The sequence below is a fragment of the Taudactylus pleione genome, unplaced genomic scaffold (genome assembly GCF_031769625.1).
Source record: "Taudactylus pleione unplaced genomic scaffold, aTauple2 ptg000749l, whole genome shotgun sequence".
Taxonomy (NCBI): domain Eukaryota; kingdom Metazoa; phylum Chordata; class Amphibia; order Anura; family Myobatrachidae; genus Taudactylus; species Taudactylus pleione.
Window position 1 is genome coordinate 2,232,114 of NW_028285151.1, and position 144,179 is coordinate 2,376,292.

General features: G+C 44.4%; 2 protein-coding genes and 1 pseudogene across 6 annotated transcripts; 2 read left to right on the top strand and 1 right to left on the bottom strand.

Annotated features, from left to right (window-relative positions):
• The first annotated feature begins 559 nt into the window (after positions 1-559).
• LOC148477096 (uncharacterized) lies at positions 560-6,430 on the top strand (annotated as a pseudogene).
• A 3,012-nt stretch (positions 6,431-9,442) lies between these two features.
• Positions 9,443-48,567, top strand: LOC148477097 (aldehyde dehydrogenase family 3 member B1-like). 5 transcript variants are annotated; one of them, XM_088457240.1, is made up of 11 exons: positions 9,443-9,495; positions 12,477-12,562; positions 27,602-27,803; positions 30,271-30,381; positions 30,495-30,615; positions 31,714-31,799; positions 32,372-32,453; positions 33,527-33,913; positions 38,147-38,313; positions 45,901-46,000; positions 48,239-48,567. In XM_088457240.1, exons 2-11 carry the CDS (start codon positions 12,507-12,509, stop codon positions 48,433-48,435), a joined length of 1,509 nt encoding a protein of 502 aa, XP_088313366.1. In that variant the 5' UTR covers positions 9,443-9,495; positions 12,477-12,506; the 3' UTR covers positions 48,436-48,567. The 5 variants fall into 5 exon arrangements, with proteins under 5 accessions (XP_088313366.1, XP_088313364.1, XP_088313368.1 ...); XM_088457238.1 differs by lacking the exon at positions 9,443-9,495 and adding an exon at positions 9,496-9,584; XM_088457242.1 differs by lacking the exons at positions 9,443-9,495; positions 30,271-30,381 and adding an exon at positions 9,496-9,584.
• Positions 48,568-58,453: 9,886 nt separating this feature from the next.
• On the bottom strand, positions 58,454-116,633 carry LOC148477098 (uncharacterized). The gene is made up of 21 exons (XM_088457280.1): positions 116,210-116,633; positions 114,357-114,418; positions 75,563-75,643; positions 74,392-74,502; positions 73,782-73,869; positions 72,761-72,897; positions 71,120-71,245; positions 70,594-70,773; positions 68,587-68,730; positions 67,336-67,458; positions 66,933-67,020; positions 66,234-66,303; positions 65,549-65,948; positions 64,623-64,706; positions 64,223-64,310; positions 63,853-63,922; positions 63,484-63,589; positions 62,568-62,651; positions 62,118-62,175; positions 60,407-60,466; positions 58,454-58,596 (listed from the first exon to the last, which is right to left on the bottom strand). Exons 1-19 carry the CDS (start codon positions 116,631-116,633, stop codon positions 62,125-62,127), a joined length of 2,517 nt encoding a protein of 838 aa, XP_088313406.1. The 3' UTR covers positions 58,454-58,596; positions 60,407-60,466; positions 62,118-62,124.
• Positions 116,634-144,179: the final 27,546 nt, after the last annotated feature.

Here is a 144,179-nt window from a genome sequence, read left to right on the forward strand (position 1 = left end):
CACGCTGATGAACATACCATTGTATTCTATAGGAGGGGAAGGCTCCTCATTACTTTTAATATAAACATATATAACATGTTGTCTCAATCCCCGCCCACTGCAGCAGTAGGAGGAAGGGAGTAGCAAGGGACAGTCGGTACACCACACACTTATCATCTATTACCTCTCGCACTCAGTATGTGGGTACCTGCATTAAGGACTGGGGCAGTGGTTAGACCTCGCTATAGTCCTGGATATAATATAAATCCTTTCTTTGCTCACCTATTCTTATATTTCTCACATGCCATTAATATCCATTTATATAAACAGTGATATGCTGTTTGTCACCCTGATTTCTTCTTCGGGAAGCTTGCCACCTAGCAACAGCAGGTGGTTAGGCAGCAACCCTCCCGAAAACGCTGAGGCAGAGGAAAGTGAAAGAATGTTCACTTTCTCTGCCTGTGAATAACGCGGCGCGCGCGCTCGCGGGTCACATGCATGCTCATATCACGTGCACGCCTGTAGTCACGTGGGTGCACGCTTGAGCCGCGAATTTTGATTTTTTTCTGTCAGCGCTTGCATGGAGGACACAATATCTGTCTCCGTGACAGACTCACTACAAATGTCCTCCATGGCTGGCAGTTATAAGGGGAAAAGAGCCCACAAAAGGGCAAGAGCTTTCCCCTCTACTTCCACCTCTTCAGAGGACATTCATATTACGAAGAAAAAACGTTTTCCTATCAGAAGTTTTGACACTTCTGATTCTTCTGACTCTGAGGTAGAAAAATCTCCTCAGCACTGTGTCAAGTCACCTCCCTGTTCAGGGAACTCACCAATCCACAAGAAAATAGGTAAAAATAAAAGTAAGTTTAGCCCCAGGGAGACCTGTTCAGGTGTCATTCCCTTATTCCCTGGAATTGTCCGTAGCAGACAACAGGATAGTGCTTGGAGCAAGCACATCACTTCTGCCCGTAGCTGGCAAGATACCTCTGCCCATAGCCGGCAGCACCAAGGTAACCACCCTCAGCATGTGGGGTCACCTGACAGTCGCACACTTCCCGCAGGGACCGTTGCCACTCTTCCTCTGTAGACTGGGAATCAGAGGAAATTACCAGAACCTCCGCCTCATCCCAACGTAGGAAATATAGCGAGATTCAGATGGGCAGGGTTGCTTTAGCAGGGAAAATACCACCCACTAAGTTATATTCCACACACTGGGCCTTAAAAAGCAACTCTGAGGTCCAAAAATTTGCCCAGCTGGCATTTTGAGTAGCACTTGTCAAAGAAGATGAGTTGGTGTTACGTTCCTACACGGGTCTACCAGATGTACCAGCACTGTTCGCTCCCAATATTGACCCTGCTCTAGCCTCCATAGTGGGAGAAAAGAGGCACAACAATTCCACAGACCGTACCATGAGAAAAATTCAATATAAAATAGCCGACGCAGCTGACCCACTGCTCTTTGTATTAGATAAAGCAGAGAGAGAATGGGAGTCCAGCATCTCTCTGGAATCTCTGGTGGCATCCAAGCTTGCCCTCCTTAAGGCCATTAACAGAGCAACACTCATAATAGGCCAGACGTTCAACTATATCACCAACACCCGCAGGTCCAGATGGCTTACTGGTGCAGGACTCGCAGACCTAGCGCCTAAATCATTAGAATTCCCTAACCTTACTGACGCAGACCTCGTCGGCCCTCAGTTTATAGATTAGGTTAAAATAAGACATAAGGCAAGGAAGTCCTTTTGTCACGGCTGCTGACACTTATTATTATTATTATTATCCTTTATTTATATGGCGCCACAAGTGTTCCGCAGCGCCTTACATAGTACATAGAACTAATAGGTGAACAAGAAACAAGTAACTTACAGTACATTACAGTGCAGGACAAGGACACGACTTATATACATTGCTGAAATAGTGATTAAAGCACTCACAATAAGCTGCCGGGAGTTGGCAGTCCCGTGTTAGGTGCCCTAATGGGGAAGAGTAGAAGAAAATGTAAAGAGAAGCACATTAGGGAAGAGGTCCCTGCTCATGAGAGCTTACATTCTAAGGGGAGGGGCAGACAGACAGGCGTGACATAGAAGGGGAAGATAGGAAGGAAAGAGCATGAGGTGGGTTAGGACTTAGCACAGAATGAAAGTAAACAGAATTTATTCACAGGAGAAATATAATAGCAATGTCTCACATAAATTCTCAACAACACTGAGGTTCAGATAAGCAATAATGAGTATAGGAGAAAACCCCCCATATAGTCTTTAACACAGAAAAGTTATTAAGGTATTGAACCCCGAGTCCAGTATGAGGCTAACACCTCAGGATGGTATAGAGGAGCTTCACCTGGGGGGAACCCTGCAGTGATGGAGATCCGGAGCAGAGTGAGCCCTGTGATGCGATGAAAGATGGAGCAGGGTTGAGCCCTGTGATGCTGTGAGGTTGAAGCAGGGTTGAGCCCTGTGATGCAGTGAGGTCGGAGCAGGGTTGAGCCCTGTGATGCGATGAGGTTGAAGCAGGCTTGAGTCCTGTGAAGCGGTGTAGTTCCAGTACTGGGTTGAGCCCTGCGGTGTAACTAGAATCCGGAGCGGGGTTGAGCCCCGCAATGCAATGAAGGTTGAGGCAGGGTTGAGCCCTGTGAAGCAGTGTGGTTCCGGAACAGGGTTGAGCCCTGCAGTGTGACTAGAATCCGGAACGGGGTTGAGACCCACGATGCAGTGATGATAACTGTAATGGTGCAGTTGACAACTGTAACGAAGATGGGTTCGATGTCCACAGGAGTGAGAGGCAAAAGGCAAAGTAAATAGTGCAGCAAAAGGTGAAACCACAGCAGTGGAGCAGAAAGCAATACTTAGGCAATGGCTAACCCACAGGCACAGCAGGGATCTGACAGGAGTCCAAGAAAGACCTGAAAGTAACATTGCACAGACACTGAGACACAGTTAGTAACAGGCTTTATACTAGAGGTCTGTGATCCATAGGAAGTTCAGAACATGTGACCCAAATGGAATCAGGTTTTAAATAAAGAGCAATCTAGGAATTCCACAACCTGTAAACACCTTGGAAACAGATGATCACTTTAACTCTCTATTCCCTGTATGTGAAGAACACCAGCAAGCAGGATAGCTCCTCCAATGACCACTAAGGAACTTTGGAAAAAGTAATCTATTTTTATGTACTGAAATAGTCACAGTTCTGACACCTTTTCAGACCTCAAAAAAGTAAATGAGCCCTTCAAGAAGCCCTTTCTTCAAGGGGATAGGACTTCGTGAGCCACAGGTTCGACCCGAGACTTCCAAGGCACAAGAAGACCCCAGAGAGGAGGCTTCATGCACCGATCCAACGATGCCCCAAGAGGATCATACTCTAACACTTGGAACAATGCCAAGAGAGGCCGTAACTACGGTAAGTTCACCCACTTTCCCTTCTCTCCACAAAACTCTCAAACAATCATATCTAGAGTGGCAAAAGATTACCACAGACAAGTGGTTTCTGAAATGATCCATTCAGGGTTAAACCTCTCTCTAATTTGTTTTCCACACCAAGCGGGTCATATTCCTGATCCAAGGAATTGCAGTCCTCAGCTAGTCGAGGTACTGACTACAGCCCTCCTACAGGGAAAGATAGAACTGGCAGATCTGATGGAAAAAGGCTGGATCAGCCACTTATTTCCCATAATAAAGCAAGACGGCTCTAAATCAGTATTTGAAACCAAAACACTTTCGCATGGAAGGTATTCCACACATTCCTTGCCTCCTCACAAAAGACTGCTTCTGCATAAAGATAGACCTCAAAGAAGATTTCCATTCCATATCAGTTCATCCGAATCACAAGTGTCTCCTCAGATATTTTTGGAGAGACACCTTATTCCAATGGACAGTTATGATGTTTGGCCTTTCTTCCGCTCCCTACTCCTTTACATGGGTCATGAAAGCTGTAGTGTCCCACTTACATCAGCAAAGCATTAAATGTATCATTTACCTAGATGACATACTACTGGTACACTCAGACCACGACACCCTACTTAAACACAAAGACTCGACCCTTTCTCTACTAACAGACCTGGGATTCACAATAAACACTCAAAAGTCAGTGTTAGCTCCGACCCGGAACATAACATTTCTCAGTTTCGATCTAGATACCTATTCTTTCTCCCTGGCAGTCCCTCTAGAAAAATGGCTAGATACAAATGAGTACATACAAAGGACTTCCCAGAAGCGCGGATTATCCCTCCGCTCCTTAGCAAGGATTATTGGGAAAATGATTGCTATGTCCTCTGGTTTCAGACATGTGCCCTTGTCATGCAGAGAGCTACAAACACTCCTAAGATCTCTGCTTCATGCCCACTATTCCTGGACAAACACCATTTTCCTCTCCAGAATAGTAAAAACAGAACTGTCCAAGTGGAACAGTCTCCCTGTACCTCCTCCTTTCCCACTCTTAGACCCAACGCCCCATGTGACGATCACTACAGATGCATCACTAAGGGGTTGGGGAGGCTTCTCTCAAGAGAAAGCAGTCAGGGGCGCCCGGTCACCCCAAGAATCCAGGCTCTTCATAAACGTACTAGAACTACGCGCAGCAAAACTGGCTCTAAAAGCCCTAGTTCCCGAACACACAAGAAGGGTCTGTATCCAGCTATGCCTGGACAATACGACCGCGGTGTCATACATAAACAGAATGGGAGGTACCAAATCACTATCCCTATGCAAAGAAGCATTAGATATCTGGGATTGGGCAGTCCAAAGGGACATAATTTTACTGGCAATCTACATCCCAGGAGATCTCAATGAACTCGCAGACTCACTCCCGAGAAAGAATCTCCCTGGGTTCCGCAGCATTGACAAACCAGGTCTTCCTAAAAATACTCCAAACATTCGGAAACCTAGAAATAAACCTCTTCGCCAGCCCCACGAACACCCAAGTTCCATGTTTCATATCCAGAATAGGGACAAAAGGGGTATGGAGAATGGATGCGATGTCTTTCCCTTGGACATACCTATCTCGCCCCTATGCCTTCCCACCCCCTGTCCTCCTCTTGAAAGTCCTACAGAAAATCAGGGAGGAGCGAATACCCAGTATTGTGGTAGTATATCCGGTATGGCCATCCAGGGTATGGTTTCCCCTGATCAGCCAATTACGCATAGGACCCAAGATTCCCCTGGGGTTATCCAAGGACTGTTTCTAGGGAACTCCAGACATGTGGATGGTAATATTACTATGTTGCTAACAGATCCAGCCCTAGCATCCCCCACAAAAGCCCTAATCAATGCATCCTTAAGACCCCGAACTAGAGCCAGGTATGCAGCGATAATTAAAGAATTTGACCTCTGGCGGTCCCAATGGTCTTTTTCTGACCAATCCTCTCTACTACACTTAGTCTTAGACTTCTTATCCTCTAAATACCAATTAGGCCTAGCATCGGCCACCATAAAGTCATATGGTACTGCCTTAGCCATCATGATCCCAAACCTAACATATAATAAACTTTACCTTCGTCTGTTAAGGGGTATCTGCCTCTCCAGGCCCATACAACCTAAGTACTCCCATACCTGGGATATCGAACCCTTCCTCTCTGCCCTAGCCTCTTGGAAAACAGAGAACAACATTACCCTGTTATCCCACAAGTTGGCAACCTTGCTAGCTTTAGGGGGCTGAATTAACCCTTATACATACCTCAGACCCATGGTTATCATGGACTCCTACAGGGTACCATATCATTCTTAAAGGTCATACAAAAACATCTTCATTCAATAGCCCAATAGTAGAATTCGATTTGATACCTGATACTTCAGAACCTAACCTGTGTGCGTGGCTTCATGCTTATCATCTTACTTGGCCCTCACAGCACCAATCACACAGCTATTCATCACTTGCAGGAAACCATTTTGCCCAGCAAGATCCTCTACTATTAGAGGATGGATTGTGACATCCATGAGGGAAGCTGGGATAGACACTGACCACTTCAAAAGCCATTCCTTAAGGGGAGCAGCTGCAACAAGAGCAGCAGCTAATGCATGCTCCTACACTCGATCATGCTAGCAGCAAGGTGGGCCTCGACCCGTACCTTTGCAAAGCACTATTGGAGACCAACCGATCTACAAAAGATCGAGTTTCTCAGAGCAAGCACCAGGTATGTGGTAGTCTACCCACCTGCTGTTGCTAGGTGGCAAGCCTCTCGAAGAACAAAACACTAGTTTGCAGGAATCTATGACCTGCAAACTGGATTTGTTCTAGGGAACAGGATTGCCACCTAGCAACAGCTCCCAACCTACCCTCCCTTTTCTTACTCTCCTTTGCTAGGCCTGTTGTTTCCTCTAGAGACTCTCACTTGATGTCTATTAACCTTACCTTTCTCGTCCTTAAGGCGAAGCAAGGGACCCAAAGAAGCCTCAAGCAACCACCAATAAGTAAAAGAAGTAACCCGGTACTCCGGACAAGATTTCCGGCCTAAGTTTGGAATAGCTGTTTTCTGTCCAGTTCAGAATCCACTGTTCAAACCATTTTTTCCTTCCAGAAAATCATCAGTTACAGTTCAATAAAAATTGTTCTTTTTGTGAAGCATTTACGGTTTCATCCTTTTTTCTCTTTCAAACTAAGGTCAAAAGGTCACACAAAGGCATAAGGCATCAGGTATACAGGTTTACCTTCTCTCACACCATTACACTCTGGGAGACTGGTTTGTCACCAGCGACCTTCCGAAAAAAATCTAAATTTGCGGCTCAGGCACGCGCCCACGTGACCCTCGGGCGTGCGCTGCGTTATTCACAGGCAGAGGAAGTGAAAATTCTTTCACTTTCCTCTGCCTCAGCGTTTTCAGGAGGCTTACTGCCTAACCACCTGCTGTTGCTAGGTGGCAATCCTGTTCCCTAGAACAAATCCAGTTTGAAGGTCATAGATTCCTGCAAACTAGTGTTTTTCCAACTGAATTAATCTAGTTTAAATTTAATAATTTTAATTGCAAGACTTAATTTAGAATCAGCTGCTCAGTGCAACCCTGCACAATATAGCACATAAATATGAATACCTCAATAAAGACCAAGGGCTACATTTACTAAGGATTCCTGGATTTGCATCTAATATTACTACCCTTTTAAACACCGCTGTTACAACTGCCAACAAGTGGCAGCTTTGAAAAGCCGCTGCTTAGTAAATACACCCCTCAGACAGGGGCAGAACTTATGGGAGACAATGGAGGTGCCAGCACTGAAGGGGCACCTCCTCCATTGCCCACAATATATTCACCCCACTTAGGGCTGTAAATATGTAACTAGAGTGTACCGTCACGACCGCACAATACATGACACCTCTTCCCGGCACCTGAGAAGCTACCATAACCACATACTAGTGGAGGGCTCCATGTCAGATGCCGCTTCCGTCTATCTATAGCCTGTCCCCGCTCATTGATGTTGCTGCTCCTCAGCAGCTTCTCATGCCAGTGTGACTCTGATGTCCCCGCTCACCCACAACTTCCCATCCCATTCCTCCCTGGTGACAGCTCTACCCGCGGACCTGTGCGGTGAGCCCGAGCATAAGTGTGGCTGCAGATCTTCCAGGAGCTGGACGTAAAAAAGGATGAACCAAACGGAGCTGTGGGTAAGAGGGCATTGGAGGCGGGGGCCTGGGGCACCAGCGACTGAGTCTGGGGACAGATCTTTGATGGAGCAACTCCAGGCATGTGGCTCCTCCACAGTAGCAGTCTTACAGTACCTTGACTCAAACTCAGTCCACAAAGCCCCCACATCAGGTGGTTTTCCCATCTATCTGGGGTATCAGAATGGCTCCCCACCCTACATCAAGTGGCTTTCACCTTTATCAGGAGGACTCTGAGCCTCCTGCTAATTGCACTATACAGGTCACTATCTTATCTGTGACTAACGCATAACTGTATATACCCGAAAAAGGGGGTGATATCCTGCACATTTACTTTAGTAAATAGGCCTATTAGAAACACATATACTATATTAGTGTATTTGTGCGGATAGATAGATAGATAGATAGATAGATAGATAGATATGCACGGATTCAGTATGAAACACCGCCGGCCGCGGTTCAAATCCAGGCAGCGCCAGCCCGACCTGGAAGGAAATCCCGATCGTCTACCAGGTAAGTAAATACTAACCTAACTGAACCCCCTAACCCTAACCCTCCTTTAGGGTGCCTAACCCTAACCTCCCCCCCTGTGCCTAACCCTAACCCCCCTTTAACCCCCCGGGGGTGCCTAAGCCTAACCCTAACCTTCCCTTGGGGTGCCTAACCCTAACCCTCCCTCACTCTAGCCTAACCCTAATCTCCTGGGGGGCTGCCTAACCCTAAGTCCTCCCCGGGAACCCTAAACCTAACCCTCCACCCCCCGCGGCTGTCTGCGCTCGGCGCCTGGCATCCCTTCGATCGGGATGCCGGGCACCGGTCTCCCGGCGTAGGTTAGTTAACCCTCGCCGGGATTCTGTAGTCTAGATGCCGGCGATCGGCATTGTGACCGCCGGCATCATAAACGCATACCATATGTACCATATTTTTTTTCCTTTTTTTTTTTTTAGGGAGGGCACCAAATTATAACTTGCCTCCAGGCGTCTGGGATGATTTTTACGGCACTGCACTCAGAGTCCTATGTCATGTCAAACATTGTGGTAATAGATTTCAGTGCAGGGATACGGCATCTTATTGTCTCTAGTATATATTGTATACAGGTGTTAGGGTGACACCAAGGTTTGCCTAGTCCCAGTTGCTTCATTGTGTTGGTTGTGGTGTCTAATTTTTGTAAATTATTGGGATGTAGTTACCCGACGCGGAAGGCCAGCTAAGGAGTTATAACAGGCGTCAAGACCTGTCATAATCCCGATGGCGGAATACAGAACACCGCGGTCCTGATTAAGGTAAGTACGGGTGTCCATTCTATTAGCTGAGGGGGGGGGGTTAGGTTTAGAGCACCCCGGGGGGTGTTAGGGGTAGGCACCCCCGGGGAGGGTTAGGGTTAGGCTAGGGGAAGGGGGTAAGGGTTAGGCAGCCCCCAGGAGGGTTAGGTTTAGGGAGCGGGGAGGGGGGGTTAGGTTTAGGCACCCCTAAAGGCGGGTTAGGGTTAGGGGGGGGAGAGGGGAGGGTTAGACTACTTACCTCAGCCTGTCGGGATTTGAACTGTCAGTAATACAATTCCATTCCATATTATCATTGTGGTAAAAATAGCAGCATGATGTGTCAGAAATAGAAATATTACTTTTTCAAAGGTTTACTACTCAAAAAAAACTATAATAATTAAACTACATAAGAAAATGTGAAACAACTTCAATAATTATAAAATAATAGTCATATTGCATGTTGTTAGTAAATTATGTATACTGTGCTATGTGATTTTCTGACATAAATGGGTTAATTAAATATCTACAATCAGGTTGTTTTAATTGGCTTGTCAGTGATTAGAATTCTCACATAGCCCTGTTGGTTGGGCTGGCTTGATTGAAGTGAGGAACAGCAGGTAGATCTAATTGAATATGTGATTTTGGCGTTTTCCATCAAGTCTGTGTAAGTTTAGCTATGACATGGAGGAGGTTTACAGCAAAGATGTGGTACAGTGTGTAGAGACATTCTATGTTACTTGGTGCACAGTCTGGGTAAGGCAATGTTTTAAGTGTGTGCAAGAAGCTGCAGATTGAAGCACTTGTATGGGCACATGGGGTCTTGGGTGTGTTTAATAAGACTGAAAATTTAACAAATGTAAGTCTTCAATTTTCACTAAACTTGTCAAAGAAGATGTGAGTTTGGATTAGAAAAGTAGAGTGGTGCGAGAGCTCCCTGACACATGTCCTCAGTCTGAAAAGCTGCTTCTGACATACAGAGGAGGCATTGGGGAATATGTACTTAAGGGGGGTATCCACTAGACGTTAAAGGTGAACGATAACGATAAAATCGTTTGATAATCGTTCGAACATCGTTTGAAAATTTGGTCTTTTAGACATCTATCATCGTCAGGCTCAGCATGTTTCCAGATGATGGATGACCCTGCACTGAACGTTTGCTTGTTCAGTGCAGGCACATCACACGACTGACAAACGACTACATGATTACAATGTCGTAATCGTGCAGTCGTTTTCAGATCTTGTAGTGGATGCCCCCCATAAGCTCTGAAAAATGATAAAGTGGAGAATGATAAACTACCAGCCACTCAGCTCCCAACTGTCATGTTACAGGCTGTGTTTGAAAAATGACAGTTGGGAGCCGAGTGGCTGGTGGTTTAACACTTTCCAGAGCTTAGTACATTTGGTCCAATGTTTTATAAGTTCCTTTACTACCAACCCATTTACAGTGTGATACCAGTTCTGCTCTTAAAATTTATATTATTCATTTTGCAATAACCTATTCAGAATCTATTTCTTGAACAGTTTTTTAAAACCTTATTTAGCCCAGGTTATTGTCAATGGCAGATGAGAAAAAAGCAAGTCTTATTACACTTGCAAAAACAAATACAATGAACATTAACATTTATTTATGCATATATAAAACTATTTGTAACTGGAATGGTTAGGGATGAATATGGTGAGGTAAAAAGGTCAGTCCACTTGAGTGAATCAGGGAAAAACATGTTACATCAGACTAGTGGGCAAGTGCTATTTCTGATTAGTATACAGCACCACCTATTGGCTTTTGGAAAGTATTACAGATTAATAAAATTGTATTTTGTTGGAATGTTGCAATAAGGAATTATATATATATGTTAAATAATGAAACTGATACTTTAAGGCAGTAGCTTGCGGTCTTAATTTTGGTAGCTCACCTAGCTGCAGTACTGCCGAGCCAACTAGGAAGAAGTGACCTCTGATGTGTGCTCCCTCGTGGCATTGACGCCATGGGTGGAGCCACAGGGAAGCACATCAGGTGATTGACGCAGCCTCTACAGCAATTCGCTTGACGTGGTTCCACCCACAAAGTCTACGCTACGGCGGCGCAAGTGACCCCCTCCCCGCCCAGCCCTGCCGGAAATTCACACAGCAGTCCTCCCTATATCTTTTGCTCCTCTACTGCACGTACCTCCTTTGAGCTGGTAATTAACATGAATGTGCCTGTGCTTAAATTTTATTTACAAACTACAACAATATCACTGTAATAGTTAAATGCATATTTTTTTCTATGAAACATTTTTTTTTTCATTTACATTAAATTACCTTCAATTGTTTGGTTATTAGCCAGATTTTGTTTTTCTACAATTTTAGTAGCTCTTCAGGAGGTTTAATTTTTCTAAAGTAGCTCACACCTCAATTAACGTTGGAGACCACTGCTTTAAGGTCTTCAGAAGTGGGTAGTATAGTTATTAAGGGATGTATTTATCAAAGCTGGAAGAGAGAGAAAGTACTAACCAATCGGCTTCCAGTTTACATTTTGCAGGCTGTGTTTATAAAATTATAGGAGCTGATGGGTTGGTAATTTTTTTTTTTTTTTTTTCAATTTTATCTCCCAGCTTTGATAAATACCCACCCTTAATCTCAGAGTATACATTAGCATGGCTTCCGGTATGCCCCACTTCACTGTATACTATGGGGTGACCTGGTTTTCTCAGTGAGTTTAAACTGTAGTAATCTGGGTTGTATTAAATATTGTAATTTTAAGAAAAATTGCAACTTGTGCTCTGAAAGCAGCAGACTGGCTTTCTGTGGTCAGAAGATGATCCAGGTGACCAACATTATTTTTTTTATTTTCCCTGCTATGGTTTTGTGTGCTGAGAAAAGGAGTTACTGTTAAAGTGTACTCAATTTATAGGGAAGGATATACAGCTGGATACTATGTAGTACTAAACTGTAAAAATGCAAATACAAACTCACTGGCCAATATTAGAAGTGGGACATACTTGTATGCATATGTAAAGAATGTATTCTGTGCCATAGCTTGTTACTAGTGGCAATTTATTGATTAAAGTGAATGGTGGGACATGGCAATGTGCAATGAACATATTGGCAATGTGCAATGAACATATTTTGTACGTAAACAGAAATGGCAACAAAATGTGACTGTAAAGTACATAAATAATATCATTCATCTCCCACTGCAACAGCTGAAGATATTGTTTCGCTATATGGACTCATACAACCAGAAGTTATTTGTAAGCAGTTAACCTGCATTCCCCAAACCTATATTACCCACACCTACGTGTGCCTTGATTATCTTTCTAAATAAAAGTGTAAGCATATAATCTTTCTGGCAAGCCTTTGTTTTGCAGTTATCTTACGTTTCCTGTGTTTAGTGCAGTTCAATAGAGTTCTGTGGGTTAATTCATTAAGTAGTGAGTACATTATGCTCCTGGTAATTCTAAGCCTATGAGAACACTCTTCTAGCAGAAGATCTTGTCATTACTTTTAACTAGTTGCTGTTTTTCAGCTGGCTGTGATGTCATTCGTTTGACATATTTTAAATTCATATTTTTATTTTAACATAGACCACAAATTTATATATGTTTAAAGTTTACAGCTTGTTAGCAAATATCCTAAAAATAAAAATGTATCCATTTGTTTCAGGCATAACGGAACACGCGGCCGGGAGACGCAATGGATAACAAAAAATCCTCACCCTCACCTGCCCGTTGGTTTAGGGTTTTAAGAAGGTAAGATTTCAATACCTGGTCCTTCTAAGCATGACATGGATGCCACATACACCATTACCCTCTGCCTTCCCATGTAAGTTGATCATATTGGTTTAAATGGGATTTCCTATGGAATGCACCAGCCATCTGATAGTGACAAACAATTACGAGGACACATATTAGCCTCCATTCCTTCTAAACATAGCTGTAAGCCTATAAAGTGGGACACTGCAGGCAGAAGTGATGTTCTGTTTCGGACCCACCAACAAGTAGATAATGGTCTTCAGAGTCCCTTTTACTTGGCACACATTGGGGAGTGATGCAGTAGTTTGAGACTGAGTTGGAAGCTTCTCTTTATCACTGACATAATTAGTGAGTTTTGACATACTGCCCGACTGGAAAAGTAGATGTGTGCATTTATGTGTATCTCTGGGCCAAGTCTGAGTCAGACGGATATTTGTCGGGCATTTCAGGGCAGGAGCTGTGCGGTGACAATGCAATGGCCCAGATCTGTTCTGTATTATGGGGGTGTCATTGGTGTGCAGCTATCCATCCCTGCTATTATGAGTCCTGCATACTGGGAAGGGAAGCCCAATTTAGGCAGATCTTACACCTAGCATGGGGCTGGTGCAAGTGCTGATACTAATGATGAAGACTGCAGCTGTGGACAGAAACCAGTGGTCGGTCGGCTTCCTGCTTGAAGCCGCAGGAATCCTGGCATTAGCCCTACAGAAACTTGCGTTCACATCAGATACGAAGTCTGGCTTCCATGGCATCAAGCAAACACTCAGAATAGCCCTAGCATGTACAGAAAGGAACCCCTTCCTTTTTAGGACACTGTTAATTTTGTACACTGAATACTGCTTTACTGTTGTACTGTATATTGTACTCAAATAAATGCATGTACTTGTCTAAGTCAGTCTCGTATGGATTAACATCCATTCCTTATATATCACTGACCTGAATAGGTTGTGAGCCTAGCCAGGGCCGGATTAAGGCTTGTGGGGGCCGTGGGGCAACTAAGTTGTGGGGGCCCCCACCAAGCCACATTTAGCCTACCCCTACCTCCCCTGATTACTTACCTTCTGGGTTGTGAATGAAGCAGCACAGTCAGCACTGCTGCATAAAGCGCAGAGCGGCTCCAACATCAGTGATCAGCGTCATGGACCTGTCACGTCACGTGATGCTAATGAGGGGACTCGGGAGCCGCTATTTTCTTCCATGCTGGAGAGTTTTAAAATATTACACTTTTGAATTGAGCGTTGCTGCTACATGCCAGGATGACTGGATAAATGTGCGCTATTCCTCTTTTATACACAAGAATATTTTGTCTTCATAACTTCACTATATTACTGTACACTAGGATACTCTTATTGTTTAAGGTCCAGAAACTTGGACTATATCTGATTTTTACTGCTCATTTTTTATTTCTTGACTGCATTTTTGATATATGCTAATTAGAAATATTATAATAGTTTTTTTTATATATAAATGAACGCTTTTTCATTATAAAGATATCAGACTTTTGTAGTGCTTCTCTCAATCTTTCCTATATAGCCTCTTTTCTCTGCTTTCCACAAGATCTGCCGGTAGCTGCTGGGAGACGGTGAAGTGGAGTAACCGTGCATTATCATTTGCATCTATAGGGGCTCAACTTGCAATACCCCCTGGAAACGCTCCAGTTTGCTTCGGAGTCCAGGGCCAAATATATCCTTGCACAAATTGGCGAAATGTTACAGTAAAAAAATCCCCAAAAACCATAAAAGGGTGTGGATTAGCCAGTTATGTTTCACACACACCTGTTATTACCCGATTCCGTTGTATTAACATATGATCTAGCCATTATCTAGTGAAGCATTTTCCGTGCATATGTTCTGGGTTCAAATTGGCGAAATGTTCACCACAAGCATACCAATACTGTGTGTGTGTAATATATATATATATATATATATATATATATATATATATATATACATATAATCATACACACTGCCAAATACATACACAGTATACACACACTAATGCATACAGTATTAACACACATATATACACATACTAACACATACACAGTATACACATACGGTATATACAATTACACATAAATAACTTTGTACACATACATTTAACGCAGCTGCACCTAATTAGGGGCGGGGCTTGCTGTATTGGCTCCGCCTCCACTTTGACCGGTGTAGAGCTGCGTGTGCTAGTGGTGGGGGCCCAGGTAACGGGAAGAGAGTGATCCCTGTGGGCTGCTATTACAGGAAGAACAGTGGTTGGTGAACAAGATGGAAAAAAAGTGATCAACGGAAAACTGAGTTCAGAAAAGTCCTTTAGTCACGTGCTGTATGATAGCTGTACAGTGCAGGTGCCAGCATGGATTTTGCTAAGTTGGTAGGCTACGAAAACTAAGCCACATGGAAGCTTGCTATCAGATGCAACTTAAGAGGGAAAAGCTGTAGAAATATGGAAATTTGCATACGATCCTGATGACCCAAATTCGGATAATGTGGTTAGAGCAATAGGAACCATTGGTTTATCTTTACAGCAGCATGTACACTCTGTAATCCATGGGAAAAGATCATTACATAAAATGTGGGGTGCTTTGCACATGTCTTATGAAGATAAATGTCGAGAATAAACACCTTGTACTGAACAAAATAAAGTGCATGCAAGAATGTTAACAAATATATCGACACAATGGTGTCAATATCCCATAAATTGACTTTTGTATGAATCCCAGAGTATGATGAGGTTGCAATGGCATTGCTGCAGAAACTGACATCAGAGTATAATTTTCTGGTTGTTTCATTGGAGTTCTATGTTGTCAATTCAGTTCTAATTGTCTGGGCCAAGCAGCTGCAATTCCAGGAACGCATACCTGTGGAGACCACTGAGTGTTCTGCTTTAATCACTAAAATTACAAATCCTCAGAAACCAGCATTCACATGTCAAAATGAGACCCAAGGCTTCAGAGTGCAGAACAAGTGGATAATATAAAAGTTCATGTAATCTTGACAAAAAGTCAACTTTGAATGTAGCTGACAACCATAGCAAGGACTGCTGGTACATGGACCCGTGAGCCACAGCTGCAATACAGGTTGGTTTCAAGTCTTTAAAAACGTGTGACCCTGTGACAGTTAATGAGAGAGAAATTAAGATCCTTAGGAGTCTATTTAATAAGCAGTGTTAGGAGACAGAGTGAAAAGTGTTAAGAAAGTGATAAGGTGCCAGCCAATCAGCTCCCAATTGTCATTTTTCAAACACAGCCTGTGAGATGACAGGGGAGGTTCTATTTGTCGGGCACCCACTGAGATTTTGTAACTAGCAGGCGCCCGGCTCCCTCCCCACAGTGGCAGTCAGAGCCGGAGGCTGGAGCTCACTCATGTGCTCCGGCTTCTGGCTCCCACAGTGCACTATGGGAGACACGTCATGACGTGTCTCCCATAGTGCAGAGGATCTGGAGCAGCCGAGCGGACCGGGGGCACTACTAGAGGGGGCATTACTATTTGGGGCACTACCACAGGGGACATGACTACTGGGGGGCATTACTATTGGGGGTATTACTACTGGGACCATTACTTTTAGGGGTATTACTACTGGGGCACTACAACAGGGGACATGACTACTGGGGGCACTACTAATGGGGGTATTGCCTAGGGGGCACTGCATAAGGGGAACCACTCCTTGGGACACTGCATAAAGGCCATCACTACTGTGGGCTCTGCATGAGGTCCCCATTGCGCATACCCTCAGTTTGTCCACATTTAATAGGGGCCCCCACATGTTTGTTGCCCAGGGGCCCCCACAGACCTTAATCCGGCTCTGTATCTGACAATAGGGGCCTATCAGTCTTTCTTTAAAAACATAGCGCCCAACACCAGTTGACCATTACTTCCACTCCTGAACAAAATGGTGTCAGTGAAAAGGCCAACAGGACAAATGTAGAAAGGGGCGCAAACAATGCTGAATGACACAGGTTTGGACAAGAAATTCTGGGCAGAGGCCATTTCAACTGATATATACTGTACCTTAAGAATCGCGCATAAATGGTGACTGTAAATGGTATAACACCATAGGAGGCATGCTCAAAGATATAAACCACTGTCTGTCACCTATGTGTATTTGGGTGTAAAGCCTATGCAGACATACAGCAATACATGTTGGTAGCTGCTCAATCACTTCAGTAATATCACTCAGGTGCATGTAAGAGAGGGATTAGTCTACACAAGAAACAATAAAAAGTAATCCCCAAGCTCTCAGAATGAATCAGCAATAAGATTTGAAAAACTACATGGTAGATAATTCAGAGATCTCAGTTGCATATATTTGCAAAAATATGGCTTAGCCTCTAGGCCACGTCACGTCATCTCTGATACCGGAGGTCCCTATCACTTGGTCAGAGTCTGGGGTGCAGAACCCCAAAAGAAGCGGCGAAGGCCAGCCTCCCCAGTGAAGCACACCAGTGGGAGACTAAAGTGTTAGTTTTTGCTTTATTCTTATTAACACATTATATGTGTTAATAGGTGATACATAGGTGTAATTAAAATGCTAAGATAGGGACCTCCGGTATCAGAGACGCCGTGACGTGGCCTGGAGGCTTAGCCGTATATTTGCAAATATATGCAACTGATCTCTCTGAATTATCTACCACCATGTAGTTTGTCAAATCTTATTGCTGATTTCATTCTGAGAGCTGGTGGATTACTTTTTGTTGTTTTCTATGCAGACATACCAAAGGACTTGTAAGCTACTGTACATCCAAACTCTTTCATGCATTATATTGGGATACAATACTGAAGTAAAGACTACAGGTTGTGGGACATTAAAAATAAAATCTTCACGAGATGTAGCAGGGGCGTTTCTAGAGAGGAGGGGGCCCATTTGCAGTCTCCGTCACAGGCCCTCTCCTCTCAGTCCGGGGGCCGGCAGCGCGGCCTAGGATGGACATCGATGGTCAATGTTTGCCGACCATTGATGTTTTTCTTGCAATGTTAGTGTTTTCACCATTCCATGGCAGCATTCCGATGTTTGTTGTACTATGGACCGCATTGGACTTTGTGCCGGGTCTCCCACTGAGCAAGGCTCCTGTCGCTGGCGGCTATATCAGGTGAGCGGCTTTATTTCATAGCCGTTTAATACACGTAATACCATCACCATCTGCGGACCGCTGCAGCGGCTAGATAGCAGACTATCCTGATTGACTGGGTTGTGGAGACATTAGAGACATATGTTACAGTCGCGTGTTTCCAGGGCCAAAACTAGTATTTTTGTCATCCGGGGCAAGAGATTAATTTGGCACTCCCCCTGGTAATTCCCCCATAGTAATGCCCCCTTCAGCAGTGCCCCTATAGTAATGCCCCCTTCAGCAGTGACTATTTGGTAATGCCCCTCAGGGGCGTATCTATACTTTGGCCAGGATGGCACTTGCCAGGGGCGCCGGCCGCCAGGGGACGCCACCTGGCAGTGTCACCATAGCAGTAGATGCGCTCTGCAGTTCTGTGGACAGGTTATGGTGTGCTGGGTACCCGCTGGAAAGGATAGGTAGGTAGGGTGCGGGTGGCCACAGCCACACTGAGCACAGAATGCTGACCCGGCCGCTGCTGCAAGTTTTGTTTGCCGGGTGCCCGCTGCAGTGTATATCAGCAGCGCACCCGGCTGTCCTCACTTGCTGCTGTGAGGGTTGTGTATATAGATCCCCTTCAGTAGGTACATCTACGGAAGGGGATCTGTCCACAACCCTGCTGTGAGCTCTGCTCTGCCTCCCTCGGCTCCCGCATGGTGCAGTGACTCATCTCCCAGTGCAAGGGATCGAGGAGCTGTTCGGCGCGGCACAGCACTGTGAGGTTACAGGTCAGTCTCTTCTTGTTAGTGTTGGCAGGGTAGGGGGTGGTGGTGTGTGTGTGTGTGTGTGTTAACAGGTCAGTGACAGTCTCTTGTTAGTGTTGGTTGGGTGGGGGTGTGTGTGTTTGTGTTAACAGGTCAGTCTCTTGTGTGTGTGTTTGTAAGTATGTTGTGTGTATGTTATGTGTGCATGTATGTTATGTGTGTGTGCATGTATGCTGTGTGTTTGTAAGTATGTTGTGTATATGTTATGTGTGTATGTATGCTTGTAAGTATGTCATGTACGTATGTATGCTGTGTTTGTAAGTATGTCATGTCTGTATGTTGTGTGTGTTATGTGTGTATGTATGCTGTGTATGTTTGTAAGCATGTCATGTCTGTATGTTATGTGTGTATGTATGCTGTGTGTGTTTGTAAGCATGTCATGTGTGTATGTATGCTGTGTGTGTTTGCAAGCATGCTATGCGTGTATGTATGCTGTGTGTGTTTGTAAGCATGTTGTGTGTGTGTGTGTGTGTGTGTGTATGTGTATGTGTGTATATATATATATATATATATTGAACAACCCCCCCCCCCCCCTACCACCACTGTGTGGTAGGGGAAAATGCAAGAGAGAAGGGGGGGGCGCTGTCCCTTAGCTTGCCAGGGGCTCTCAGACCCTAGATGTGCCCGTGGGGAGAGCCGGAAGCTGGAGTTCAGGAGAGAACTCCAGCAACTGCGGTGCTGCAGGAAAGGAGCCCGGTGCACGCAGGTAATAAAATCTCAGCGGGCGTCTGGCTTGGAGCCTCCCTGCGGCGTTTGGCTGGAGGACACTAGCAGCGGGTGAGGCGGTGCACGTGCACTTCCAGCCCCCCCCTAGTTGTGGCCCTGGTGTTGCACATGCCAAAACATTTACTACGGAGCAGCAGCTTTCCATTTAAATAATCTTTATTGGAGTCCATTATAAGGACTGGCAACGTTGTCAGGGAACAAGAAGCTACAAATTGATACATATGCTGCTAAGTAATGAATATTATTTGAAATACCAGCCTATTATAGAGTCAATGTGTAGTTCATTCCATTAGCTGCTTCTATGGATATGAACATCTCACTAACCGGGGGCAGAACTATGGGAGACAATGGAGGCGCTTGCCGCCGGGCTCCAGCTCTGAAAGGGCACCTCCTCCATTGTCCACAACATATTCACCCCACTTAGTAACTATGTACTCGGAGAGTACCACCACGGCCGCCCAATACATGGCACCCCTTCCCGGCACCTGAGAAGTCACCATACACTAGTGGAGAACTCCATGTCACACCATCAGCTGCTGCTGGGGGGGCATCAAATTATAACTTGCCTCCGGGCGTCTGGGATGAACTTACGCCACTGTCACTAACAGGTAGCTAGATATTCCTCATAGCAAATAGAAAGTCCTGAGAGATGTGGATTTGTTATGTATGATCATTTGTATAAAGGGTACATTGTATTTTATATGTGATGTATAAAGTGATTATTTTTATCAGCATGGTTTAATTTATAAGCCATTTTTTATATATTAAATATCTATCATATTAGTATATTGTTTGTCCTTTATGTCCTATATAGGCTCTAGGTGCCTCCCTTCTTCGAAAATGTATTACAAGTGGTTGAACAATAAATTGTATATCATAGTAGTATACTTTGATAACTTGTTGCTTGTAGGTCAGTAGGATCAAATAATCCATGTAAAGGAATCATTGAGTGAGAGATTCAAGTTAAAAGCTTTAGGACCAACACACCAACTGTTGGGTCTGAGAATTGTACAAGATGGGCAAGCAGGTACCATTTCATTTGACCAGTAAAGGTACATTGAAGGAATGCTTTAAAGTTTACAATGGTAGACCTCAATGTCTGTGTCCGAATTCAGAAGCCGAGATTGAGAACATTTAGAGGTATTTCTTTTCAAAATGCTGTCTGGACATTAATGTACGGGGATGTAGTCAGGAAGCCGACGATCGACATGCTGGCTGCCCGGCATAGGACTAATAATAAGCATCTAAATACTGGCACCTATCAGCCCCAAGCCGAAATCCCGACGCCCAGCATACCGAATGTAGGTAAGCCGGACGTCGGGAGCTTATAGCCACTGGGGGGGGTTTAGGTTCAGGCACTCCCGGTAGGACTTAGGGTTAGGTACCCCCGCCGGGAGGGTTAGGCTAGGGCAGAGGTTCCCAAACGCGGTCCTCAAGGCTCCCCAACAGTTCAGGTTTTAGAGATATCCATGGTTGAGCACAGGTGGCTAAATCAAATTGGCTGAGGTACTAATTAGGTCACCTGTGCTCAACCATGGATATCTCTAAAACCTGAACTGTTGGGGAGCCTTGAGGACAGTGTTTGGGAACCTCTGGGCTAGGGGAAGGGGGGGGTTAGGGTCAGGCACCACTGCGGGGGAGGTTAGGGTTAGGCACCCTTAAGGGAGGGTTAGGGTACTCCTTCTTTTTTTTTTTTTTTTTTTTTTTTTTTACCTTAGTCGGGATTTCATCTGCTGGGCTTAGGTCCGGTGGTAATACATTCCGATTCCAATGTACGCAAGTATTGGCACATGACCAGGCAACACACATGCAGTGATCCAGTTTGCAATTAATCCTGGAAAGCTGCACTGGATGGTAGTTAAACACCTTATGAGATACTTGAAAGTGACTGCTTTAGTAAAGTTCTCAAAGGACAGGAATTCTGGGCCTGATTCTGACCCGCTCGTGAGCGCTGAGCGTTTGCCAGCGGGTCGATGGTGCCCTAATGTGCATGCGTACGACGGAGGGAGCTCCATTGAGCGCATGCGCGAGACCCGAATAGCAACGGCCAAGCCGTCGCTATGGGTCTCGCACCAAAGGGGGCGTGCTGTCGATGTTTGACAACACGCCCCCTTTGGTGGGCGTGCCGGGGGCGTTGCTGCCCAGACGGAGGCGTTCCCATGGGAATGCCTACCGTCTGGGGCCGGCCCCACTGACATCACTAGTGATGTCAGTGGGAGTGCTTTTGGCTCTGATAGAGCCAAAAGCACTCCTGGGCTTGCGGCAGCGAGACCCTACTGCAGGGTCTCGTCGCAAGCTCGATGGTCGCGATGGTCTTGACCTTCGCGACCATCTTTTTGGCCGCTCGCATAAGCTGTGGGTGGTCAGGAGGCCGCTCCAATATTAGGTAGGAGGGCCCTAATTCAGAGCGAGCGCTCTTGTCAGAACGTCCGGCTCTGAATCAGGCCCTCTGTGTTTTAAAAGCTTTCTGGGCTGCAGACTGGGGTTACGAGGAGAATCGCCGACAATCCTACTCAGGACATCTGTTTACATTGGAGGGATCCATTACCTGGTCAATTTGAAAACAGCCCACTATAGCATTAGCCACAGATGAAGCAGAAAATACTGTATGGCTCTTACAGAGACTGCAAAAGAAGCCCATGTGGATTAAATAGACTTTATACGAGTTAGGTCCATACTTGCCTACTTTTGAAAAGTAGTTTCAGGGAGATTGCAGGTGGTAGCATAATGTGCCGCGCGGAGCCGCTGAGAGGGCGTGTCATGTCTTGCCCAGGGGGTGTGTCTAGCTTCACCTATGGGTGTGTGTAGTCATTTAGGGGCGTGTTCTGCAGTGGCATTTGAAAACTTTAGTACTAACAGCAGCATTTTAGCAGGAGGCTCCTGAAAGTACAGCTGCCTGTTCAAAAAAATATATAAATCAAATATTAACTTAACCATTAAATGTCCTTAGACAATAGTTGCCAATGATTAGGGGCAGCTGTATTAGTCAGCTCTGTTATATATCTAGTGACCAGACACAGGCATTAACTGCACTCTGAAAGGGCACTCACTGACAGCTATCAATTTATTGACTGTCAGTGAGTGCCCTTTCAAAGTGCAGTTAATATTGCCTGTGACACTCAGCCCCCATCAGGGTATACATATAGCGCAGATGACAGAGGTCTCATTGGCCCCTTATAATTAGATTGGAGGCCACACACCTGTCTGTGCACACAGAGTGCAGCGCTGCTGATCAGTGAGTGCAGCGCTGCCGGCTCCGCTCTGCTCTGCCTCTGCCCGCCGCACCTCCCAGCCACAAGCACACTTCGTGCACAGCTTCCTGACTAGCCGGCCACCGCTACCCAGAACCCCGCGGTGGCCGGCCCTTAAGTATCATGGCGTCACGGGTCGTGACGTCATGACGTACCCTCCGTAAACTCCGCCCCCCGGCAGTCCGATTTGCGCATGCGCAGTTCAAGGAGGGTTAGAAACAATCGGGAGATTCGGTAATGTTTGCGGGGGAGCGGGAGGGTTGATTAAAAAACGGGAGACTCCCGCTAAAATCGGGAGGGTAGGCAACACTGGTTAGGTCTTGTCAGCAAAAGTGATGCTATCAATATTTTTTGTGATAATAAAGGTACAATTGTCTCAGAGTATGCACCCTTGATGGCTCAAAGCACATTGCAATCCGATTTTATAATTTCATCAGAGAGTTAGCTGATCGTAACCTAATCATTGTAGAGTACATTGTGAGTGAGGATAATCATGCTAATAAAGGTACTTGTTGCCTAATTTAACTGTCTTTACAGAAATGTGGTCTTAATACTTTTGAATGTAATATGTTGTTGTCTGTCATGCTAAATAATGCTTATGTCTTTGGTATAAAAAAAAAAAAAAAAAAAAGCTGAAACTTTTAATGTGAGTGAGATGTTGCGTGTCACTATACAAGGCACTGTTATCGCTGTATGCTATATACTGCTCCTTGTATAACCACTGTTACATTTTGCGCTCCAAAAAATACAGGTTTCTATTTATGTCAGCCTTGTATGGACTAGCATACATTCAGTTGGACTGGCCCACAGGGGTACAGGGAAATCTCCCGGTGGGCCCCACTGCCGGAGGCCCCCCCCCTTCTCTAGGGATCAGGTTCCAGACACTGCACTTCATGCTCCAGTCCGACACCGCATACATTCATCCACTTATATATCACTGACCTTGATACAGTGAGCACAAGAAAAGATTTCCACTGCTGTTGCAATCTGTGTCCCCTATTTAGAAATACTACAACTTGAACTTCACCTTTTATTCTTTATCTGAAATAGTGATCTGCCCTTTTTTATTTGACAGCAGGACTTGGGTCTTTCCTCGCCATAGGGAACAGTCATTACCATGGGTACAGACTGGAGCAGAAGTCGGGGAAGCAACTAGTTAAAATGTTTCTCAGAATCCCAGAAGCCCCAGCTCCTCCTCCCCTATATCCTAGGTTGCTGCTATTTCTTAGTTGGAGAAATGACCTCTGTGACGTATCCACCACGTGACCGCTGCAGGAGGCTGGACCGCTCCTGCGTTACCATCCACTAGGGCATAGAGGGGGAACAAATATTTGTGGCGAGCGCAGCGAGCCATCGTGCCCGAAGCGTGGCGAGCGGACACTTTTGGTCCCCCCCGTTAGCATCCCCACCCCTCCCCCTTTCAGGCCGGGTCACGTGGGTGTAACGTCACAGGTCCATCTGCACTGTATAGTCTAGTCCTAACCCTATATCCTACCCCCAGTCCCAGGCAGGTCAGTTTTTTGTTTTAGTTGTTGCAGCAGCACCACTATGTTAGAGACTGCTTTTCTTTTTCTTTATTTTATTGAAATTTTTGGTTTTAACTGAGGGTGTGTGCTAGGCATCCTATAGGATGCCCGCACTGCCGCTCCACCGACCCTCATGGCCAGTGGGCGCAGCACTGGAACAGTGGGTCAATGCCTTCAGCCAGTCCCTGGCACACTCTAGGGACCCGCAGCTACAGCCGGACGCTACACAAGGTAAAAGCTGCTTTCAGGGAGCCGCACTGCAACAGCTGTCACCGCTGGTGTAGGAGACCATCGGCACTTTTACTTGAACAGTAGGCTCTCACCATACAGCCCCCCAGGCGATCTCCCTCACTGCAGAAACCATGCCATAGGGATCATCCTTTTCTTTCTCCCCTTCCAACTGAGATGCTGAGCAGGCATTCAATCTGTGCCTGCTGCAGTTAGTCCCTGGAGAACAGCAAAAGGGCTCTTGTCTCCTTGTATACCTTCCCCTCTGTGGACAGGTTATACATTAAAGCTCCTTCCTTCCGAGTGGAGTTTGGATTGTTGAGAGTTAAATGCCCATTTTTATAGCATTGAATGTTGTGTGTGCATGTCGGGGCCGGCTCTAAGGGTGTTCGACCAGTGCAGTTGCACAGGGGCACCACCCGTAGAGGGCGCACCCCTCTCCAGTATCTCGATTTCAGCGAGACAGGACTGTTCCGCTGTTCCACACGGGAGGTTGGGGACCACCACAGCTGGTGCCGGACCCCCGGAGTGTGAATGGATGCAGCGCGCATGCGCGCGGCATCCATTCACTGATGGGAAAGGGCTGGGGGAAGCCCAGCCAGTGACGTAGGGTTAGGCTTTATCCCCAGCCTGACGTTATTTGAAGGCATGCCATGCGGGCACGCCTCCATATAACGTTGTGAAGGGGGTGTGGCCCATGGTAATTAGGCCACACCCCAATTTCGGTCGCGTGAGGCGAAAGGGCGCCTTGTTAAGGGTCGGCACAGGGTGCACCGACCTCTGGTGCATGTAATTGTAGCTTACAGTGCTAACACTGATCTCTGGCACGGCCTCCTCTCCTGGTGGTCAGAGTGACTCTTATTTGGAGGATTGCTGCAGGGGAGGGTAAATTCTCTTTTGTTAAGCCACACTTTCTGTTTTGAGGTCATTCATTGCACTTCTCGTTATACACACAGTAGTTTACCTAGTTGATGTGTGGGGACAGCCTTGGAACATTTTTCATGTATTCCATGGGCAAGGCACCCATGGATGGGGGTGCTTCAGTATTGCGCACCTGCAGTATTTGTAACACGGTTCTATATTTTCAGGCTATGGACCATCGTGGGCTCTGTGTCCATGGTTTTGCAGCTTTGCAGCCTGAAGGTTCAGTCGGCCACGTCTTCAACTAGCAACCAGCTAGGACTGCTGGTAATGTTGCAGTGGACTAATTGGCTACCCAAGGGCTTGTATCTTTACAGACCCTTCTGCACCCGGTTGTACTATCTCATCGGTGCAGGGTTTAGTGCAGCTGTATGCATCTTTCCAGATGCAAAACCCTCCGGGCTAGATATTTATATGCCCCTGTCCGGTTATGATTTCGGAAACTGAGGTTTCCCTAGCTCGCAACGGCAAAATGTCCATTGCTTCAAGGGCAGAGACTTCTTATTGCTGAAGGGCTCCCTTCCGCACAGCCAGTGGTAGCATGGCCAAGTGGTCTAAGGCGCTGGATATTGGTTCCAGTCTCTTCGGATGTGTGAGTTTAGATCCCACTGCTGTCATTCTAATAAGAGGTTTGGCAGAATTATCATCTGTGCAGGTAGCTGAGGCTTAGGTGCTCCCTAAGGTGGATCAAGCCAAATGGGAGTCTCCTCCTCAGGGTACTCTCATGGCCTGCCTAGTCATGAACCCTTCCTATTCCTAATGGAGAATCTTTTAAGGATCCAACAGATAGCAAGAGGGAACCTTTTCTCAAGGTTATTAATTCCAGGTCAGAGTTAAACAGCTCTGGTCTACAGGGCACCCTACCAAGAAGTCCACTGACCTCTGCTGTTCTCTGGGACCTGGTAGTGACCACCTCAAACACCTGGATGCAAGGGTTGTCTACCGAGGCTATGGAGAGTGGCATGGTGTTTCTGGTAACACCTGATTGGCCACTGCGTATTGGTACGTAGATCTCCTCTGCCTCTCCATGAGTCTTGGTTGGTTTTTCTGTCTCAGGTTTGCACTTCCAGCCAATTCTGAACAGTCTCTCTTCAATGGGGTGGTTCTTGAGACCTCTGTTCTGCGAACCTAGGGTTTTCTAGGGCAGTCAGTCGTACTATGCTGAATGCCCGTATGTCTTTCCTCTGCAAGACTTTTTTCACCACATTGACTGACTTGCTTAGTTTGGTGTTCTGACAGGAAATTTAACCCCAGAGTGTGTGGTTTTTTTTTTTTTTTTTCCTTCCCTCTCTTGGGTTTGTTCCAGGTGGGTCTGGATTGGGGCCTCTGCATTTTTTCTTTGCAGGTGTGGAACTGCACTTCCGGTCTTCTTCCAGAGTCAGATTGCTCTGACAGCCACCATTTGTTCCGATATCAGCTTGGCACTGGTCTTTGGTGCTTCAGGCTCTATAGTTGTCGTCCTTTGAGTCTTTACCCTCTGTGGACATATGTCCGTTTAAATGGAAATCTGTCTTCCTACCGGCTATTGCATTGACCCGGGGGATGTCAGATTTGGGCTCGCTATCCTGTCGCTCCACATTTCTGTTTTTTCACTTGGACTGGATCATTCTTTGAATTTGCTTTTGGCCTCTGGTCCTAGGTGCATAGGACCCTGGAAATCCACAGAGCGAATACTGTTTCTTGTCGTCTACAACTTTCACGGACGGGGCTGACTGCCTTCACTATGGACTTTGGCCAGTTTGCTCTGTTTGACTATCTGTTACGCTCTGGCGGGCCTCCTGTTCCATCTTTGGTGATTGCTGATTCCACCAGATAGGTGGGTACTTCTTGGACAGCTCATCAGGGTACCTAGGCTACTTCATAGGGCGGCCTCGTGTCCTCTGCCATTACATTCCTAAGTTTCTATTCATTTTACACCTTCACTACCGCAATTGCATATTTTGTCCGAAGGGCTGTTAGCGCAGCTCTGGCATGTCGACTCCCGTAGTGGCTTAGCTTTGGAACATCACATGGTAATGACAATGTCCCCCTATGACATGAAGAAGAAAAGGAGATTTATGGTCTTACCTGGTTAAATCCTTTTTCTTCGGAATCCATAGGGGACACAGAGCACCCATCCTGATGCTCCGGGTTGGCAGGGTTTTTTACTCTGCTTCCAGTCTCCTTTTGGCATTTCTGGGTGTTGGGACCTGTGTGTGTTCCTTCTCCTCTTACTCACTCCTGCCTTGGGCTTGCTAACTAAACTGGCCTGCCTGGGGCTGGGATATAGGGGAGGAGGAGCTGGGGCTTCTGGGGGAGAAATTTTAACTAGTTAGTGCCCGGATTCCTCCTTCTCCAGCCTATACCCATGATAATGACTGTCACCTATGGATTCTGAATAAAAGGATTTAACCATGTAAGAAAATCTCCTTTTATTAGTGTGCCCCCCTTTACAAGCGGCAGACCATCTCTGTCAAGCAAAAGGAAAATAAAAAGATAATTTGTTACAGGACTGCCTCCTATTGTAGCTTTATGTGCCATAGGTCAATGACTGGTGAAAGTCCAGCAAGAAAATCCTCCACCTCCTCTCTGTGTGAAGAAATCCTAAAAAAGTCACGAGAGGCCTTTTCCTCTGGGAAAACAAAGTCTTATTTATTTAGGCTGGAACAGCTACGAGCCATACTGCAGATGCTGGACAGACATGAAGCGGAGTTTGTAGAAGCACTGGAGAAGGATATGCACAAGGTTTACTTGTTTACTTACTATTTCACTTTTCATTGATGACTTTAATATAATGACTTCATCTGAGCAAGTAGTGACGCCAACAGTAGTGAGTGGTCTAGGGCAGGGGTGGGTAACCTTTTTTTTCTGCCAAGGGCCATTTGGATATTTATAACATCATTCACAGGCCATACAAAATTATTAACTTAAAAATTAGCCTGCTATATTTGGTCAAAAATTTAATTAACTCACCCCTAGTGTGATGGCTGGAACTGCTTCATTTTGGTGGGCTCCGGCAGCCAAGAGGAGGGGGAGGCTATCTGTATGTCGCCAGGCAGAGTCTGGAGGGGCAGTCCTGATGGTCGTGTGACAATTGAGGTGGAGGGGCAGCCCTGGGGTCCTCTCAGTCCAGCACTGATGTAAACAGCTTGGCCCTGCTGATGACAGCCCTGTACACCCGCTGCACTGCCTGCTGCCACTGAGGGGGAGAGAGCCACAGCCCAGGCAGAGCCAGACCAAATGATTCCGGCCCGCGGGCCGGACGTTCCCCACCTCTGATCTAGGGGATAATGAATGGCTGGGGGGGTCTTATTATTTTTTGGAGGGATTTAGATAAAGGTAGTGGTAATTGTACAGCATGAAATTGTGCAAATTAACTATCATAACCCTTATCAGGTAACTGACGATGTTTGCAGCAAGTTTTTGAGGCTGACACGGTCCTTACAAAAAGACAGGTCTGTACGGTACCTGGATGTTTTAGCACTCTGGTTCTCTCCCAGCACATACCCGCAGACCCTGCCCACAGTCAGCATTTGAAACCACTCTATGAAAAGAGCCTGGACAATCTAGCTTTTGATTTACATTTGTGCATTGTTTGCAATTTTACATTGTTCACAGTGTAAGTCCTGCCTTCTGCTAATATTCAGCCAGCACTTGCAATAAAAGGAAGAAACACCAAGACTGTCTCTATCCTATATTTGTACATGTTTAAAACATTGGTAGCATTGTGCATCAGTATCATGTATGAAGTGCTCCTGCAGTCTCTTTACAACTTTCTTAATGTGCGGGTATTTAGAAGTGGAGTTGTTGCCCATAGCAACCAATTAGATTCTACTTCTCATTTTCAAGCCCCTTCTAGAAGATAATAGCTAGAATCTGGTTGCAATGGGCAACATTTCCACTTCTAAAAACCAGCACTTTCATAAATTTACCCCTAATGTCTAACAATTTCATTTCTGATTTCGGGTGGATGTTAATCATGATGAAGAGCATAGCTGGACAGCTGTTTTTCGGAGTAGTCAAAATACCTTGGGAAAAAGTATTCTGAAAAATCTGTGACTTACAATGTTACTGGGAATGTTTTATGACATTTCCTCATTTATTAGTAAATATTGACCCCAAGTGAGGGTGGGCCAAGTGCAGGAATGTGTAGACTTATTCTCTAATTACAAAATAAAAATAACACACGTACGTAATTAATAGTAATGATGTTCCCTTTATCATTATTTAAAGCCCTAAAGTGCAAAGTATTTTTTAATCTTGACCTGAATGAGTGGGATGTCCTAAAGTGGTGATAAAATACAAAGGGGTCTATTCACTAAGCCTTGGAGAGAGAGAAAATGGAGAAAGAGAAGTCCCAGCCAATCATCTCCTCTGTCATTTTTCAAACACCTCCTAAATGCCAGAATACAGATGAAAATGGTGGTCAGACAAGTTTGTTAAATGTTTGATCTAAACAATTTTTCAAACAGTTTTTGTCCATTTTCCCGCGTTTGGGAGCAAATTGCTGATTTGCTTTCATACCTTACCAGATTTTCATTCCAACTAATCAACTAGTTGGCTGGTTGGACATATAAGCTTTAGATGTGGGGCCAGCTTTAGGGAATAGACCCCAAAGTCTTTAGACAGTGGTCAAAGCTTTTCAACTTCATATACTGTAAATCCGATAAATAGATACACATGCCATGAATTTGTAGAGGTGTGTGTGTGTTTTTTTTTTTTTTTTCAAGTGTTGTTGTACAATCTGTTTTTCGTTGAATAGTATACATGGGATGATGCATGGAAGTATTTTATATGTATTGGAATAATTTAGCGGAATACTTCAGATTCTGAGCATGTGCTAGAAATGGACCGATTATTCCTTATTACTTTATTTGGAGCGCACACAAGCAAATGCATCTGATACCGAGAAAACTGTGATCAAATGTAGACGATTTAATTACTGAACAATTCCCTTGTACCACATTTGTATTTGTTTATCGCTATGTTGGTATAACAATGGAATATTGTATGAGCTCATCTTATCCATGATGTATGCTGAAATAATCCGGTGGACAGTTCAATTTGCAGATTTTGGGGAGAGGGAGAATCCTTTTCATGTTGTGGATTATGTTGGCCGTACAGAACACGCCACACAGTATAACAAAACAACCTAATGTTAAATGTATTTAGAGAGTGGTCACTTTCACAAGATGCTAAATATCTCTTGTAGCCCAGGTTTGAGACTGTTTTATCTGAGATCACTGCTGTGAAAAATGAAGCCATTTATGCAATAAATAACCTGGACAATTGGATGGAGCCAGAACCTATACAGAAGAGTTTGGTATGCTTAAGCCTCGCACTATTAGTCAACTTTTAAGTGTATAAATTTATTTATACATAGTTTTTTTTTTTTTTGTTTGTTTTGTTTCAATTCCTCCTTCTTTCTGTCTAAAGACATCTCTCCTGGACAGCTGTTTTGTACAGAAGGAGCCTGTAGGTGTAGTGCTGATTATCGGTGGCTGGAGCTTACCAGTACAACTTTGTCTTATACCCATGGTTGGAGCTGTGGCTGCAGGTATGTGTATTTATGGTAATGGTAACAAGTTCAACCAGATTTGGCTGTTTGAGCACTACCTTTAAATTAAAGCAGCTGTTCTATGAGCGTACTTTTAAGCCCTAGAATAAAGGTATTGATAGTCTGTAAAATGAGCATGCTCCATGCTGGTTATAGAGGAACATCATTAGTTTGAAATATATTAGTTATTGAAAAATAATAACTGCAATATACTGTGTCTTATTCTAAATATTTTATAATGTACTGTTATTGTGAACTGTAGCCTCTGAGAGAGACCATACTACATCAGTCACTACAATGTACACTAATACCACTTGGTAGTCTGAATGGGCACCAAATTGGATTTAGTTTACTATATTATTGTATACTTAACTTTGTATCTAGACCTTATAAAAAGAAATTCCTTGATCTGAAGAACTTGTAAGGTGCTACATTTAATGAGCTGGCAGGACGTGTACCTCAGGTGACAGGAACTGGGAATCCGGAACCACAATCTAGATGGAGCCGTATTAAGGCCCCACCACTTTGCAGTGAACTCCACATTGTGCTGATGGGTGTGGCCAGCTGGCCGACCCATGCCATTGCTCTGCTTCCTGCTAGCTAGTACTTCCCCTGGGATCAACCACCAATCATAGTACTGCATATAGAAGGGGCTGAACCAGTGTCTAACTTGGGTACCCATGGGGGTCTTAATTTGTTATAAAGCAGTCACTGATGCTCTCTATTGTATGGTGGCCACTTTGATGCTCTATGTATTGTATGACAGGTCACTTCCATGCTCTGGTGTAGGTAAGAAGTGTAGGACAAGCAGTGATGCTTGCTTTTGATTCTTGAAACAATAGAACCTCTATGCTCTATTTAAATAAGAAGACACGCCTGAACTACTCAATAAATGCAGCACACATTGGCACCCTCACGTATGGTGTTTTGCCCTCACCTTAGTACAAACATTCAGCCTTTGCAATGTTGGCGTCTGGATTCAATCAAGCCGAGGGTGACTTTGTTCCAGATGACAGAAAGCCAGGTGTCTGTGTATAGAAATGATGCAGTCTCTCTAAGGTTAGTTACCAGATTGCATTGCTTTGTTTTTTTTGCTAGGTAATTGTGTAGTATTGAAGCCTTCAGAGACCTGTCCTCACACTGCTGACCTGCTGCATACACTTCTTCCCCTGTATATGGATAACGTGAGTGTGCACTATAGCATGTGAATAATTGGATTCATATCAATACCAATGATGGATCTTGTATACGCCTACATCCAGTTAACCTTAAAGTGTCATCATGCCCCTATAAACATTGTGCCCTCTCCAATACACCTGCGCTGTCTGTTTATGAACTAGACCCCACACAAACCATATTCAAACCTTTTTACCTTCTATATTTCAGCAGTACATCACTACAAATACACAAACTAATTCCATATTCAGCTACATAAATTGGTTTTAAGTGTACATAATAGCATTCACCCACACCCAAGTAAATCAATTTCTAACAACCATTAGACTATCATAACAAGGTATCAATTTACTTTACACCTTCAGTAAGACCTCACTAACTTGCAAAAGCTAGGTCACATTTTCTGACACCGTTTTTTCAATGAAAACTACACCACAATGTGAATGTCACCCAATAAGAAGACGGCTTTCTTACTGCTATGTAATACTCATTTGTCATGGGATTTGTGTAGGCTGTTGTCAGACCTAATATTGCTCCTTTTTAAAGTGAAGAATGATAAAATGATACTATTCTATTTCAGAGCTGTTATCAGTTGATCTCTGGAGGGCACTGTGACCTGTTGGAAGTTCTAGAGAATAAATTTGACCATGTCTTTTACATAGGTAATGTACAATATGCATTCATCCCTCCAAACACCTATTCAGGGGCGTATCTATAATGGGTGCAGTGTGTGTGGGGAATACGGGCACCTGGGTCCAGGAGGGCCCCGCACCACACACTCTGCACCCATAACATTACTTACCTCTCCGGAGTCTGGTGCTGGTGTCCGGCGCTGTATAACTACTGGAAAATGGCCGCGGCTACTACAGTTAATGTACCTTGGCGCATGTGCAGTGTGACTCAAATACAAGTGCAGACGGCCGATAATCGCTCACCTGTGAAAACTTCGGCATAGTGTACAACTCTGATTCAGGCCCAATGTACCTTTTTTGTGTATGTTTGCTGCAACAAATTCATAACCCATATTTCTATTGTTCAAATGAAGTTGGGGGAAACCTACCTTTTTAATATCGCCCGTCTGCTTCCTTTAAAAACAAAAATCCTGGCATATAACTGCAGATTAAATGGATGTCTAAATCATATGTACCATTTTTATAAGGGCCAGTCCCAACCTGGGGTGCAGAGAGTGGGAGGTGGGAGTGAGCGGGTATTAATTACCCAAGCCTGAGCTTGTCAAAGGGGCACGGCGGAAGCCTGAATGAGCTGCTAAGGAGAACAAATGTGACCACGGCAACATACTGTATACTGTCACAAGACTCCTGTGTGACTTTGGGCCTGGTTCCCTGAGACCCGGACCCACCCGAACTTCGCGATCCGGGTTCGGCTCAGGTTTTCCCACCTGACTCTGATCCCAAAATGAGGCAAAACGTCATCATTCCGCTGTCGGATTCTTGTGGGTTTTGGATACTAATTCAAATCTGTTGTGTATTAAAATGTTTTTCTTTTATTTTTAGAATTCAGATTGTAACTCCAAAACAAACAAAATAAGTCTACATTACTGATATATACACAACAGCATGAATGTATTTTTTGTTCTGGTATTTATTTTTTTATACATCTGAAATAGAAAAATTAAGTTACCCTCGAGCACCAACTTCATTTAAGCACCAAAGTTTACAAAGGCTTAAAAGATCAGTTCTTCAGCTAAACAGACCAATGCAAATCTGTGTTTCAGGGGATAGTATGACTGGCAGACAGGTGATGCAAGCGGCAGCCAAACACATCACACCAGTATCCCTGGTCCTGGGAGGAAAAAACCCATGCTATGTGGATGAGACATGTGATCTTGCCATGACTGCTCATAGGATTGCATGGGCTCGTTTTGTGAATGCTGGTCAGAATTCCCTGGCTCCAGAATATATTCTTTGCCATCCTGACCTGAGAGACTCCATTATCCACGAACTGGATTTGTGCATCCAGGAATTCTATGGAATGAACCCACAGGAGTCCCAGCATTATGGGCGCATGGCAAGTGCAGAACATTACAGACGTGTCAAAGCTTTCCTATCCTGTGGTCAGGTGGCCATTGGGGGGCAGAATGATGATGGTGAGCAATACATAGGTAAGAAGGGCAGCTCTGTGGCAAATTATATTGAGGTGTGTGTCACTGTCACTATGTTTTGTATAATAGATGGATTGCAAATTATAACATTAAGGAAATCCCAACACCGGGCTACCAGGCCATTTATCGATGATGAATAGTCACTTGCCTATTCTCTGACTAGTGGGCTTCATGTTTACGGTCACAAGGGGATAACAGAATATAATTTACAATCTGCACCAGTGGCCCCCATCCATTGTGTGGGTATCAGATTTGGACACCATGGGGTTTATTAAGGTCATGTTTATGCCTGATATTTAAAAGGGCAGTGTTTTTACTAGCCGTGTCTTACGAGTAAATGCAATGCCCTTTTAAATATAGGGCATAAACACGAACAGAAGTGTTGGATTTTACAACCCAACACTTCGTAGATTAACTAGAGATGTGAGGGTTTGGTTTTACTCTGTTCTTATTGCCAAATTATCGTAACCAGATAATTTCGGATTTCTCTTATTGGCTCTTCAAAACACGTGACAGCCGGATAGCCAATATGATGCAGTTTTTGAGGTCCGAACATATCCGAGTAAATCCGAACCACACATCTCTAAAATAAACCATAAAGGCCAAATGTACTGGGCTCTGATCTATTCCAGCAGAAAAGCTGAAAAATGTAAAGAGGAAATTAGTTAGTTATAAGGCTAAACCAGGCAGTTCTTACCTTTTTAAAACTAATTGCTGCTTTAAATCTAGTGGTTATATTGCCGGAAATGCCCTCGGACCAGGAAATTGGAACCCATTACATTTGGGCCTATGAATCTTCGGAGCTGAGAGTGAGGGTTATATTTACTAAAGTGCAGGGTTTTTAGAAATGGAGATGTTGCCCATATCAACCAAGCAGATACTAGAGATTATCTTCTAGAAGGGGCTAGACAAATGTTAATAGCTAGTATCTGGTTGCTATGGGCAACATCTCCACTTCTAAAAACCCGCACTTTTAGTAACTCTACCCCTTAGTCTTTACATAAACTATAACAAACTTTTTTTTAAAGTTGAAAAATAAAAATTCTGATGTTGAATGTGGCTTTTGTAGAAGACAGTCCAATTACTTTTTACAAGGATATGCCTTCTATGAGTTTAAACAAGTAAAACAAACTGACTGGTGTGCAATTAGTTGGTGCAGCTAGGCCTGAGATAAGGTCACAAACCACAAGTGAATAAGTAATAGAAAAGTCCATGACCAGTGCATCATTATTAGGACAAGTCTTGCATTTGATGAATCAAACCAATTTAATTTTAAAGTTTAGGTGCAGATACTAGTCTGCACTGTCTGTTCTGCCACTGTCCCCAGACTCCATCTGAAGTGGAAGAACGATCAGTGCTGACGGTATCTACACCTGAACTTTCCAATTAATTTGGTTAATCAAATATAAAACTAGTTCAAATGACGGAGCGGTTGACCTGGTCTTTTCTATTACAAAATTCTTTAGTATTTGATATAACATCTAAATCGTACAAAAAAAATAAATTAAGTATATACAAGGTTGATGGAGAGGGCCATGCTTGTTAAAGCTTACAATCTAGAGGTAGGGGACAATTCTGAGACAATAGAAGCCAGTCTGAGTAAAGATTTAAGGGGATATCCAATTATCCCCAATATATTATCAGGGGCGAAAAATGGGAATTGTCACAGAAAAATCCCCGTGTTTTTTTTTTTTTTAATCCCGGTATACTATTTGTTTGGCCGAACAAATCGGATTTTTCTAGAGAAAACGCATAGGTCCGTGAACTTACAGTATCACAGATGCTATGTGTTTTCACCATCACAGTGGCAGAACCACAGCACTTTTTAGGGATCATTTTTCAGGATACATCAGCAGTCAGAAGTCAGTTCCCCAATGCATGCAGTTACTTGGGTGGATGGTGTCATGATACAGTCCCTTTCACTCATTTCCATACTGAGACCTTCCAGATTAAACTTCTGCCCTGGTGGTCGTTAGCAGATCCTCGACTAGAGAACCTGTTCTTCATACTGCCTATTTGGACCCTTTGATCCCTTCTTTGGTGGTTGAACAGGAGCCACCTCAGTTCGGGGTTGACTTTTATCCATAGTGACTTGGACAGTATTTACCACAGATGCCAGGAACTCCAGATGGGAAGCAGTCACATTGGGCCTTTTGTCTGCAGGGCCTTCAGTATCAACCAAAAGCACATCTTCCCATAAATGTGGTAAAATTGCGAATGGTCCTTTAGGCTTTCCTCACTGCTCAGATGTTTCTTCGGGACAGGCCACTTCGAATACACTCACACTTCTCATCTGATCCACAGACCAGGGATACTTTGTTAGTCTTTGTGGGTGCCCTGATGGATAATTAGTGCTTCAGTATGGGATAACTCTTCTTTCTGATTCCCATGATTTCTCAGGTCCTCAAAGTCCAGGTGGAATGCTGGTCATTATTTTTTATTTTTATTAATCTGGTCACTCTAAGCAGCCAGTATCTTCCATGAACTATTAGAGTATGTAAAACATACATATCCTGGTCTGAGTGGAAAAAGCTCTGTACAGTTTCAAATGCCTCTCCTGCTCTCTGTCTTACAGAATGGCCTGGAAGGCAATTTCAAAATGAAGAATGGATAAAAAGAGCTGAAACTTGTCTGCAGAGAAAACTGTCTCCTATTTCAGAATTTCTAGCTTTTTTTTTTTTTTTTTTTAAATCCGGTTCACTTACCTTATGTTTCTCTGATAATGCCCTGGGACCTTAACTTGGTTTTTGCAGCATTACCAAAACCACCATTTGAGTCAATGAACTCAGTGGACTTCCATTTTTCTTGACATCAGTGTCTTGTTTTTTGACCATCTCTTCAGCAAGACTTGCCTGAGTTGGCGGTCCTTTTGTATAAATATCTGAACTTGGTTTTCCACAAAACAGGACTATCCTGCATCCTGGACCCTCCTTTCAGGCTTTGGGAGTGTCCCATTTTTATATATGGCAGGAAATTGTCATTCCTGCATTGAGTCAAGAAGTATCTTCTGGTGCTTGTGTGTGCAGATGCTATGTGTGGTTTTGGGCTTGAGGATCTATGTAGATATAGCCTCTTCATTTCAAAAGTCTTCATGTCTTGTATGGTCGCAACCATGCTTGTACATATCAATCAGTCCGTTGCTAGATGGATCACAGCTACCATTTGTCAGGTGCATGTTTGAAACTGGTTACTGCTGGAGCATATTTTGTCTCCTACCAGATTGGTGAGTGACTCCTGAGTGGGGTGCATCAGTGGAGCAGTTGTGCAAAGTGGCATATCTGGTCCTGCGTTCATGCTTTCACCAAATTTTACAAATTCAATGTTTGTTGCTGAAGACTTCAGTTTTGGGGATAAAGTATTGTGCGCAGCTTTGACTGGGTGTCCTCTCCGCTAGGGGTAGCTTTCATATGTTCCATGGCTAGCAATGTCAGCCTCTGTCACTAAGTGTTCTCAAAAATGTTTAGAGCAGCTATGTATAGAATTTTTTTTTTTTTTTTGCTTCTTCTTGTACTGTAGATCTACCAGACCCAATATATTACTAGCATTTTTGAGACCAAGGTATGCCAACATTGTCCCAAGGTGAATGGACCAATGATATGTATCCTGGTGAGAAGTAGATTCCATCTGTAATGGTTTATAGTCTCTTTATCCCTCACACAGTTTTTAGGACAACATTTTCATTTGGAAAGCTAGTTATGGTCCAGTGTCATCCCCGTAGCCTGTCCCCATTTTGTTTTAGTCTCTTCTAAAACGTCGAAGAGGTGATCATCATTTTGTACATAGTTGAAACAGGATTTTAACGGTGGAATGAAGGGGAATTGAAGCCTCTAGGGTGGATCAGTGTAACACCAGTCTACATAGAAGTTCACTATAACAAAAGTGTTGAAATTGTAGAGATGGGAGATTGTGGTTATTTGCAAAAATGTAATCTGGCTTCTCGGACGATGAGTAATTGTGGATTGACGACATATGGCACAGAAGGTGGTGGTAATAGATTTTAGATCTGGAGGCCTGTTTTTCTAGGGAGCTGCAGGAAGGAGAAGCATGTGTGACTATCTGCATCATCATAGGAGCTAGACTACAGTGTACATATTTTTGAAAACTTCCTTCAGTGTTTTTACCTGCATCCTTTTCATCTTTTCATAGCTCAGTGCATGTCTCAAATCTGCTAAAATTGTAAAAAATAAAAATAAGGCATATACAAATTAAACCATTTTTTCTTCTCTACTTTAGCCCCTACAGTTCTGATAGATGTGAAAGAATGTGATCCTATTATGTATCAGGAAATTCTGGGACCAGTCCTGCCCATCGTAACAGTACACTCTCTGGAAGAGGCTATCCAGTTTATTAACCAGAAAGACCGGCCCTTAGCTGTGTATGTCTATTCTAACAACACACAGGTAATCTGAATTTCCTACTTTTATTGTTATACTGTTAGGAAAAATAGTTTGTAACTATTCTAATAGAATATTGGTTCTGTATTAACTTGTTTTTGTGTGCATGTTATAAGGTGGCGTTATGATGTTTTATATGGGCTGCAATGAGACTTTAAAGCACAAATGTGGGGATTGTCACTCCCTTTTTTTTGTCTTCCTCCTTCAACCAATTGTAAACACTGCATATAGGTTGTGGTGTGAGGAGCCTGGCACTTTAAAAGTTCAACTGATTAGGGGGGATTTAAGTTTGATAAAACTCTAGATTATCACTAGGTGACAGTTAATAATGTCTTTTGGAGTCTCAATTTAAATTTTTGTCTGATGGGAAAGCTCAGACACTCTTATCTCATAGTTGTAGATCACATCAATTTAATCCAGTAAAAAAATGCTGCAAAAATGTATTTTTTTTTTTTTTTTTTTTAAATGTCAGGCAAGATTTCCTCAGCACAGTCTGACCAGGATACCATTTGTGAGGTAGGGAGTCAATGACCATGCCCGTCTAAGTGACCCTACAGCTGTGGAGATGCCGGCTTGGGTTTATACGATAATGGGTGCTATAGTGGAGTTGTCTAGACAACTACAGCCAGTTTACAACTAGGAACAAGGACTGAAGAGCTGTATGTGTTTACACATACAGCTCTTCCCTGGCAAGTGACAGGACCCACAAGTCTTCCTGCATTTGCTAGGCCGCCAGCCAATCAGCGTCTGCTACTATAGTAAGCAGCCACTGATTGGCTGTGGGTGGCCTGGTTGTCCAACAGCCAGGCCGCTGATTGGCTAACAGACAGGAGATTGGAATCCTTACAGATCCTATTCTCTGATTTTATACAAACAACGGTTCACGGATGTTACAGTCAGAACCATTTGACCCTTTGGATTCAGTCGATTTTCAAGATCTGATCTGGAAAACTTTTTTGCTTCTGTTCGAAAGATGCCCTGTCGTTTTCCATTCTTGATGTTCCATGAGGATAGGGTGGTACTAAAAAGAAAATACACCTTCCAATCAAAGGTGCTTTCAAAGTTCCACATTAACAAACTGTGATTCCAGATTAGAACTGGAGCAGTTCCTCAGATGAAGAGGGCTCTCCATTTGTTGGATGTTCATGGTACACAAGAGTTACGATGGATCTTTTTTTCTTGTATGACTCCCAGGGATTGCCGGCCTCCAAGCAAAGATCGCATGTTGGATCAGAGCGGTCATTCAACAAGCTTACATTGGTTTGCATATGCCACTTCCTAACCAGGTTATGGTTCACTTCAATCTGTCTATGGGGGGGTTCATGGACAATGATACATGGGCCTACACTGAGCAGTTGTGCAGAGCGGCCACCTTGCATCCGTTCACATGTCTTACTAAATTTTATCAGTTTGAGAAGCTGATGTCCAGGGATGTAAGTTTTGGGTGCATGGTGTTATGTACTGCCAAAGAGGACTTCCTCCTTGAGGACTGATTTGGGATGTCCAGTGTTCGTGTCACCTATTGGATAAAAGAGAGTGGGATCATCTTCTGTTCTGAATGTTTTTTGTTATCCTTGATATCCATCAGGTTATTCTAGTTTGGACAATGTTTGTTATTTTTTTTGTTTTTACCTCTCTCTTATGGTTTAATGTATTTTGTGGCTTTGCTAATAATAAATGAGGCTTCCACTCAACCAGGGTATAGAGGGGGAGGAGCAAGGCTTAAATTTGCTTAACGTTCCAGACTACTTGCACCACTACCTGTACCCCATTGTTCCCCATGAAATCGGAGAAAATTATTTTACAGTAATTAAAAAAAATTCCTATTTTTTTTTTCTTCTAAATCATCATCTATTAAAACTAGTTAATTAGAATGACCTGGTTTACTAAAACAGTCCCCATCCCATCCCTCACCGATCCTGTATTTAGCATTTTTTTATATATGAAATGTTACACTATTTTTGTAAATGATGTGGTACTGCTCTTCACTCCAGAATCCAAAAGTGACACTTAAGAGAGAAAGGGAACAGGACACGAGATGATGCTCAAAATTGCTAAAAAAATGTTGTACAACTAGAACTCTATTCTTTCCTCTTCCTGTGATATGGCAGTATGCATGTAATAGGAAACCTAATCTTTCCATATGACAGGAAACTAACAAGCAGATGTTGTTACTAGGGATGTGCACCGACCCCTGTGTTTTGGATCTGTAACTCCCTCAAGGTATTGAATCTGGATTTGGTTTTACAAATCCACCCTTGCGGGTTTTGGATTTGTATTTTTCTAAACGGCTGAAATCACATTTGAGCCTGTTTTTGTGACTACAGTATTATGAACCTCAATTTATTTCCAGTCAAATTTGATCACCTCACAGCTCACAATATTGATTTTATCTAGGTTAGGCCAAAAGGCTGCATCGAGTTAGTTGGCTGACTAAGCTAAGTGACAGCAGTGGGCAGCACTAACATATGGCAATACAGCTTCCAACATGGCACAGAGTGGCACTGCGGTAGCAGACAGGATAGCAGTTTAATAAACTATAAAATTAAAAAAGTCAGGCAGCAATGCCCCAAACAGCACATAATGCAAAGAAAAGAGGTGCAAAATAGAATTATTGTCCTTGGCCCTTCCACCCACCCTTATGTTGTATATAGCACAGTTTAACAAACCAACCACTTCAGTGAAAGGGAGTGCCAATTGTGACTGAATTGATTGGCCCATGACAAAATAAGCTACCAACTGGCAGCTGAGATTGCTAGCAATGATCTCAGTGTGTACATCAGTGTGTACATCTGCTTTAGTTCATTTTGATAACCATCATCTTTTCCACATTTTGAGGAAGTAGCCTCCTACACCGATCGTTGACAAGGTTCCCGGCTGTGCTGAAAACACTTTGAGTACACGCTGGAGGGTGGGCAGCTTAAGTAAAGCAAAGTCAGCTTGTGCAAGGGCCTCCAAATTGCCTCTTTTTCCTGCCAGCAGTGAAACTGACTGTCTGGCATGCCTATTTGGATGCTATAAATAAAATAGTACTCAATTTTGTGAATGGTGACCATATCTGATGGAGTCACAGTAGAGGTCTCATTATTTGTAGGCAATTCTTTTAGACCCGACCAGATGTCAAAACTTGGTTGTGTTGACTCATCTGCATCACCAGTCGGTCTTTTTTTGGGAAAGTTTAGTTTTTTCCTGGCAGCCGTGCTTGCTGGAGAAATTGAAGGAGGAGCCATCGCTGCATCATGTGCCACTTGAGCTGACAATATGCTTACCAACAGCTCTTTGCATCTATTCAGATCTGTGTCCGTTGGGAAGAAAGACACTATGTATGACTTGAACCTAGGAGCGCGCACGGATGCCAAAATGTATTGCTCCGATTGGAAGATCCTGGCGAAGTGAATAAAAGACTTGATCTACAAGTCCGACATACTTAGCGGAATCACTTCATTTTGGCTACTCCTTCAGTTTCTCAAGCTGCTTTTCCAACAGTCTTATGATGGGAATTACGTGACTCAAGCTGACAGTGTCTGAACTCGCTTCACAGGTGACTACTTTGAAGGGTTTCATCACTTTGCACAACACGGAAAGTATTTTCCACTGAGCTTTGAGTAAGGTATAGTCCCCTTCCTCTTCCTATGTCATGCTTCGCTGTGTAGCTTTGGATGGTTTTTTGCTGTTCCTCCATCTGCTCAAGCATATAAAGGGTGGAGTTTCACTTCACAACTACCTCTTGCTTCAGTTGGTAACAGGGTAAATTCAACATTTCTTCCAGGTGCTGAAATCTTTTCTACATGCACTTGCCGAATGGCGAAAATGCCCAGAAATTTTGGGGCCATGGAGGGTATCTCCTGCACGGCCCTGTCAGTTTAAAAAAAAAAAAATTTGCACCACCAAGTTAATAGTGTGAGCAAAACATGGGACATGTTGCAATGCTCTCACAATATTGGTGGCATTGTCAGAAGTCACAAATCCTGAGGAGAGTCCAATCGAGGTAAGCTATTTTGCAATGACTTCCCTGAGTTTTTCTAAGAGGTTGTCAGCAGTATGCCTCTTAGTGAAACCAGTTGCACACAGAGTAGCCTGCCTCTGAATAAGCTGCTTTTTTCTTAGATGTTGGTGCCGCTGAAGGCAATACACCCACCCAGTGGGCTGTTATTCATGTAATCTTGCATTTTCTTTGTTCCACTTGTCCACATATCTGTGGTTAAGTGGACAGTGGGTACAAGGGAATTTTGGAGGACACCAATGTTTTAATTTTTTTTTTTAACGTCCCTGTACAGACTGGGAATTTGTTTTCTAGTGAAGTGGAACCTAGATGGGATTTGTTAGCAGGGACAGAGGACCTCAATTAACTGTCTAAAACCCACTGCACTAATGGTGGATATCAGACTCACATCTAATACTAGAATAGATGTTATGGCATCAGTGATCTGCTGTGCAACTGGGTGACTGTTGTCATACTTGCTCCCCTTGCAAATTATTGTTTAACAGTCAATTGTTTGTTAGAACTACTGCTAGAAGACTCCTGGTTCCCTTCTGGGATGAAGATCCACTCCTAGCAGCAGAGGCAGGCATAGCACTCAAGGATTCATCTGAGGAATCCAGGATCGGGGAGGACTGAGTTAGCCTTATCAAATTGGATGCAGGACTACTTCTGATCATGATTGAGGCTATTGTTGATGAAGGTGTTGGTGGTGAAGATGCCAGGTGCTTGGATCTAGCAGGAAAAGGGAGCTAGCTGATACTGGACTGCTTGTTACTTCTTTAGCCAAAGTTTCTGAATTACATTTTTGATGGATGCACTGTAGATGTCATAACAGCAAGGAGGTTCCTAGATAGGGTCTGTACCTCTACTTACTCTGCCATGACAACCGGTACAGATGGCTTGAAAATTGTCCAGATTTGGGTAGAAATTATTCCACACACAAGAAGTGGATTTTTGTTTTATGCCCAGGCACGACAATGGACTTTTCCTTATCATGGGCAACAACTGTTTCCACTGGGGCCTGATTTACACAAACCACATTATCATCCTCATCATCAACATCCTTATTAACGTCACAAATATCCTCCTTATCTTGGTGCACTTCCACAGAAGCATCCTCAATTTCTGTGTCAGCATGTTGATTTGTGCTGCTCATCCCCACATCTGCAGAGGATGCACAAGTGGTGGAAGTAGGCTCCTCTTCGAGTACAGTATTGGAAAGGTCAAGCTCACACATGGCACCTGCCAACACACTTACTCGCCTTAGGGATTTGTGACATTTGTGAGTGGTCAGTTGGTTTCTGTGCTTTAACGATTTTCATTTTTTAAAAATGTTTACAGGGAGACGGGCTTACATCATCATAAGAGGCAGAACCACCAGTCATAAATAAAGGCCAAGACCTTAGCCTTTCCTTGCCACTTTGTGTGATATAAGGCATATGGCCAATTTTATGTCTTTCTGCAGCTAACTTTCCCTTGTTTTTTTCTTTACCACTGTAAAGATTGTTTTTTTTATTTTATATGCAGTGACTTAAGGTCTATGTGCCTTTGGGCATTGGCTTTAATAGATGATGCAGACGGACTACTATTGTTGTGACTGGTGGCAATGGCAGCATCTCCAGCACTAGTATGTGGTTCCTGCTCTCCGCTCAATTGATCGTTCTTCATATCAACAAACACAAATGAAGTGGGGTACAGCACATATGTCAATTTGTACCAACTTTAAATATTACACTGTGGTATCAATGACCTACAGTGTCACAATAATTTTTATGAATAAGAAAAGAACACACTGAGCTATCACTTAGTGTCACAATATTTTTTTTATGAATGAGAAGAAAAGAATAACTCACTGTGCTGCCACTTACTGTGTCGCAATATTTTTTTCTGAATAAGAATAACAGACTGCGTTACGACTTGGTGTCACAATATGTGGACGATAAACTGCGGTCTGGCCGGTAGTGTCACTGAACAATAATAGTGTAGTTAGCATGCACACAAAAAAATAAAAAAGATTTTTATTTTTTGTGGAATGATGATTTTATTTTACTTTTATTTTTTTTACACTGGGGAAGAGCACCTCTTTATGTACTGCAGCCCTAACCCCTTTTATGGACAGGAGAACACGTCAGCACCCGTTTATGTACTGCAGCTGCAGCACCCATTTATGGACAACACAGCCCCAGCCCCTTTATGGACAACACAGCCCCAGCCCCTTTATGGACAACACAGCCCCAGCCCCTTTATGGACAACACAGCCCCAGCCCCTTTATGGACAACACAGCCCCAGCCCCTTTATGGACAACACAACAGTGACAGCAGCCCCAGCCCAACAACACTGCACTCTTGAGAAGTTGAGAAAAGTGCAGAGACAGAGCAGCACAGGGCACATCTGTTCTGTACACACTCTCCACAGAGTGAAATGGCGCCGATCACCGGGACCTTCATAGAATTAAAAAACCCATGAGAATCCGACAGCAGGATGATGATGATGATGATGATTTTTTGCCTCGTTTTAGACTCTGGTTTAGGTGGAAAACCCGAGCCGGAGTCTTATCTCCTATGTTCGGGTGGGTCCAGTTCTCAGAGAACCGGACCCGCTCATCTGTAGTTATAACATGACTCCCACCCATTAATATTTTACCTGTGCCTAGCTTAAGCACCCTCTATCAGTATATTGGTGGTGATGATCTCATTCCTCTTCCTGGAGCATCAAGGAAAAGAAGAGGGCGAAGCCAAGTCCCTATCTGTGTCTCTGGGGCTTTTCTTGCCACCCCCTTCCTCCTTTTGATCACATTTGTGGCCTAGAAGTTTCCCAGAAACTGATGTTGCTCAATCAATTTAAAGGTACTGCCTCTCCAGAAGAGCCATGCAGAGAGGATCTCAACATTATGACCTGAAGCAGTTTAGGGAGGTACTGTATTTGAGTGTGGTATTTTATGTCGACATTCTTTATTGTTGATATGTGAATGTTGACATGGCCATTACATCGACATACACAATGTCAACAGTTATGTCACCATGGTCATTATGTTGACATATCAGCATTTGACAAGTTGACATAGTGAAAAAACTATTTAATACCTAAATCTAGCACTGAAATGTTTTGTTGGAATTGTGACTGTCGATATGCACAATGTCAACATAATGAACATGTGGACAAAATGACAGTTAACATTGTGTCAACATAACACTCACATCGACATTCAGAACATGTTGACATTCTGACTATCAACATCATGACTGGATACCCTGTAGTTAAAAGGTGAACAGTTACTGTCGACAGTACAATGGTAAAACATATTTTTTGTTTTAAGCTATAATGCCAACGCTGTTACATTGCTTTAAATCACTTTACACCTGCAACGGCATTGTGAGGTCGTCATTACACTGTCGACATTATAGATGCCAACAATTCATACCGTTCCACCAGTTTAGGAAGCTCTTTCACATACTTGTAATGAAGCATGTGTTCTACCCTAGTTTCTCTTTACAGCTTAGATATTTCCCTTGTACATCTGCGGCCATGCCACAAAGAAATCGAAAACTCAGCAGAATACGTCCCCCAGTGACTGAATATATAAATTTCCCTCTGCTTTTTTCAATTTTAGGCAATTTCAGAAGTTATGCATAAAACCTCTAGTGGAATATTTTGTTCAAATGACAGTATGGTCCAAAGTTTGTACACCAGATTGCCCTGTGGAGGAGTGGGTAAGTCCGTTTTTTTATTTTTTGATAGATTAAATAAGAGGTTCCCAAACGCAGTCCTCAAGGCTCCCCAACAGTTCAAGTTTTAGAGATATCCATAGTTGAGTTCAGGGTGGTTAAATCAAATTGACTGCGGTACTAATTAAGTCGCCTGTGGTCAAGCATGGATATCTCTAAAACTTGAACTGTTAAACTGGCCATACACCAGACCAACTTTCCTACAACCATTCAACTAAATGGTTGGTTGGAATGAAAATCCGGTAATACATGGGAGCAAATGACAATCAGCCATTTGCTCCTAAACACGTGAAAACGGACGAAAGCTGTTCAATTTTTTTTAAATCAAACAGATTTAACAGATTTAACTAACTTGCTCCCAAACACTAGAAAACATGAAAAAAGTCATTCAGGCAAGATGCTGATTGTCATTTGCTCCCATGCATTACTGGCAGTGGCGTAACTACCATAGGCACTTGGGGGTGCGGACGCTATGGGGCCCGGACCCTAAGGTGCCAGACCTCAGTCTGTACCCAACCCCCCCCTCCAGCAGTGGTGGATCCAGGGGGTGGGGGTGGGGCAATTGCCCACCCCTAGCACACTCTGACTCTGCCCTTGCCTGCTCCTCCTGCTTCTGTGCAGACGCCGGCACTGACTGAAAGCATGGCTAGTGGGACTAGATTCAGCCCTCACCTCCCCGCAGTGACAGCGGTATCTACATCCCCTGCACCTCCCTGGCCGGGCCTCGCTCCGGTCCCCTGTATGCAGGGGAGAAGATCAGAAGATGGAGAACGAGTCAGACACCCTGGTGCATCTGTTTACTGGAGCCTAGATACCTGTGTGGCATTGCTTGTCCTGTCACCTTGGACGGTAAGGAGAGGAGTGAGGAGTGTGCAGGGGGGAGGGGAGTGAGGAGAGGTGCAGACCAAGCGGTGGGCAGGGATCTAATGGGGCCCGTGAAAATTTTGCTATGGGGTCCCCCTAGGTCTAGTTATGCCCCTGATTACCGGATTTTCATTCCAATCAATCATCTAGTTGGATGGTTGGGGGAAAGTTGGTCCGGTGTATGGCTAGCTTTAGGGTGCCTTGAGGACCGGTTTTGAGAACCTCTGTATTAAATGTATTTGGCTGTACTGACTCAATCTATTTGTTAATTTAAGTTTTGAATGAAACCAAACATAGAATTGAAGCAAAATGAAGACCTGCCATTGTAAGCTTGGGAACTCCTATACTGTGCATGTTTCTTATTAACAAAATATATTCTGTGTGAGTGTAAAGAAAGCTTCAAGTTTTTTCAAACTATCATTTAAAAAAAAAATATATAATAATTTGTCATGAAAGGTTGATGCACATTATAACTGTAGAGATGCAAACACTGATGAATGTGGCCAACTTTACTTTCCATTTGGCTATTGTACATGATGAACTCTGAAAGGTAAATTGTTCTGGGGCTTGTCCACCAAAGAACTTTCTCGGATATTTTTCCAAATTGATGGCGATTGTGTGATATATGCAAATTGGAGGAGACTGAGAAACGTATGTTGTTTGTCACTAGCCAGGTTATGCAGTCGGGAAGCCGGCGGACCTAATCCTGACAGCCGGCTTCCTGACTGCTTTATCCCGGCGAGGGTTAATGACAGGCGACGCCGGCATCCTGATCGAAGTGATGCCAGGCGCGGATAGCCGGGAGGGGGAGGGGGGGGAGGGAGGAGAAGGAGGGTTAGTGTTAGGCAACCCCCCCGGGGGATTCAGGTTTAGGCGGCGGGGATGGGGGGGGGGGGTTAGGTTTAGGCACTGGGGGGAAGGTTAAGGTTAGGCATGTGCCGGTCCTGGCGCCTGACGGATCGATTGCACAGGCGCCAGGACCCGGCCAGGAGGAGCAGGAGCCGGCTGTGAGTGACCCTGTTTTCATCGGGGGCAGCCCCCCTCATCAAAGAGGGTGGGAGCTGCCGCTGATGGGCTGTGACAGATGAGTATGAATGTGTAAGATAGTAGCTAGATATCAGAACAGGGTGTGTGTGAGATTTATTATTATTATTATTTTTGTTTTGTGCATTTTGTATTTTACACCCAAAATTTCGAACATCCTTTCTGTCTTGAATAAAATAATGATGTAAACCTGTTGCCATGGACATGACTAAATATACATTCTATCTGGGCATGTAGACATGATTTTCAGGTTACATTTTGATATAGCTGTTCTCCTTCACATTCCCATTGATCACCTATTTTCCCTTACTGCAGGAATCAGTAGTCCTGGGATCTATGGTGGTAAGTTCAGCTTTGACACCTTCTCCCACAGCCGTGCCTGTCTGCTGCGCAATACTGCGGTTGAGTGTGTCACTTATATGCGCTACCCTCCCTATGCTGACAAACAGCTCCGTCTCATGCAGTGGGCCAGCTCTCTCTCCAGGACTAACAATTGGTGTCAGATTTCGTAAAGATGTGATTTATAACAGAAGAAATGTGGACATTGCCAGGATCCTTTGCTGTAAAATTTGCATTCAGTGTTCTATGTAGGCATGTGAATGTATTGGACTATGGGGGAGATGTAGCTAAACTTCTAAAGAGGACAAGTGGAGCAGTTGCCCATAGCAACCAATCAAGTTGTTTTTCTTATTTTCATTTTATAGAATGTACTAGAAAAATGATAGGTAGAAGCTGATTGGTTACTATGGATAACTGCTCCACTTGTCGTCTTTAGAAAATTTGATACATCCCCCCCCCCCATGTACTTATTTAAGTATAATTACACCTTCTAACCAGTATTAACCAATCATGCGTCTCATGCAGGATTAGTACAATTGTCAGTAATGACTACTTTGAACAACCGATTTTAATAGTTCCTCCAAACTAGATAACACTGAAGTGGCGCTGTCAGAGCTACTGCTCATTACAATGATCGGGGAAAAAGTTTTACAGTACCCTATTGAGGTGCAATACTTCTCTTATTATGCATTGTCATCCTATAAATACTTTTTAAAGATCAAATATTTACTTGGTTTTCAAAAGATATGGGATTGGCCAAAGTGATCATTATTTCAGGGTAATAAATGTAGCTTTTTTTTGTATTTGTTCTGTGAATTGTATGTTAATGTAGTTTATATATATATATATATATATATATATATATATAATTTTGTAAATATATATTAACCTACTTATAAAATCACTTTGGAATACATACTGTAGGTTACCCGTCTTTTTTTTTTTTTTTTCAGATCATCCAAAAAATAATAAATGCCTGTATACAGTATGGGATTTTATCAGATCTTTGAGAGAAAGTGGAAAGAGAAAGTACCAACCAGTCAGCTTCTGTCATTTCTTTTTTTTAATCTAGCACAGTCTGTAACATGATAGTTAGAAGCTGATTGGTTGGTATTTTATCCCATTATGGCTCATTGCAACGCTGGCATGTTTCAGCTATCACACACTCAATCTTACCTCTCTGCCTCCAGAGTCCCACATTGGAGCCTGTATTCGTGCTGTCAAAATTGCCTGGAAAATGGCCGCTGCAGCCATTTTCCCGACGTCATGCACAGTAGGAAAAAAAAATCACTACAAAAATGGCTTTTGTGCCATTTTTCCAGTGACCTGCGCATGTGCTGTTTGCTCTGGGCACACTCTGAGTATGGCCGCCGGGGAGAGAGGAGGGGGCCCCAGCGAGACTCCACACGTGCCCCCTCCTCTCTAGAAACGCCCCTGCTCATATCTATAGGTGGGTACACACTGTACAGATAAAACTGCAGATATATCTGTAGTGATGGTCATAATGTGGTGTTCTCTCTAAGACACGTTTTTTAACTTACCCTGGGCTCCAAATACTCTAGTTACGCCACTGGTTATTGGTTATGAGGTTTGTGATGGTCCCAAAAATCTAATGGCAATCCCGGCTGCTGCCCACACCTCCCCTGCAATTGCCCACTTACCAAGCACAAGTAGGCAGTCCGGGGGGAGGCGTATTTTGTCAGTCCTGGGCCCCACAATTTCTGATGGCAGCCCTGATGATAGGCGTCGAAATCCCGACACCTATCATTAGTCCCATGCCGGGATTTGACAGTTGGGGAGCCGGCGGTCGGTATTTCGACTGCTGGCTTCCTGACCGCTTACCCTGGCCACTATGGAGGAGCTGCTTGTAGTCTGCCTCATCTCCCTGGGCTGCTTTCTGCTGAGATTACTCCATCCGGATGTGAAACTCTCCAAAGTAAGTCTGCATCTGTGTGTCTGTCTAGTCCCTGCAGGGTGCTGCATTAAAAGGGTCCAACAGCTGAAGGCAGGTCAGTGGTAGTGGGATGTTTATGTTTGTAACTAATTAGAATGCATCTTCCTCTTCCCTTGATTGATGACCTGGTCAAGGAAAGGGGGAACCTTTGGTTTTATAAACCATGAGAGTACAACCTAATAAGTGTGCAGTGTGTCTGTTGCGTCCAGCAGCTGATATGTACTATAGCATCCACCCATATTTGCCTACCTTTTCTTTCTCCTCCCCGGAAGAAGCCGGTGAGTTCTGACTGGATAGGGACCTGATGATTCGCTTCATTAAGCCCTGCCCCCTTTGTGGCAAAGTACCGTGATTGGTGCAAATTGACATAGGGGTGGGGCTAAATTAAGCGATTAATGTAGAATCACGTCATTAAGCCCCGACCCCTACTTGGGGACCCACTATCGCCACGTAAATTCTGCCCACTTCACTCGGAAGTGGGCAGAATGCGGGAGAAATGCCTACCCATGTGGGGGGTTATCAAAAAAAGCGGGAGCCTCCCGCGAATTCCGGGAGGGTAGGCATGTATGCATACACCTGATGTGAACTGGTTCTTGTGCAATAAAGGGCCCTTATGTGTTTTTATTTTCTTTTAAAAGTTGCCAGTTTTAGAGTTAACTCCACTGATGCCAGAGAAGAATGCAGTACTTAAATGTGAGGGATTATGTGCATTTCTGTCAGCATTATGTAACTTTCCATTGTGTATTAATTTAGAAGTTTTTAATTACACATTTTACAAGTCTTCCCACTTACTATTTGTGTAGCATCATGCAGCTGTGCAAAGGTATAAACATAATTTTATACTGGGCTTAGGCCAGTGTTTCCAAACCTCCATCCTCAAGGCACACAAAGGGCTCTATTTATTAACATTATTTTTACTAAAATGAAGTGAAAAAGGGTGTTTTCACACCCTTTTCACATTATTTTAGTATCACCTATAGTTATTACAGGGCAATTGGAGTGGAATTCGTAAAATTCTACTCCAACCTCTAATTATCACTTATTTGTAGTAAGCAGATCGCATTTCCCATAATTGTAATGGGAAATGTGATTTGGCCAAAGTTTCTTAAAAGAAATTGTGAAAAAATACCGGGGAAATCCCTGTGATAATAACACCACCTAGAGGTGGCGTTATCCAGGATTTTCCCCAGTTACCGGACTCCTGCTCTACTCTAACGGACAGAGCAGAGCCCGGAGCAAGACCCAGTGATCAGCTGTGTGGTCTAAACATACCGCAAGCTGATACATTGTTAAAAAAAAAAAAAGAACTTACCTGAGTCCAGTGATCGGGGCTCCGGGTGATGTCCTCCCTCCGGTCAGCTGGTCTCCCAGCCTGCACTGGGGCCCGGTCGTCATCTGACCAGGTCCCAGTGCAGGATGGGATGTCAGCTGACCAGAGCCACAGAGGACATCACAGGAGCACCGATCACCAGAGGTAAGTGTAATTAAGGGTGGGGCGGGGGGAGTCAGCAGGGATGAGGCTTAGCGGTGGGGTCGGGGCTTAGCGTCGGCCGGTCGGCGCATGCGTTGGCACTTGTCACTGTATTTTTTTGCGAAAATACCATGATAAGTGTGTGGAGGGGATTCACAGGGACAGAGCTTTATCGCTTAGTAGGAGGCTACTATGCCTGTAAATGGTTTGGGGGGGAGTGCGACATGTGCCACGACACCGTAGGCCAGGGGGTGCAGTTTGGCAGCGCCTGTCAGTTTTCTGTTTAAAACCACTCACTTGAAGCTTCCTCTTCTTTTCTGATCCTGGCATCTCCTGGCCATTTAAAACACACAATTCAAAATACTGTCATACTCGGGACCTCATTCTTCTAAGAAGGAATACAGAATACACACCCATAATGGTGATGCACAATGAGAAACCTGTACGTGATGCAGTATAAAGTTTATTTTTTAATAATCAATTTTGCTGATCAGTGCATTGCCAAATCATTGATTAAAGCTTTACATAATTAATTTTAATTAATTTGCAATAACGTATTGCTTTTAAATTGCTATTAAATTTGTTAGGTTTAAAAGACTGACAGACAAAGTAACCCTAATAAATACACCTTACTGCTGCATTAGGGATGATAATAGACATGCGCTGACCCCCGTGTTTTGGATCTAAATTAACTGTTGTGTTTTGGTTCTGGTTTTGCAAAACCACCCGCACGTATTTTGATTTTGGTTCTGTATTTGCTGAGAAGGCACTAGGCTGGATTTGCGCCAATTGAGGAGCCACTTGTGGGACTGAGGGATCTGAATTGTCAGGTTGAGGTGCTCCTGCAGAGTATCCACTTACTAGGCTGCAATGCGAAGTTTGTCTAGATTAGATATTATCCGAATCCCCTGAAGTTGCAGAGTGGCCTCCATTAGTGACATTACCTGGGTGAACAACCAAAGAGCTGCCGACAACCCAAAAGGCAAGGCCCAAAATCAGTAGTGGTACAAGAGGAACACAAATCAGAAAAAGTTTTGATGTGTTTCCCAAATCGGGATATGTAAATAAGCAACGCCATAATAGGGTGTAAGATCACCCTGTGTCGGTTCGCCCCCTTACATCACGTGGAGGTGGTGGGGCCAGCAGCACCAGTAAGTGCAGTGCTGGTTGGAGCATCCTTTGATTGTAGGAGGTTGTGGTCTCTACATATTCCTGGTTTCACCCCCTGGAGCAGCTGGCTGTGGAGGAATCAGCTAGGCACTGGAGCTGAACTAGGTGGAGTCTCAGAGGGGGCAGAGCATTAAGAGGGGAAGGAGAAGGGAGAAAAAGACAACAGTATATTGGTGGCTGTTGATCCCAGGGGTGGAAGCAGCCATCATGCAGAGACTGAGGGAAGGGGGTGGTGACGGGCACTGCTGCTGTTGGTTATACTGCGGTTGCACAAGATATGTCAGACTGACATGTCTGCAATCTCAGCCAGACAGCAGCTGACAAGTGCAGGGGTGGTGGCCACAGCTTTTGAAAACTGTGGTTGCCACCAGTATTAAGTAAAATAATGACATCAGAGAAATCTTTATTATTGTGCTGGCAGCCTCAGTGCCATCCCCTCAGATGCTGGTACCTTAGGCAGCTGCCTAAAGCTGCTTAATGGTAGTGCCGGCCCTGTACACAGTCCATATTAATGCTAATTCAGACTGTGTAGTCACCAGGAACCAGTGCCGTATGCCTCTGTGATGTTACTTGTTACTAGGGGTGAGCGGGTTCGGATTTCTGAAATCCGAACCCCCCCGAGCCCCCCCGATCCGAGTCCGATCCGAGTCAGGCTCGACTTTTCCCGCCTGACTCGGATCTGAAATCGAGGCAAAACGTCATCATCCCGCCTTCCGGGTCTCGCGGGTTTTGGATCCTATATAAGGTACCCGCGTCAGCGCCATTTCTCACTCGGCTGTGGACAGTGAAGAGGGAGGGTGGGAGTTAGGGCTGGCTGGGCTGTGTAGTGTAGTGTAGTGCAGAGTAGTGTTGTGCTGTGCTGCGCTGCGCTGCGCTGTGCTGCTGTTGTCCACTACTTCAAAGTCCATAGGGGCTGGCTGTGTTGTGCTGTGCTGCTGTTGTTAATAGGGGCTGTGTCCACTACTTCAAAGTCCATAGGGGCTGGCTGGACTGTGTTGTGCAGTCAGTTCTCCATAGGGGCTGTGTCCACTCCAAAGTCCTGTGCAGTGTCCCAGTCCTAAAGGGGTGCTGTAGTGTTGTCCAGGGGGTGCTCTGTCCATCAGGGGTGCTCCCCCCAAGTGCTAAAAAAATAATATTTTTTGTGTGTTTGTGAATTGTGTGCACAGTAGCCGCACGTGCATCAACAAAGTAGTGCCAAGCGTGCGCCTGTGCCATAAGTAAAGGGCTGGCTGGCTTGACCGTTAAAGGGTGCTGTAACTCCCAAAGTACACTCCAGTCCAAACCAAAAAAAAAAATATTTTCTGTGTTTGTGAATTGTGTGCGCAGTAGCCGCACGTGCATCAACAAAGGAGCAGCGCCAAGCGTGCGCCTGTGTCCCATAAGTAAAGAGCCAGCTGGTGTAACCCACAAAGTGCACTACTCTCCAGCAAAAATAAAAAAATATTTTCTGTGTGTAGCCGCACGTATATATCAAATCGATATAACATAAATGGAGGACCAAACTTTCTCCGATAAAAATAAAATAGAGAAAGATCAAGAACCACTTCCTCCTAGTGCTGAAGCTGCTGCCACTAGTCATGACATAGACGATAACATGCCATCAATGTCGTCTGCCAAGGCCGATGCCCAATGTCATAATAGAGGGCACATACAATCCCAAATGACAAAGTTCAGGAAAATGACCTTGAAAAAAACATTCAAATCAGCTGAAGAGAAACGTAAACTTGCCAATATGCCATTTACGACACGGAGTGGCAAGGAACGGCTAAGGTCGATCCCTAGTATGTTCATGACTAGTGGTTCAGCTTCACATGACGATGGAAGCCCTCCTCCCACTAAAAAAATCAAAAGAGTTAAGCTGGCAAAAGCACAGCGAAGAACTGTGCTTTCTAAGATGATATCACAAATCCCCTAGGAGAGTCCAAGTGTGGTTGTGGTTGCGATGCCTGACCTTCCCAGCACTGGACGGGAAGAGGTGGCTCTTTCCACCATTTGCATGCCCCCTGCAAGTGCTGAAAGGAGCACCCACAGTCCACTTGCTGATATGCAAATTGAAGATGTCACTGTTGAAGTACAACAGGATGAGGATACTGGTGTAGCTGGCGCTGAGGAGGAAGTTGGCGAGGAGGATTCTGATGGTGATGTGGTTTGTTTAAATCAGGCTCCGGGGGAGACAGTTGTTGTCCGTGGGATGAAAAAGCCCATCACGGTCATGCCTAGGCAGAAGACCAAACATTCCACCTCTTTGGTCTGGCAATATTTCTATCCAAATCCGGACAACAACTGTCTTGCCATATGTACCTTATGTAAAGGTGGAATAAGTAGGGGTAGGGACGTTAACCACCTAGGAACATCCTCCCTTATACGGCACCTGCAGCGCGTTCATAATAAGTTACTGTCAAGTTCAGAAACTTTGGCTAAGACCGTAAGCAGTCCAGGGACACCTAAATCCCGTTGTCCTGTTGTATCCAAGCGCCTGCAAACCACACCGTCAACTCCCTCCTCGTCAATTTCCTCCTTAGTCAGGATCGGAAGTAGTCCTGCAGGCCATGTCACTGGCATGACTGACTCCTATCCCGGATTCCTTCGGAGGATCCTGCATTGCTACGCCTCCTGCTGCCGCTGTTGCTGCTGCTGGGAGTCGTTCATCATCCCAGAGAGGAAGTAGGAACACCACTACTTTTACTAAACAATTGACCCTCCAACAGTCCTTAGCGAGGAGGATGAAGTACGACAGCAGTCATCCTGAAGCAAAACGTATAACTGAGGCCTTGACTGCTATGTTGGTGTTAGACGTGCGTCCGGTATCCGCCATTAGTGCAGTGGGATTTAGACAATTGCTGGAGGTAGTGTGTCCCCGGTTCCAAATCCCGTCTAGATTCCACTTCACTAGGCAGGCGATACCGAGACTGTACAGAAACGTCAGAAAAAGTGTCCTCAGTGTCCTGAAAAATGCCATTGTACCCAATGTCCACTTAACCACGGACATGTGGACAAGTGGAACAGGGCAGACTAAGGACTATATGACTGTGACAGCCCACTGGGTAGATGTATCACCTTACGCAGCAACAGCAGCAGCGTCACCAGTCGCAGCATCTCAGAAACGCCAGCTCGTTCCAAGGCAGGCTACGCTGTGTATCACTGGTTTCAGTAAGAGGCACACCGCCGACAACCTCTTAGAGAAACTGAGGGAAATCATCGCCCAGTGGCTTACCCCACTTAGACTCTCCTGGGGATTTGTGATATCTGACAATACCACCAATATTGTGCAGGCATTACACCTGGGCAAATTCCAGCACGTCCCATGTTTTGCTCACACAATAAACTTGGTGGTGCAGAATTTTCTGAAAAGCGACAGGGGCGTGCAGGAGATGCTTTGGGTGGCCCGAAAAATTTCAGGCCACTTTCGCCATTCAGCGACTGCGTGCCGAAGACTGGAGCGCCAGCAAACACTCTTGAACCTGCCCCGCCATCACCTGAAGCAAGAGGTTGTGACGCGGTGGAACTCAACCCTCTATATGCTTCAGAGGATGGAGGAACAGCAAAAGGCAATTCAAGCCTATACATCCACCTATGCCATAGGCAAAGGAGGGGGTATGCACCTGACTCAAGCGCAGTGGAGAATGATTTCCGTGTTGTGCAAGGTTCTCCAGCCCTTCGAACTTGCCACACGTGAAGTCAGTTCAGACACTGCCAGCTTGAGTCAGGTCATTCCCCTCATCAGGCTTTTGCAGAAGCAGCTGGAGAAAGTGAAGGAGGAGCTAAGATGGAGCGATTCCGCTCGGCATGTGGGACTTGTGGATGAAGCCCTTCATTCGCTTTGCCAGGATTCCAGGGTGGTCAATCTGTTGAAATCAGACCACTACATTTTGGCCACCGTGCTCGATCCTAGGTTTAAAGCCTATGTGGTGTCTCTTTCCGGCCGACACAAGCCTGCAGAGGTGCAAAGACCTGCTGGTGAACACACTGTCAGCTGAAGCGGAACGTGACACGTCAACAGCTCCTTCTTCATTTTCTCCCGCAACTGGGGCTGCCAGGATAAAACTTAGGTATCCTAAGCAACCCGCTGGCGGTGATGCAGGGCAGGCAGGACCAAGTTTGGACATCTGGTCCGGACTGAAGGACCTGGCAACAATTTCTGACATGTCTACTGTCACTGCATATGATGCTGTCACCATTGACAGAATGGTGGAGGATTACATCGGTGACAGCATCCAAGTAGGCATGTCAGACAGTCCTTACCTGTACTGGCAGGAAAAAGAGGCAATTTGGAGGCCCCTGTACAGACTGGCTCTATTTTACCTGAGTTGCCCCCCCTCCAGTGTGTACTCCGAAAGAGTGTTTAGTGCAGCCGGGAACCTTGTCAGTGAAAGGCGTAGGAGGTTGCTTCCACAGAATGTGGAGAAGATGATGTTCATCAAAATTAGTTATCAGCTCTTCCAGGGAGACCAGCCTCCAGAACGTACAGAGGGACCTGTGGTGGTGGATTCAAGTGGGGACGAGTTAATACTTTGTGAGGATGAGGATGTACACACTGAAGAGGGTGAGGAATCGGTGGATGAGGAGGATGAGGATGACATCTTGCCTCCGTAGAGCCAGTTTGTGCAGGGACACATTAATTGCCAGCTTGTTTTGTGGGGGCCCAAACGAACCAATCATTTCAGCCACAGTTGTGTGGCAGACCCTGGCGCTGAAATGATTGGTTTGTTAAAGTGTGCATGTCCTGTTTATACAACATAAGGGTGGGTGGGAGGGCCCAAGGACAATTCCATCTTGCACCTCTTTATTTTCTTTGCATTATGTACAGTTTGGGGCCTAGTTTTTCAAACTGCCATCCTGTCTGCCACTGCAGTATCACGCCTAGATGGGTCACGTGTTTGTGCCGCCCACTCGTGTCGCTTAGCATAGTCATCCAGCTACCTTGGTGCAACCTTTTGGACATAAAAACACTATTGTGAGGTGTTCAGAATAGACTGGAAATGAGTGGAAATTAAGGTTATTGAGGTCAATAATAGCATAGGAGCAGAAAAACCTACAAATTCTGTGATTTTAGCTGTTTTTATGCTTTTTTTCAAAAAAATACAGATCCAAAACACAAAACCCAGAACCCAAAACATGGAAGGGTGGTTTTGGCAAAACCAATCCAGATCCAAAACACGAAGAAAGATCCAGATCCAAAACCAAAACACAAAACACGAAAAGTGGCCGGTGCACACCCCTACTTGTTACTGGTAAATTAGCAACTACTGTCTCATGGGTTATATTTGGACATGAGCATTATGTGTGTGGTTTATATGTTCTCCCCATGTTTGTGTGGTTTCCTCCAGGTGCCTCGTCTTCCTCCCACACTCCAAAAACCTACTATGTATTAGTGTGTTTGTGAGATGGGAAATGTAGGCCGTACGATCCCCAGCGCTTAAGCACGTCTTGCTGTACGGGAAAGGCATCTTTCTAAATGTGAAGACCTCAAGTTCTAATGGTCTTATCATCTCTCTCTGAAGAATACAATAAAATAAGGTTACAATAAAATTCAATTGTGAATTGTAATGAATTGAAACTACTAAAATCACCAATATTTTTTTTTTAATTGGTAAGATGTTATTTGATAAGTGGCCGATGGTGTTAGTGGAAAATGCAGCAAGGTGACGGCCTCGGCCCAAGCGGATCTTTTCATCACTTTCTATGGGCGCATTCCAGATGGACGACAGAACGTGAGCTACAATGAGCTGTAGTCTTGATCTAAAAGGAAATCAATTAAAGTTTGAGATCATCAATTCATAGGAAGAATTAAATGTTTGTTTTAACAATAGTGAGAATACTCTAAAAATAACAGCAAAGACAGGGAAAATTTAACCAGAATACAATTCCCCAAAGAATTCTAATGAAAAGTATGTAATGATAAACTGTAAGTAACATCTGTACGTTCTCCTAAGTATTTGAGGCACTATCCTAATAGACCTGGCTCTATAAAATTGTCTCTTAAACCCCATGGAGTGGCTGTGGATATGGTGTATTAATTTACATATTCTATAACTACACCTGTGTATACTGAAGAATTGTTATTGATATACTAAGGTCTGCTTTTTATATATACAGTATGTATGTTTGCAATACACATGCTTATATAGGTACAGTTATGGAGATATTAAGATCCGCACTATTGGACTCTGTTTAGTATAGTGGGCCAAAGGAAGGAGGGCCCTGCTAGTGAGACATTACATTCCAAAGGGAAAAGATTGAAGTAGTGGCACAAGGGGGTGACATGAAGAGGGTAAGGATTTGGGGAGAAGGTGGGAATGGTAACTACTCTCATATCCTCAAGGGCAGTATTAATTAAATAGAAATAAAGGTTCATATTTTACTACAAGGATAGCTTCAATCTAAACATTATAATGAATGACTAGATATATTATATATTATTGGAATGTATATTTTTTCCAGTTTTATATGGAGGTTTTTCATGCTTAGGTTCACATTTTTTTAGTTTTATATACAGTATGTAGCTTATCTTAGGGACCTGTCCACTGCTGGACACAATAAATTAAAATCTGCCAATTATTTTTATTTAATTAACAACTATAATGGCCTATGGGCCTGATCCATTACAGATCGCTATTGCTAAAGCATACGTAGATGGGCGATTGTTGCGTACTACACATGCATCGCAGTGTACATTCGCGAAGACACCACTGTGATCGCACTGCGATCACGGAGACCACGCAGAATGAGTGACACGTAGTGAGCATTTGGGAGTGGTGATGGGGGGGTGATCGGAGAAACACAGGCGTGTCTGTCCGTTTGAACGCCGTTGCACGGCCGTGCATAAATTAGCCAGTGCGATTGCATACGCAGCTTGAGCACTCACTGTGTGCAACGAGGTTAGCAATTTCTAAGTAACATCAGGGCTGCTGTAATTCTGCGTGAGGGACCAATGGTACTCTGTCAGTTGTTACCAATGTTTATTGAGGTTTGCAAAGTTTTATGGATGTCAGATAGCGGTTGTGGGAGGCAGTAGGCATCTATGATGGCAGTGAGACGGTATTGCGATAGCGAACATATTCATATTTTCTCAGCAGACCTGCGTGCGTTTAGGGAGCTGCGATTGCAATAGTGATCCTCGGGTCCTACGTCTCTGCCCTGTCATTTCCATTACAAGAAACTTATGTTTCCTTTCTCCAAATTGTGTATAAAATAATTGATACACGAGGAGTAATATGAGATGCAAATATCAGTGTAATAAGAATTACATTGGTATGACAAATAGATGTATAAATGGGATGTAGTTTAAATCCTGGCAGTTGGGATGCCAGGGCTCAGAATGCCAGCGCCGGAATCCCGACACCAGTCAGAATCCTGGCGCAGGCATCCCGATGGTAAGTAGTGGGGTAGGAGGAGGGTTAGGGTTAGGCTGCAAGGTGGGAGGGGTAGGATGAGGATACTTACCGACAGGTGTCAGAATTCTATCCCTGCCCGGATGCCGGCATTCTGTACCTAAAAAAAAATGCTAGGTCATAAGGAAAGTGAAAGTAGCCACACTGAAAGCACTTACGGTATTGCCAGATGTTTCCTTAGCATACAGATCACAGGGGGCAATTTCTGCCGCAAACCCCTAAAAAGAGAAAAGACACCATAGTACTGTACCTAAATGACTCCATGAGAACATTATACAACTTAATGAGGCTGATTCACTTAATTTGCACATTGTCCTTATTTTATACTCATCAGTTATTCTATATTATTTATTATATAGAAATCTAAATATATTACAATTACATTTTAAGTAAAATGTAATATGCTCTATGATAGTTACTGAGATGCATAGATTAGTACAGTGGTTCCCAAACTGTGTGCAGTGGCACCCTGGGGTGCCTCAACATGATTTTTAGACAGTGTGATAGGCAAAACCAGTGCTAATGGCTGCCAATAATAAAATATGTAGACAAAAAGAAGCGCAGCCCTGACACCCACCACATAACTGAACCTAAGGGTGACATATAAGCACAATTTACTTCATTTCATTTTTGCTGAATTTCTCATTAAGAAACTGTGGCCCAGAGGTGCCGTGGAAAAAATGCTTATACTCTGGGGCTTGATGATTTGAAAAAGTTTGGGAACCACTGGATTAGTACTGTATATGATTGGGATCCATAAGTAGATATTATGGCAGAGCCGTAACTAGACATTGTGGTGCCCTGTGCAAGAAGCAGCATCAGTGCCCCTACAACTACAACTGCCGGAGATGACGTGTGTTGCGAGTGGCAAAGGGGCGTCTTTATACAGGTGTGAGCGCATAGTGTGGCCGCTTGATATTAGTGAGTGGCTTTACGCGACGCAGTGTGAGCACATGATTTAAATAGCCGAACCCTTTTAGCCAGCGAGCGGACGCAAATAGTGTCCGGGTCTGAATCAGGCCCATAGATCGAAGAACACAATTGAACACAATATATTATTGTCTGTAGGACATCATTTCCTTATAGTGGAGGCTGGCAGAAGTGTCCTTACATTAGATTACTGACATGAAATCTGCTGCGTAGATGAAAAATATCCACATGGTCTAAAGTAATATAGCATAATATATGTGGTTCCAGTGTCCCTGAAACTGCTGCATTAATACTTTACATTTTTTATATTCGCTTTACTATAGTTAAAATGGTTTAAATGTCAGTATCAGGGCACTTTGATATTTATAACCTATTTACCTGCTGTGACTGCGCACTGGAGTCCAGTGTGTCAAAGTGGCACTCACACTGGGCCCTTCTATGTAGGATACTGGTGCCGGACCTGTCATGCTGCCTGTCACTACTGCCATGTCCTGCGCGCCCATTCCAATTTCCAACAAATAGCTCCTTTTGGAAATGTGGGGGATGAGGAGAGATGTCATGGATTCTCTCCCATCCCTGCACACGGGTCTGTAGGTGGAGCAACCTGAGAGTGACAGGCAGGGCTGCTGCTGCAGTAAAGTAGCCGGATGCATTGCTACTTATACATAGCAACGGGCGTCCAGTGGCAAATAGAGATTGCGTCGGGCAACTGGTTCCACCCTCAGGGCATGTTGACTCTGTGCAGAGGCAGCGGCCGCAACACCCTAGTTACGGCCCTGTATTATGGAATATGATTAACATTTAAATAGAACTAACTAAAAATATTTCATTATAATCTATTCTTATCTATAAATTACACTATTTTTCATTATGTAAAATTTGTATCCATAATTCCCACTGTTACATATTGTTCATGCGATATCAGCACAAAGTACGTACGTGCATCTCATAAGAACAATGTCCCTGGAACTGAGACTGTTGTCCTTCCAGTCTGGTCCTATAGAAAAGAAAACAGAAATAGTACAGTTACTATTATGTCTGGTATATGATTTGCATCAGTTAGTGAAAGGATTATAGTTTTTAAATTTGTAAGTATAAGCCACTATTTGTTCCTATTGACCAGTCACTTCCTTTGTCTAATCTGCATTCCAGTCCTATGCAATATACACTCCATTACAGCATATCCCAAGGCAGTCTTTTTTATTTTTTTAAATATTGCACAACTCTAAAGATCAGCTTATGTACACATGTCCCAACCGTCCCAGCATGGTAACTTGCAGGGTACTACAATTTGTATTGCTGTGATAAGCTGTGATGCAGTTTGTCACTCCACAACTACAGTATGATAAACAGACCCCTTAACTTTTTAATTACATGTTACAACAATACCTGCAGGACGAGTCTCAGCTGAACATTGGTTGCTCTGGCACCCTCAGGAATCTTGTGGGCCAGTCTCAGATGGTGCGCCTTCACCTGCAGGAGGAAGAGTGGACAGCAGAGAGTTAGTTACAGGGCAACAGCACACAGGGAGACAGGAGATTATGGATGGGTAACCTACGTGTCCTCACACAGACATGTAATACCACAGGTGTAGCTTTTATCACTGATTGAGCCTGTAGTAGATATTATTAACATATTTTAATTGGCAGCTGAATTTCTAATAGAATTTCAGTATTTAATCTATAATACTACACTGGATGACTAGATATATATAATTGGACTATATTTATTTTACTAGTTTTATTTAGAGTTTTTTTCATGCTGTTGTTCACATTTCTTAGTTTTATATATTTAGCTTATCTTATTGGCTGCAATTTAATTCAGCGTGCTGTTAAATCAGAGAATCCCGGTTCTCGTGACTTAACATGAGTGTTTCGTTGCGAGAACCGGCCTTCTGCGACTAAGGTACCGGCCACGAGGCTTTTGCCTGATTTCTACTCGCACCCCCAGGAGGGTGCGAGAAGAATTACTTTAGTCGGACCAAACATCAGGCTGAATTGAATAGTTCTGGGAGCTCACTCCCGGGGGCTATTCATGATCGCTTTGAAATGAATCACGGCCATGGACTTGTACACTACCAATTATTTTTATTTAATTTACAATTATAATGGACTATGTTTTGCAAGATCATTTGTATTACAAGAAACTTATTTTTCCTTTCTCATATTGTGTATAAATTGTGACACTTGTAGCGTAATATAAGATGTAAATGTCAGTGTAATAAGTAATACATTGTATGACAGAGATATAAATACTAGGACATAATAAAAAGGTAAGTAACCACAATCACACTGAAAGCACTTACCTCAGGTACTGCCAGGTGTTTTCTTGGCATGGGGACCATGGGCTCAGGTACTGCCAGGTGTTTTCTTGGCATGGGGGCCACAGGGGGCAGCTTATGCAGCCAAGCCCTAAAAAGAGAAAACGGATACATTTGCACCTAAAGGACTCCAAGGAGAATGTAACAATAGCTAAGGTTAGCACAATATAATGCTGTACCCATAGCTACATATAATGGTATATTATGATTAACATTTAAATAGTAATAGCTAAAAAATACTTCATAATAAACTATTCTTATCTATAAATTACACTACTTTTACTCATTTTACATTTCTATCCATAAATCACATTGTTACTTATTGTTCATGTGATATCTGCACAAAGTACTTACGCAGAGCGTCTCATAGGACCAGTGTTGCTGAAACTGTGGGCTTTGTCTTTATGGTCCTTATGGGCTAGCTCTATGGAAAATAATACAGAAATAGAACAGTCACTACTATGTCTGGTATATGTTTTGTTAAATCAATGGATTACAGTTTGGAAGTGTAAATCCCTATTGTTCCTGGGTCAGTTGCTTCCTTTGCCTAATCTGCAACTATAAAGACCAGCATACGTACAGTACATACCTCCCAACTACCCAGCATGGTAACCTGTGGTGTAATTACAATCTGTATTGCTGCGATAAGTGGTGATGCAGATTATTAGTGCACAACTATGATAAACAGACCTCTTAATCTTTTCATAATAAGATACAAAAATACCTGAAGGACGAGGGTCTTTCAGCTGCACTTTGTCTTCTTTTGTAGCATCAGGGATTTTGTGGGGGGCACACACACGGTTCCTTTCCACCTGCAGGAGGAAGGGTAGACAGCAGAGAGTTTTTTACTGGGCACTGGTACACTCAGAGAAACAGGGAGACAGGAGATTGTGGATGGGTAACCTACGTGTCCACATAAATCCCTTGTTGCACCACAGTTATACCCAGTAACATAGATAAGTATTGCATAGCTGTAAAGACCAGCATACGTACACATGTCCCAACATGGTAACTTGCGGGGTTACTACAATTTGTATTACTGTGATAAGCTGTGATGCAGATTGTTAGTCCACAACTATGATAAACAGACCCCTTAAACTTTTAATTACATGGTACAAGAATACCTGGGGGATGAGTCTCAGCTGAACATTGATTTTTCTGGCACCCTCAGGGATTTTGTGGGCCAGACTCAGATGGTGCGCCTTCACCTGCAGGAGGAAGGGTGGACAGCAGAGAGTTAGTTACTGGGCACTGGCACAATCAGAGTACACAGGGAGACAGGAGCTTATGGATGAGTAACCTACGTGTCCTCACACAGACATGTAATACCACAGGTGTAGCTTTTATCACTTATTGAGCCTGTAGTAGATTTTATTAACATATTTTAATTGCCAGCTGAATTTCTAACAGAATTTCAGTATTTAATTCTACAATACTACAATGGATGACTAGATATATTATATATAATTGGAATATATTTGTTTTACTAGTTTTATTTAGAGGTTTTTCATGTCTTTGTTTTCATTTCTTAGTTTTATACATGTAGCTTATCTTATTGGCTGCGATTCAATTCAGCGTGCAATTAAGTCGGAGAATGCCGGTTCTCGTGACTTAACATTGGTGTTTAGTTGCGAGAACTGGCATTCTCTGACTAAAGTGCCGGCCGCGAGGCTGTTGTTGGATTTCTACTCGCACCCCCAGGAGGGTGCGAGAATAATTACTTTAGTCGGGCCAAACATCAGGCTGAATTAATTAGCTCTGGGAGCTCCCTCCCGGGGCTATTCATCATCTCTTTGAATTGAATCACGGCCATGGACTTGTCCACTACCAATTATTTTTATTTAATTTACAATTATAATGGACTATGTTTTTGCAAGATCATTTGTATTCCAAGAAACTTCTTTTTCCGTTCTCATATTGTGTGTAAATTGTGATACTTGTGGAGTAATATAAGATGTAAATGTCAGTGTAATAAGTATTTCATTGTATGGCAAAGAGATATAAATACTAGGACAAGGTAAGTAACCACAATGACACTGATAGCACTTACCTCAGGTATTGCCAGGTGTTTTCTTGGCATAGGGACCATGACCTTAGGTACTGCCAGGTGTTTCCTTGGCATGGAGACCAAGGTCTCAGGTACTACCAGGTGTTCTCTTGACATGGGGACCACAGGCTCAGGTACTGCCAGGTGTTTTTTTGGCATGGGGACCACGGCCTCAGGTACTGCTAATTGTTCTCTTGGCATGGGGACCACAGCCTCAGGTATTGCCATGTGTTCTCTTGGCATGGGGACCACGACCTCAGGTACTGCCAGGTGTTCTCTTGGCTTGGGGACCACAGCCTCAGATATTGCTAGATGTTTTCTTGGCATAGAGACCACGGGCTCAGGTACTGCCAGGTCTTTTCTTGGCATAGGGACCACGGATGACAATTTAGGCAGCAAAGCCCTAAAAAAAGAAAACAGACACATTTGCACCTAAAGGAATCCATGAGAATGTACCAATAGCTAAGGTTAGTATAATATAATAATGTACCCATAGCTAGATATTATGCTGAATTATGATTAATATATATATATATATATATATATATATATATAGTGATAGCTAAAAAAAGACTTCATCACAATCTATTCATATCTATAAATTACACTAACTTTCATAATTTTACATTTATCTCTATAAATCATATTGTTACATATTGTTCATGCTATATCTGCACAAATTACTTACTCTGAGCGTCTCATAGAACCAGTGTTATTGTAACTGGGGGCTTTGTCCTTATGGTCCTTATGGGCTGGCTCTGTGGAAAAGAATATAGCAACAGTACAGTTACTACTATGTCTGGTACATGTTTTGCCTCACTTAGTTAATGGGTTATAGATTGGAAGTGTAAACTCCTATTTGCAGTGGGGTCCCTCCCCATGTTGTCACCTGGTGTGGGGAGGGATGCTGGCCACCGAAAAGGGGGCATGGCCTTGCGGGCAGTGTGCTTGGCCTTGCGGGAAGGGGGCTTGGCCTCGCGGCCTGAACCCTGTTGTCCAGTGCTGCTTTTTACTGGGGGGTGGAAGAGGTTCAGACTGCCCTGTCCTGTGTGCATGACTTAATACTACAGTGCAGCACCCGGCTCCTGTCACTGAGAGGGAGTCTGCACCTTGGTGGCACCCCTCGGCGGGTGACACCCAGGTGTGGCCCGCACCCCCCTTTTAATGCCACTGCCTATTTCTTCCTATTGTTCTTGGGTCAGTTGCTTCCTTTGCCAAATCTGCAACTGTAAACACCAGCATATGTACACACCTCCCAACCACCCAGCATGGTAACTTGTGGTGTAACTACAATTTGTATTGCTGAGATAAGTGGGGATACAGATTTTTAGTCTACAACTATGATAAACAGATCCCTCAATCTTTTCATTACAAGAAACAAAAATACCTGGAGGACGAGAGTCTTTCAGATGCACTTTGTCTTCTCCTGTAGCCTCAGGGATTTTGTGGGGGGCACAAACACGGTTCCTCTCCACCTGCAGGAGGAAGGGTAAACAGCAGAGAGTTAGTTACTGGGCACCGGCACACTCAGAGAATATAGGTAAACAGGAGCTTATGGATGGGTAACCTACGTGTCCTCACACAGACATGTAATACCACAGGTGTAGCTTTTATCACTGATTCAGCCTGTAGTATATAATTTTAACATATTTTAATTTGTAGCTGAAGTTCTAATAGAAAGTAAAAGATCACATTCCAACCAATCTTCTAATAAAACTCATTTTGAATGTTCACAATGTTCTACCCAGTAGCATAGATAAATATGCCATTACCCCTTGGGGGCTGCTCACCAGTGTTTTGATGTGCTTGGCCTTGTTCCCATAGGTGAGTGTGCTGCGAGAGTCTTCATAGGCAGCATCCGCAGGGCTGATGTGTGTGATCATCACCATTCTGCTCCTGCCACTCAGTGCGCCCTGTGATAGATAAAGCTCTGGTTATAGGAGAGGTCACTGTGAAATCCTTACACATTGTAAGGAGCAGTTTATAGATCTACTATTGTTTTATACTATATCTGTGAGAAACAAATGATTGCACTAATTACTAAAATCATGATTGATTGCATCCATTGTCTGAGATAAAACAGCAGAACAATGTGTTAAGAGCAATATTCCTGATGACTGGGGTTCCGGCATGAATGCTATGGCCATACCCCCCTTTACACAACGCCTCAGCATTTACAAATGGGCTGTGGCCACACCCCCATACACCAGAGCACACACCCCTTTAGTACCAGGGCATAATAAAGTCTCACATTCATATTCCTGAAAGCTTGTATCCCAAAAAGATATCTAAGAAGTGACTAATGCTATTTATACATCAGCCATGGGTGTATCCAGGGGCGTATTAAAAGAGGAGGGGGCCAATGTTCACTCCCCATTCAGGGACCCCTCCTCTCTCCCCGGCTGCCGTCGGCAAACTGACAGCAGCAGTAGACTCTGGGCACTAGAGTGTGCCCAGAGTCTACTGTGCATGAGCTTCTCAATGGGAAAATGGCGTGGCAACCATTTTCCCTGGTGACTTCTTACTGCACATGCACAAAATGCCGGGGAGAGGGCCGCGGCAGCAATTTTCCAGGCACTTTGTGTAGCGCTACTCCGAGGGGCTTAGAGGAGATGAGTATAAAAAAAAAGTATGGATGCAGGGTGTGCGGTGTGAGCCCCCCCTGAACTGCACACTCTGCAGTCATTATAGATACACCACTTGGTGTATCTATAATGGGTGCAGGGTATATGGTGTACATGTCTAGTGGTCTCACACTGCACACCCTGCACCCATAACTTGTACTTAACACTCTGCCAGTGCTGCTATAATCACCAATGTAGTCAACAGGAAAATGACATGAGTGCCATATTTCCAGAGTTCCGCACATGCCCAGTAGAGAAAGCGCAGTGCCAGAGTATAATTAGTGCATGTGTCTGTAAGAGAAGGGGGAGACCTGCATGGAGATGGCACACAGGGCCCTTCTCTCTTATTACTGGCCCTGACATCAGGTACAGTTGTATTGTCATATGTATGTAGGAAATCTCATAGTAATAACATACCTTTAGCAGCCAGGTCAATTTGCTGTCCCGATAATTGATATGGCTGCCTGGTCTTTTGCGTAGCGCTGTGATGCAGTTCCTTAGGGCCAGAAGGGAGCGGTTTATATAGCCACTTTCTCTCAGGGTTTGGCCAGTGTTCTTAGTCTGACATAGAAACAGAAAAGATAATGAAGATACATCTGACTTCGGTCACAGTAGATGTGGTACAAACACATAAACTATGATAAAATTATTTACACAATTTACTCCATTTGTGTCCTAAGACAGTGAATATTCATTCACCTTTGTTTTAGTTAGTGATATTGGCTGAAATGCTTTTCTTACTGCATGTAATTTAACTCCATTATTAGTATCATTAATTTGATACTGGTCTATGTTATTAATTAGAAAATGACATTAATCAAAAATTTATATAATTTGTATGAGTAAGGTGTCAGGGGTTGGGGGTCACTGAAATAAATGTAAGTAACCAAGGGGGCGGTGGCCGGTAACAGATTGGGAATCACCGCTCTAAGGGCGGAAAGGCCATGCTTGAAAGGCTCTGTTATAACGTCTTCAATACAAAAAGATGCAAAAACAAATGACAACATTCATGAGAGCTTTAATCAAAGAAAAGAGCTTACTTTACATGCCACCTCGGAATACAAGAAAAGGACTATCCTAGGACTACTTAGCTCTCTGATAATTATACACATAATGGATTCTTATTTACGTTGCACAGTGCAGGAGCAGCTTTGGTCTTATCATGTGCCTCAATTTTGTGCGAGCTATGGGCCACCAGTGCCACCCCACGGCCCTTTCTCCTGGAGGGTGCCTGGAACCCTGCTGCAGCACCCACAGAGCAACCTGCAGACACTCCAGATGGGCACCCTGCACAGTATATGCAGCCCATCGGGCATCCTGAGGGCACCCAGCCAGTGCTGTGCTTATTGGAGCTGCCAACCACAGCCCCTCTACATGACATAATGATGTCACACAGTACATGCAACATCATGACATGGTACGCTCAGGGGGCGGGACTGGCACAGGGTGCAATTATGCCCTGTTATGGCTTTGTGTGCGAGTGCAGCTAGATTTCCATCAGGGTTTAACTTTACCAAGAAAGGTGGCGGCATTTGCAGAGGAGCAGAAGAATATAAAGGTGAAGGGGAGGAGTTGGGAGGAGTAAAGGTGTCCCTAGCATAATATGTATAGTGATGGGGCACCACTGCTCCTCATCATACAGAGCAGGACTGGAACAAAATCTTGCACAGTGCACATCTGGAGATTGTTCTCCAGTTGGCAGAGGCATTCCCTTAGAGCAGATAGTAGGCATACACCCAGGCATGCTCTGAGTGAATTATCTGTGCTCACTGGTGCAACACCAAAGCATTTAGCATAGTGCAGCTTTAGTAACCTTCTATATTCCTGAAAACATATTGTATGTTCCTCTTTGCAACTGCGTGGATTCTCTCTGGGTGCTCTGGTTTCCTCCAAAATCATACTGGCAGTTGAATTGGCTGCTGGCCAAAAAATTGGATCCTTGTATGCGAGAGTGTGTGTGTAGGTGTGTGTTAGAGTATACAGCATGCATGCCTACGCTCACAGGAGTCGCTGGAGACTCACAATTTTTCAGGTAACTCCCCACACCACCGATAGAGTAGGCACTTCTGCCGCATTCCTGCCCACTTCCTAGTGAAGTGGGCAGAATGGGGGAAAATTTCCAGAACAATCGCAAATTCCTGTGTAGAGGGCGGGGCTTAATGAAGCAATTATACAAGAATTGCATCATTTGGCCACGCCCTAGTTAAATTTGCATTGTCAGGCCCTGCCCCCATCGTATACTGTAGGTTGCAATGGACCAGGGACTGATGTGACTGATAAATATTCTCTCTGTAGAGTAGACAGTGTTGACTAGTGGTGAAGCATGAACTCTGCAGAAGGATAGCAAACTTACGATATTTACCTTTTTGGCATTGCAGGGGAAATACAAAGAAATGATAATGAGATGTAAAATAAAAGTGATACCTGGCATGCTCGCTCTGATCCCGCCAGGTCTACCATGTACAGCCGGCCCGTGCACACTCCATCACTGCTCGTCTGCTTTACGGTGACTTGTACAACAGCATGGGAGCGGGATGAGTTCTTATTGGCAGCTGTGGCTGCCTTAGAGCGGCGCTTATTCCCTTTAGTCAGTAATGCTATGACCTGAAAAAGAAAGTAATATAGATCGATGCACCAACACTCTTGTGGTTATACAAAACAACTCATAAAGTTACACTTGCCCATGTGTTATAGCTAAAGCAGGGTCCCTACACCAGTGATCACATAGTCATGGGCTCTGCTTATTCACACACACATTAATAGGTTCTTTACAGACAGAATTGTCATTTCCCCCTTGTTCAGTGCTGCAGAACCCTTGTGGTGCCTTATAAATAAAAGAGGATAATAATAATAATAATAATCATAATAATAATAATATTAATATAGACAGGGATGACTAGTGATGAAGCATGGATGCTGCATAAGGGTAGCACAGACTAATGATAGTCACCTCTTCAGGGCTGCTGGGGAAGAACTCAGCGATCCCTTCTATCTTGGTGTTGCCGTAGGGATCCTCTCTAAGGTTTAAACATCCAGAGGACGGTCTTAGCAGGTCCCGAATGGTTTCATTGTAGACCTGCAAATGTAATGAAGGTATAATCACTCTCTGCAACACAAGGAATTATCACTCACTGCAATACAAGCACAAGTGTGTAATCCACAATTACTCTCTGGAAAGAGCATGTGTTACTTGTAGTTCTCCAGATGCTGTATATCACGAAGAAAGGGTTTTTGGGGAATTTACATATAGGGCAGCGGCCCATCTTAGCTTTTAGTTCTGCACCAGTCCTAATGCATTTTCAAAAAAGCAGAGCAGGGGTTCTTAATTTCCCCCTCAAACTTTGTTAAGGGCCTGGTAATTGCTAGCTATGCCCAATTACATGTTATTATAAGTAGAAGGATCAGTTCGGCGCATATGTGCGCAGAATGTACATAAGGAGGACACATAAAAAGATTATTTCATTCATCTTCCTCTCCAAACGTTCTACATCTGCCTCCCCTCTCCTACAAGCCCTTCCCTTTCAGAACCCAAATTAATCTCCTCACACTCACTTACAAAGCCATCACCCTATCCTCTCCCAGTTACATCTCTGACCTCATCTCCCTTCACACTCCCGTCTGCCCTCTTTTCTCCACTAATGAACGCTGCTTCTCCTGCCAACCGATTGCTTCTTCCCATGACTGCCTCCAAGATTTTGCACATGCTGCTCCCTACCCCTGATAACTCTCTACCTCTCCCTGTCAGACTCTCCACCTCTCTATAAAACGGGCTCTCAAGATGCACATCTTCATCAAAGCCTTCCATCTCTCATTATAACACTGTCCCATGCTCACTGTCTATCCCATCTGTGTCACCCCCTGTCTGTTTGCCCCTACCATTTAGAATGTAATCTTCCATGAGCAGGACCCTCTTTCCCCATGTGCTTTTCCTTCCCTTACTATTATATACAGCACCAAACCCTTGACTTCTGCCACGGTGCTACTTATTTCAGTGTTATGACTGATGTTGCAGCAATATTTATATACAATGTATTTGTTCAGCATTGTCTTGTACTGTAAGTCACTGTTTTCTTGTCTGCTCAATTGTTTATGTACTTTGTTAGGCACTGCATTTCCCTTGTGTCTCCATATAAATAAAGGATAATAATAATAATACAAACATATGTTGTCACCTTGTTCAAAACTCAAATGAGATGATTGTGTCCTGCTGTAGTCCTAGTGGTATCAATTAAGTAATGTGAATATATTGCCATGACTCCATATAACATAGCCAGGATTCTAATGAATCTACTACTATCATCTGATGGGGTAGATACACAATCAGCCAATCAGAGGACAGCACTGCTAACAGTTATCATCACTCTGTGTAGATGCATGTGACCCTCCAGCACTGGCTGGAAGTAGACACACACCCCAATCTGCCTTTGCGTCATGTCTAATTGTGCTGCAGTTTATTTGGCCTATGTATGCTTGTCACTGCCTATGCATGCGCAGTATGTAAATGCATATCTTATGCAAACCCCCAGAGTTCCTTCCACCTCTAAATAAGACACATAGAATATAAACCAGCACATATTCCTCACATATTTACCTCAGCATAGGACACTGACACTGAGAACTTATTCTGCCCTCTCTGCACCTCGATAGTCTTATATAGATCTTTCAGAGCGCGAAATATCACTCCGGGCTCATGGCCATTGCCCATCATAGTAAAGGTCTTCCCGGTGCCTGTGATAAATATAAAGGTATTTAGCATACACTCACTGACGTTACAAGAAATGATGGCAGATATGTAATTATACAATGTGACATATCAGTATTGAACAATAACAGACATCATGTGACTAAGCCAATGTTAATCAGGATGCTGCTCATCAGTTCACTCTCTCAGAGATGTCACCACTTGTTAGTGAATGGATAGACTATGCACTATTGTATATTTGTTCTGCCCATAAAATGCTACCTCCACATTTGGTGATGGGTGCACCTATTCCCTGGTCAGTGAGAGTTAGAAGCAGCGGTAACCACAGCCTATCACAAGCTGACAATGTAACAATTAAAATGTAAACATCATTTAAGATGATATATAAGAATCTAAAATTTGCACAATTGGGGGCTTTTTATTAAACACAAAATAACATTGTAACATAGTTATGCGATTCAATACTTTTACCTGTACATCTATAGTGTAATAAATTGTTAGACTATAGACCAAATCTATAACAATATTTTGGTAAATGAGATATACCTTCTAACTACCACACTTGTCACCATTCTCATGCTATTACCATGCCCCAAATAGAAGAGATATATTAAAGAACTATGACTTGTGCCCTTGTTGGATGTTTTCAATTAAATGTTACTCTATTATCCTGTATCTGTCAGCACTAGACTGAGGATTCAGTGCTCAGACCCGGATTGTGCCATGTACCTAACGCCTCACTTTCTGGAACCACCTGGATAATTACACAGCCTGTAAGGAAACTACTAGCTCACAATTACTAACAATACAGATGGTGCATATGTTTTACCACCACTCATTTCACCAGCTCACTACTTTTATACACACAATATAAACAATTAGACTTATGTATTAATAATATTAATATTACCTGTTGGGCCATACGCAAATATAGCAGCACTGTACCCCGAAATTATATCATCCACTAGGTTCTTCATTATGCACTGATAGACATGATCCTGAAATGAGACACATTTATTGATGCTACATAAGCAATCATGAACATAATGTAAAAATATGCTCTATACTGAATAAGGAGAAATGACAGCTGTACAAGCAATAATGTCTAATGCTACATTCACATATGATAAGTTGTTCTCATGAACCATTTTACTCCCTTTACAAGATGTAGCATGAGCAGCGCTGCCATATGTATAATGGGTGTAGGGTGTGTGGTGCACATGGGCATCTGAATCCAGGGGGGCCTACACCATACTCCAAACACCCATTGTATGTTCTTACCATGTGGCCACCTGAAAAGAAATCTATCTTGTGGCACCATTTTTCCAGAAATATACAGTATGCTTGTACAATAGGCTTTGGCACAGTACCAGAGACTACACCTCACATACAATGGTTTGGGGGGACCAATTCAGAGACAGCACACAGGAACCCTCCTCTCATAAGATGTCCCTGAGTACTGTATTACATATATTATTAACTTTTATTATTAATTGTAAATATCTCAGGATTACTATCACCTGGGTAGCTGCTTGATCAAACACCTCATTAAAGGTGAACGTCCTTTCCCTGGTCCTGCAGCAACGCAGGACATCATCAGGATCCTCGCCAGGGTCCTGCAGTAGTACTGTCTGTAAGGAAAGAGAAAACATGTTCACTATATGTCACCAGGCTCTACAAGCACCTCTCCAGCTGAAGCAGAAGATCTTAAATCCAGTTTATATTAATGGATAAAAGCAAAGTCACACATGGGAACGTGATTTGGTAGTATAAAGTGATATTTGTTAGCATTTCAGCAGTTTCCAGGAACATTTTGCTGATATCTATATAAACTCTTCTAGTCACTGGTTCTTAGGCACTTAAGACACAGAATGGTCTAACTCATAAGCTTGGCAGTCCTTCCAACTGTGAGATATATAATAATAATAATTTATTGGATTGTGTCTAAAGTGGTTTGCTACCTATTGTGGAACTACAATTCTCAGCATAATCTCCTTATTGGATGGGATTGTTACTGTCCATAAAATATGTGCATAACATCCGATTCCCTACTTAACCGAGAGCCCTGGATTGGGCAGATAGGGCAAGATGGAAGATATTGTCCAGCCTCTCTGCAGTATAAACATAGATACACCTTCTCCTCACACTATCTTCAGAGGATATAGCAATACCTGGTGCTGCATGTGCAGCCTAGGGGGGTGTGACCTCATAGACCAATAGGAAGCCTCAAGCAGAGAGATTATCACTTTCTACTGGTCTGTGGGGTCACACCCCTGTCTGACAAACATATTCAGCTGGTTAGTAAGAGGGAGGAGCAGTTTAGGAGCTCTGCAATGGTGTTTTGCAACAGGCCCAGCATTTGCGTAGTCCAGCAATGATCCATGATTTCCCCATTTCTTGTGCACTATCTGTGCAGCAGGTCATTACTGATTTGCTTATGGGTATATGAGGACTGTGACTAGCGTTCCACCTCTGATACACAAAGCAAAACATTTTCTTTTTATCATATTTATAAACACAGATATATATACAATGTGAGAAATCAAATACATAAATGTGCTGTAAAGTAAAATTTGAACAACAAATCTAACAATAATGTATTGGTAAGAAAACAATTTTATAATTAATTGTGTTTAATGTTAAACTAATTCAGTTGTTTAAACTAAAATAATGTTATTAGCATTTTCTTACCTGCTGCCCGAGCTGGTGTATAATGCATCGGGCGCTGCTCTTAGCCTCTGTCCTATTAAACGGACGGATGCGTAGAGCGACCTGTGAAATAATGAAACCGACATAAGAACAATACAGAATTTCTAATGCCAAGATAATGTCCCTATAGTGGCAAAAACCACTAATATAAAGCAACGCAAACAGTGATATAGATGCACTTCCCCTTGTATAACAGCATTTCATAATATTTTTGCTTTTATTTTAAATAATTTAAAATCAGAACCTTGACATAATTATCAGAAAGTCTGGAAAGCTACTAAGCAAAACATATATTAATAGTAAATAGTATAAATACAAAGAAAAAGGGAGTTTTTAAAACTAATGTATCTAACTCTGAACTTATATGAAATCATATAGCAGTGACCTATTATCATTACCCATCAGTAATACAGTGAGTCCATGTCTCTATAAGAGTTACTTACAGTCATTTGATGGTCTTTAGAATGGTTATTTCCCGCCTTCTTCATTGTAAAATCATTTTATCAACTCAGAAATGAGAAGAAAAAATATCTGTACTGTCACTAGTCCAGCAATATCAGATATGACACAGGAAGCATCCAGCTGCCTTGTTATACCCATCACACCTCCAATAGTGGCATCATAAGCTGCCACTATGACATCACTAGGTGCCCTGGCAAGGGGGCACTGCTATGTATCTCAGGCAGGGCATTGGGGGTTAATAGTAAATACAATGTGATGACTACATGTCAGTAAATCAAAACACATAACTGGGATGAGCAGAAATGTAGTCATCAAACACAGCAGTGATGTGTATTATCTGTGCGCTGTGTGTGTCTGTGATACATTCAGGCCCATACTATGCATCTGTGGAAACATATACAGAATGAGCCTCATGTAGTGTTGCATACCTCCCAACATGACCCTCTCCAGGAGGGACACAATGCTCTGGTCCTGGACTTCCCTGGTAATTTATGATTGGTGGAGGCTCCAGAAGTGGGGTTGCAGTATAGTCCAAAAATTCAAATAGGGGAGTCACACCAACTGCCAGTGAGTCCCAGCCAGTGATGTTTGGCAGCGTGTGAAATGACAGTTGGTGTGGCTCCCCTATTTGAATTTTGAACTGTGCTGCAGCCCCACCTCTTACCAGGGAAGTCCAGGACCAGAGCATTGTGTCCCTCCTGGAGAGCGTCATGTTGGGAGGAATGGTGTTGGACGTACATCTATTGTTTTGAGTCAGATACACATTTTCATACTGCATCTACATACTATAAAATGTGCATATACGCCCATATTAAAATTTTGGCACCTCTTGTACTTAGGATGTCTTAGGCCCTGGAGCAGTGGCATGAGGAAGGGAAGGAAAGGGGGCATGTTCTCATAATTATGACTGATGCAGACCTGAAGGCAGATATACCTGCCTGGAGATGTATCTTTTGTGGTGGCTGGAGTGCTGGTGCAACCATACACAATATTGGTGACAACCAGCAACACCAGCTGGTCACTTCTGATTGGCAGATTGTGTATTGAGCTCTCCTGCTGATAAAACTTTAATCATTAGCATCTCAGCTATGTTATATCAGGTCATCAATTCATATTACTTATGCTGAGCATATACTATATATTACAGTGACGTGGGTGATTTAAATGGCTGGGGATGCACTGGCCTGTGGAACTTATACAAAGGTACAGCAGTATAAAGTGCTGGAAATTTGCTGTGTTTTGATTAAGGATGTGCAGAACAGTTAGACAGGAGAGGCAGTGCCTCACCTGCCATACACTTTTTACTCCAGAGTTTTGACTATAAAAAAATATTAAAATAATACAAAGATGATATTTATAATATTTTTTTAAATCTTTCTTATAATATTTATAGTCAAAACTCCTAAGTTTGACATGAAGGGCTTTGCCTCACCTGTCTCACCTCACCTCACACAGTGCATTGACTATTTACTCACAAACACTGGAAAACAGGCAAAAATAGTTGTTCAGATAAATTGGTTAAATCAAACTAATTTAACCAATTTGATCAATCATTTTTGTCCCTTTTCCAGTGTTTAAGACCATATGGTTGATTGTCTGCTAGACATCCGCATAGCAATACCACCACTGGCTAAATTATTGGCTGTGATACATTTATACATTTCATATCTGGTTTTATACCAGATATGAAATGCATATCTTATACACATGCTGCACCAGTTTGGCTGGTGCAGCATGCGGTATAGGGGATTGCAAACCTCAGTACTTAGGATCCTGTTGAGTTTTCAGCCTCCAAACTGCAGTATAGTAAATATTGTGGTTTAAATCTTAAAACCTCATCTAATTTATAATAGTTGTCAATCCACACAATAAACTATCGCTTAGTAAATGAATCCCTTGGTCTACTAAAATGCCTTGACCAGTCTGCAGGAGCCCTCATCTACAGTCTGGGGCAAAAACTTAGATGTCACTGCTCTGTGTACGTCATGACATCGCCATGTGTTGAGAGGTATATCCAAAACTTTGAAGGCCCCATAGCAACATTTTGAAGGTAGTCCCGCCCCAATGCTCGTTGCACACCAGTTGTTAAATTTATGACCCATAGTAATGCCCACATTTATTTTATGTCCCATAGTAGTGCCTAGTTAATATTATGCCTCATAGTGCCCCAGATAACAATATATATTATAAAATTGTATATCCCATTGTAGCGCCTAGTAATGATATTACAAATAGTAGTGCCTTAGTTCAATTTATGCCCCATAGTAGTGCCCAAGTTCACATTACAGCTACAGTACCCCCAATTCATTTTATGCAACATTGTAGTGCCACCATTTTACAATATGCCACATCGTAGTGCTGCCAGTACAAATTATGCCAAACAGTGCCCCCAGTACATATTATGTCACATAGTGTCCCCAGTTCATATTATGGCACACAGTGTCCCCAGTTCATGACACACTGAAGTGCCCCCAGTTTATATTATGCCAAATATCTCACTACAGCCCCAGCTCACTCTACAAAGGCAGTAATCAAGTAGAAGCCTATTGTATAACAGTGTGGAGCTCACTGATTAGCTCAGCTGTGCCTGTGAGGGTAAAACAAGAGCATGAGAGATGGATCATATCAGTGTGGAACATTACTGATAGGGAGAGATAGTGATCACCACCTATATGAGCTCTGATAAGTTCCTCTTATCAGGCTGGGCAATGGATCATTTGTTTAGAGGGCAATTCCAGGAACTTGGTCAACAACAATATGACCTGTATCCAGGGCCACCTAAGCTTCTGGGCCCCATATCAATGGCACCCCCAGGACTCCCTTATAGCTACACCCATGGGCGCCTATAATGGAGAGGTAGAGATTGGGTTGGAAGAAATCTTCACTTATGGAAGAAGGACAGAGGATTAGAGATCATGTTATCCAACAATATCTCTCCTCTAAGTACAACATAAAATGCCATATAAATGCTAGTGATAGATGTGGCAGGATGTGCTAACTCTGCGGAGTGAAAAGTGGGTTTACTGAATGCTCTGGGGGTTCCTCTTACCATAAGTAACCTGCTATTATGGAGCACTCCTACTGCTGTTCAGCGGGCAATTGACACCCACAGGAATGCAGCATATAATAGGCATTGTGCAGGATTCTCAGGAACAGTAGTTGTAACTTAATAGTAATACTTTACTATTCAGTATTCATTAATAAGAAAAAGATGACACACCACACACACACACACACACACACACACACACACACACACACACACACACACACACACACACACACACACGTATCCTCTTAATAAATGTGACTACTTCTAAAAGCAAGGAGATAACTTAGGCCAAACGGGTCTAGCATACTTGATTTGCAGACTTGCTCTCACAAACTTGGGGCCAAATGTAATAGCTTCCCAGGGCCGTAACTAGGAATGTGCGACTATTGCTGCAGCACAGAGTGCAGGGCTCTGTGGGTTGCCTCTGATGTGTGCAGCTGCCTGGAGCATCTTGAAGATGCTCGGGACACTGCTACACTTCCAGGTGCTAGTGGTCCCGCCCCCTATGCATGACATCATGATGTCATGTGCAAAGGGGGCGGGCTGTAACTTCCATTCTGCCAATAGTGCCGGATTTTTGTAAGATTTTGGGAGTGAATTATATATATATATATATATATATATATAATAAAATGCAGAAGTTCGGCACTCAAACCAAAAATGTAAAACAGCGGGGTGCCACCCTAAATAAGTAGTATATAGTCCAATGCTCTTCCAATGAAAGGTATAAGAACCCCCAGGGGTAGAACAAAACAGAGGAGGCACTGTAGAATGAAAAAGAAGTGTAATATACCTATAACATGTTGAATTTCGGTACAGAGATTTGTCAACGTTTCAAGGTCCGCAGACCTTTTCGTCAGGACTGCACAACAAGTATATTACACTTCTTTTTCATTCTACAAGGGAGTGCCTCCTCTGTTTTGTTCTACCCCTGGGGGTTCTTATACCTTTCATTGGAAGAGCATTGGACTATATATATTAGGGGTGAGCGGGTTCGGATTTCTGAAATCCGAACCCCCCCGAGCCGAGTCCGATCCGAGTCAGGCTCGACTTTTCCCGCCTGACTCGGATCTGAAATCGAGGCAAAACGTCATCATCCCGCCTTCCGAGTCTCGCGGGTTTTGGATCCTATATAAGGTACCCGCGTCGGCGCCATTTTCTCATTCGGCTGTGGACAGTGAAGAGGGAGGGTGGGAGTTAGGGCTGTGTAGTGTAGTGTAGTGTAGTGTAGTGCTGCTGTTGTCCACTACTTCAAAGTCCATAGGGGCTGGCTGTGTTGTGCTGTGCTGCTGTTGTTAATAGGGGCTGTGTCCACTACTTCAAAGTCCATAGGGGCTGGCTGGACTGTGTTGTGCAGTCAGTTCTCCATAGGGGCTGTGTCCACTCCAAAGTCCTGTGCAGTGTCCCAGTCCTAAAGGAGTGCTGTAGTGTTGTCCAGGGGGTGCTCTGTCCATCAGGGGTGCTCCCCCCAAGTGCTAAAAAAATAATATATTTTCTGTGTTTGTGAATTGTGTGCGCAGTAGCCGCACGTGCATCAACAAAGTAGTGCCAAGCGTGCGCCTGTGTCATAAGTAAAGGGCCGGCTGGCTTGACCGTTAAAGGGTGCTGTAACCCCCGAAAGTACACTCCAGTCCAAACCAAAAAAAAAATTATTTTCTGTGTTTGTGAATTGTGTGCGCAGTAGACGCACGTGCATCAACAAAGTAGTGCCAAGCGTGCGCCTGTGTCATAAGTAAAGGGCCGGCTGGCTTGACCGTTAAGGGTGCTGTAACCCCCCAAAGTACACTCCAGTCCAAACCAAAAAAAAAATTATTTTCTGTGTTTGTGAATTGTGTGCGCAGTAGCCGCACGTGCATCAACAAAGTAGTGCCAAGCGTGCACCTGTGTCATAAGTAAAGGGCCGGCTGGCTTGACCGTTAAGGGTGCTGTAACCCCCGAAAGTACACTCCAGTCCAAACCAAAAAAAAAATTATTTTCTGTGTTTGTGAATTGTGTGCGCAGTAGCCGCACGTGCATCAACAAAGTAGTGCCAAGCGTGCGCCTGTGTCATAAGTAAAGGGCCGGCTGGCTTGACCGTTAAAGGGTGCTGTAACCCCCAAAGTACACTCCAGTCCAAACCAAAAAAAAAATTATTTTCTGTGTTTGTGAATTGTGTGCGCAGTAGCCGCACGTGCATCAACAAAGTAGTGCCAAGCGTGCGCCTGTGTCATAAGTAAAGGGCTGGCTGGCTTGACCGTTAAGGGTGCTGTAACCCCCGAAAGTACACTCCAGTCCAAACCAAAAAAAAAATTATTTTCTGTGTTTGTGAATTGTGTGCGCAGTAGCCGCACGTGCATCAACAAAGTAGTGCCAAGCGTGCACCTGTGTCATAAGTAAAGGGCCGGCTGGCTTGACCGTTAAGGGTGCTGTAACCCCCAAAAGTACACTCCAGTCCAAACCAAAAAAAAATTATTTTCTGTGTTTGTGAATTGTGTGCGCAGTAGCCGCACGTGCATCAACAAAGTAGTGCCAAGCGTGCGCCTGTGTCATAAGTAAAGGGCCGGCTGGCTTGACCGTTAAAGGGTGCTGTAACCCCCGAAAGTACACTCCAGTCCAAACCAAAAAAAAATTATTTTCTGTGTTTGTGAATTGTGTGCGCAGTAGCCGCACGTGCATCAACAAAGTAGTGCCAAGCGTGCGCCTGTGTCATAAGTAAAGGGCCGGCTGGCTTGACCGTTAAAGGGTGCTGTAACCCCCAAAGTACACTCCAGTCCAAACCAAAAAAAAAATTATTTTCTGTGTTTGTGAATTGTGTGCGCAGTAGCCGCACGTGCATCAACAAAGTAGTGCCAAGCGTGCGCCTGTGTCATAAGTAAAGGGCCGGCTGGCTTGACCGTTAAAGGGTGCTGTAACCCCCGAAAGTACACTCCAGTCCAAACCAAAAAAAAATTATTTTCTGTGTTTGTGAATTGTGTGCGCAGTAGCCGCACGTGCATCAACAAAGTAGTGCCAAGCGTGCGCCTGTGTCATAAGTAAAGGGCCGGCTGGCTTGACCGTTAAAGGGTGCTGTAACCCCCAAAGTACACTCCAGTCCAAACCAAAAAAAAATTATTTTCTGTGTTTGTGAATTGTGTGCGCAGTAGCCGCACGTGCATCAACAAAGTAGTGCCAAGCGTGCGCCTGTGTCATAAGTAAAGGGCTGGCTGGCTTGACCATTAAAGGGTGCTGTAACCCCCGAAAGTACACTCCAGTCCAAACCAAAAAAAAATTATTTTCTGTGTTTGTGAATTGTGTGCGCAGTAGCCGCACGTGCATCAACAAAGTAGTGCCAAGCGTGCACCTGTGTCATAAGTAAAGGGCTGGCTGGCTTGACCGTTAAAGGGTGCTGTAACCCCCAAAGTACACTCCAGTCCAAACCAAAAAAAAAATTATTTTCTGTGTTTGTGAATTGTGTGCGCAGTAGCCGCACGTGCATCAACAAAGTAGTGCCAAGCGTGCACCTGTGTCATAAGTAAAGGGCCGGCTGGCTTGACCGTTAAGGGTGCTGTAACCCCCGAAAGTACACTCCAGTCCAAACCAAAAAAAAAATTATTTTCTGTGTTTGTGAATTGTGTGCGCAGTAGCCGCACGTGCATCAACAAAGTAGTGCCAAGCGTGCGCCTGTGTCATAAGTAAAGGGCCGGCTGGCTTGACCGTTAAAGGGTGCTGTAACCCCCAAAAGTACACTCCAGTCCAAACCAAAAAAAAATAATTTTCTGTGTTTGTGAATTGTGTGCGCAGTAGCCGCACGTGCATCAACAAAGTAGTGCCAAGCGTGCGCCTGTGTCATAAGTAAAGGGCCGGCTGGCTTGACCGTTAAAGGGTGCTGTAAACCCCAAAGTACACTCCAGTCCAAACCAAAAAAAAAATTATTTTCTGTGTTTGTGAATTGTGTGCGCAGTAGCCGCACGTGCATCAACAAAGTAGTGCCAAGCGTGCGCCTGTGTCATAAGTAAAGGGCCGGCTGGCTTGACCGTTAAAGGGTGCTGTAACCCCCGAAAGTACACTCCAGTCCAAACCAAAAAAAAAAATATTTTCTGTGTTTGTGAATTGTGTGCGCAGTAGCCGCACGTGCATCAACAAAGTAGTGCCAAGCGTGCGCCTGTGTCATAAGTAAAGGGCCGGCTGGCTTGACCGTTAAGGGTGCTGTAACCCCCGAAAGTACACTCCAGTCCAAACCAAAAAAAAAATTATTTTCTGTGTTTGTGAATTGTGTGCGCAGTAGCCGCACGTGCATCAACAAAGTAGTGCCAAGCGTGCGCCTGTGTCATAAGTAAAGGGCCGGCTGGCTTGACCGTTAAAGGGTGCTGTAACCCCCAAAGTACACTCCAGTCCAAACCAAAAAAAAAATTATTTTCTGTGTTTGTGAATTGTGTGCGCAGTAGCCGCACGTGCATCAACAAAGTAGTGCCAAGCGTGCGCCTGTGTCATAAGTAAAGGGCCGGCTGGCTTGACCGTTAAAGGGTGCTGTAACCCCCGAAAGTACACTCCAGTCCAAACCAAAAAAAAATTATTTTCTGTGTTTGTGAATTGTGTGCGCAGTAGCCGCACGTGCATCAACAAAGTAGTGCCAAGCGTGCGCCTGTGTCATAAGTAAAGGGCCGGCTGGCTTGACCGTTAAAGGGTGCTGTAACCCCCAAAGTACACTCCAGTCCAAACCAAAAAAAAAATTATTTTCTGTGTTTGTGAATTGTGTGCGCAGTAGCCGCACGTGCATCAACAAAGTAGTGCCAAGCGTGCGCCTGTGTCATAAGTAAAGGGCTGGCTGGCTTGACCGTTAAAGGGTGCTGTAACCCCCGAAAGTACACTCCAGTCCAAACCAAAAAAAAATTATTTTCTGTGTTTGTGAATTGTGTGCGCAGTAGCCGCACGTGCATCAACAAAGTAGTGCCAAGCGTGCACCTGTGTCATAAGTAAAGGGCTGGCTGGCTTGACCGTTAAAGGGTGCTGTAACCCCCAAAGTACACTCCAGTCCAAACCAAAAAAAAAATTATTTTCTGTGTTTGTGAATTGTGTGCGCAGTAGCCGCACGTGCATCAACAAAGTAGTGCCAAGCGTGCACCTGTGTCATAAGTAAAGGGCCGGCTGGCTTGACCGTTAAGGGTGCTGTAACCCCCGAAAGTACACTCCAGTCCAAACCAAAAAAAAAATTATTTTCTGTGTTTGTGAATTGTGTGCGCAGTAGCCGCACGTGCATCAACAAAGTAGTGCCAAGCGTGCGCCTGTGTCATAAGTAAAGGGCCGGCTGGCTTGACCGTTAAAGGGTGCTGTAACCCCCAAAGTACACTCCAGTCCAAACCAAAAAAAAAATTATTTTCTGTGTTTGTGAATTGTGTGCGCAGTAGCCGCACGTGCATCAACAAAGTAGTGCCAAGCGTGCGCCTGTGTCATAAGTAAAGGGCCGGCTGGCTTGACCGTTAAAGGGTGCTGTAACCCCCAAAAGTACACTCCAGTCCAAACCAAAAAAAAAGAATTTTCTGTGTTTGTGAATTGTGTGCGCAGTAGCCGCACGTGCATCAACAAAGTAGTGCCAAGCGTGCGCCTGTGTCATAAGTAAAGGGCCAGCTGGCTTGACCGTTAAAGGGTGCTGTAAACCCCAAAGTACACTCCAGTCCAAACCAAAAAAAAATTATTTTCTGTGTTTAGCCGCACGTATATATCAAATCGATATAACATAAATGGAGGACCAAACTTTCTCCGATAAAAATAAAATAGAGAAAGATCAAGAACCACTTCCTCCTAGTGCTGAAGCTGCTGCCACTAGTCATGACATAGACGATAACATGCCATCAACGTCGTCTGCCAAGGCCGATGCCCAATGTCATAGTAGAGGGCACATACAATCCCAAATGGCAAAGTTCAGGAAAATGACCTTGAAAAAGACATTTAAATCAGCTGAAGAGAAACGTAAACTTGCCAATATGCCATTTACGACATGGAGTGGCAAGGAACGGCTAAGGTCGATCCCTAGTATGTTCATGACTAGTGGTTCAGCTTCACATGACGATGGAAGCCCTCCTCCCACTAAAAAAATCAAAAGAGTTAAGCTGGCAAAAGCACAGCGAAGAACTGTGCTTTCTAAGAAGATATCACAAATCCCCAAGGAGAGTCCAAGTGTGGTGGTGGTTGCGATGCCTGACCTTCCCAGCACTGGACGGGAAGAGGTGGCTCTTTCCACCATTTGCACGCCCCCTGCAAGTGCTGAAAGGAGCACCCACAGTCCACTTGCTGATATGCAAATTGAAGATGTCACTGTTGAAGTACAACAGGATGAGGATACTGGTGTAGCTGGCGCTGAGGAGGAAGTTGGCGAGGAGGATTCTGATGGTGATGTGGTTTGTTTAAATCAGGCTCCGGGGGAGACAGTTGTTGTCCGTGGGATGAAAAAGCCCATCACGGTCATGCCTGGGCAGAAGACCAAACATTCCACCTCTTTGGTCTGGCAATATTTCTATCCAAATCCGAACAACAACTGTCTTGCCATATGTACCATATGTAAAGGTGAAATAAGTAGGGGTAGGGACGTCAACCACCTAGGAACATCCTCCCTTATACGGCACCTGCAGCGCGTTCATAAAAAGTTACTGTCAAGTTCAGAAACTTTGGCTAAGACCGTAAGCAGTCCAGGGACACCTAAATCCCGTTGTCCTGTTGTATCCAAGCGCCTGCAAACCACACCGTCAACTCCCTCCTCGTCAATTTCCTCCTTAGTCAGGATCGGAAGTAGTCCTGCAGGCCATGTCACTGGCATGACTGACTCTCCTATCCGGGATTCCTCTGGAGGATCCTGCATTGCTACGCCTACTGCTGCCGCTGCTGCTGTTGCTGCTGCTGGGAGTCGTTCATCATCCCAGAGAGGAAGTAGGAACACCACTACTTTTACTAAACAATTGACCCTCCAACAGTCCTTAGCGAGGAGGATGAAGTACGACAGCAGTCATCCTGAAGCAAAACGTATAACTGAGGCCTTGACTGCTATGTTGGTGTTAGACGTGCGTCCGGTATCCGCCATTAGTGCAGTGGGATTTAGACAATTGATGGAGGTAGTGTGTCCCCGGTTCCAAATCCCGTCTAGATTCCACTTCACTAGGCAGGCGATACCGAGACTGTACAGAAACGTCAGAAAAAGTGTCCTCAGTGTCCTGAAAAATGCCGTTGTACACAATGTCCACTTAACCACGGACATGTGGACAAGTGGAACAGGGCAGACTAAGGACTATATGACTGTGACAGCCCACTGGGTAGATGTATCACCTTACGCAGCAACAGCAGCAGCGTCACCAGTAGCAGCATCTCAGAAACGCCAGCTCGTTACAAGGCAGGCTACGCTGTGTATCACCGGTTTCAGTAAGAGGCACACCGCCGACAACCTCTTAGAGAAACTGAGGGAAATCATCGCCCAGTGGCTTACCCCACTTAGACTCTCCTGGGGATTTGTGATATCTGACAACGCCACCAATATTGTGCGGGCATTACATCTGGGCAAATTCCAGCACGTCCCATGTTTTGCTCACACAATAAACTTGGTGGTGCAGAATTTTCTGAAAAGCGACAGGGGCGTGCAGGAGACGCTTTGGGTGGCCCGAAAAATTTCTGGCCACTTTCGCCATTCAGCGACTGCGTGCCGAAGACTGGAGCGCCAGCAAACACTCTTGAACCTGCCCCGCCATCACCTGAAGCAAGAGGTTGTGACGCGGTGGAACTCAACCCTCTATATGCTTCAGAGGATGGAGGAGCAGCAAAAGGCCATACAAGCCTATACATCCACCTATGACATAGGCAAAGGAGGGGGTATGCACCTGACTCAAGCGCAGTGGAGAATGATTTCCGTGTTGTGCAAGGTTCTCCAGCCCTTCGAACTTGCCACACGTGAAGTCAGTTCAGACACAGCCAGCTTGAGTCAGGTCATTCCCCTCATCAGGCTTTTGCAGAAGCAGCTGGAGAAAGTGAAGGAGGAGCTAAGACGGAGCGATTCCGCTCGGCATGTGGGACTTGTGGATGAAGCCCTTCATTCGCTTTGCCAGGATTCCAGGGTGGTCAATCTGTTGAAATCAGACCACTACATTTTGGCCACCGTGCTTGATCCTAGGTTTAAAGCCTATGTGGTGTCTCTCTTTCCGGCCGACACAAGCCTGCAGAGGTGCAAAGACCTGCTGGTGAACACACTGTCAGCTGAAGCGGAACGTGACACGTCAACGGCTCCTTCTTCATTTTCTCCCGCAACTGGGGCTGCCAGGAAAAAACTTAGGTATCCTAAGCAACCCGCTGGCGGTGATGCAGGGCAGGCAGGACCAAGTTTGGACATCTGGTCCGGACTGAAGGACCTGGCAACAATTTCTGACATGTCTACTGTCACTGCATATGATACTGTCACCATTGACAGAATGGTGGAGGATTACATCGGTGACAGCATCCAAGTAGGCATGTCAGACAGTCCATACCTGTACTGGCAGGAAAAAGAGGCAATTTGGAGGCCCCTGTACAAGCTGGCTCTATTTTACCTGAGTTGCCCCCCCTCCAGTGTGTACTCCGAAAGAGTGTTTAGTGCAGCCGGGAACCTTGTCAGCGAAAGGCGTAGGAGGTTGCTTCCACAGAATGTGGAGAAGATGATGTTCATCAAAATGAATTATCAGCTCTTCCAGGGAGACCAGCCTCCAGAAGGTACAGAGGGACCTGTGGTGGTGGATTCAAGTGGGGACGAGTTAATACTTTGTGAGGATGAGGATGTACACACTGAAGAGGGTGAGGAATCGGTGGATGAGGAGGATGAGGATGACATCTTGCCTCCGTAGAGCCAGTTTGTGCAGGGACACATTAATTGCCAGCTTGTTTTGTGGGGGCCCAAACGAACCAATCATTTCAGCCACAGTTGTGTGGCAGACCCTGGCGCTGAAATGATTGATTTGTTAAAGTGTGCATGTCCTGTTTATACAACATAAGGGTGGGTGGGAGGGCCCAAGGACAATTCCATCTTGCACTTCTTTTTTTTCTTTGCATTATGTACAGTTTGGGGCCTAGTTTTTCTAACTGCCATCCTGTCTGCCACTGCAGTGTCACTCCTAGATGGGTCACGTGTTTGTGCCGCCCACTCGTGTCGCTTAGCATAGTCATCCAGCTACCTCGGTGCAACCTTTTGGACATGAAAACACTATTGTGAGGTGTGAGGTGTTCAGAATAGACTGGAAATGAGTGGAAATTAAGGTTATTGAGGTTAATAATAGCATAGGAGCAGAGAAACCAACAAATTCTGTGATTTTAGCTGTTTTTATGCTTTTTAAAAAAAAAATACAGATCCAAAACACAAAACCCAGAACCCAAAACACGGAAGGGTGGTTTTGGCAAAACCAATCCAGATCCAAAACACGAAGAAAGATCCAGATCCAAAACCAAAACACAAAACACGAAAAGTGGCCGGTGCACACCCCTAATATATATATATATATATATATATATATATATATATATATATATATATATATATATATATATATATATCTCTTTTTTTTTTTTTTTTTTTTAAGGCCAAAAATAAACTCTTTTGTCAAGTCTGTAGCTATTACATTTGATTTATTGTGATTGTGATTAAAATAGGTTATTAATCCTTACAAACTCGAGTGAGTTTGGAAGTGAGTTCTCTCTTTTGGCTGTTAAAACTCATGTGAGATTGCAAACTTGAAAAACTCACCATCAGCCAAATTAGGAAGTACTTTACATGAAAAAGATGCAACTCGCAAATTTACTAAGAATCGAGTTTCCAATCTCATGTGAGATTGTAGCAAACTCACGGTGAAAATTAAGTTTCAAATAGACTACCTCCTAAGCTGCGAGTTTGGCATAAACATACACAGATCAGTGTGATTTGTGTATGTTTCTGCCTGTATACCTAATATAAAGTATTTTTATAAAAAAAAAAATTACATAGGGTCCCTCCCCAAAAGCCTAACCAGCCCTGGACTTGCCAGCCAGTCCTGGTTCCTAAAATGACTGTATGGCTGGCAGCTCCTGACAGTTCTCACTGATCAGTCGGGAGCTGGTTAGCGGTGTATGTGGTCACACACATACACCCCTAATGGTATGTGTAAGGATCGGCTACTCAGTTTGTTTTTTTGCAAAGACCCCCCTGGATGCTCTGGAGACCAGCCCGAGGATGAATGTAAGTATAGGATCTTTTTTGCAGGTCATTCCTCATGGATTTCTTCATGAGAACATCTGGCAGCAGGTAAGTATGTGTGAGTGAGGTATGTGTGTATTAAACTTTAACTGTATACGGTGTGTGTACTGTCTTTATTTAACTATTTTATGGTGGAGGTACAGGTGCCGGCCGCCTGCTGGCACTTGTAGTTCCACGAGTGCCAAAGGGCAGGCATGCTGGCACCTGTAGTTCCACTGTAAAATACAATAGTTTACTTTGATTTTCCACTTTATTACCCCCGTACCCACAGCCCAGGGGTGCGAGGAAGAGCCCCAGGCTTCAGACCAAGCCTGGGGTTAAGGGAGAGGGGGGCTCGAGTCGGGGCCCGAATCTACTTGAGAAAAGGTAAGTTTGGGTGGGTTTGGTTTCCAGGAAATTGAACCCACTCGTCTGTAGTAATGGCTATTAGTTATTGCAAGATACCTCTGGGTTGTAATATAGAGAATAACTGTATTAGCAGATTATGGCCCTCATTCAGAGCCGTACGCTCTGAGCAGAGCGCACGCTCTGAATGAGGGCCGGGCTCCATTTTCATGGAGCGTCCTCCTGGACGCTCGTATAGCTGTGGGTCACCACCCACAGGCTATACGAGCGTGCTTTGTGATGGCCGCGATGGTCGAGACCATCGCGACCATCGAAATTGCGAGCCGGAGCCTGCGGTTGAGGTTTTCAACCGCAAGCTCCGGAGTGATTTTGGCTCTATCAGAGCCAAAATCACTCCCACTGACATCACTAGTGATGTTAGTGGGCCGGCTTCTGACGGGAGGCGTTCCCGTGGGAACGCCCCCGTCAGGGAGGCACGCCCCCGGCACGCCCACCAAAGGGGGCGTGCTGTCAATCAACATTGACAGCACGCCCCCTTTGATCGGACACAACGAGCGAAGGACTTTCCTTCGCTCGTCGCGTCTGGCGCATGCGCACGACGGAGCTCCCTCCGTCGTGCGCATGCTCAGTCCATAACATCGACCCACTTGCGAGCGGACAGCCGCTCGCGAGTGGGTCTGAATCAGGCCCTATGTTTGCAAAATCATTCTTATATAAAGTAGCTAGCATTGATAGAATGGAACAACAAATGAAATTAAAAGTGGAATACCACAATTATGATGGACATGCATTCAACACACACGTTCTCCGCCTTTCCCTTTAGACCAGCTTGAGATTAATATTTCTCCCTATGCATAGGTGAAACCCTACTGGTGCAGTGGTACACTTACTTGGAGTATCAGAAGGTAGTATGGCTGACCCAGTTATGGTGGCTCTCCTCTGTTCCAGCTATGACATGTGTATGACATCTACAACCAGCAGAGCCCCGGAGTACATGGGTGCTTAGCACAAAGTACCTGTTGGAGGGGACACACATGGACAATAGGTGCAGTGCAATAAACAAATGTTGGGCACCAGACCATCTTGATGAAAGAACAAGAAAACTTTTTTTTAGACCACTCCATATACTCCAGCATAATATGGGTAATGGCCATTTTGGGAGCGTGACCCAGCACAGTGTGGATGCATACCTCCCAACTGTCCGTCATTCAGTGGGACAGTCCTATTTTTTTGGGACTGTCCCACTCTCCCACCCATGGGCCGCAGTGTCCCACGGTGGGGGGGAGTTGGGGGGAGCACGCGCCGCTGCTCTGCATAGCGCACGGCATCTATTCGCAGTGCGGGGAGGAAGTCCATAGGCAGCCCAGCATCTCGGAGATGCTGGACACGCCCATTAATGATGTAAACTAAGTTGTGCCGCTAGGCCATGTCCCCTTTCTGGACAAGTCATGCCCCTTTATCGGGAATGCGGAAGTCCCGGGCTGTAAAAGTAAAATGTCGGGAGGTTTATGGATGACACGTATGCCGTCACCGTTGTTGTGCTGCTCAGTGACACCATTCGAGGGAGTGACACCAAAATAGCAGAGAAGACCTGCAATTTTGGTGTCACCCCCACGGATTGTGTCACCCAGTATGGCCTGCAACTCCCTAGTGACCCCACTAACAGTTATTGCTAGCATCACACAGCTACTTATACAGTTGCTGAAATGCCTCTGTTTTCATAAACTCCAAACTGCAGTCATGGCAAATTTGTTTTATTCTCTAAGGGGTCTATGTACTAAGGGAAGAAAAGGGGTAAAAACAGTAAAGGCAGAGAAAATCCCTGTATATACCGATTCTCAGTATGTACTAAAGGGAGTTTCTATGCCTGCAGCCTGCCAGCGCTAAGTGCACCTGGGTCACTTAGCGCTGCCATAGCCACCAATGGCAGCGCTATGTGTCCCAGATGTTACTAAGGGGAGAGGTCACTGTTGGCTGTCTTCTCTAGCCCTGACTTAGCCTACTCTTGCTGCCGGTATCTGCCTCTTGTGCAGTGAAGAATCAGGAAGTGAGCTCTGTCACTTTTGTCCGTTTGCAATAAAGTTTGGACAAAGAAAGTCTCACTGCTGCAGCACTATGGTAGAGAGGGTGAGTCCAGTCTCTGCTCTGCTGTCTGTCATTGCTGAGGGGGTGACTTTTTATTCACCCTCTTCGGCAGCACATTTCTAAGTACACATCGCGGAAGCTGCCTCCTGCTTTGTACCGATAACATTCAAAGCAGGAGCAGCTTTAACACTACATATACCTCTAAGAGCCCTATTGTTGTCTTCTGACAAGAAGAGAAAAATAACTTTAGGGAAAACAGGGAGACACAGAGGAAAGCAGTTACAAAAAGGAAAGAGAGATGCAGATGAAAGCAGGCAGGCCAGACGAAAGAGTTTGTATGAGAAAATGATTCCACAGACTTTGGTGGCATACCTGGCTACAATGCTCCAGAAATTATAAACTGCCAGCCATACAGTGCAGGTGTAGACTGGTTCGCATTTGGTGTTATTGTATATACTGTATATATATATATATATATATATATATATATATTAGGGGTGAGCGGGTTCGGATTTCTGAAATCCGAACTCCCCTGATCCGAGGCAGATCCGAGTCAGGCTCGACTTTTCCCGCCTGACTCGGATCTGAAATCAAGGCAAAACGTCATCATCCCGCCTTCCGAGTCTCGCGGGTTTTGGAACCTATATAAGGTACCCGCGTCGGCGCCATTTTCTCACTCGGCTGTGGACAGTGAAGAGGGAGGGTGGGAGTTAGGGCTGGCTGGGCTGTGTAGTGTAGTGTAGTGTAGTGCAGAGTAGTGTTGTGCTGTGCTGCTGTTGTCCACTACTTCAAAGTCCATAGGGGCTGGCTGTGTTGTGCTGTGCTGCTGTTGTTAATAGGGGCTGTGTCCACTACTTCAAAGTCCATAGGGGCTGGCTGGACTGTGTTGTGCAGTCAGTTCTCCATAGGGGCTGTGTCCACTCCAAAGTCCTGTGCAGTGTCCCAGTCCTAAAGGGGTGCTGTAGTGTTGTCCAGGGGGTGCTCTGTCCATCAGGGGTGCTCCCCCCAAGTGCTAAAAAAATAATATTTTTTGTGTGTTTGTGAATTGTGTGCGCAGTAGCCGCACGTGCATCAACAAAGTAGTGCCAAGCGTGCGCCTGTGTCATAAGTAAAGTGCCGGCTGGCTTGACCGTTAAAGGGTGCTGTAACCCCCAAAGTACACTCCAGTCCAAACCAAAAAAAAAAATATTTTCTGTGTTTGTGAATTGTGTGCGCAGTAGCCGCACGTGCATTAACAAAGTAGTGCCAAGCGTGCGCCTGTGTCATAAGTAAAGGGCCGGCTGGCTTGACCGTTAAAGGGTGCTGTAACCCCCAAAGTACACTCCAGTCCAAACCAAAAAAAAAATTATTTTCTGTGTTTGAGAATTGTGTGCGCAGTAGCCGCACGTGCATTAACAAAGTAGTGCCAAGCGTGCGCCTGTGTCATAAATAAAGGGCCGGCTGGCTTGACCGTTAAAGGGTGCTGTAACCCCCAAAGTACACTCCAGTCCAAACCAAAAAAAAAATTATTTTCTGTGTTTGTGAATTGTGTGCACAGTAGCCGCACGTGCATCAACAAAGTAGTGCCAAGCGTGCGCCTGTGTCATAAGTAAAGGGCCGGCTGGCTTGACCGTTAAAGGGTGCTGTAACCCCCAAAGTACACTCCAGTCCAAACCAAAAAAAAAATTATTTTCTGTGTTTGTGAATTGTGTGTGCAGTAGCCGCACGTGCATCAACAAAGTAGTGCCAAGCGTGCGCCTGTGTCATAAGTAAAGGGCCGGCTGGCTTGACCGTTAAAGGGTGCTGTAACCCCCAAAGTACACTCCAGTCCAAACCAAAAAAAAATATATTTTCTGTGTTTGTGAATTGTGTGCGCAGTAGCCGCACGTGCATCAACAAAGTAGTGCCAAGCGTGCGCCTGTGTCATAAGTAAAGGGCCGGCTGGCTTGACCGTTAAAGGGTGCTGTAACCCCCAAAGTACACTCCAGTTCAAACCAAAAAAATTATATTTTTTGTGTGTTTGTGAATTGTGTGCGCAGTAGCCGCACGTGCATCAACAAAGTAGTGCCAAGCGTGCGCCTGTGTCATAAGTAAAGGGCCAGCTGGCTTGACCGTTAAAGGGTGCTGTAACCCCCAAAGTACACTCCAGTTCAAACCAAAAAAAAAATATTTTCTGTGTTTGTGAATTGTGTGCGCAGTAGCCGCACGTGCATCAACAAAGTAGTGCCAAGCGTGCGCCTGTGTCATAAGTAAAGGGCCGGCTGGCTTGACCGTTAAAGGGTGCTGTAACCCCCAAAGTACACTCCAGTCCAAACCAAAAAAATAATAATTTTCTGTGTTTGTGAATTGTGTGTGCAGTAGCCGCACGTGCATCAACAAAGGAGCAGCGCCAAGCGTGCGCCTGTGTCCCATAAGTAAAGAGCCGGCTGGCTCATTTCTTAAAGGCTGGTGTAACCCACAAAGTGCACTACTCTCCAGCAAAAATAAAAAAATATTTTCTGTGTTTAGCCGCACGTATATATCAAATCGATATAACATAAATGGAGGACCAAACTTTCTCCGATAAAAATAAAATAGAGAAAGATCAAGAACCACTTCCTCCTAGTGCTGAAGCTGCTGCCACTAGTCATGACATAGACGATAACATGCCATCAACGTCGTCTGCCAAGGCCGATGCCCAATGTCATAGTAGAGGGCACATACAATCCCAAATGGCAAAGTTCAGGAAAATGACCTTGAAAAAGACATTTAAATCAGCTGAAGAGAAACGTAAACTTGCCAATATGCCATTTACGACACGGAGTGGCAAGGAACAGCTAAGGTCGATCCCTAGTATGTTCATGACTAGTGGTTCAGCTTCACATGACGATGGAAGCCCTCCTCCCACTAAAAAAATCAAAAGAGTTAAACCTCTTTGGTCTGGCAATATTTCTATCCAAATCCGGACAACAACTGTCTTGCCATATGTACCTTATGTAAAGGTGGAATAAGTAGGGGTAGGGACGTTAACCACCTAGGAACATCCTCCCTTATATGGCACCTGCAGCGCATTCATAATAAGTTACTGTCAAGTTCAGAAACTTTGGCTAAGACGGTAAGCAGTCCAGGGACACCTAAATCCCGTTGTCCTGTTGTATCCAAGCGCCTGCAAACCATACCGTCAACTCCCTCCTCGTCAATTTCCTCCTTAGTCAGGATCGGAAGTAGTCCTGCAGGCCATGTCACTGGCATGACTGACTCTCCTATCCGGGATTCCTCTGGAGGATCCTGCATTGCTACGCCTACTGCTGCCGCTGCTGCTGTTGCTGCTGCTGGGAGTCATTCATCATCCCAGAGAGGAAGTAGGAACACCACTACTTTTACTAAACAATTGACCCTCCAACAGTCCTTAGCGAGGAGGATGAAGTACGACAGCAGTCATCCTGAAGCAAAACGTATAACTGAGGCCTTGACTGCTATGTTGGTGTTAGACGTGCGTCCGGTATCCGCCATTAGTGCAGTGGGATTTAGACAATTGCTGGAGGTAGTGTATCCCCGGTTCCAAATCCCGTCTAGATTCCACTTCACTAGGCAGGCGATACCGAGACTGTTCAGAAACGTCAGAAAAAGTGTCCTCAGTGTCCTGAAAAATGCCGTTGTACCCAATGTCCACTTAACCACGGACATGTGGACAAGTGGAACAGGGCAGACTAAGGACTATATGACTGTGACAGCCCACTGGGTAGATGTATCACCTTACGCAGCAACAGCAGCAGCGTCACCAGTCGCAGCATCTCAGAAACGCCAGCTCGTTCCAAGGCAGGCTATGCTGTGTATCACCGGTTTCAGTAAGAGGCACACCGCCGACAACCTCTTAGAGAAACTGAGGGAAATCATCACCCAGTGGCTTACCCCACTTAGACTCTCCTGGGGATTTGTGATATCTGACAACGCCACCAATATTGTGCGGGCATTACATCTGGGCAAATTCCAGCACGTCCCATGTTTTGCTCACACAATAAACTTGGTGGTGCAGAATTTTCTGAAAAGCGACAGGGGCGTGCAGGAGACGCTTTGGGTGGCCCGAAAAATTTCTGGCCACTTTCGCCATTCAGCGACTGCGTGCCGAAGACTGGAGCGCCAGCAAACACTCTAGAACCTGCCCCGCCATCACCTGAAGCAAGAGGTTGTGACGCGGTGGAACTCAACCCTCTATATGCTTCAGAGGATGGAGGAGCAGCAAAAGGCCATTCAAGCCTATACATCCACCTATGACATAGGCAAAGGAGGGGGTATGCACCTGACTCAAGCGCAGTGGAGAATGATTTCTGTGTTGTGCAAGGTTCTCCAGCCCTTCGAACTTGCCACACGTGAAGTCAGTTCAGACACTGCCAGCTTGAGTCAGGTCATTCCCCTCATCAGGCTTTTGCAGAAGCAGCTGGAGAAAGTGAAGGAGGAGCTAAGATGGAGCGATTCCGCTCGGCATGTGGGACTTGTGGATGAAGCCCTTCATTCGCTTTGCCAGGATTCCAGGGTGGTCAATCTGTTGAAATCAGACCACTACATTTTGGCCACCGTGCTCGATCCTAGGTTTAAAGCCTATGTGGTGTCTCTCTTTCCGGCCGACACAAGCCTGCAGAGGTGCAAAGACCTGCTGGTGAACACACTGTCATCTGAAGCGGAACGTGACACGTCAACAGCTCCTTCTTCATTTTCTCCCGCAACTGGGGCTGCCAGGAAAAAACTTAGGTATCCTAAGCAACCCGCTGGCGGTGATGCAGGGCAGGCAGGACCAAGTTTGGACATCTGGTCCGGACTGAAGGACCTGGCAACAATTTCTGACATGTCTACTGTCACTGCATATGATACTGTCACCATTGACAGAATGGTGGAGGATTACATCGGTGACAGCATCCAAGTAGGCATGTCAGACAGTCCATACCTGTACTGGCAGGAAAAAGAGGCAATTTGGAGGCCCCTGTACAAACTGGCTCTATTTTACCTGAGTTGCCCCCCCCTCCAGTGTGTACTCCGAAAGAGTGTTTAGTGCAGCCGGGAACCTTGTCAGCGAAAGGCGTAGGAGGTTGCTTCCACAGAATGTGGAGAAGATGATGTTCATCAAAATGAATTATCAGCTCTTCCAGGGAGACCAGCCTCCAGAACGTACAGAGGGACATGTGGTGGTGGATTCAAGTGGGGACGAGTTAATACTTTGTGAGGATGAGGATGTACACACTGAAGAGGGTGAGGAATCGGTGGATGAGGAGGATGAGGATGACATCTTGCCTCCGTAGAGCCAGTTTGTGCAGGGACACATTAATTGCCAGCTTGTTTTGTGGGGGCCCAAACGAACCAATCATTTCAGCCACAGTTGTGTGGCAGACCCTGGCGCTGAAATGATTGGTTTGTTAAAGTGTGCATGTCCTGTTTATACAACATAAGGGTGGGTGGGAGGGCCCAAGGACAATTCCATCTTGCACCTCTTTTTTTTCATTGCATTATGTACAGTTTGGGGCCTAGTTTTTCAAACTGCCATCCTGTCTGCCACTGCAGTATCACACCTAGATGGGTCACGTGTTTGTGCCGCCCACTCGTGCCGCTTAGCATAGTCATCCAGCTACCTCGGTGCAACCTTTTGAACATAAAAACACTATTGTGAGGTGTGAGGTGTTCAGAATAGACTGGAAATGAGTGGAAATTAAGGTTATTGAGTTTAATAATAGCATAGGAGCAGAAAAACCTACAAATTCTGTGATTTTAGCTGTTTTTATGCTTTTTTAAAAAAAAATACAGATCCAAAACACAAAACCCAGAACCCAAAACACGGAAGGGTGGTTTTGGCAAAACCAATCCAGATCCAAAACACGAAGAAAGATCCAGATCCAAAACCAAAACATAAAACACGAAAAGTGGCCGGTGCACACCTCTAATATATATATTTCACCATAGGATCCTACCCTTTCCCTGGATAGTCAGCATCAGTGGTAGAGACAATGATCCTTACACAAGAACCAGCATTCCCAGGCCTTACTGATCCTGTAACAGAGGACATCTTAAAGCTCCTGTGCAAAGAGCAGTCCCTCCGGCTCTGGGTAAATGATAATGTGCGAGAACACCTCTTCTTCTCTTTAATTAACCGGAGTAGAGACACAGACTGGAAAAACTGTATCCCCAGTCATACTGCACAAGGACTCCATGGATATAGAGCAACACATATCTGTGCCACATAGTGAAGTTCTCAAGGAACCAATTACTGCCATGGATCAGCGGCTTTTTGCTAACATTCAATTTGTGTATCCTGTATGGGGTGAAAATGATCACAATGTGCCAATCCAAACAAACACTATACCATCAAGCGCGGACCAGCACTGACATAATTTTTTTTTTGCAGTGCTAAAATATCTTATGTTCCTGCTGTATTTGCTGGATGTCCTGATCTCAGCTATGTTATGAAAATGTATTACTGGTTGCTTGTCCTGACTGCTACGTTCCTTGAAGCCCTCCTTCTGCTGCCTGTCCTGACCTCTGCTATGTTAATGCAATCCGCTGGCTGCTGCCTGTCCTGACCTCTGCTATGTTAATGCAATCCGCTGTCTGCTGCCTGTCCTGAACTCAGCTATGTAAATCTGTAGTCTGCTGCCTCTCCTGATTTCAGTTAAAAACTACAGGTGAGATAAATGATTTCCTCTATGCCTTACCAAGGAAGAGGTGAGCAGATCTCTATCTGTACTATTTGAACATTTCTGCTTCTGTAAACTATGTACACTCTATTTTATTTTCTTCTTTAACTTCAGATGCAGTGCTAAAACCCCTCTTGTTCCCGCTATGTATGCTGCATATCATGACCTTGGGTACAGTACATTCATGAAATCTCTCTCCTGCCTGTCCTAACCATGGCAATGTTAATGGAAATCTGTTGTCTGTTGCCTCTCCTTAGCCTCCACTACAGTAGTTTCAACATAGACCAAAGCAAACAGAGGAACAATCTTAGTGCTGCAAGGATATCAACAGGCAGGGACGAGGAGAAGGGGAGAGTCGATACTCTTTACCTGGGCAGGGGCCTGTCCTGCAAATACCCCTCACCCCGATATGGTGCAGGGAGAGAGAAGACTGACTGCTACAGCAGCCTCTCTCCCCAGCACAGCACACAAGCTGCTGTCACTGTGTGCTGGGCTAGTCGTGATGTCCCCGGAGGAGCGATCCCCGGACACTGGCAGCAGCGTAATATATTATATTTTTCCTTTTTTCGGAAGGTGGGGGTCTGGTAACACCTCCCTGAGTTGCCCACACCCCATCCCAGTACCAGGGCCCGGCAGAGCTGTTGGCAGCCCTGTCAACAGGCTCTTTGTTAATCATATGAAAAGTTTAAATGACTGATCTCTACTATAGATATTGATTCTTTCAATGAAATATATACATTGCTCACTTAATAAAATAAAGTTTTGAAAAAATAAAATAAAGGCGTGCTGCTTAAATCTATGTTGCAGAGTTTATATGCATCATCCAAAAAACAGCAACAACATGGAAAGAATAAAGGCAAGACCTGGAAGGTCTAATAGAAGTTTCACCCTCAAAAGAGTCAACAGATTCTATTGGGTAATGCCATCTAAAGTTGGCGTTACCCAACGTGTCAAAGCTCCGGAATGCATCGCATTTCTTTGCTTAGTACATATGAGAAATGCATTCAAAACCCTGAAAACTGCTTTTTCGGGTGTTTGACCACATTTCTGCCCTTAGTACATCCCGACCATAGCTCCAATTATGGCCAAAACTGCCAGGAGTACATAAGAAATGTGGAAACTTACGTCTAATGATAGAGTAGGTTTGTGGCCTGAGTGTTAATAGTAAGTTAATAGTAAGTAAGCTTTAAACTTATAATTGTTTTTTCTGTACTCACATTATGCTTGCCTGAATAAACATTGGGAGTGAGTGCAAGAGGACGAATTGAATAGAAAGATATATATATGAAATATAAAGATAATTTAAACAGACAATATAATAAATTAATAAGTGTAAAAATGTAATAACCAAACGAAATAATAAATTGAACCTACCAATAAAAAGACATATGTGCATATGTAAAATATAACACTAAAAAGTCAAATTCACAATGTAAGTAAAACAACCAGTGCCAATAATCCTAGGAAACTGCTGCAAACAATCAATACATCAGACCTCCTAAATGCATACTTGTCTTTCAGGGAGATTGTGAAAACAACACCTATGAGAGGCGTGTCATAAAAATGATTTATATCTAAATGTAAATGAGACCCAAAGCACTTAGTAAGATATATTTTTTGCTGAAAACACACTGATACTTTTCAGAAAATACATGTAGTCATAGGGATCATTGTGCCTTATAACCAATGCAGGGAAATTATACTAATGATCCCATTTGAATGTATATATCTCGGTTTTTCTTTTTAAAATATAGCAGCTACATAATGGGGGTAAGGTGCATTCAGGGAGATTGCTGCTATTTCAGGGAGTCTCCCTGACAATGAGGGAGTGTTGGCAAGAATGCCTAAATTATGACAACCAGTTAACACAAAAAATCCCCTAAGCACCCCAATGTCTCATGTCGGGATTCCAGCATCCAGATGGTAGGTAATGTAACTATATCCCCTTGTGAACCAGCTTCTTATATCATGAGATTTAAAAGATGTTCCCACAGAGATATGTTAATTGGCAATCGGACAATAATCCCCTTGTTGTAACTTTGCAGCTGTGTGTATTAGTGGGAACCCACAAAATCTGACTAAAGTTCCTCCCGCTGTATTGTTTGGGAACCAGGTAATCTGACAGGTGCATGCTGGCAGTCCTCACTCGCTGCTGGTGTGGTGCTGGTATAGTAGCCATTCCCTCTGAGGAAACGGCCGCCATACCGTTATGGCTTATTAGTCTAAACTGCCTACCTTCTGGAAGAACAATTATTGATTTTACAATTCCTGCTAACAGCCCTGGATGGTCACCGTCTTAAAACACTGTATCGACTGGTCTATTTAAACAGGTACACAGGTCTATTTACTAAGCCTTGGATGGAGATAAAGTGGACGGGGATAAAGTACCAACCAAAAAGCCCATACCTGTCATTTTTCAAACACAGTCTGTGGCATGGCAGTTAGGAGTTGATTGGCTGGTACTCTCCATTAATTTTATCTCTGAGGCTTAGTAAATAGACCCCACAGAGACCTGTTTATAGCCGGCACACGCACCCTGTATTCTGTACAGCAGCACAGAGCGTCCTCAGGACACTCTGGACAGTGCTGCACTTCCCAGCGCTGTGCTCCCTGCCCCCTCTGCGCGACATCATGCGCTCAGGGGCTTGAGGCAGCAAAGGGCGCACTGCAGCTTTGTTATCCTGCTGTTGAAATGTGTATATTCATGACACACATATGGATGAATGCCCAACTAATGACACCATAAGTATTCAGCTTAATTCTAGAATGTACCATAAAGATCTACAGGCATCTCTGTAACCATCAGCAAACCATCCTGTATTCGGTGGACAACCCTGATCTGTGTACTTCATAGTATGATCGGGCTTATAAGTAAGTGGTAGGGACTTCCTCAAAAAATAAGGTGTGCTTTGTCTGAAAGTGGGCATGATCGGTTAACTGAGTCATGGTTAATGTAATCTGTGTCTTGATTTGTATCAATCAGGGACTAAGCTTTTTGTCCTGACATTTGGAGATATGCATCTGAATAATTTCATTTTCTCTGCAATCAATCATGCCAAAACTGAGTAATTGTCAGCTTCAGGTGGGTAGCAAGATGACATATAAAATCTGATAAAGCAGGATTGTGCATTATAAAAGGTCCAATAATCTGGATCTTTAAAAACAAACATCAAGTTGAAAAAAAAAGACACAGTGACAAAAAACTGCTTCAGGAATGCAGGAGATTACCAGGATTGCCACAATTTTAAAATTAAAATTGTAAATTAGAATCTGCTTTTTAATGAGATATTGGTCTTAGCTGGTTTTGCTCCTAAAACTATTTTCTGCTTTAATACCCCTTTTACACCAGAGCTAAAACCCGGGTTATTGCAGGGTTAACCCGGGCAGCTCCTTGGTGTAAAAGGGGAGAGGTTTGGATCTCCGGGTCAAGTGACCCGGCAATCCAACCCAGGTAACTTGCAGGGTTTAACACAGGAGTAACCCGTGAAACCCTGCAGTGTGAACGGCACGCTACGAGTCATGATGACCTGGAGCACGCCGCATGCCAGCCGATTGGTCCGGCTTCAGTGGTACTTGGAGATGATGTCATCTCCAAGCGTCCATTTCACCGCCGGAAAAGCCGTGTCTATGCAGAAATTCCGGGTCTGATCCGGTTTGGAACTCTGGGCCTGATTCAGAGCCGGACGCTCTGAACGAGCGCCCGCTCTGAATCAGGGCGTGTTTTTTTTTTCTTCCGTCTGGCCTTTTGGAAGCTCACATAGCTGTGGGTTACTACCCACAGCTTATACGAGCGTCCATGATGATGGTCGCGATGGTCAAGACCATCGCGACCATCAGGCTTGCGACGAGACCCTGCGGTAGGGTCTCGGTGACCGCAAGCCCTGGAGTGATTTTGGCTCTATCAGAGCCAAAATCACTCCCACTGATGTCAGTGACAGTGATGTCAGTGGGAGTCACTAGTGATGTCAGTGGGGCCGGACCCAGACTGTAGGCGTTCCCACGGGAACGCCTCCATCTGGCAGCCACGCCCCCAGCACGCCCACCAAAGGGGGCGTGCTGTCACTCACCATCGACAGCACGCCCCCTTTGGTGCGAGACCCGGAGCGACGGCTTCCCCGTCGCTAGCCGGGTCTCGCGCATGCGCACGACGGAGCAGCCTCCGTCGTGCGCATGCGTACTAGGGCACCATCAACCCGCTTGCGAGCGCTCAGTGCTCGCGAGCGGGTCTGAATCAGGCCCTCTGTTCCAACTCTTGGTGAATTTCAATGTAAAAGCGGTATTAATCTAGCGGCTATATTCCTAAAATTGCAGGGTTGCAAAATTTAATGTATATAGCATCTATAGAATATTAATAAATGAATATTATAAGGTATCTCATCAGTGAGAGATAAGCAATTACTGTTATTATTCTTTCTAATTGACTTTATTATCCCTAACCTTACTGATATTACTCAGGTATAACTATCCAAATAGGTGCGAATTCTGAGTAATTTCGCAGGTTTTCCATTTGCACCTCCCTGAGATGGAAGGAAAAATGTGAAGGTTAAAAAGTCGGGACACCATGATAAACCCCTTGGATAAACCACCTAATGAGTAATTAGGCAATTGGAAGATTCTAATTAGCTTAATTAGTCCCATAATTACATGTCATTTTTGGGGGTTAAAAAAATGGCCTCACACCCCAAAAACTATTTTTTCGTTAGTTTAGGCACCCCAAATTTAAACATTGCAGGGCCAGGGGGGATATGCATTGGTGGCACAGTGGTATAAACATTGCAGGGCCAGGGGGGATACGCATTGGTGGCACATTGATATAAACGTTGCAGGGCCAGGGTGGATACGCATTGATGGCACAGTGGTATAAACATTGCAGGGCCAGGGGGGATACACATTGGTGGCACAGTGGTATAAACATTGCAGGGCCAGGGTGGATACGCATTGATGGCACAGTGGTATAAACATTGCAGGGCCAGGGGGGATACACATTGGTGGCACAGTGGTATAAACATTGCAGGGCCAGGGGGGATACACATTGGTGGCACAGTGGTATAAACATTGCAGGACCAGGGGGGATATGCATTGGTGGCACATTGATATAAACGTTGCAGGGCCAGGGTGGATACGCATTGATGGCACAGTGGTATAAACATTGCAGGGCCAGGGGGGATAGACATTGGTGGCACACTGGTATAAACATTGCAGGGCCAGGGGGGATACACATTGGTGGCACAGTGGTATAAACATTGCAGGGCCAGTGGGGGATATGCATTGGTGGCACAGTGGTATAAACATTGCAGTGCCAGGGGGGATATGCATTGGTGGCACATTGATATAAACGCTGCAGGGCCAGGGGGGATACGCATTGGTGGCACAGTGGTATAAACATTGCAGGGCCAGGGGGGATATGCATTGGTGGTACAGTGGTATAAACATTGCAGGGCCAGGGGGGATACACATTGGTGGCACAGTGGTATAAACATTGCAGGGTCAGTGGGGGATATGCATTGGTGGCACATTGATATAAACGTTGCAGGGCCAGGGGGGATACACATTGGTGGCATAGTGGTATAAACGTTGCAGGGTCAGTGGGGGATATGCATTGGTGGCACAGTGATATAAACATTGCAGGGCCATGGGGGATACGCATTGGTGGCACATTGGTATAAACGTTGCAGGGCCAGTGGGGGATATGCATTGGTGGCACAGTGGTATAAATGTTGCAGGGCCAGGGGGGATACACATTGGTGGCACAGTGGTATAAACATTGCAGGGCCAGTGGGGGATATGCATTGGTGGCACAGTGGTATAAACATTGCAGTGCCAGGGGGGATATGCATTGGTGGCACATTGATATAAACATTGCAGGGCCAGGGGGATACGCATTGGTGGCACAGTGGTATAAACATTGCAGGGCCAGGGGGGATACACATTGGTGGCACAGTGGTATAAACATTGCAGGGCCAGGGGGGATATGCATTGGTGGTACAGTGGTATAAACATTGCAGGGCCAGGGGGGGATACACATTGGTGGCACAGCATACATGCCTACTCTCCCGGGAATCGCGGGAGGCTCCCGATTTACGGGTAACCTCCCGCGATCCCGGAAAAGTAGGCATATCTCCCGCATCCCGCCCACTTCCTAGTGAAGTGGGCAGGATGGGGAGATTTTACCTAAAATTATCGGGTCCGTCGGGGCGGGGCTAAATTAGGCAAATCGCGTCATTTAGCCCCGCCCCCTCCTCACGTACCCGCGAATCACGGGGGTTTTCTGTAATGGGGGCGGGGCCTAATGTCATCTATCGTCTGGCCCCGCCCCCCGAAGAGGAGAGCAGCAGGTCCCCTCCTGCTGCTCCCGGAAAGCTGCCCAGCAAAGTAGGTAAGTATGTGGCACAGTGGTATAAACGTTGCAGGGCCAGTGGGGGATACGCATTTGTGGCACAGTGGTATAAACATTGCAGGGCCAGGGGGGATACACATTGGTGGCATAGTGGTATAAATGTTGCAGGGCCAGTGGGGGATATGCATTGGTGGCACAATGGTATAAACATTGCAGGGCCAGGGGGGATATGCATTGGTGGCACAGTGGCATAAACATTGCAGGGCCAGGGGGGGAAATACACATTGGTGGCACAGTGGCATAAACATTGCAGGGCCAGGGGGGATATGCATTGGTGGCACAGTGGTATAAACATTGCAGGGCCAGGGGGGATATGCATTGGTGGCACAGTGGTATAAACATTGCAGGGCCAGGGGGGATATACATTGGTGGCACAGTGGCATAAACATTGCAGGGCCGGGGGGGATATGCATTGGTGGCACAGTGGTATAAACATTGCAGGGCCAAGGGTGGATACGCATTGGTGGCACAGTGGCATAAACATTGCAGGGCCAGGGGGGGAGAAATACACATTGGTGGTACAGTGGTATAAACATTGCAGGGCCAGGGGGATATGCATTGGTGGCACAGTGGTATAAACATTGCAGGGCCAGGGGGAATACACATTGGTGGCACAGTGGTATAAACATTGCAGGGCCAGGGGGGATATGCATTGGTGGCACAGTGGTATAAACATTGCAGGGCCAGGGGGGATATGTATAGGTGGCACAGTGGCATAAACATTGCAGGGCCAAGGGGGATATGCATTGGTGGCACAGTGATATAAACATTGCAGGGCCAGGGGGGATACGCATTGGTGGCACATTGGTATAAACGTTACAGGGCCAGTGGGGGATATGCATTGGTGGCACAGTGGTATAAATGTTGCAGGGCCAGGGGGGATACACATTGGTGGCACAGTGGTATAAACATTGCAGGGCCAGTGGGGGATATGCATTGGTGGCACAGTGGTATAAACATTGCAGTGCCAGGGGGGATATGCATTGGTGGCACATTGATATAAACGTTGCAGGGCCAGGGGGATACGCATTGGTGGCACAGTGGTATAAACATTGCAGGGCCAGGGGGGATACACATTGGTGGCACAGTGGTATAAACATTGCAGGGCCAGGGGGATATGCATTGGTGGTACAGTGGCATAAACATTGCAGGGCCAGGGGGGATATGCATTGGTGGCACAGTGGTATAAACATTGCAGGGCCAGGGGGGATATGCATTGGTGGTACAGTGGTATAAACATTGCACGGCCAGGGGGAACTACACATTGGTGGCACAGTGGTATAAACATTGCCGGGCCAGGGGGGATATGCATTGGTGGCACAGTGGTATAAACATTGCAGGGCCAGGGGGGATATGCATTGGTGGCACAGTGGTATAAACATTGCAGGGCCAGGGGGGATATGTATAGGTGGCACAGTGGCATAAACATTGCAGGGCCAGGGGGGGAAATACACATTGGTGGCACAGTGGTATAAACATTGCAGGGCCAGGGGGGATATGCATTGGTGGCACAGTGGAATAAACATTGCACGGCCAGGGGGATATGCATTGGTGGCACAGTGGTATAAACATTGCAGGGCCAGGGGGGATATGCATTTGTGGCACAGTGGTATAAACATTGCAGGGCCAGGGGGGATATGTATAGGTGGCATAGTGGCATAAACATTGCAGGGCCAGGGGGGGAAATACACATTGGTGGCACAGTGGTATAAACATTGCAGGGCCAGGGGGGATATGCATTGGTGGCACAGTGGAATAAACATTGCACGGCCAGGGGGGATATGCATTGGTGGCACAGTGGTATAAACATTGCATGGCCAGGGGGATATGCATTGGTGGCACAGTGGTATAAACATTGCAGGGCCAGGGGGGATATGCATTGGTGGCACAGTGGTATAAACATTGCAGGGCCAGGGGGGATATGCATTGGTGGCACAGTGGTATAAACATTGCTATGCCCAGGATTGCCAGTGTTCAATTTTGTATATACTCACTTCAGATTCTGCTAACCACACACGATCAAATGCACAGTCTCATCTTCCCTGAAAACACATTATCTCAAAATGGAAGAGGAGAGTGGCTAGGGATTTTATAATGCCTCGTACATCATACATCGGATCATAGAACCAGCAAAACAGCATACGATGTTTGTCACATCCTACACGATAGATCGCAATCTTATGGTTTTGTCGTAAGATCTACGATCCAGCTCTACGATGGCGGCAATGCGCATCGGCATTGTAAATGTACATAAACAACACACAATGTGCACGATTGATCATTATGATCAATCAAAATCGTACACATCGTGCAAAAATGTACCGTATATGGGCACCTTATAATTTACACATAAAGGCAGTGTTACAAATAAGCCCCAATGTCCGGGATTGTCGACTTTCTGGCTGCCCCTTCTAGGAGGGGGCAGCCAGATCTGCAAATTGAGTGGGCATTGCCGGTATTAGTGGACTGAGTGGGGTGTGGCCGCACATTTTGTCCCTGTCCCCCCTATACAATATCGAGATTACTGGCATTGTGAAACAGGGGCCAAAATTACGCGATTCGGCGAGAATTGCGTCACTGGCCCCCCCCTGCAGCAGGGGATTCTCTTATTACTGCGGGAGGGAGGGGGAGGGCTCGTTGGCTGCCGGGAGGCTTGCCTGCCTTTCCGGGGGGGCTGGAAGCGGCACCTGATTTTCGGGAGCCTCCCGGCCGAATCCAGAGGGTAGGCAAGTATGCCAAAGTCTTCATGGCTGATAAAAGGGAACAACAATGGGAAATATTCCCTATTCTGTCATAGTACGGTGAAATTCCCATACTGTACATTTGTGGATCTTTTGTTCCCAATTCCCACTGACCTTCCAGTCTGCAACCCAAGCTCAGGTCAATCTCAGATTTACATACAAAGTGAAACATCTAAATTTAAAAGGTTATGAAAACTTTCAAATATAAATGTTCATCTACCTATTGAATACAATTATATTGTATATTGGATGCAGGGGGTTGTGGGAGTGGAAAGCACACTGCCGCCATATTGGATAAAATCCAACAATAATTACTTTCGTCGCCTCTCTCTCTTTCCCCAGACACGAGATTCAGCCCAGCATCAGGACGCGGCTGGCGCAACCAAAAATTCCAGCACCGCCTTTACCCTAAATATGGTGGCACTAGTCATCGGAATCTGCATGCAGCTCATATGGATTGCATACGTCATATATTTTAACGTGGTGGTAGGCACGGTGGTCTCAGCTTATTATGAATAATACAAGAAAACTGCAAAGGTGAAGAACATATCACAGTGCAAAGAGCCTTGCAGCGGGGGAAGAGCAGATTTATAGTGAGAGGAGACGCGAATATAACATTTTCCCCAAGAAATCACAAAAGAAGTTCATTTGTTTTTATTTACTTTAAAATGTACTAATAATGTAATAATAATGTTATTTACACCTGAATGACCGGGTTTCTGCATAAAGGACAAGCTGGGCATTCCTGATACGTCTGCAAGGAGCACAGGACTGTTCTGTCTGAATTTGCACAATGTGATTTTTACTTCCTGTGCTACAATACTGTATAGAAGAATAAAATGATGTTTGCAGTTGCACAGTTGTGTTTGGGCTTATTGACATATTTACAATCATTAGAAGCTTTTATTGCCTTGTTTATTTATTATTATTATTATTATTATTATTATTATTATTATTATTATTATTATTTCTTAGTATATTCCTGTCAGTGATTGTCCATGTGTAATAATTTGATGTAGTATAAAGTTGTTTTATATTATTTATACTCAAATATATAATAGATGTATTTATTTTCTTATATGACAATTGTGAGCTTGTCAAGTGATTATTAGGAACATGTAAAACTAGTGCTGCCGTCTAGTGGCAATGGGCAGAATTTACAGTGACTATGCAGAAGTGATCTTAAGTCCTATCTGATATGGAATGGATCCTGCTAAAATGTATTTCTTTATGCTATAGATTTATACCCAAAAAATAAAACTAGCGCTTAGTGAAAAAGTTCGACATACTCAATAATAAAGTGAATACAAACAATAATTGTTTGTCAGCCTCACCGAATAATACACCTGTTCAGTGCAAAATCTGTGTAAAACCAAAAAGACAGGGGGCGCCACACTCAGGGCCCTATTCATCATCGGGGGCCGTATGGGATACTTAACACCGGAGCAATTCAGCATTGCTCTGGTGTGGGGAAAGCTCCTCCGAAAAGCAGCTGTGCCAGCGATTAGCAGTGCAGTTAATTTAGGTTGCATATATCACATACATTCTATAAAGTGATAGTTAGACGCTGATTGGTTGCCAGGGGTAACTTCTCCACTCTTTTCACAGCTTCATACATCTACCCCATTGTGAGTCACAGGAATGATATCCAATTGATCTGTGAAAGGCCAGAGTTTTAACAGTAAAAAACATTACTCACCATATCATATATCATAATATCTATATTTCGCCACAATTTATTATAACTATTTTATTAACTGGACCACTCAGCACCATTCATTTGTTTATGCTCATGTTGTGCTTTTTGCTAATTTGCATCATCATGAATGAAAGGAATAACATCACGGGATCAAATCACGGGATTTCCAGCAAAGAGGCAGGGCCTAATGACAGCTGTAACATGGCCCTGGCCCCTGAAGCCGAGATAACAGGCTGCTCCCCGAAAAGTCATTAAAAGTCGGCAAGTATCCCCTAGGGATGGGGGGTTAGGGTTTGGCACCCTGGGGGGGGGGTTAGGATTAGGCACCTCCCCAGGAGGGTGAGGTTTAGGGTGCGGTATGGGGGGTTAGGTTTAGGCACCCCTGGGGGGAGGTTAGGGTTAGGGACCACTAAGTGAGGGTTAAGGGGGGAGAGGGGTAGGGATAGAGTACTTACCTGCCTTGTCGGGATCTTCTCCCTTTGGGCTGCCGGCGTCGGGATATATTCAGCCGCGGGACTTCATACCCATTTCTAACAAGGCATACCACAACTTATCACATCAAATAGGGGTACCCTGAGTTTATTGAACCCATGATGGGAGAGGTCTGAGCATTAGAATCCCCCCCCCCACCTATGGGCTTCTTATCGCTTTCTGTAGTATAGGGCAGGATGTTATTTTCTTGGGTTCACCAGGAAATAACCTGTAATCGGGCCACTCTCCCACAGATGAGACGCTATTTCTCCCTCTGTCACCGGAGAGTCCGGTGAGTGTGTAGGTGCTAGGATGAGTGGCCACATTTCCTACCCTCCCAGCATCTCCTAGCTCTTCTAGTATTTATGCAGTCCTGGTGTCATTGTCTGGTGGGTTCTTCCCTTCCAAATAATGGTGCACCTCAGGTTACTGACCCCAGGATGGCTGCCAGGATGGGGCAAAGATTGGGGACTTTCAGTTTAGTTTTATGTAGTACAATGGGCTAAGCCCCATTGTGCCCAGTGATGTAATTGTACTGACAATACTGGATCAGAACCTCTATATACCCCTGCCTGTACCTTCTAAAATCCTACCTATAAACCTCTAAGGATGATGCCAATTTGCTTATGCAGTCATACAGTAAATAAAAGACTCCAGACTTGGAACGTGTGGTTCCGAAGCACAAAGTATTATTCAAGTAAAAAGTACAGTCAGTTACATGCTATTGATCCAGATACAATTAGATGCAAAGGAATTATACAGACCCCAAGTACAGTATACATACGCAGCGCTTTCTGGTCCAGATGTTAGGCATCAGCAAGAAACCCCGTCGTCATTCAGCATTCAGCAAGAAGACTAAAGACCCAGTATTTGAGCACACATATTTATACCCCCCAGAATAGACAGGACAATAGAGAAGTTTGTTGCTGATGCTATTGGTTCCCATGAGGGAAGCATCTGTTACAGAGCGTTTAACAGGCTGGTTCAAATAGACTCAACCCAGCCTCCAACAACTGGGGGTCTCTGCCCTCCCGCCCCATGCAATCATCCTAACAGTTGTTCATATAATATACATTTTGTTGCTTGAAATCTCTGCGGTCCATAAGTTGAGAATGCATGATGCGATCTCCACACCGATAATACCGGAATTCTGTTGAAAGAGTACGCATCAATACGAAACCAAACACGGCTTTCTTAGCATGTATAAAACCTTAGTTATCAAATATCTTTATTTCACAGCATTTATACTAACTGAACCAACTTAAATCTTATACCTTAAAGCTTATTAAACCTTTTATGTGGATATGTAATGTGTGAGTATGCGGGGTTTGATATAAAGACGCTAGTTAACTGGGGACAGATGCGTGCGCATTTAGCTAATAAAACAGTGTTTTCATACAAGGTCTTATGCATTCGCTAATATGCGATTAGTTACCAGCGCAATTGTGCGTATTAATGTGTGTATGAGAAATGGTGCACTTAAATCTCACTTACTAAGTGAACACCTAGCAGTGTGGATTGCTGAGCATTATAGTTCCACATGCCCCCTATCTCAGTAGCCCCCACCTTTCCCAGGCTCAAAAGAAAAGCTCTTTATTCTCTCAGACTCTTGTGTGAATGCAAATGTGTTACCCCAAGATGTGAAGCTGGGGCCATCCTGTCTGGCTGTTGGACTAAAACCTGTTTAGGATTCAGACAAATCCAATTGTGTAGATCAATGCCTGGATTATATTACAATTGCCACAACTATACTTGTCTGCATACAGGGATTCCCAATTTGTATGTAAAAACACTCATTGTCTATTCTATTTACTTTGTCTCAGGAAGCTGTTCTTCCAGTTGCCCTTGGTAGATTATCAAAAACATTGCCATCTGTACTTAGCTTGTGAGTTGTAACTTAAAATGGCGCTGGTCGCAAAATGGCGTCTTGCGGCCAGTCGCAAGATGGTGTCGCTGCGATTCAATTTTAAACTGATCTTGTCTCAGCCAATAATCCAGTTTCGACAGTACACAGGCACATCGATGTCATCATTATGCAGCCTTCTCCCCCAGTCCCCACCAACTACCTAGTGGGAATCGTCCTTAGAACTTTTGAGATATATGCTGAGGACGAGCCCCACTTGTCCTTAGCACTCAACGGGTACAGTATCTGACTTGGAAACAAAGTCACAGCTTACAATTCTCTGACAATGAATAAATCTCCTGTTACCAGCAGTGTTTGAGGTATAAGACTCCATTTATCACCCTCATCCGCTTAGGCCCTTATTCAATTAGTTGTGCACCCGCAATAATTTTCCACCTGCCGGACTTTTCGCCTACATCGTGTGTTTTGGATGCGAAAACTTTTCTCTATTCGCCGTATTCAACTCCAAAGGACGCGCCGTATTCAACTCCAAAGGACGCGCACAAGTGGTGAAGAATAGCATTAAGCAGTATTTTTAAAACATAAAAGAAAATAGAAAATAAGAAGTCCTGTCAAATTTGGGGTACTTGAAAATGGTTTAAAGCATGGTTTAAAATTGTTAAAGTGAATTTTTAAGTGACGCTAAAAACGCACCTTCAGCAAGCACCTGCAAACAAAAAAACACCTCTCCCACACTTGCAGACCCCCCAACAGTCTATTTCGCTACTTTTTATGTGTGTACCCCCACTTTGTACTTTTTCGCCCCTTTTTCAAAGTAATTTTTTGGGGTGTTCTTCACTGTTTTTATTGTTTTTTTTAAATGCATTTAGCCTTTGGGGGGCTGTCCGCACCTTTGCACCCTAAAACCGCAATTCTGCACTTTTTTCCGCCTGCTATTCATAGGCGAAATTTTTTCGCCTATTGCATTGCATTGACTTTTCGCGTACGCAGAAAGTATTTGGAATTGAATAGGGCAAAAACTTTCCGCCTGACGAAATGACGTCATCCGCGATACTTTTTTGTGGATTCCGACTTTTCACCGCTAATTGAATACGGGCCTTAATGGGACATTAAGCACATTTGGGCGAGTACCGCGCTACGTAACATGTTGGATGTTTATAAATAAATAACATTATAATATTCCCTTGTTCTCAGTATATACAGCCAAACTCCACCCACTCTGCTGACGTCACCATGGCTGAGGTTGTTGGACAAAGAAGGTGATATGATTACCCTTTATTTATAAAGTGCCACCATATTGTGCAGGACTGGACATTGTGTGTATTTTATTTGAATCCAGATTCACTCAATGACATGAAATAGGACATAAATGTGGCCCTGCCCAAATTAGCTTGCAATCTAAGATGAAGACATATATTACTAATGTATCACGTACTCGCCCGCTCTCCCAGAGTCTTAGGGCTAAATGTAATAGGTTGCCATCTTCCGAAGCTGCGGGGATTTATGTGAGTCTCCCCCTATTGGGAGTGGAAAATAATTTTTGAGGCTAAACCAGCTTAGTTTAGCCTTTAAAATGAATGTTGCTTTAAAAATACGGGAAGACTCACATAAATCCCCGAAGCATCTGAAGATTGCAAGCTGTTTACATTTAGCCCTTAATATCATGGAGTGATAACTCCACTAACTCCAGGGAGAGCAAGTAACCTCCACGATCCCACCCAATTCATCACAATGTTGCAAATCATGTCATATTGCCCCGCCCCTATAGCATGATGTCATGATTCACCTCATTACTCTGTGGGTGGGACTATGATAATATGAGTCACATTGCCACGCCCCCTGCACAGTCAGCAAGTGTAATGGGATGTAGTCTAGAAGCCGACGGTCTAAATGCCGACCGCCGGCTTCCAGACTCTCTAATCTCGGCGTAGTCCTAAAAACAGGCATCGCAAATTCGACGCCTGTCATTAACCATATGCCGGAAGACCAATGCCAGCATACCGGACGAAGGTAAACCGGGCGCTGGGCACGGACAGCAACGGGGGGGGGAGGAGGGTTAGGTTTAGGGTTCCCGGGGGGGTCTTAGGGCTAGGCACCCCCCCTGGGAGGGTTAGGTTTAGTCTAGGGGAAGAGGGGGAGTTAGGGTTAGGCATCCCCGGGGGGAGGTTAGGGTCAGGCACCCCCCCCCGGGGGACTTAGGTTTAGGCAGCGGGGAAAGGGGGATTAGGGTTAGGCACTTGGGGGGGAGATTAGGGTTAGGCACCCCTAAGGGAGGGTTAGGGGGTAGAATTAGGTTTGCGATACTTACCTTAGGGACGATCGGGATCTTCACCCTTGCTGGGCTGCCGCTGTCGGGAATTGCGGTCGGCGGTAATACCTACTACACAAAGTATAATGTGTCACTTTTGTATAAATGAACAAATTACTTTTAGATAGGATTTTATTATTTTTAATTTAAAATGAAAATAATGAACCACTGCTTGAGGAATCCAGGCTGCTATGGTGGCCCGTTGTCTGTGGGGCCCCTCATTGCTAATCCATTCGCATGTGAAGGGCCCCTGTTCTGCTCTTCATGTATATGCACAGCTCTGGGAAGAACAGGGAGATCCTCCGGAGTGGATGACAGGTTTGTTGGGTCCTCCAAATTTTGCTACATGGAAAAGCAATTTTCCCCTGGTCTGTGCCTTCAGTCATTTCTGCTATGGAGACACAGTGTTCAGCCTAAGGCACATTACAGAGATTTCTGATGTTAGAAGATAATTCCATCCAAAATAAAAATGTAGAAAGAAGTAAAATAGATTAAATGATATATTAACATTAACATTGTAGTTACCTGCGCCCTTGCAAATCCCCAAATCAGGCTTTCACCCAATGGCTTTAATAGTCCACAATAGCCTACAATACAGAAGGAGCTATATACGGATAAACAGGCTATAGAGGAGCCCGGGATTCTCCTTCTCCAGTGTGTGGAACATATATATTATCATAGTAACAAACGCTGTGACTGATACTCACACTAAACACCATATGATGAACGGATGTCTCCTCTCTCTCTAGACTCGAGACGCTGGGATCAGTATCAGCCTGCAGGTATACGCACACCGTCTTCACCGCGAACATCATGGCTACTGTCCTGGGAATCCTCAGCTATTATTGCCTGGATCATGTGGGTCATTTATCCAGCTGTAACACGTAATGATACAACCAGCTCTTACTACTACAGCTATTATTCCTGTTACCACTCACCCACAGGCTGCTATGTATCATCTCAGTCCTACTGTTATAGCAAATATCATATAAGATGTAAAGCTAAATTTCTAACATATCATTGGCTATGTGTGCCAAGGGTGAGCAATATATAACTCTCCAGCTGCTGTAGAACTACACATCCCAACACGACCTCGCATAGTTTAGCAATTTGACCATGTTAAAAGTATTGCAGGGCATGTTGGGATGTGTAGTTCAACAGCAGCTGGGGGGCCACTTATTGCCCACTCCTGATCTATGCTCTCTCTCTAGTTATACTATATATCATAGATATTTCACAGGCAAATTGTGGCACGTTGCTGGTGTCAGACGAAACGCGTTGGTGAATCCCGATCGCACTGGCTGATAATCACTGATGTAAATCTGCTGGGGGTCATTATTCTCTCAGATAAGGTTTATTACTTTTTATTAATATTGTACCTGCAATTTTCTACCTTTTTAATGAAATGTTTATGTGGTGATAAACTATAGGCCAAAACAAACTCCCCGGTGAGTATAATGATGATTCCCCGGCAGCAGCGTTTGGATCAGACTTAATTGTATTATTTAAACAGAGAATTGGAGGCTATTAGTGGCCATAAGCAAAGTATAAGAGGCTTCTAGTGGTCAAAAGCACAGTAATGGAGACTGTGAGTGGCCATAAGCAAAGTACTGGAGGCTGTTAGTGGCCATAAGCCAGGGCCGTAATTAGGGTGGTGCAATGAATGCCATGGCACAGGGCACCGCAGGGCAGGGGATGCTGTTTGGGCCTGTCAATTTTCCTGTTTATTATCATTCTCACTTGTAGCTTCCTTTTCTTTTATCCCCAGCATCTAATGGCCTCCCCTATCTCTTCCCTGGCCCTTCCCCACGAGGCCATGGCCCTTTTTCAGGTGCACTGTCCCTATTTAACAAATGAGCGGGGGCGCCAATGCTCTCTCTGGCACATGGCACCAAAAAGTCTAGTTATGGCTCTGCCATAAGCAAAGTATTGGAGGCTGTTACATAGTTGCTATTTACAAGCTTTAAATATGAGGAAAAAAATTACAGCCTGCATGTGTATCTCAGCAAATAGTGTCTAGAGTACTTACCTGAAGAACCGACCACTGTCTGGTAGTCTGTCAGATGGGCTGTTATGTAAATGCGGCTCCCTCCTTCCTAAACTCATACCAGCCGTACCTGCGGTCTGGGTTCCTCCACTCACACCAGCCGTTCCTGTGGTCTGGGGGTCTAACTAATGGCCTGTGATATTAAGGTGGCTCCCTCCTTCCTTCACTCACACCAGCTGTTCCTGTGGTCTGGGGGTCTCATTGATGACCAGTGATGTAAAGCAGGCTGTCTCCTCCCACCATTCTTATACCAGCCGCTCCTGCGGTCTGGTGGTCTCACTGGTAGTCTGTGAGATCCCTGGAGCTCCCTCCTTACACCTGGCATCCTTACCCTGCTGCACTTTGATGTTACAGGCAACTGCCAGACTCTTCCACTTCTCAGAAAGACACTGGACCACTCTCCTTGCATCTTGGTGTATGTCAGGTCTTGGATGTCTCAGTGCCTTTTCCAGATGTTTGGTCACATTGCTTAGGTGTCTCGATGACATGAGATCATGTGGAATAAATTCCTTTACTACTCTTATGAGTCTCACCAGGTCCCTTGTCTCCATGCATATGGGCAGTTTCTTCACTGCCTCCAATAGCAGTTTCTTCATCAGATGTTTCCTTGCTAGGAGTTTATACAGGGACTCTCTATACTGGGGATCCCCCCAGCTGCTGCCGTCTAGCTGTCTGGTGTTACACCTCAGGTGGGGTAAGCAGGTCTGGAGACAGGCAGCTGTAGCCGATGCTTGTTGTATGCTGGTTCTCTGCATCTTGATGAGAATTGTTATAAGCTGCTCCCTTACTATGGCACTGATATTGCTGCCAGGGTAGCGCCTGTACCTCTTTATCAGCTCGCTGTATCTGCAGAGTGCTCAGTTGGATATCTTTGCTAGCAAAGTTGATGTATCTAAGTATACGGAGGAGTAGTTTGTCATTTCCGTGGCAGCTTTTTCTGCCATCAATCTGCACTACCGTTATTAGTGCCCATATCACTGCAGGCAGAGCTATCACCGTCTCTCCTTTCATTGTGCGCAGGAGCACCTCCATGATGGTACTAGAGTGCTTCCTGGCCTGTTAAGTGGATGTCATCATCACTGTCGTTCAGCGCTGTTAGTATATCATTAATAATGATGGTATATACTCCTCTAGACATTCAGGTGCCCCCCTCCCCAGTGCGCAGCTCTGAGTCGGAAATTATTTTTTTTCCCATGAAGGGGGCATGGCCACCTCTCCCACGAGTAGGCCTACCTGCCCCTAGTCCGGCTTGACCTGCTGCAGTGTGTATGAATGACCATCATCTCCAGATATATATGAATGGTGGCTTTCTGGATATTAAGCCCATATTAGTTACAAACTGGGTATCAAGCACTGATTGGTACAACATAGCATGGACCCTTCTTACCTTGCAAATGCTTTGTAAGCACTAACATATACTACCAGACAAAGAAATACAGTAATGATGTGTCCTAATGTCTGGAGATAAACTCTGTTTCAAAGCCCCCTTTGTGTAGAGAATATGGACATCACATTCAGTTACCCATAATGCTTAGCATGTCTACACATCTTAGAATGGTCACCCCACTGGAATGTGGCTCACTGTCTACTGATAACACCATATAAGCTATGGATGGCTCATTATACATTTACTAATAGTGACAGGTACAAGTTAGGGCCCCTCAATTTATGTATTTTTTGACCCCATAAGGTTATCTGACAAGTCTATGGATTGTATGAATACTCTTTTCAACCCTCAATGGGGCCTAGCACAGGTTGTGTGTGTTACAACTTATATACCTATGTAGAAATTAATTTTTTAACCCACTGGCTACAGTGAGTTCTTAAGTGCTTGCTTCTCATCACTTTTCAAATTATGTTTCTACATTTTTATAGACCTCTTCTTCACATAAGTCCTTCTTTACCATTTCATAGAAAATCTCTATATGGCTACCCTTAGATTTCAGTGGGTAGTATGTGGATTTGCCTTTCAAACTTGATTTGGACCCATTCTCATTATAGTTCTTGATTGGTCCGGTATCCTTCCTTATAAAATGTCTTTTTAATGTAAGATTCCTCAATAATTTATTAAGATCTATAAACACATAACATATGTTCACATTAGTAGTGGGAGAGCGAAATTCAACCCTTTGCTTAGTAGTTTAATTTCCGGGTTTGTTAGTTTATGGTTGGATAAGTTGAAGATGCCTTTTTGTTTGGGGTCTATAGGAGGTTCCTTCTTTTGTAACTTCTTCCTACTACTGCCCTGCTTTTGTCTTCTCTGATTCTTCTTTTCATGTGTGAGGCAATTCTCGCTGTCTATTTTAGTGATGGTTTTCTTGGTTTATGTGTGTTCCATGTCACTGGTGGATTCAAAATGTTGGAGTGCCATGAATCTATTCCTTGTCTGTATTGTGGGGGAATCCGTCTCTTCTTCATTCCTTCTGTTGCTATATCTCCTCCTGGGGATCTGTTTCCAACTAGACCCTTTATCTGGTGGATTCTGTAGATATGAACTATTTTGATCATTAAATCTGCTCCAGTTCTTCACTTTATTCAGTTCATAATCTTGTTTGTCTTTTTATCTTTGCTCTTCATGACCATTTCCTCTGTTCTTTCCAATTTCTTTATCAATACATGTTCATTAGTCTTAAAGTCCTCCTTATCTTTAAATTCTTCCATCTGTGTTTTTTTACTCATGATCTCTCTTTCCAAATTTATCAATGTTTCTTTCTTCTCTTGTATTATCAGTGTTATGAGATCCAATGAGCATTTGTGTAAAATATTATCCCACTCTTTGATAAACTCCTTTTTATCATGGCCAAACGTGGGATTTTCCAGATGCCTTAGGATCTGAAGATGCAACGAACAACGTGCGGGAGCACCTAAAGTGCGTACACACTGGACGATGTGGAGTATTTGTCGTTCAGATTCGTCCCAAATCGTCCAATAAATTATCTAGTGTGTACTATTTTTCCCTGTACAGTAGGTTATACTATTTAACAATTTAACAAGATGACATATGATGTAGTTCTATATTTTACATATGATTATATGGGATATACAGTACTACGGGCCTGATTCAGCAAGGAACACAAAGGAGAGAATGCACGCACTTCGCCGTTGTTTTTGATCTGCACATGCATATGCATCGCACTGAACTAGCCAGTGCGATCGGGTTATGGTACGCAGACTACACGCAGCGTGCAAGCAGACCCTTCCGATATTGATTGACAGGAAGTGCCATTTGTGGCTGGTGACGGGGGGTGGTCAGGCGAACGCAGGCATTATAATGCCATTATAGGGGCATGCGTAATTAAGGCAGCTATACTGTAAGCTGTACACAGGAAGCGGCCAAAATCCTTCGGCAGGACAAGTCAACCACTATTGAGCTTATGAGTCCAATGGTTCTCGATGTTACCGATGTTTACGCTATCTTGTGTACTGATCAGGCTGTGAGTAAAGGGAGATAGGCGGTTTAATATGGGGCTGGGCATCTGCATCTTGTGCTGCAGGCTCTGTGCGTATGCATTGATTAGCATATTCTTGCAGCAGATGGGTGCGTGCGTCTGCTAGCGTGCGTTCCTTGCTGAATCAAGCCCTATGTTCATTTTGCAGGAATTATTTGACATCAAACAATATAATTTTATTGTGATAGGTTTTGGCCATGAATCACTTCACAGAATACTGTATCAGGTAACGGCATCACATGGTCTACATACACTGTAAACTGACCGAAACTGAAGGAGATGGCTGTGCAATAAGCCTGCTCCCACTTGGTGCGTATTACAATCATTTGTCATTTTATACTAGGCTGAATCAGTGTGTGATCCTCTATGGACTTTATTTGATTTGGTGGCTCTGAAAATATAAAGAAGTGCAGTAGTCTTTTTATAAACTATAGTGCTATCTATTTACTGCCATTCTGATATATGTGTGATTATAGGTAATTCAACTTATGTGGTAAACAAAAACATTATCAAGTCTATACAAGTTTCAATAGTAAATACATGGGAGTTTGGTCTCTACACAACAGTTTGTGTTGTGTAAGGTGAATTGCGGAGCAGCTGGTAAGTAAAGAATAAAGATATACTGGTGAAACTGCCTGTTTGGTCTATTTTCAGTTTGTGAGAAGACACTTCCAGAGATCGCAGGTAGGTGGCGGTGTTTCTCAGGAATGATAAATGAAAACAAATTTCAGGATGGTGTCACAATTGCATTCTCTAAGCAGCGTATCTGAAGTTTACAAATGACAATTAAAAATATAAAAAAAAATGTAACCCTCAACATAATCTATATCTTTGTCCTTTACTTTAAACTTTTTTCCCCCGTCCGCATGTGCAGAGGCGTCACCGATTGTCGTGACACTCGGTGCGGTACTCACCGGCCTATTGGGCTCGCTGAAGATGTGCGCGCTCAAAAGGGAGCGTGGCCTTGTGTCCTGTTGTGACGTTTTTGAGGGCATGACCACATGTCACGGTGGTGGCATGCACAGCACTCAGGGAGTTGCTGGGAAGCCGCCAGCCTCTCCGGCACAGAGCAGCTCTGCTATTTTGGTGTCACCCCCCCTCGGATGGTGTCACCTGGTGCGACCCACACCCCTCACAGCCCCCTAACCCCACTGCCTATGAGCTAGCCTGTCACGCTTGTGTTAGTTTGTGGAACCGTTGTCTGGATAAAAGTCTAAATAACTAGTTGGAGGGGTGTAGGTAAAGCTGGCAGGCCTGAGGAGACCACTTGGCATGTGAACAGATGCCTCCCTGACCGGGAATCGAAGCCCGGGTCTCGGCAGAGAGATGCCGGATCATACCCACAAGACCACAGGGACTTTGGTGTTGGTAACAGGATGATGTATGTAGCAATGAAGAGTGTAGCAGTGTTAACCAGGCTGATACTGGGTTATTACTTGATGAAACAAATAGCACTCTTCTTACTTGGTAACTGTAATCCAAGACGTGTCAGATCTTGGCAGACGTATTAACCAGGCTCAAACTGGGTTGGCGCTGTTGTCCAGGTTCTGGGAGCACTCAGATGACGATAGGACCAGATACAGACCAAACAACAGAATGGATGGTAGCTGTAGATAATAAGGAACGGAACCAAGGAAGTAGGAACGGATTGGTATTACCTGTGCAGTCAGTGGTAAGCTTTGCACAAGTGTGGAGCTGGATCAGCAAACAGGAGCAGGCTGAAATTACCTGTGCAGGTACCAGATATAGTATGTACAGATGTAGAGCAACATTAGGAGTTTGTGCAGCCAATAGAATCAAAACTGCACCAGCAGGGTAACATACAAATGCATCAGAAGCATTTAGAGCTTCACTCAGTAGGGACTGAGCTAGACATTGTCCTGGCAATGTCTGAGAGTCAGAGGCTAGAATATATACCTCAGGATCAGCCAGGATTGGCTGAGCAGTGTCAGGTGATACTAGCTGGCTCAGGCTGGCTAGTGATTGGCTGGATCGTGGTTAGTTGATTGGGACAGCCGTTCACCGGGTCTGGCTTGCTGGACTGTGACCTAGTAGGCCAGAAACAATGAAGCCTGCGTCCCTTGGGAACGATAGTGGACGCATGTACCATGTTCAGAGAGCGAGCCGGCAGGCGACAGGAGCGGTAAGTGACCCAGCGGCAGGGGTAACAAACCCGGGTAGTGACATAGTCTAAGTTACATATTATAACCACCCAATAATAATAACTGCACCTATAGCCACCCATCAATCAAACTCCCGAAGAAAGCAGACGACACAACCCTAATTAGATTAATCTCATATGGGGATGAATCTGCCTACAGCCTACAGACTGGAAGTTGACTACTTGGCTTCTTGGTGCAGCAAAAAACACCTAGAGTTCAACCCTCAAAAATCTGTGAAGATGGTAGTAGATTTTAGTAGGAGCCCAGCGCTGACTGACCCATTTATCATGTGTGACTTCCCAGTTAACTCTGTGGCAGGGCCGCCTTCAGAAATTGTGGGGCCCGGAACGGACCAAATAGGTAGGGCCCCCCCAGCCCCCATTATACAGAGCCTCAACTCACAGCAAACACCCCCCCAGTAATCTCCCTCCCTCCTCACAACGAAGCCACCCACCCACTACTTTTCCCCTGCCAAATTTACACTCACTGACAGGCTCGGCCGGTGGTCCGCTACTACCAGCGCGCAGCCACCTGTGCCAGGTACTATATCACCTCCCTACCTCTCCAACCGACCGCCGCTGCTGTCGTGTTTGTGGCTGCTTGTTGGAGGCAGGCAGAGAGGATTTAACCGGCTGCTGGGAGCATCCACTCTGCCTGTCTCCCACAGCCAGCCACATACACGGCAGCAGCGTCGGGCAGTCAGAGAGATAGTGAGAGGATATAAGAGTGGGCGCTGGCGGCCGCGGACCCCCGACCGGGACTGTCAGTGAACGTAAGTTTAGCAGGGGGGAAGTAGTGGACAGGCGTTGGGAGGTGTGGGCGGGCCCCCAGAATGTCCGGGCCTGGAACTACAGGCCCGGCAGTCCCCCCCTAATGGCGGCCCTGCTCTGTGGAGTCATTCAGATTCCTGGGGACTATACCCTTGAAAGTAGTCAGGTGGGAGTATAACATCACCTCCATCATCAAGATTGCCCTGTAGAGTATGTTCTTCCTGCGGCACCTGAATAAATTCAACCTGCAGAAAATGTCCAGTTCTACACGTCCATCATGGAGTCCATCCTCAGCTCATCGATCACTGTCTGGTTTGCTGCCTGCACTGCCAAGGACAAAGGCAGATTGCAGCGGTTTATACGGTCAGCCGAGAAGGTTATCTGCTGCGGCACTGCATAAGCGTCCTCTAGACACTCCAGACAGGTACCCTGCAGTTTGTGTTGCTGATTGAGTGTCTTCAGGACACCCCAGTCAGTGCTGCACCTACAATTCACTCCTATATACAGGTTGGGTATGGGATGCCGGCGCTTGGGATCCTGGCGGTCAGAATCCCGACAGGGTTTGGATTCCGATACCTGTCGGTGAGTTTCCTGATCCTATCCTAACACTGCCCCTAAACCTAACCCTCCCTCCCCACAGCCTAAACCTAACCCTTCCCCCCAGTGCCTAAACCTAGCCTCCCCCCTGCAGCCTAAACCTAACCTTCCCACCTAGTACTTAACCCTAACCCTCCCCCTATTGACTAACCCTAACCCTCCCTCTAACCTCACTGACTGGTGTCATGATCCCGGAGCCATCATTCTGAGCACTGGCATCCCGACCAGGGGCTGGCTGGCAACTTTTAGCCTGGGGGGCAAATGCATGCAGGCGGCCCTGGCAGAGGAGTATCGTGTAGCCAGGGTGCCCGAAGAACGTGCGTGCTACGGCGCCGCCCCCCCTCAAGTGTTTCAGGGAGGAGGCGGGTCCATATGGGATTAATATAAGGTAAAAATAAAGATTAGGGGCAGCCCCCTGTCGTAGTGCCCATATGCAGTGCCCCCGTGTGCCACAGGAGATAACACCCTTATGCAGGCCTCCAGTAGTGCCCCCAGTAGTGATCCCCCCCTATGCAGTGCCCCTTGTGCCCCCAGTAGTGGTCCCCCCTGTTCAGTGCCCCTTGTGCCCCCAGTAGTAAGCCCCATATATAGTGCCCCCAATAGTGGTACCCCCTATGCAGTGCCCCCAGTATAAGTCCACCCCCCCATGCAGTGCCCCCAATAGTGGTAACCCTTATGCAATGTCCCTTAAATAGTGGCCCCAGTTGTAGTCTCCCCCCTATGCAGTACCCCCAGTATTGCCCTTTATATAGAGCGCCCAGCAGTGGTCCCTCACAGTGCCTCCAGTGGTAGTCCCCTCCCCCTATGTAGTGCCCCTAGTAGTAGTCCCCTCCCCTTGTTGTGCCCCCAGTAGTAGCCCCCCTTGTAGTGCCCCCAGTAGTAGTAGTAGTCCCCCCTTGTAGTTCCCCCAGTAGTAGTAGTAGTCCCCCCTTGTAGTTCCCCCAGTAGTAGTAGTCCCCCCCCTTGTAGTGTCCCCAGTAGTAGTAGTCCCCCCCTTGTAGTGCCCCCAGTATTAATCCACCCCCCTGGTAGTGCCCCCAGTAGTAATCCCCCCCTGGTAGTGCCCCCATATAAATCCCCCCCCTGGTAGTGCCCCCATAGTAATCCCCCCCCTGGTAGTGCCCCCATAGTAATCCTCCCCCCCTTGGTAGTGCCCCCAGCAGCCCCCCCCCAGTAGAGAGAGAGACTTAATTAATAAAAAAAAAAAAAACACTTACCTGAAACTCCCGCTCCTGGTCCCGACGCTTCCACCGGCTCCTCTGGCCGCTTTGCATTATGGGAGAGACATCGTCATGACGACGGCTCTCCCATTACTCACTGCGGGAGCCGGAAGATGGCTCCTGCAGTGGGAGCAGCGGCAGCCGATGAGAGTCTGACAGACTCTCAGCGGCTGCTGATCACACCAAACACACAGCTGTGTGTTTGTGCTGTGTAGCGCTGACCGACAACGCTACACACGCGGTGCAGTCTGTGTCACAGTGACACAGACTGCACCGGCCCGCGGCCCGCATGACGCTGCGGCCCGGGGGGCACATGGCACCCTGCCCCCCGGCCCAGCCCGCCACTGATCCCGACCAACGGGATTTAAACTACATCCCCTGTATCCAACCTGTTTCTGAGCATAAAGTCACTGCAAGACGCCTTCCTGCAGTTCACAGGCTCTCTGTGATGGAGGTGACAAAAAGGAAATTACCTTTCTCAAATATCCTATTCCAATATTGTATATTTTCTTTGTGCTGATTCTCAAAGCTAGGCGAAAACTTTTGTGTTCCTGAGTAGAAGGTATTTAAAAAATGTGAGTGTGATAGCACTGAGTAGATCTTCCATGGGATTAATATTACAGCACAAACCAGCAGGAATATGCAGCAGTTTGCTGGTATATGGAATGAAGAGTACAAACCACTGGTAGGACAAACGCTTTAGTTAGCACAAGTTCTAAGCCAGCTAGATAAACCCAAATGCATATGTGCCAAATTCCAACTGTTTACAAATAATATCTTCCCATAATTTTTATCTACTACTGGGCACATGTTATACAATTATTGGGCCGTTCAGCCGAAAATTGTACGATCAGCTTGATAATTGTATAGTGTGTATGCAGGAGTGTTGGCCAATAAACGACTTCAAACGCTCCTGCAACGGTCAGATTGGGAGGTCAAATTGGGTATAATTTTAATAAAGTAGGTGAGAATTGGTGAAATCTGAGGTCTGATTTAAAAAAAGGTGTCAGATCTGGCATCTTATTTTTAATGAGCAAGGAGGGGCAGTCAGATGTGCGGTCTTATTGTAAGTATTAATATTGTATAGAGGTAACTGTTATGGTCTCTGTATTGAATAGAGGACACCAGTATACTCTTCTTTGTCAGATGGGGCTAATAGGCATATATTTGTACATAACTCTCAATTTGTTATATATTTCTATGGCTGTTTGAACCACACCCATATTAAATAAACCACTCCTCCAAGATATTTGTCATGCTATATTTTCCATTGTATTTACTTGGTAGAAAAGCTAGGGACCACATGCTTATGTAAGCCCCCCCAGGCAGAAAGTAACCAGCCAGCACCTGGTAGCATGACAGAAACTAAAGGTAATATTTTATGTTCATTTCTTCAGCCAAATTACTGGAAAAGGTTTAGGGTGCTTGGTCCATTGAAGCGATGCAAATGTTATGTTTCTGTTTTTGCCTCTTGATGCTTTCATCTTTATCCTGTTAAACTGGTCATCTGCGACTGCAGCAGTTACTTACAGTAGTCTTTGGTTTGCATGGCTGTTTTGACAGATACTAGTGTTACTTAGCAGTGGTTGAGTACCTTCATTATCTTACAGTAAACACACACTGCATTAATCATTGCTTCTGATATACACCATTGTATTACAGTATACAACTTATTGTAAAGAACAGATTGCAAATAAGTACTGTCACTGCCTTGTATGCATAACTGACAATCCAATATACACAGGATGTCTGAATAGATACCTAGCATAGAGAAAAGATATGTGGATGATGAGAGTGACTGCTATTACCTGCAATGGATCTTGGTCTCAAGGTGGTTGGAGAGATTAGGCGGGAGCAGTAATATACAAAGATCTGACATTCTTGTTATACTGTAGTTGTTATTAGTAGACACCTTGTGCCATCAGTATTCCATGACAGTGGCGGAAATAGAGAGTGGTGGGCCCAGGTGCAAGAATATGCTTTGGCGCCCCCCATTCCTGGCACCCCGCACCCCAACATCTTACACAGACCTCACAGAAGTAAAACAAGCCTTTTTTTCACCACCTCACTCCCCCTCAGTCATTAAATCCAGTGTTTGTCCTGCTGCCCAGCCTTTTTTTTTTTCACTACCTCACACCTCACACCCAACCGCTGGCCAGACTTTTTGTTACCACTGTACAATCAACCCCCCTGCTGCCCAGATTTTTTTCACCACTGTGCATCGCAACCCCCCCGCTGCCCAGCGTTTATTTCACCACTGTACACTACACCGCAACCCCCCCGCTGCCCAGCCTTTTTTTCACCACTGTACTCTACACCGCAACCCCCCTCGCTGCCCAGCCATTTTTTTACACTTTACACCGTCCGCAACCCCCCCGCCCAGCTTTTTTTTTTTACCACTTACACTTACCTTGTTTCCTTCGGCTTCTTCTTGTCAGAGTCTGTTTCTTCCACGGCGCTGCTCCTCTCGATCTGCAGGTTTTAGCTCTCCCTCCAGCAACGTGCGTGACGTAATGACGTCACATGCGCTGTGTCAAAACAAGGGCTGGGTCGAGGCGGGTGTCTGTCATGTTGGTGGAGCCGGAGCGGCCAGAGCATTTTCAAGCTATTCTGTAAGAGGCAAATCCTGCTAACCTGCACAGCTATGTGCTATCCTGCAAGCCTGCATATGGCCTCAATATCTGTCCTTCTGTCTTGCTCTGCCGTACCAGTCTCCCGCCACCATTACCAGTGTCCTGCATGAAGAGTAGCATTATTAGGCCGTCAAGCTATTTTACTGAAGGCAGGGACATGGTGGTGATATTTCAGCTGCTCTAAATATTGAGCACCTCATTCTGAGTTGGAAGCACCTGAAACCGCTCTTCTGTATGGCCGCGGCAGCTTGCTTGCTACATTATGCTAATGCAGAATCCTGAAGAAGCAAATGAGTGTGTAGCACTGTGGTCCCTATGTGGGGAAAGTGTAGGGACTCTGCTGCTGTAAAAAAGTTTTGAGACTTTCCTTCTCACCAGTGGTGTCACAAGGGTGGTGCGGGCTGCACCCGGGTGTCACCCGCCGAGGGGTGACACCAAAGTGTAGACTCCCCCTCAGTGACAGGAGCCGGGTGCCCCACTGCATTTTCTTAATTTACAAAAATAAACTATTAACACTTATATTTTTGAAAGCATTCTTACTCTGCAGCATTTTTTCCACGCCTGCCTAAAACCTTTGCACAGTATTGTATGTTTCTTGTTATTATCAAAATAGATTTCAAAATAGTCAAAAGCAGTACGTCAAAATGAGGAATAAAAAAACATGCACAACACAGACTAATCATAAAAATGCTTACAAAACATAACAAAAATATCTGAAAATTATCCAATTTAATACAAACAAAATATTGGAAACAAACAAAAATAACAAAAATATGTGAAATTATCCAATTTAATACAAACAAAATATTGGAAACAAACAAAAATCCAACCAAAGCAAAGACAGCACACATAAGGGAGGGGATGGGACTAAAGGGGAGGGAAAGGGGGGCGGGGAGAGTTGGGATCCCCGGAGTGCAAATAGAGAGGATAATTAGGAAAAGCTGGCCTTCAGCAGAAGCGACTATAAAAGTTCTATCAGGGGAGAGATACCTGGGCTAAGACAGCAATCATAAGTATGAAATTCAGCCATGGGTGCCAAGTTAGAGATGAGCTCCTGGTTCCTCTCGTGGTCACACGAAGGTCCTCCATAGACATGTCTATTCAGGTGAACCATTCCTTAAGAGTGGGGGGGTAAGTAGACCACCAGAGTACCAGGATCACAGGTTTCGCAGCCCTAATGAGGAACTTTAATAAGGACCTTTTGTAGGTTGCCAAAGAGCCAGGGTATGAGTAAAGGAGCCAGAAAGAGAGATCAGAAATGGTCTCCTCGCCCACTATCGACTTGGATATAGATATCACTGGGTCTCAGAAGAGGAGTAGAAGCAACTTCTGCAATACAATGCCAGCATCTGTCCAGCAGCACATGAAACATCTTAGCTAGGGTAAAGGGACATCTACACCAACATGACAGAACCTTAAATTGTGCCTCAATCAAAGAATAACTAACAAAGCTAACAAATGTATTCTGAAAGATTCTGTTCCAATCACCGTCTGCTAAGTTCATCTGTAGGTCACGTTCCCAATCTTTAGCATATTTAGGGGGAGCAAAGTCAAGCATTCAATCAGAAGTCCATATCCCCTCGAGAGGGAATGCACTGGGCATGAAGATGCTAGGCACATATCCTCAAAAGGGAATCAGAGGTCTGATAGAAGCCGCCCGCAGTTCCCCTCTTTGTACAAAATGCTTGAATTGTAAAAAATCTCCAAATTGATGGAAGAAGATCCCACTTAGCATGAAGAACAGAAAAGGAAGATACACCCCCTTTTCATTTTTTTTTAAAATCTGTTTATTAAAAAAAAAAATTCACATATACAATAAGACAGTAAATATAGCGTATCAAAAAGCTACTGAAACTTACAGAAATTAGTGAATATTGTTATAGTATATCAGAGCAATACATTATCAATATACTAAAATAAAAGAAAAAAGAATATAAGGGATAAGGGGGAGAAAACAAAGAAAGAGGAAGGGAGATGCTGGCAGAAGGGACAAGAAAATGAACAAAAAAGAATTAAGAAAATAGGAGATAGGAGGAATGATGCCAACCAGTGTAATTCAATATCACTCTATAAATAGCTTCAAGAGAGAGGGGCCTATTCATCAACACTAAAATAACGTTTTTAAGGACATTTTCCTTAAATAACGTTATTTTGGTATTCATGTAGCCACTTAGCACAGGAGATATCACAGATATCTCCTTGCTAAGTTCCCCTGCATTAATTTCCACACTCCCCATACATTAGTATGGGGATGTGGAAATTGTGGTATTCATCAAATTCCGAAAATTATGAATTTATGGAATTTGATGCAGTTACTATTCGCCACTGTGAGGTGGCGAATAGCAGAATCGACTTACCTGTATCCGCGTGTGCAGGTCCCCCGACGAGTCCCTCCGGCGCTCTGCTCCGTCCTCAGGCTCCGGAGGCTGGTCTGTCATGTGTGCTCCCCAGCAGAGCACAAGAAAGTTTAGACAAAAAAAAAAAAAGTTTTTTTTTTTCTAATCTGTCATGTGGTCTGCTGGGAAACCACATGACAGACCAGCAGCACGGAGCCGGAGGCTGCTGCTCGGACAGGTAAGTCGGGGGGGTGGGGGGGTGGGGGAGAGGTGAGCGGATGTGGGGGGGTTCGGGGGGGTACACAAACTTAACGCATCTGTAGGCAGTGCTGCGCATGCGCTGGTTTTACAGATGTAACAGCGCATGCGCAGCACTGTTTCCAGATGCGATAAGGTAGTGTAGGCAGGGAAAAGTATCTATTTCCCGAAAAGCTGTCATCGCAAAAATGACAGCTTTTCGGAATAGATACTTATGGAGAGGTGGAATGATGAATTCCACCTATAATTAGGTAGAACTACATGCGAGTTCTAAACCTAATTATCTCCAGAGAATGTTTAGGTTTAATTAATAGACCCCTGAGTCTTTTTAAATTGTAGTCAAAAGGGTTTCAGCATTAAAGTGGGAAGTCCATTGAGACCATACTTTAATGAAATGATCTGGAGTATAATGCAAGATAGAGGATATTCGCTCCATTTTAAAAGTAATCCAAATTGCATTGATGGTAGCTAATACAGGGGGTGGGTGCTGATGATATCCAGTGGGCTGCTATTTGGCATTTGGCCGTGTTCAAAATATGTTTAATGAGTTTTGTACAGGTCGAGTGGTATTTTGAATAGGACGAGAAAGCAGGGTAAATAGCGGGGTAGAAGGGATTTGGACATCCACAATTTCTCTAATCAGTTTATGAATATTTTTCCAGTATTGTTGAATGTGAGGGCATGACCACCAGATATGCAGCAGGGTTCCACGCTGCCCGCACAATCTCCAACACATCGGGGAGACCGTTTGGTATATTGAGTGAAGGCTGGAGGGAACCAGATACCAGCGGTAATAAAGTTTATATGAGTTTTCCTTCATTCTAACTGAAATAGAACTTTTAGAGATTTCAGATCTGATTTCCGTCCACTCCTCGGGAGTCAGAGTCTCTCCTATATCAGTTTCCCAAGCCAGCTCATGAAGCTCTTTTAAAGGTTGGTTGTGGGAAAGGAGGATTTGGTATATTGTAGAAATTAGGCCCTTGGTAGTGTGGTGATTTTGGCATAATGACTCTGTAGGAGTTTTATTTATGGGAGAGGTTGTTTTTTTGAGTGAATGTAAAATGTGACGGATCTGTAAAAACTGATAAAAAACTTTGTAAGGAAGGGAGTATCTAGATTGTAAATCAGAAAACTCTGGGAAGTAGCATAGAGGAGCTACAGTTATCTGGTGGGAAAAGAATGATAAATTTAGTCCAATACTGAAATAATTGATGGGTTGTACCTGGGACAAAATCTGGATTGTTCCATAATGGAATTAAAAGTGGATGGGAAGAGCGAAGTTGATATAGTCGTGTACAAAGGTCCCATACTGTGAGAGTAAACCGGACTGTAGGAAGGATGGAGATTATGGCCGGGCGGTTAGCAGGTGTACACCATAGGAGGCTATAAGGGGAATATGTCTGAAGGACATGAACTTCAATACTTGTCCAAATTTTTCGAATACACCCCCCTTTTCTACCGGGTGGCCAACCCGCTGCACCCCATGTTGCATCCATATAGAAAAAGCAGAACTAGCAACACCTGGGGGAAAATCAGGGTTATTAAACAGTGGGGAGAATTTTGTGGACACGCAAGATAGTTTCCGCAGTCTGTTCCAGAGAGCCAAGATTTGACCAACGGTAGCCTGAGAGATAACAGAAACTTTGCACTTCCAGGGGTTCTCTAGGTGAACCCACTCTTTAATGTAGCGGTGGACAATAAGCAGCCCTCCAGCTGTTGTAGAACTACATATCCCAGCATGCCATGCTTCAGTTTTGCTTTTTGGCCATGGTAAAACTGTTGCAGTGCATGCAGGGATGTGTAGTTCAACAGCAGCTGGAGGGCTGATTATTGCCCACCCCTGGTTTAATGTAATTCGTCCAGGACCACTCTATTATTCTACCCCACACAACAGTGTCATAGTAAACTGAGAAGTGTGCCAATTCAAGCTACTTGGTTTTTTTTTTAGAACTGTTATTAATGAAATGTAATCTGAAAACTAAAGAATTAAAAAAATTAAGAAAAGTTGACAAAACAACTGCACTCTGATTAAACTGCAATCACCGAAAAGCTGACAAATGATTGGCTACTGAACTCTGTGCAAAAATGTCAGTCTGCAATATTTTAGCTGTTTGGGACTCTAATGGGGATCCTTACCTCAGACCCCCGATTGATCAGATCTGAATTCTAAAAATACTGTTTGAAGCTCTATAATTTAGCAGCTAAGCTCCCTAAAGTTATACTCCCAACTTGCCAATCAACTTAGTGCCAACATTACACTGGATGGGACTGACTAGGTTGGGAAGAGTCAAAAGTCTAGCAAAGCACCAGAATCAGATGGCTTCACAGCTGCTTATAAACAATTTGCTGAAATCTTGGTTCCCCATCTGCATACTTTCTTTAATTCGATTTTGGAAGGTCCCACTTGGCCTAGAGAATCCCTCAAAGATTGTATCTTGGTCATCCATAAGGAGGGCAAAGATATCCATGCTAGCTACAGTCCCATCTACCTGCTTGATAGTGTTGTCAAATCATATGTAAATATCCTTGCCAATAGTCTGAACTCTGTCTTGCCTTCCCTGGTAGGCAGGCTAGAGACAGCATGATGAGGACCATTGGAATGATCAATGTACTGAATACTAGAAGGTCTCTGTAGATTGTATTGTCTATTAACATGAAAAAGGCTTTTTATTGAATCACCTGGCAATTTATGATCCAGGGCTTTAGAACATTTTGGCCTTATGGTATGGGTAATATTCTCACAGAGGTCAAAGGCTTGTATTCTCAGCTTTTGGCTTGGCTGATGGTCAGTGGGTCTCCTTCTGATCCTAACTCTATGATTAATGGCACACAACAGCGAAGCCCCCTATCCTCCCTTTTCTTTACCCAGTGACTTCAAACTTCTCACAGTTATCATTCGAGTTTCCATGAACATTAGAAGTGTGCAGATAGAGGACCTTGAGAATAAGCTATCCCTATTTGCTGTCAACAATCATGGAGCTCTCTCCCTAACCTGCTCAAAATTATGGATTATTATGGCTCTCTCCCCGGGTATAAAATGAATATTGCAAAATCAGAAGCTATACTTTTAAAGTTCTCCCTATGTGAAAGTCTCTCTCTCACCTCTCAATTTAATTTCCATTAGAAGAAGAAACTAAAAGACTTGGATATAAAATTATCCAGACCTCTTTGCCAAAATTAAGGCTGAATTATTCTCTTGCCCTCCGTGAGAATTTTATGGCTGGACAGGATCACAGCAAATCCCCCCTATGCAAAACGGTATGATTTCTATGCTCCATAACCTCTCCCTGGACGCCACCCTGGATGCAGGCATGAGAGGGAGTGGTAAGGAGTGGGGAAGCCAATCCTGGGATCAGGATCAGCGGGAACCCTGGATTTAGGGCAAAAATCTGTGGGAATTCAATCCTGGGATTTGTGCCTCCAATCCAAGGATTTTCAGGATTAAAATGCGCGGCTTGGCGTGGCTTGTCTTCAGCCCGGAGGCAACGTGAGCACTAGTTCTGTTGGTGCAGATGCTGCCCCAGGCCTCCTATGGCTGTGTAGCTGAGTGTGACATCATAATGGTCACAATGCGCGGCTGCATACCAGCCCACCACCTTATACAGCCGTGCCTACCCGCACTGGATTCTGTGTGCTGTGGGCTGTCGGCATTGATTAACTCAATCCCAGGTATCCCAGAAATTAATGGATTGAAATTTTTTCAATCCTGAATCCCGGGATTGAAAAAATTAGCCGGGATTAGCCTCCCTAGTAGGGAGACTTGAACCACCACATGAGGAGAATTATTTGGAGATTATTAGGGAAAAAGTAGCTTCCAGTTCAATATCCATCTTAATTAAAGAAAATGCATAAAAGTGTACTATCCATGGTGCCTTACTTCTAATAAGCTTGGTAAAATGTATCCATCTACTCCCTCCTCCTATTGGCGGAACTGTGGCCATATTTTGTGGATATACCTTTAAGGTTTTTCCTATTGGGACAGAATTTGTGCCCTCCTTTCCTCGCTCCTTCTGTGCCCCGTCCAGAAAGATCAATTTTCACATGCATTTTTGATGTATTTCTCTTAGAGTAATCTGTTTTGCAGATTGTTTTTCTTTATTTTACGTGTTTATCTTCTGGTTATTTGAACTCTGTATGTTGTGGAATCTGCTATAACTTTCTGTGTTTCTTGTCTTTTCAAAAAACATAAAGTTGAAAGAAAAAGAAAAAAGAAAAGATCTGTGCTATTATAAATGTTGATGCTGCCACTTAAAAGAAGAAAACGTTTATAACGCTGGTTGGCATTGCTTTTGTTTTTTCATATTTATTCTCCAAAGTTGTTTATTTTTGCCTTCCACAAGTAAGAAATCACTTTACACAGATTAGTTAATATGAAGTATTGCCTGTTTGGTAATTAGATGTAGCTGTACAGCATTAAGTTGTCTGACCAGCTGGTGGTTACTGCTGCCTTCCAGCAATTTAAGAAGCAGTATTTGTTGTGTCTACCTCACCCTCTTTTGCACTCTCCAATTCTCTCACTTCTGCTTCCTGCCCTTAGCTCCCCTTACACTGGCTCACTCCGTGGACCTCATTCAGAGTCGGTTGAAGCGGCCGCACAGTCGTACGGGAAAAGGGGCCAGATATTCAAATGATTCCCTCGCAAGTTGCGTCCCTAAGTTCGGATCGATAGCTGGCCGACCAAGGGGAGGAAGCGGTCAGAATTCAAAAAAATACGCCCCCTTCTCGTACGCATTACATGTCATCTCCGGGCATATAAGGATTAATCGAGACCATCGGGAACCATCGGAACTGGTCGTAGAGCTTAAGGTTGACCATACCCTCTCTTAAGCTCTACGATCATATCAGTGTAAAAACCTCCCATGTCACATGTGCCATGACGCTACTTTGTTAATTATGCACTCCCATAAACCGTATGCACTCCCTTAAAAAGCCGTTCGCATAATTAGGCACGCCTGCGTTCGGATCTCCACTCCCCCGTTTTCAAGCACCTTCCCCTGTTACCACCCACAAACGCCTCATCCTGTCACTCAAACTACCAACCTGGCTGTGTTCAAGGAGAGAGAAATTTCTGATGGTAGCGGCTAGTTTGCGCACGCGCATTGCGAACTTTACGCATGTGCAGTTTAGCGAACATCGGTGGCGTATGACCGTGCGGCCGCAACGACCGACTCTGAATGAGGTTCCTAATGTCTTCCGTTCATCTCCCCCTTCCCTTTAGACTTTAAGCTCAATGAGCAGGGCCCTCCTCCCTTTTGTTCTCATTACCTAATTCACCAGCCACACTCTACACCTCCTCCTTGGGCTCTTTGCCCCTGGACTCCTCTCCTCTGTTGTTTTTCTTTCAGATGACCTAGACCGATATCTGCACCCACACTAATAGCTACAGGTTTCAGCTTACGCTGAATATTACCATTGCACTCCTTGCATTAGTAGCTGTGTTGAGATTTCTAGTACTATTTGCTACTTCTCTACTGTATTGCGCTGTAGTGTTTTATCCTGTACTATCTTATTGTTTTGCCCTCTGTACGGTGCTACAGGCCACTTGCGGCGTTCTATAAATAAAGTTTAATAAAAATAATAATAATATATTTGGAAAATGGAAAACAATTTAAAATAAACCCAAATAAAATGGATTATTCTAAAACTCCCATGAGAGAGATATACTTATCTAGTTAAAGTGATAAATGTATATTTCTGACTGGAGGCTGCCATCATAATAATTGTGCAAACTGAGTGACATTGTATTGTATATAGTGTTAGCACAGAAAAAGTCTATACTAATGAAAATTATCATATTTATTTTATTTATTGAAAGTTGTTGGCTACCTATGATCAAATCATATTTAAAAGCCCATGATAATGTACTTATTTTACTATATTTTACAGTGGATTGATACCCTGACTGAATCACGTTACGTACAGTAAGGTAATTGGCCAGGAGGCTCATCTCTACCAGTGCGTAGGGTACTGAAGAGGGCACATTAGTGGATGTTAGCATCACACAATTGCTACTGCCTATCTTCTTTGCAGATTTCTTTCATGTGATTTGCCTGGGTGTATCAATCCCATTTAAAATCATGTTATGTAGCTAAAGATGCAAGGTTTACTGCAGCATACATGGTTGCTGGCAGTTTATTGATGCAAGTCAGTGACTTAGAGTCTGACGCCAACTTAGACATATAAGTGCGTAGTGAACAACGTGTAAATAATCTTATTTTTTTTTTTAACGAAAATATTGAAGGAAACAACAATACAATTTCCATTCTCCCCTAAATAAATTGACTCATTTATCAGAAAGACTAGATTTGCCCATGGGAAGACAGTTGCTAATGGCATTGTCAAATTTATGGCTAGATCTAAAATACATTTTGTATTTTTTTATATTTACATATATGTGTTAAGTAGCAACCAAAAAATATGTATAATGTTAAGAACTATGTTGTGTTACATTAATCTGGAACGACTTTGCCATAAATGAGAGATATACTATATTTTATTTATTTCTGTTTCAATTGATCTAATATTGCTCTTTGGGCCCCAATGCAGTTTTCCCCATGCACAGATGGTAGATTTTCTCCTGCCATGGCCGTCAGCACTTGTTAATTTCCGCTCTGATGAATTGATTCTAAAGAGGCAGTGACATTATGTGAGACAAGATAGACAGCAGCAGGGCCAAGGCTGGGGGAAAAATGTCAGAGAAAGCAGATAAATGGGGAGAGAAATGACGGAAAAGACAACATGACAATTAGAAAGAAAGAAAGCGAGTGGAATGGAACTAAAGTGTGGTTTCAGTAAATCGCAAAGGTGCAATCCCACACATCCTAAAAACACCTTCTTCTTTACAGTAAACAATCTGAATTTTTTGCTTCTAATGAACCAGATGCTGTATTTTTAATGAAATTCTGAGTGTTAGAACTTTTTTTTATTATTATTATTGAAATGAATCACAGTACAATGTATGTATGGTTTTGTAGTTGTTACAGTGATGGATGTGAGCATCACTGGATCAGTACTTATTCTACCATGGGACCTTTTCTCCAGAACGGTACTCCCTACTGCTGCAGGAATTATCACCTTTACCTTAGATGTTATTCCCTATTTCTAAATATTTATTAATATTAATACAATTTAGATTACAATATGTATTTAATCAAATATGCTATTGAACAAAAATCATGCTAGTCTAATACAAAACGTATGCAACTGACGAATAATAAAACAAATTCCTTCTGTAACTGACTCTTCACATGAAAATTAAAATGGGTCTGTACATGATAGGGTTAATTTATTTTTCCTTTTGTAACTTGGGACTACAGAAAGTGTCTTAAATGACCACTAAACATGAAGGGATTTTCAGACCTCAGATAAATTTAGATCATTAGTGTGGATAGACCCTTAAACAATTTTACTTTGAAATCATTTGATATCATCTAGACACATTTGTATCTGTTGCAGGTGTGTCACAATGTCAAAAAGTTTGGGAATGACATTACTAAACAGCTCTCTGTGTGTAGTGTGCTTTAAGTGGTCTATTGACAGGTGTGATATATATATATATATATATATATATATATACAGTCTTGATAAAGGAGGTTTCTCCAAAACGTTGACTACTACACTGTAGCAGTTTGGATTATTTATGCAGTCTCCGAGTGCCTTCCAGCAGTTACTTTATCTTTATATATATATATATATATATATATATATATATATACACATATACAGTATATATGAACAATATACATTTATACATTTAACTGCATTCCATATGATATAAATGCTACAATTTCATTCATATACTTCTGAAGCTGGGTACACATTAGACTATGTGTACCCAGCACGATCTCATGAGTGATGGGACTCGGCGGGGCTGCCTGCATCAGCAAGTGCATACACACTTGCCGATGCCGGCAGCGACAGCAGGGGCCATGCTGCATTCGGCAGCATGGCATCGCTAACGACATCCTCAGATCTTTCTGTGTGTACAAAAGATCTGAGGATGCGACGGACAACCCCCGTGAGCGTGCGTCGGCATCGTGCGTACACACTGGACGATATGAACGATTTGTCGTTCTGATGCATCTGAATCGGCAAAATTGCTCAAGATATCGTCCAGTGCAGCGGTGGTCAACCTGTGGCTCTTGAGCCGCATGCGGCTCTTCCGTTGTTCTGATGCGGCTCCCCTGCAGGCTCCCCTGATTGACGCTAACTGCCTCCTCTGATAGGCGCGCAGCTGTTCAGAGTTAGCTCATCCTTTGTTTCAGCAGTCTGCTCTGCTCCAGAGGCATGTATGGGCAATGTGGTGATGTCACGCCGCAAACAGGAGGTGGACCTCAACTTGTGAGTAAACTTACAGGATGCAGATGTCGGAGCCTACCTACGTGACACAGACAGTCGCAATAGGGTAAGGGCTGTGGGGTTATTTTATTTGTTTTTTAATTACGTGGGGGCTAGGGGTGTTCGTGGAGTGGGAGGAAGTGTGGGGAAATGTGGCTGGACTGGAGTGGCCAGGGGAGATACGGGGAGGGCTGGAGTGGCACATGAGGTTCTGCTATTGTGACACACGAGGGTCTGCTGGAGTGACACCATGAGGGGCTGCTGAAGTGACACATTAGGGGCTGCCGAAGTGACACATGGGGGGGTGCTGGACTGACACATGGGGGGCTGCTGGTGAGACTCATGGAGGTGCTGCTGTTGTGACACATGATGGGCTGCTGGGGTGACAAATGGGCTGAAGTGGCACATGAGAGGCTGCTGAAGTGGCACATGAGGGGAACTGGAGTGACACCAGGGGAGTTAGATTGTATTATGTGAATCTGTTTTTTATTTTTTCAATGTATTTTATGTGGATGTGGCTTTTTCAGTGTATTATTTGTGTATGTGGCTTTTTCAGTGTATTTTATGTGGCTCTGGCTTGTTTCAGTGTATTTTATGTGGATCTGTTTTTTTCAGTTTTTTTATATTGTTTTGGCTTTTTGTTTCCCTTTAATAGTTACCTCCATGGTAATTGTGTGCATGCGCTATTACATGCTCCTACAAACATCATACCACGCTACGCTCCCTTTTTGCACGTGTGCCTCTGGCGTGCGAATGAGCTCGGCTCTTTGACATACCTTCAGAAATGTTTTGCCTCTTTGCCTTTGACTGGTTGGCCATACCTGGTCTAGTGTGTAGGGGCCTTCAGGGATATGCTGTAGGTTCTTTATAGATCCAGGACCTAACCACATAGCAAAGCTCACTATATATGTGGTTGATCTTACTATGTGTGCACCTACACATAATACAGTTATGTTAATATTGAAGGAGTAATTCATAAAAAGAACTGGTCCAATGTTATCAATATATTAAATACTTATCTCAAAAATACACCTTTCTAGAACAACTTCTGATACTTTACTTGTTGAATAACTTCCAGACTTTTATCTGAAATTGCCGGTTTAAACTCTGAAGCAATCCATTACTGCTATTACAGATTGAACGCCCTAGCGACATCACTGCACTAGAAAGCAAACAGTGGACTGCACTTATTGTGGCCATGGTTGCAGGGGTTACTATGGAGTGTGAACATTTTATTATTATTATCCTTTATATATATGGTGCCACAAGAGTTCTGCAGCGCCTTACAAAGTACACAAACAAATGAGCACGCAAGATAATCAGTTATTAACAGTACAAACAATGTAGGACAAATACATGATTTATAAACATTGCTGCATAACACTTAAATAAGCAGCATGGTGTCATCAACCAAGTGTTAGGTGTCATTGTGGGGAGTTAGCAGTAAATTAAAAGATAAGTTATGGTGCATACACACAGTACGATTTTTATGAACAATAGCAATATCGTTCAACGATAAATCGTTCATATTGTTCATTTTTGTGCAGTGAATGTCCAAAGAACGACCAATGATGCGCGCTCCCGCATGGACGATCAAGACATCTATGGTCGTCCGAACATGCAGGCCAACTTGGACGATTTCATCACGATTTGCATGTTAAGAGATGTGGCAGGATGACTTCACTGAAAGATATCTATCATAGATATCTTTCAGTGTGTACACCCAATATCGTTTGCTCTGCACTAAAGAAAAGTTCAAGGGAAATCGTTCAGTTGTGCAGATTGTACCATGTGTGCCCAGCTTAAGACAAGGAGTAGCACGTGAGGGAAGAGGGCCCTGCTCATGAGAACTTACATTCTAAAGGGGAGGGGCAGACAGACAGAGGTGACACAGATGGGCTAGATAGGGAGGAAGGAGCATGGAGTTGTGGGCTAGGATGAGTGCTGGAAAGCTTTGAGGAAGAAATGGGTGTTAAGAGCCCATTTGAAGTTTAGTAGCCAGGAAGCAAAGTTAACAAGGAATTTTAAGCTAAGGCCAAGGGGACGAAATAAGACAGCTACTCAAAGAAGTTGGAAGAGGCAAATATCATGAGCGTCGAATGGAAAGAATGAAAGAGAGGGTTCAGAAGATAAGAGTTGGTAGAAGTGACCAGAGGATAGAAGGACCCCAACACCACCAACATAAAGACCCCCAGGCCAGGGTAGGTGAGAGAATATGAGGCCCCCAAAGGAGATAGCTGCAGATGGATAAATCCAAGATTTGGTGATGGCTAGGAGATTCAGGGAGTTGGAGATGAAGCAGTCATGGACCGGACCAGTTTAATATAGACAGAACTGGCTTTCCAGAAGGCACAGGAGAGCAGGACACAGATAGGAATAGAGAGATGAATTAAATTGCTGTAGTGTGGAGTTAAGATTGATTTAGAGCAAGGGGATGAGGAGAATGTGGGTATGTGGCAGAGTTCTGAATGAGGAAGGGTGACAGTAGGTGGTGGGCAAGGTGGAGGATTAGTGTGGTGTGGGTGTAGAAGAGGAGAGGTGACTTGGAGAAAAGGGAGGATGCAAGACTTAGTGGTGGTGTAGCGGGACCATGGTGGACGAGAAGTGAATAATAATGGAGTTATGGGTGATGCAGGGGAGAGTACTAGATGGGATGAAGGGAGACAGAGGAGAGAAAGGAGGGGAAGGAAAAGGTATAAGAGACTATGGAGGGAGGAAAGAGCTGGGAACTGCCAGTAGAGTAGAGAATTATGTAGTTGCTGAGTGAGGGGAAGGGGGGGGGGGGGAGTAGAAGAAAAGAGAGAGGAGAGACATAGAGGTATATTTACTAAAGTGAGTTTTTAGAAATGGAGATGTTGCCCATAGCAACCAATTAGATTCTACTTAACATTTACCTAGCACCTTCTAGAAGATAATAGCTAGAATCTGATTGGTTGCTATGGGCAACATCTCCATTTTTAAAAGCTCTCACTTTAGTAAATTTACCCCATAGTGTAGATGAGGGAATTGGGAGAGAGTGACGAGCATGAGCACAAAGTGGCACAATCATTTTTGAGTGGTGTTACATTTTAAGGGGTAAAATTACTAAGAATCGTCTCTGGTCGAGTTTTGCCGATTAGAAACTCGGGTGATTTTAGGCTTCTAAAACACTCAAATTTACCAAGAATCGTGTTTAGCTGAGATCATGTTTTCCGATGGTGTATGTGTCTGACTGCAGTCAAATACTCCCGAACAAGCAGTCTGCACATAGTACCAGTGAGATATGTGAAGGCTGCTTGTTTGTCCTTTAAGCTAAATAAAGGGTTAATTTTTTTTATTAAATGATGTAGGCCCCCCCCCACACAGTTCCCTCCCCCCTATTTTTAAAAACAGAACTGGTTCAGCAGCCCAGTGCTGGTTCCTAATATACCGGGGAATAGGGAATCCTACACGGTTTTTCCCCCGTATTTTTGGAACCAGGACTGGCTGAGGAGTGGGCTGGTTATGCTTTTTGGAAGGGGACCCTACATCATTTAAAAAAAAAAATTAACCCTTTACACTGATCTATGTATGTTTCTACCAAACTCTCAGCTCAGGGGGTGGTCTATTTGAAACTTCTATTTAGGTCAGAGTTTAATACAATTACACCTGTGATTGTAATAACGATTCTTGGTAAATTCATGAGTTGTATATTTTTCAGTGAAAGTTCGAGTTTTCGTGTTTGGCCAATTGTGTATTTAATCGCTGCAATCTCACCGGAGTTTTTCATTGTAAATAGAGAAACCTCTCCCGAGTTTTTCTTTAGTAAATTTGCGAGTTGAAAAAATAGGCAAAACACATCCGAGATTGCAATCTTGACCAAACACAATTCTTAGTAAATTTACCCCCTGGACTCAGTTTGACCTAGTAGTATTTAAAGAGAAAACACTAAACATTGAAATTAATAGAATTCTCGTAAAATCCTAGAAGGCAGAAAGTTGAAGAGATGGTTTTTTTTTTTTTTTTCCCCCTCTCTTCACTAGGCACATTTCTGTATGGATTTGCAATCACGCAAAAAAGGTAAAGCAGATTGTTTCCAATGTGGAATGGGAGTGTGCACATACAGATGTGTCCTCACTTAATACAGTGCATTGTTGCTGTAATTATCCCAAACAGCCCCACTCTATGTGCATGGGGATCTGCTTTCCCCTGTTGTGTCTAAGCAGTGAAAAAGACTGTTATATTGTTAACTTCCTGGTGGTGTCATCAGCAGATGCTTAGGAAAATCAAAGTATGCTTCTCATCTGCACCAAGAAATACTTAGAGATGTGCGCCGACCCCCGTGTTTTAGTTTTGGATCTGGATCTCCCCTGGTTTTGTATCTGGATCTGGTTTTGGATCTTTTTCCTTGGTGTTATGTTTTTTGTTTTTCGGTTTTGGATCTGTATTTTTTCCAAAAAATGATATAAACAGCTAAAAACATATAAATTGGACCTATGTTTGTTCCTGCATATTATTAACCTTAATAACAATCATTTTCAGGCATTTCCATGCATTTTTAACCATCTCACAGCTCACAATATTGATTTCACTGTTTTTCACCAATATAGGCCAAAGGCTGCAGCGAGCTGGCTGGCTAAAGTAAGCAGCACAGCAGCAGCACAAACGCACGGCAGTTTAAAAAAATATAGGACATCTATGAAACATTGCCACACAGCAGTGGCAGACAGGATGGCAGTTTAATAGACTATAATAATGGCAGTCGGCAATGCCCCAAATTGTGCAAAATGTAAAGAAAAGAGGTGCAAGATGGAATTGTCCCTCCCACCCACTCTTATGTGGGATATTAAAAAGGACATGCACAGTTTAACAAACCAAGCACTTTAGCCACTAGGACTGACACTTTCGTGGCTGAACTCCTTGGTTAGTTTGGGCCCCCACAAAACATTTTTTGGAAGGACTACCATCAATTATTAAGGAGGAGGTTGATGATGAGGGGTTTGGGGGTGGAGATTGCATGTGCTGGTCCAAACTGCTGGCAGCTGATACTGGACTGCTTGTTATTAATTTAGAAATGATCATTTTGTTAAACAAATTGCATGAACTCGCTGCAAATGACGTAACAGGAAGGAGGTACCTGGCTTTACAAATGGAACAGATGTCTTCACAACTGTTGTCAGAATTAAGATTAAAATAATTCCACACCCAAGACATGGCTTTTCTGGCTTTCTTTTTATCATGAGCAAGAACTGCAGCCACTGGTTGCTGATTTACGCAAACCACATCCTCATCATCAACATCCACATTAGCGTCAGATAGGACACAAATTTCCCCCTCATCCTCCTTTTGCACTTCCTCCACACTATCATCCTCATTTTTATTATTTCACCGTCATGGCATCAGTGATCCGCTGTGAAAGTGGGTGACAGCTGTTATACTTACTTCCTCTATCAAAGGACTGTTTAATAGTCAATTGCTTTTTTTAAATTACTTCCGATCACGAATGAGGATGTTGATGATGATGCAGGTGTTGGTGGTGGAGATTGCAGGTGCTTGGATGCAGTTAGAAGGGAACAGCTAGGTGACACTGGACTGATTGTTGTTCGTTTTTTTGTCCCCAAAGTTTTAGAATTTGAAATACCCTTTCCAATTTGATGAATGAGCTGCAAGTGACGTAACAGGAAGGAGGTTCCAAGATGGTTAAGGTCCTTACCTCTACTCACTGTTACTTGGTAATGGTTACAAATGACTTGGCAAAGGTTGTCCGTATTTGGGTGGAAATAATTCCACACAATGGAAGTGGATTTTTTGGTCCTTTGCCCAGGCATGGCAACAATGGCATTTTTCCCACCATGGGCAACAACTGTTGCCTGATTTACAGTTTTTACACAAACATCCTTGCCATCAACATCCTCATCATCATCAACATCCTCATCATCCTTGTTGTTATCGCCAACTAGATAAATATCCTCCTCATCCCCCTCGTGCAATTCCATAGAAGCATCCTCGATTTCTACGTCAGAAGGCACACAAATGGTGGAAGGAGGATCCTCTTCAAGTACAGTATTACTAAAAAGGTCAGTCTCACACATGGCAACAGCGGACACACTTGGACTCTCCTCGGGGATTTGTGATTTTTCAGTTGGTTCCAGTGTCTTACTCATCTTTTGGATCTCTCCTACAAGCAGAGGGGATTAATTTACCATTAGAACCATCAGTCATCATAAATACAGACCAAGACCTTATCCTTTCCTTGCCACTTTGTGTAGTGAATGGCATATTGCCATTTTTTTGTTTCTCTAAAGCTGACTTAGCTTTAAATGGTTTTTGCTTTAACAGGGTAAAAGTTGATTTTCTTTTAGCCTGACTTTTTGGCCTGACTTAAGCCCTGGTACATCGGCCTTCATAGATGACGTAGATGGCCTTGCATCGTCATCATGACTGCCGCCGGCAGCTACAAGAATGGTATGTGGATCCTGCTCTCCGGTCATGTGACTGTCCTCCATACTCACTGCACACACAACCACACACAAAAATGTTTTTTTTTTTAACACTGTGGTGTACCCCTGCGCACCTGCGCC

Bases quoted from the DNA above. Each gene is read 5' to 3' on its own strand.
- LOC148477097 (XM_088457240.1), top strand. From the start codon at position 12,507: ATGGATAACAAAAAATCCTCACCCTCACCTGCCCGTTGGTTTAGGGTT. The intron at 12,563-27,601 runs GTAAGATTTCAA...TATGTGCCATAG, and splicing joins TGGTTTAGGGTTTTAAGAAG to GTCAATGACTGGTGAAAGTC. The intron at 38,314-45,900 runs GTAATCTGAATT...TTTCAATTTTAG, and splicing joins TCTATTCTAACAACACACAG to GCAATTTCAGAAGTTATGCA.
- LOC148477098 (XM_088457280.1), bottom strand. From the start codon at position 116,633: ATGCAGAGAACCAGCATACAACAAGCATCGGCTACAGCTGCCTGTCTC. The intron at 114,419-116,209 runs GTAAGGATGCCA...TCTGTATTGTAG, and splicing joins TAACATCAAAGTGCAGCAGG to GCTATTGTGGACTATTAAAG. The intron at 71,246-72,760 runs GTAAATATGTGA...TTACATTTGCAG, and splicing joins TGTCAGTGTCCTATGCTGAG to GTCTACAATGAAACCATTCG.